Here is a 144,179-nt window from a genome sequence, read left to right on the forward strand (position 1 = left end):
CTCTGCCATGTATAAAGAGGCTTATTATTACACTAGAGGCCCGGCCTGCACCCTCTCACAATCTGAAACCACTGGCTCCTAACTGCTCACCTGCCTGCCTGCCTGATCACCCTAACCAGTCTGCCTGCCTGCCTGATCGTCCCTAACCACTCTGCCTGCCTGCCTGATCATTCCTAACCACTCTGCCTTGGCCCCCATTGCCGCAGCTTCGTCCAGAAGGTCATTCAGCTGTCCGGTCTAATTAGCATATTATGCTTTTATTATTATAGATTGAGTTTACCTGAATAATCCAGGATAATCTCTCAAAGTCAGCTGATTAGTAACCTTAATTTCCCTTTGCATATAACCTGACATATTCACTGGTTCCCGGGATTAGGACATGGGCATTTAAAAAATATGTTTTATTGATTTTTATTTTTTTAAAACATATTTTTATTGAGTTCAGAGAGGAAGGGAGAGGGAGATAGAGAAACATCAATGAAGAGAGAAAATCATTGACTGGCTGCCTCCTGCATGCTCCCTACTGGGGATCGAGCCCACAACCCGGGCATGTGCCCTCGACCATAATCAAACCTGGGACCCTTCAGTCCACAGGCCAACTGACCCAAATCACTAGGGCTGTTTTATTGATTTTAGAAAGAGAGGAAGGAAGAGGGAGAGACAGAGAGAGAAACATCCATGTGTGAGAGAAACGTCTATTGGCTGCCTTCTGCATGCCTCCTATTGGGGATCAAGCCCGCAAACTGGGCATGTGCCCTGACAGGGAATTGAACTGGTGACCTTTTGGTGCATGGGATGACACTCAACCTACTGAGCCACATTGGCCAGGGCAGGACATGGGCGTCTTTGAGGGGCCTTTATTCTGCCTACCATAACTCTTGATTTAATAAGAAAAGGATATTAATGGTTTTACCCTTTTTGTAACTGTTCCACCTCAAACCTCCCAATCCCAACTCTTCTCATCTACCTTTCGATATTGCCAAACTTTCTGTCATTTATATTTTTCCTCCCCACTGTCATTTATATATAAACATGGTTTACTTTATTGTACTATATAATTCTAGGTGGAGAATTATTTCCCTTCAAAATTTTGAAGGTATTGCTTCATTGCTTACTAACATCCAGTGTTGCAAATATGATGTCTGATGCCAGTCTGACTTTATTTTGGGGTGTAGGAGTCGGGGGGATACTGTTCCAAAGTATTCTATTCATAGGAGGTAGGGTAGGATGGTGGGTGGTGGTGAATTTACTGCTATTTTGGAATTTCTGTGTTATCAAACAGAAAGAGTTCATCTACCTGGCACTGGCAGAGCCAAACGCTAAACACTGAGAATTGCAGAGTAGAAAGACTGGCTATTTTATTATGAATGGTGCCACCCAGGAGAAGGGGAAGCTAATGATAAAATGCTGGGACTCTTTGATGGTTTACAGACAAGAGATTTTATAGAGCAAAATCAAGAGTCATCATGAGTAAGGGGTTTGGGGTTGTGGGTCTTGCTGATTGGTCAAGAGTGAGGTAAGGGCAGTACATCATAATTTTAGGTCCTGGGGTAGCTTCAGTGTCCCTCAGTCTGGTTTCATGGGGATGAGGCCAGGGGTCATTGCATTTTAGGGCTCAAGAGCTGAAACACAATGCAGGCCATGATGTGACCTTTCGCTTAATAGAAACACATACCTTGTGAACGTTAGTCAAGGCATGGCCATGTTTCTGGCTGCCTCAAGGGTTAATGACTAGTAAGGAAACAACCAAGGCTTATAGAGCATCCTGTGGAGAAACCAAATAGAGTGCTGGGGCTACATATTAAACCAAAATCATACATGAATCATATTTTTTAAAAATATATTTTTTTGTTGATTTCTGAGGAAGGGAAAAGGAGAGAGAGATAGAAACATCAATGATGAGAGAGAATCATTGATCAGCCGCCTCCTGCATGCCCCTTCAACTCCAGCATGTGCCCTGACCAGGAATCGAACTGTGACCTCCTGGTTCATAGGTGGACACTCAACCAATGAGCAACACCAGCTAGGCAAAGGTCACTGCTTTTTTTTTTTTTTTTTTTTTTTTAATATATTTTATTGATTTGTTACAGAGAGGAAGGAAGAGGGACAGAGAGCCAGAAACATCGATGGGAGAGAAACATCGATCAGCTGCCTCCTGCACACCTCCCACCGGGGATGTGCCCGCAACCAAGGTACATGCCCTTGACCGGAATCGAACCCGGGACCCTCCAGTCCACAGGCCGACGCTCTATCCACTGAGCCAAACCGGTTAGGGCAAGGTCACTGCTTTTAAATAAAGCAATGAAATAGGAGTGGTTTGTCTTGCTTTCAGCCTGTGGAATCAACATGGGAAAAAGCACATAAGAAAATATACAAAATTATTGATTAATTGAGGTCAAGTCAATAAATGCATACTTTTTTTTAAGTAGCTATTTCTAAACTTCTCATTTGGGTTTCAGTCATTAACTTTCTTCATTGGGTGTATTCTTCTTCCTTTTGCATTTAGGAGGGAAACAAAAATAAAATGGTCATTGAACGTTGTCTTAGTTCTCAGGGATTTAAAATTCTACAGTTGAGCTGCCTTCTGTTCCAGCCCTGCCCTCCCGGAGCTGCTGGAGGCTCGTGGGTCTCTGATGCGTCCCACCGCCAGGGCATGGGCGCCGGGGCCTGCTCTGGGTTTTCTTGGCTCTCGGATTTTCTGTGACCCTCCTCCTCCTATCAAAAATGGTCGGAAAGACAGAGAGAAAAAAATGGTCGGAAGAGTTATATTTCTGGCCCCATACCTCTTAACACTTTGGTGAGGTACAGTTGTTTCTACAACTTCCGTATCACTGGAAAAAAGAATCTTTTTTTGTGTAAGTAAAGACCAAGTGAAAGGAATCTGGGATAAAACTGCTCCGACATGTGAATATTTCAATAAAAGATCTATTTGCTCTGAGCCCATAGTACCAGGGGAACACAAAGATAAAATATCTAGACCACCATACAGACATGGTGATTCTGTGCATTTACCTGTAATGCCAACTTCACCAGAAAAGGAAACAAGACTGTTTGGTGCCAAGCAAATAAAACATGGGGGCTGACACCACTACCAGCCTGTGAGAGTGATTTCCCCCTGGAATGTCCACCACTTCCCATGGTCCCCAGCAGATGTCACACAGGAAAGAACGTTGGCTTCTTTGTCCCTGGACTGTCTGTGACTTGCAGCTGTGAGCCTGGCTACTTGCTTGTTGGAGAAAAGACCATTCGTTGTTTGTCTTCAGGAGACTGGAGTGCTGTCATTCCACAATGTGAAGAGGCGCAGAGTGAAGGTCCAGGGCCATTGCTCAATGGGAAGATAAAGGGGCTCCAAGTCATCCGGTTGGTGTAACTGTGACGCTTTCCTGTAATGAAGGGTATCGATTACGAGGCCGACCTTCTAGTCAGTGTGTAATTGCTGGACAGAGAGCTTTATGGACCAAGATGCCAGTATGTGAAAAAATCCTTTGTCCACCACCTCCTCCTATTCTCAATAGAAGACATACAGGCAACCTTTCAGTGAACGTTCTATATGGAAGCACAGTCACTTACACTTGTGACCCAGGCCCAGAGAAAGGAGTGGACTTCATCCTGATTGGAGAGAACACTATCCATTGTACCACTGATAGTCAGCAGACTGGGACCTGGCATGGCCCTGCCCCACACTGAGAACTTAATATTCCTGGAATTCACTGTCCACCTCCCCAGATCCTAAGAGACCAGATATTGTCTGGGCAGAAAGATCAATATTCATATAATCACACTGTGATATTTGATTGCTTGTTTGACTTCACCTTGAAAGAGAATAAGGTGTAGTGCCCAAAGCACATGGGAGCCATCTGCACCAGACTGTGAAAAAGAGTGCCAAGCCCCTCCTAAAATCCTCAATGGGAAAAGGAAGATAGACATGGGATACGCTTTGAGCCTGCAACATCCATAAAGTACAGCTGTGACCCTGGCTATGTGCTGGTTGGCGAAGAGTTCATACATTGTAGCTCTGACGGGGTGTGGACACCCACTGTTCCCAAATGCGAAGTGGCAGAGTGTGAGCCTCTAGGAAAGCATCGCTTTAAAAAACCCCAGGATCAATTGATTAGACCAGATGTTAACTCTTCTTGCGATGAAGGGTACTGGTTAGGTGAGAGTGTTTATCATCTGTGTCAAGGCACCATTCCTTGGTTTATGGAGATTCGTCTTTGTAAAGAAATCACTTTCCCACCGCCCCCTGTTATCCACAATGGGACACACACAGGGAGTTCCTCAGAAGACTTTCTGTATGGAACCACAGTCACTTATTCATGTAACCCTGAGCCAGAGAAAGGAGTAAAATTCAGCCTCATTGGGGAGAGCACCATCCGTTGTACAAGCAATGGTCAGGAGAGGGGCATCTGGAGTGGCCCTGCTCCTCTCTGTAAACTTTCCCTCCCTGCTGTTCAGTGCTCACTCGCCCACGCTGCAAATGGATACTGGATATCGGGCAAGGAAGCCCCATATTTCTACACAAACAGTGTGACATTCAAGTGTGATGATGGATTTACTTTGAAGGGCAGCTGTGAGATTCGTTGCAAAGCCAATAACACCTGGGATCCTGAAATACCCATTTATGAAAAAGAAGCACCGTGTCAGCCTGTGAGAGAAGATATTCAAGAGCTTCCAGTTGATTCGCATGTGGTTCTAGCTAATACATCCTGTCAAGATAGGTACCAGCTGATTGGGCATACTTACCGGAAGTGTGAAGATGCTGAGTATGGGGTTTGGTTCCAAAGAATTCCACTCTGTAAAGCTATTCACTGTCCACCTCCACCAGTGATTAACAACAGGAGGCACACAGGTGTGATGGCAGAACACTTTCCATATAGAATTGAAATCTCTTATGAATGTGACCAAGGATTCTCTCCTCTGGGAGAGAGAATCATACGATGCATAAGTGATTCTAAAGGGCATGGATCTTGGAGTAGACCTTCCCCACAGTGCTTAAAACCTCCTCCTATGGCCCATTGCCCTAACCCAGTGGTCGGCAAACTCATTAGTCAGCAGAGCCAAATATCAACAGTACAAATGTTGAAATTTCTTTTGAGAGCCAAATTTTTTAAACTTAAACTATATAGGTAGGTACATTGTTATTAACTAAATTAGGGTACTCCTTTAATTGTACTGTATGTGCGTGCCCACACGTGGTATTTTGTGGAAGAGCCACACTCAAGGGGCCAAAAGAGCCGCATGTGGCTCGCGAGCTGCGGTTTGCGGACCACTGCCCTAACCCAAAAGTCAAACATGGATACAAGCTTAATAAAACTCATTCGTTTTATCCCCACAATGACATTGTAATAGTTGCCTACAACCCTGGTTTCGTCATGAATGGCAGTGACTTGATTAGGTGCCATCCCGATAACAAATGGGTGCCAGGTATACCAACTTATATCAAAAAGGCCGTCGTAGGATGTCAACCTCCATTTAAGATCCCCAGTGGGAATCATACTGGTGGCAAGATAGCTCGATTTTCTCCTGAAATGTCAATCATGAGCAGCTGTGACGAAGGCTACCTGTGGGAGATGCACTCCTTATTTGCACACTTGAGGGCACCTGCAGCCAACCTGCCTCTTCCTGTAAAGAGGTCAATTGTAGCTCCCCAGAGTATATGAATGTAATCCAGAAGGGGCTGGAGTCTGGGAAAAAGTATCAGCATGGAGCGGTTGTTACTTTGGAGTGTGAAGACGGATATACCCTGGAAGGCAGTCGCCAGAGCCAGTGCCTGGAGGATCACGGATGGAACCCTCGCCTGGCTGTTTGCAAATCACAAAGCTCACTCACTCCTCTTGTTGGTGGTCTTTCTGCAGGTTGTCTATTTCTTCTCTTCTTGATTGCTGTCACCTTATACATGATATCAAAACACAGAGAATGCAATTATTATACAAATAAAAGCCCTACAGAAGGGGATCTTCATTTAGAAACACGAGAAGTATATTCTATTGAGCCATACAACCTAGCAAGCTAACCAGGAAATAAACGGTGTGCCTTCTTGCTTGGAATCCAGCTGAACATGGGTTGGAAAGAAACCATCTGAATATCAGCAAGCCTATTTGTATGGGGTCAACATCACTGAAATGATTTCATAAGCTGTAACGTCCTATTTGCAGTTATTCTCAAGCAGAACAAAGAAAGTTTGCTTGATGATGAAGGTGGGAGCCCAGTTTCACTGCCACATGCTCTTCAAGGGCTTTCTGAAGCCTTACCTGTGACGTGCCTGGAGCCAGGCTATGGCTGTAAGCAATTACATAGCTCTGATGAGTCACCTTTTTGAGGAAGACACTGAAATGAACTATTTTTATATGTAGACTCTTCCTTGTTTGTAATCAGCATACTTACAGTTACCATATTCTTTTGGTTATAGTGTGGTTTTAATTATTTAAGCAAAGTATGAAGCATTACCTGTGGTTATGAATGGCATAACTTTTTTGGGAAGTCCAATTTTACTTAATAGATTCCTTCTCAGATATGATTAAATATTTCACTTCTTTTTTCACTTGGCTTGAGTTTTTCTCACAATATATTGCCTTGGGTTATTGGTTTTTTGGCAAAGTTTATTGATGTATTTGTTGCCTTTCCTCAATCACTCAGTAATTCTAATTTGCACAATTTTTTAAAGTTATGTGAGTCAAGTTTTAATTGTAACGTTTTGGTGTACAATGTACACATTAGGTGTTTCATTGACAGTTTTGTCAGAAGCTCTAGTTGCTTATAAAATATCATTTAATAATATGTACATTACAAAAATAAAAATAATAAAATAAAATTCTACTGTTGAATCTAAAATGTTCTTTTGTAACCAAAATCCTTTATGAATAAATAAGCTGGATTGTCTTCCTATAAAACCTCAGGAAGCCCTTCTGCTTTTCAGTCCTTCAGAGAACAATGTAAACATCTTTCAAGTGAAACCCTCTGTGAAAGCTTCTTAGTGATTTTCATGAACCCCATGTGGTTTCACAGGCAGTTAACTGGCTGTGGTTCTTTTAAAACCAATCACCTTTACAGAGAGCGCAGTTCGAAGGATGCATCATATAAAATGAATTTAAAAGGAACCTACAGAAGAAGTTTCTTTGCATACACATTAAAAATATAAGACAACGCAAGGTGTTCTTATTTGAAGAAATGGGCTCACCTCTTGCTATTTCCCCTCAGGAAATTAATTACAATGGATTAACCATTTTTTTCTTCCTCAACCTCAAGCCTTTCTGAATATATTTACTTGAAATCAGGATATGAAATGTTTTTTGGATTGAATTTTAAAATCGAAGTCAGAATATTTTCCTTGGTATACAGAAGAACTGAAATGAGCTGTTTTCAAATAATAAAGTGAATAGTGACTGTAATGATTATTTGCCTGAGTTACCCAAATATTTATTTCTAAGAGAAGAAAATTGAGACTTTCTTTTTTTAAAAAAAAAATATATTTTATTGATTTTTTTACAGAGAGGAAGGGAGAGGGAGAGAGAGTTAGAAACATCGATGAGAGAGAAACATCGATCAGCTGCCTCCTGCACAACCCCCACTGGGGATGTGCCCGCAACCAAGGCACATGCCCTTGACCGGAATCGAACCCGGGACCTTTCAGTCCGCAGGCCTTTCAGTCCACAGGCCGACGCTCTATCCACTGAGCCAAACCAGCTAGGGCAGAAAATGGAGACTTTCAAAAATCTCCTCAGAGACTGTTGCAGCCCAGCCAGTGTGGCTCAGCAGTTGAGCTTTGACCCAGGAACCAAGCGGATGCTGGTTGATTCCCCATCAGGGTACATACCCAGGTTGCCAGATTGATCCCCAATAGGGGGCGTGCAGGAGGCAGCAGATTGATGATGTTCCTCTCTCATGGATGTTTCTCTTTCCTTTTCTCTCTCTCTAAAAATCGTTAACAGATTGTTTTAAAGTATTGTATATTTTAATTTAATTAGAGAGGCAAAACCTTTCTAAAACCTTTCCACTGAGTTTTCTTAACAGAAAGGTTAACTCAAAATCTGAGTGTACATAACACAACCAGGATAGGAGTGGAGGGGGAAAATATATATCAATATCAATTTTATATATTCTCATGGAGTATATATCCATTGCTAATAAGACTAGGCCCCTAATTTAAGAGGATTTAAAAAAATTAATTTGATCCTAAAGAGTTGACTGATGAAGAAAAACATGTTGAACAACCCTCTAGCCTCTTCATTAATTTGGAATTTGGGTCCCCTGGGGTGTTATAAAGGAGTATTTTCATTTACATTGTGGGGGCTAAAAAAAATATTAATACTTTTCTTCCTACCTTCTAAATTCTTCTAGGCTGGACTAATAACCAAATTAACAAAGACAGATTAACAGGAGAAAATAAAAGTTTAATACTGCCCATGTGGAATTCACATAAGCTTGATAATTCCATGAAAAATCCAAAGTCAGTGAGGTAACCTTGGGTACATAAGACATTTTTGAACAAAGGAGAAAGGCGGGGAGCAGGGTGTTAGATTTCAGAAGTGAGAATGGGTGATTGAGAGGTTGTTGAGGAAGAGTGGAACACACAAGGCAGGGAAATCCTGGCTAGACATCTCAGAAACAGTGGGACACAGGGAGTATGTAGCTAACAGGCACCTACCTACCGGCCTGAAGCCCTCTTATTTACCAGCCTTAACCACATTAGGCTAAGGCCCTGTCCTAAGATCTTCCTGAAGCAGTTTTCTGTCTGAATCTCTTGCAGAAAAGGGGGGAAGGTCACAGGTTCTTTCTGAGTCTTGTCTTGTTGCAGAAGACCAAAGAAAACCAAGCAACGCTTTAAAAGAAAAGGAGGGACACTTTTTATTTACGCCGGCGGACTCGGAATAGCTTTCCAAATCTGAGTGAAGAAACATGCAGGGGGCTTCTCTGTATATCTCCCTGTGGTCTTTGTCCCGAAAATACGGATTATGCTTCGGGTCCTTTTCACAGGCCTTGTAAGCAGGCCCCCAGGTGTTGTGGGTCTCCAGGCCATATCTGGTGGTTTGGCCTGGTGCCAGTGTTAATAACCCTCTCTCTGGGGCAGTTCACTGTTCACAGTTTTATGGCCTCTGTAACAGGCTCTGCAAGACCAGTATCTGGGAAGGAGGTAGTGACTTAATTATAGGCTATCAAGAATGTACACTGAACTTGCTGGCATGGATTCCAATTGCTAGCCCCCCAAATATCCAATTACATTGGAATTAGCCCTTTTTAGCCTTCTCAGTTTCTTAATAAACAGCTTAAAATCAATATCCCAAGAAGGCAGCTTCAGAGTGGCAAAACTTTGGCCCCTTCAGTATTATCTATACTTAAAACACTTGACAAGCAATAAGGTATTGTGAAATGGATTAAAGGGAGAGTCTTTAAAATACTGAGGCAAAACTCTTAAACCACCATATGAGTCCTGAAGAATCATTAGCCTTTTGTACTTTCAAAATTACTGGTGGTGCACTCTCCCTCCTGGGAGCATGCCCATCCTTTTCCCTTCCCCCTGTTCGTCCACCACAGGCGTGCATCTCCTAACCTTTAAGGGACCCCATGAGGCTTGCAACCAGGGAGCAATGGGCAATGGCAGCTCCTCCCGGGCTAACCCCCTGAGCCTGTCCCCAAGGCTCCCTTTTCTCTGACTTCTTAGTGAGTCAAAGTGGCCCAGCTGGGTTCATTTTCCCACCTAGTCCTTCTCCTGTTCCTCTATCCTAGGCCCTTCCTTGTTTCACTGTCCCCAGCTTTAATAAATATCCTGAGAGAGAGAGAGAGAGAGAGAGAGAGAGAGAGAGAGAGAGAGAGAGAGAAAGAAAGAAAGAAAGAAAGAAAGGTGATCATTACAAACAACAGATTTCTCCAGTTTCCTAAAAAAAATCTTCCCTAAAAATCTTAACCAGGTAACACAATATTAGGTTATTTGCAGCCATTACGTGAATTAGGAAAAATAAAAGTACACGAAAAAAAATTCCTCTCAATAGCTGAGAGGAATTAGTGGAGTTACATTCAATTTTCTTTCTGCCTTTGGGTAAAGAGATAAAAAGAAAACTATTTCAAGGAGTTATTCCTTCAGTCCAAAGCAAGAGAGAAGGAGGCGGTGCAGAAGAAGGCAGCCAGAGGGGATTCCGGAGAGAGAAATACCAACCTTTATCTCAGAAGCTTTAGAGAAAGAAAGGGAAAGGGAGATAGCTGAGTCAAAGTGTGACAGGATAGTAAGAAGCTAGAAAAATTCCTGGGCAAGTGGAATGGGGAAACAGACGAGAAAATTAAGGCCAAACAGTGTGGGCAGCTTACAGCCAGCTTGTGAATCACAAGACCTTATCTTCCCCAACCAAGGACACTTGGGAGAAAATGGTTTAAATCCTCCTCCCTAATCAGAAAATACCTGCTTAAATCACCCTGCCCGGGAGAGAGAGAACAAAGACCCAATTAATGCCATGTGTGCCAGCTAAATCCAAGGACAGATGAAGTTGGGGGACAAATAACAAAACCCCATTAAAACCAGACACACCTAAGGTAAAAGTAAACCAGACCAAAGAATAATCCAAACCTCCCCTACACACTCATTTTGATGCATCAGCATATTACAAATGCACCCGGAAAGCATGCCCATCCTTTGAATAGTCTATGAAACCCTCCCCTAAGATTTTCGCCTGCAGAAAAAAGGGATTAAAAAGTCCCCAGGACAAAGACTCAATGTGGGTTTGTTCTAGAGCACTCCCATGCGCCTTCCAGGGCATGAACTTTTATTTCTTTTTTTAAATGCATTTTTATTGATTTCAGAGAGAAAGGGAGAGGGAGGGAGAGAGAGAAAGAGAAACATTAATGATGAGAGAGAATCACTGTTCGGCTGTCTCCTGCACACCCCACACTGGGGATGGAGCCTGCAACCCAGGCATGTGCCCTGACGGGGAATCGAACCATGACCTCCTGGTTCACAGATCAAGGCTCAACTACTGAGCCACACAGGCTGAGCAAACTTTTTATTTCTAAGGGTCCCCACTGAGAAGGCTAAAAAGGGCTAATTCCAATGTAATCCTGATATTTGGGGGCCTAGCAATTGGAATCCATGCCACCAAGCTCAGTGTACATTCTTGATAGCCTATAATTAAGTCACTACCTCCTTCCCAGATACTGGTCTTGCAGAACCTGTTACAGAGGCCATAAAACTGTGAACAGTGCACTGCCCCAGAGGGAGGGTTATTAACACTGGTGTCAGGCCAAACCATCAATAAAATGGAAAATGGAATTGATAGATTCTCTGACAAGGTTGAGTACCAACACCTGGAGGCCTTCTTGCAAGGCCCTTGAAAAGGACAGGAAGCATAATCCATATTTTCAGGACAAAGACCACAGGGAGATATAAAGAGAAACCCCCTGCATGTTTCTTCACTCAGATTTGGAAAGTTATTCCCTGAGTCCGCCTGTGTATTAAACAGTGTCCCCCCTTTTCTTTAAAGCGTCGCTAGGTTTTTCTTTGGTCTTCTGCAACACCACAAGACCTGCAACCAGGGGAGCAGTGGGCAGCTGCCTGGGCTCACCCCCTGATCCAGTCTCCAAGTCCCTTTCTTTCTCTGACTTCCCAGTGAGCTAAAGCAGCCCCACCTCGGCTCACTCCTTTCCTATAAGATTTCTAGAGGGCCAAAGCAGAGCACAGCCTGGGCTCTCCCTGCTGTTTCTTCTACCCTAATTTCTTCATTTGTTTCACTGTCCCCTGCTATAATAAACATATTCTCAAACCCACCTGGACTCCTATTGTGAAATCTTCCCTACACAAAGTCAAAAACCCACACACTACAGGCCAGCCTGAGGCAGACCTTCTCCTGACAGGTCCCTGTCTGGCAACAAAAGAGAGGTCATCATTTGCTGTTTAAATTAATAGAAATTTGACCTGTTTTTGTAGCTTGAGAATGATTCAATAGAAAGTGAGGGGGAGCCAAGTTTGCCACCCCAAAGTATGCCTTTTTGGGATCTTGTTTTAAGCTTGTTATTTTTAAGAAACAAGAGACTCATGAAGAACCTTTTAGTTCCCCGATTACCTGTTTAAAGGAATTAAGATAGAAAGAACTGCTCCTTAGCACAAAATAAACTAAGTGTGGCAGATAGGGAGGAACCAGGCAAAGAAGTTGTTTTGTTAGACAGCCCTCTGAGTGGCCCAGCAAGAATTTGCCAAATGTTTGCTCCTTCTCATGTATCTGTGAATTGCCTACTTCCCCTTTGAAGTCCAAACCACTACCCCCCTTTCTTCGTAGCTCAAGATGGCATATAAGTCTTAACTGCCCTATTTGTCTTTGGGTCCCATATTCTTATGGAACCCCTGTCTGTACATAGTAAGTTCTGTAACCTGTCTCATGTCAATTTGATTATTAGACCAGCCAGAAGAACTAAGAGGGAAAAGAGGAAAAAATTTCCCCTCCCCTTTAAAATGATTGGGAGACAGAAAATCAAGGTGACAGGTCATGGAATTAGACATAGGATGAGGCACAATGGAAGGATTAGTGTTAAAAAGGAAGATGAATATTTTTTATCTTAACTTGGGCATTTCAAGGGAAGATAAGGGTTCAAAGCAGGCGCTCTGGAGTCTGGAAGCTGCTGATGTGCTCACCAAAACTAGGGAGTAAAGAGAGAAAGAGGGCCACAGAAAGCCAGACATCCAACAGAGAGTGGCAAGGGGGTGGCCAGGGTGGCAGTGGTGCAGCAGCAGCCTGGCGCGATCCAGCCATTTGCGAGACAAAGAGGGCTCTTGGGAAAATGGAATTGATCGATTCTCTGACAAGGTTGAGTACCTGAGAAAAAGAATTATGACAGGCAGATAGACAAATGGAGAAAAATCAAGATTGGGTACACAGCTAACCATGCAAATAGTTAATACATGTTAGGTGCTGTCCTAAGTGCTTTCATATGTATATAACTTATTAAACCTTCTCATTTTATAGAAGATGAGACTAAAATGCAGAGAGATGAAGTCACAGCCTCAAAATCACAGATTGCGTAAGTGGCAAAGCAAAGATCTGATCGAGGGTCTGGCTCAATCCCTACCCCTAACCACTAGAACAGGCGTCCTCAAACTACGACCCATGGGCCACATGCGGCCCGCCGAGGACATTTATCCGGCCCGCCGGGTGCCGCTGCCTGTCCTGCTTTAGCAGCCCACTCGTCCTGGGCCCGCAGTGCGCATAGGAATTTGTTCATAGTTTTTTTTTAAACTATAGTCCGGCCCTCCAACGGTCTGAGGGACAGTGAACTGGCCCCCTGTTTAAAAAGTTTGAGGACCCCTGCACTAGAATATACTGACTCTCCAGGAAAAGGGGATAGGACTGAAAAATAAGAAAGTGTTAAGAAAGAGATGATCTCATTATATAATAATTTTTATTAGCAATAATTACATAAATGTTGACTATTACCTTTATGAAAACTGTGATATACATTGGCAAGAGGGCAGATGGGAGAGCTCAGTGGTTAAGCTTCCAGCTTAACATAACACAACATAAAAGATGATACACAATAGGCCCTGGCTGGGTAGCTCAGTTGATTGGAGTGTTGTCCCAATATGCCAAGGTTGTGGGTTTGAGCCCTAGTCAGGGCACATACAAGAAGCAACCAGTCCTATATAATAAAAACGTAATATGCAAATGGACCAAACTGTGGAATGATCAGTCGGTGGGGGGTGGGACTGGTGGGGGGCGTGGCTGGCAGGGGGCGGGGCTGGAGAGCAGGCAACGCCAGGCAGAGGGAGGGGATGGTCATCATGGGGCAGCAGCGATCAGTGGTGGAGGGGTGATGGGGGGGCGATGGCAAGCAGCTGGTGCCATCCCCTGATCAACCCACCCAGTCCCCTCTGGCAGAGGGAGGCCAGGAGTGGGCCTAAGCCGTTGGTCGGACATCCCCTGAGGGCTCCTGGATTGCGAGAGGGTGAAGGCCAGGCTGAGGGACCCCCCACCCCCACCAAGTGCACAAATTTTCATGCACCGGGCCTCTAGTGAATGCATAAATAGGTGGAACAACAAATCAATGTTTCTCTCTTTCTCTCCCTTCCTCCCCCCCTCTCTCAAATCACTAAAAAAAAAAAAAAAAAAAAAAAAAAAGATAATACAGAATATAATCAACAGATCAGGAAATAATAATATTCAGTGAAAGAATATTATTTGAAAATGTGAAAGGGAAGCTGCAAAAATAATTGATAATGGTTGCTTTTGAGGAGGGGACTGTAAGGTAGGTTGTGCAGAAGGAAGATGCTATTTTTCATTTTGTATTTTAAAGGTTTTTGATATTTAAAAAACATTGTGTATATATTAATTTAATATAAATAAAGGAGAATTCAGTTACCAGCAGGAGTGGGGTGGGGGCACTATGGGGCTCTGATTATTTTTTGCTTGGGGCCCCAAATTTATAGCTATTTGTTTGTAAATGAATACTTTATTGTTAACTTGTAATTGAAATTAATTAAACTTCCACTACTAGATTGAGGTCTCTAGAGACTTTACAAGTGAATATTAGAGAAATTTCCTCCTCTATATTTAAAACCCAATAGAACACATCACTAGGCTTTTTTTTTTTTTAAGTTGAGGTTTTAGGGAGGAAGAAGAATTAATTTTATTTGTTTTTAAGCCAATCTTGAACTGGAAATTAAGTTTGTAATGAAGCCTAGCTCAGTGGTTGAGCATTGACCTATGAACCAGGAGTTTTCTAAATTCATTAAAGGTAAAAAAAAAAGTGGGTGTCTATGGTTATGCTTTTTTCTGTAATAACATATATATGCCACTGTTGTTTTTAGTTCGGGGTGTGGTGTTTTTAAAGTCAACATTGAACTCTCCTTCCTAAGAAGGGGAAAAAAAATCTTCAAATTCAGGAGGGAAAATACCAAATTATAAGATGGTTATTTATAATGTTATATATACATATATCATTATATTGTATAAAAAGAACTAATTCAGTTAATTTAAGAAAACTTTTGAGGGGAAACTATTTCACATGGACCGCCAAGAGCTACAGTCTTATTAAAACAGGTCTATTACTGCTTGTTCCTGAAACAGCCACTTCAAAAGAGATGGACTGCAAAACTACCTACCTGTTAGGAACACCATGTACAGCAAACAGCTTACTTAAGTCTGCAGAGTACTTAAGTTAAGGTGCCGCTGTTTTATGTCTGTTGACATTACCTCTATTCTTATTAACCTACCACAGATGCAAAGGATGCTACCAACAAGACCTTAAATAGTAACGGCACAGCCCCCAGAGCCAGGAAGGTGGCTGCACCTCCAGACAAGGCCACATTCCTCTGAGATCTTCCAGCAGGAAGAGGGGAAGCAACCTGCATAGATTATTTAACATCTTTTAAACTTGCTTATCAATAGCAGCCAGGCCTACTAATTTAGTCATGCTTAGGAAGACAAGGCATTGTACTGCTTTGTTTGTAGGGCTGAGTTTATCTAATCCTTGGAGGATGTCTTATCAGCTCCCTTTTGCAGATGATAAAACCGAGGCTCAGAGGTCACCCAGCCAGTTCTTGGTACAGTTGAAAATTGCAAGTACCTGGCTCTGAAAGCTCAGGCTTCCATTACTAGTTTTTTTGTACCTTGGGGCACAGTCTACAAATCCCCAGGTTATTTTATTAAGACTTGTGTTCTCGCCCTAACCGGTTAGGCTCAGTGGATAGAGTGTGGGCTTGCGGACTCAAGGGTCCCGGGTTCGATTCCGGTCAAGGGCATGTACCTTGGTTGGGGGCACATACCCAGTAGGGGGTGTGCAGGAGGCAGCTGATCGATGTTTCTCTCTCATCGATGTTTCTAACTCTCTATCCATCTCCCTCTCTGTAAAAAAAAATCAATAAAATATATTAAAAAAAAAAGACTTGTGTTCTCTTTCTCTGCAAGGCTGACATCGATATAGTCACGGAATTTTCCTATGTTGGCATCGATTTGGTCAAAAGAGCATGGGATTCAAGGGCAGGAGGCCTGAATCCTACCACCAGTTCTGTCTCCAGCTCTGTGTTCCCTGGGTTTTCCGATTTCGTGAACCCCAGTTTCTGTCAAAGGCTAAGAGGCCTCAGAGTCCCAGCCTGCTCAAACATATGTAGATTTCATATCTTCCCTTTCCCTGGAAGCTGCCTGGCTCTTCCCACAGGGTGGGAACTCTAGGTGAGTTAATGAGTTAGTGAGAGGTGGGGCCAAAGTGACAGTTGCAGCCAATAATGAAGTTCCCTGAAGTCCTGGTGAGAGGTTTGGCTTTTCATGAATCGTGGGCGGCCGCCATGCAGAATTGCCACACTGGCCTAATACTGTTTATACTGTTTACAATTTTTTAATTTTAAAAAATTACTAATTTTTTTAAATTTTTAAATTATTAGAAATTCTTTTTAGAGTCAACTCTCTTCATTTCTATGGCTGAGTAGGGCCCACTCCATTACTTCTCTTCCGCTAATTGCCTTTCCTCATAGTCTCCGCCTCCTAAACTGCCCAGCCAGTCACTTCCTTGCCAAAGACTCTGTCTGGAAGCCACTCAGGGTCAAGCCTTGGGCCATGTGCCAGATCACACAGGTGGGTTCTGATTCCAGTCCCAGTTTTGCTCCTTCCTTCAGCTTTGCCGTGAAGCTTTGAGCAAGTTATTTAACCTGTATGGACTTCACTTTCCTCTTTTCTAAAATGAGTAGGCACAGTAATGCTGATTTAAAAGTGTTAAGATAGGATAAGGGTCTGGCAGTTCCTAATGAATACTTGTTAAATGTTAAAATATATCACAGTATTTTGCAGAAGCAGCTGTAACAGGATGAGCTAGATGGGGACCCAACTTAGTAAGTTAACTGCAAAGGAGAAATCAACATGCAGTTAACCAAATAGTGTATCTAAGCAATGGCTAAGCCTCCCTTTGGGGAGACAGAGCAGAGCTTTGGATGTGAATTCCTTATCTCCTTTGCTTGCTGCAAGTAAATTAAACTACCTCGCCACAACCATGCCTAGTTCTTGAATGGAACACCCCAAGCAGTGAACTCAAGGGATTGGGTAACAAAAGGGCTTGGGGCAAAGTTCTTCCTAACAGAAATCCTTCTTTGCATAAGTGGCTGTGAGGAGAATATTTGGGTAGGGAGAAAAACTAGGGGCACCCCTCTCTGCTTTCTGAATGCAACAAGCAATTATTGGGGACCCCCTTTTTAGTAAGGTCAGATGAGAGAACGCAGGGATGCAAACTGAGTCCCTGGGCCGGGGATGCGCTCTCTGGCGGATAAGGGAGGAGTGATGTGATAATACCGAGTGATGTGAGCAAAGGGCTCTCGCTGGATCTCCCAAAGTGCCCTGGAAATCAGGGCAGAACAGCCTAGTGCCGGATCCGAGGAAGCTTGGGTAGAGACGGCTTTCCCAAAAGTTGGCAGATGAGGAAGGAAAAGGGATTTCAGGGACAGGGATCCGTGGATATCCCGGTAGACGCGAGACAGAGCGCAGACCAACACCCGGCGTCCCCACAGCGTCGATGGAGTTCAGGACACCCGGGAATCTCTGCACTAAAGGCTCCACGCTTTATTGGAGTCGGCAACCAGCATTTTCGCGGGAGCCAGGGAACCGAGGGGCGCACAGCCGGCCGGCCCCTCCGTTGGCGGACTTCGGAGCCTAATCCCACACCGGGAAGTGACAGCTGCGGCCAGCGGCCTGACGCCAGCGGAAGTGCTCGCCGAGACCGAGCCTGCTCCGCCGCCTGACGCCCGGGAAGGGGCGGGAGCGGGGCGGGGCTGGTAGAGGGCGGGGCTCGAGGGGGCGGGCGGGCGGGGCGGGGCCTGTGGCGGCCGGTGGGTTTTGGATAGGGTTGTTTTCACCCAGGCCCTAGTACCTGGCGCACAGCTAGGGGAAGACTACCTGTGGTGGAGGTTTGCGCTTGTGCGGACAGGGGCACTCGAGGCCGGCGGGAGCGAGGACTGTCGGAGGGGAGCTGGGAGCAAGCAAGGGCGCCCGTGGTCCTCGGCCGCCGCGATGTCAGCGCAGTGCTGTGCGGGCCAGGTGAGCTGGGCTGGGTGCCGCGCGGGGGTCGACGGATCGCGCGATGGGGCCGGGAGCTTGGGCACCGCGCGGGCTTCCCTGGGTGTGCACGCGAGCTCTGAGGTGGAAAATGGTGCGGATGCTGGGTCGCCCGGGGCAGATCCCCCGCCGCCTGGGTTACTGCCTCGGGCCTGAGCGTGGCGCTGGGCAGTCGGGGAAATCCAGTGTCGCGCGGGCGGGCGGGAAGGGACACGGGGAAGCCCGAGGTCTCCCCTACCGGCCTTAAGGACTTCGCTGGGGCGAGGTGGGCAGGACTTGGTGGAAGATCCCTATTGCTCCTGGCGTGTGTCATCTCCTCCCAGGACACAAATGAGTTCCGTAGCCCACCCAGGAAAAGACACATCTCCTTTCCCATGCTCTGAACAAAACTCGGGTCCTATGGCCCATGCAGGTTGCGTTTGGCATTTTGCAAGCATAGAGCATTGGCTCGGTACCTTCGGGAACGTCTCCAAGCCTGGTTTCCGAACTACAGTGCTCAGGTCTAGGCGCAGGGAAGGCGAAGCCCTGCCTCCTGCGTTTCCCGACCCAACCCTGGCGGGGCGCAACCGCGGCTGCCTGGGTAGAGCCAGAGCCTCTCCGTCCCGGGTTGAAACTGAACTTGCCCGAGCCTGTTTTGTAACTCTCATTTGTTAAACTCTTGGTGTCTTAAAACATATGCCCGTTTGGAATAGGCGTCTCCTACCGGTGAGTGGTGCATCACGGCAGAATAATAGGTTTAACCCTTTAATGTTAATTTCTAGCTCATTCCTGCAGTTAGAAAAAACGAAATAGGTAAAGCCCTGCCGGTGTCGATCTTCCTCCTCCCAGCCCATACTGATTATTAGCTTGGTGTGTTTCCACAAAAGAATCTTAACTCTGGGGGCATTCAGGGTCAGAGATGTTCTTGCTTCCTAATACATTCAGCTTTTTTTTTTTTTTTATATATATATTTTTTATTGATTTTTTACAGAGAGGAAGGAAGAGGGATAGAGAGTTAGAAACATCGATGAGAGAGAAACACCGATCAGCCGCCTCCTGCACACCTCCTACTGGGGATGTGCCTGCAACCAAGTTACATGCCCCTGACCGGAATCGAACCCGGGACCTTTCAGTCCGCAGGCCGATGCTCTATCCACTGAGCCAAACCGGTTTTGGCTAATACATTCAGCTTTTGACAACGGAGGCCAGCTCCTAAGTGATGGAGAGGTTAAATTGTTACAGGTTTCTGAAACCTTCTGATTGTACTATACTGGCAGATAATCTGCAGATAATCCAACCTCTTTGGAGTGGCCACTGGAGTTATGGCTTGGTTTTTGAGGTTTCATACTGTACTTGGCATGCATTCAAGCTGGCCTTCAGAGATGAGAAAATGTGAGGTGTAATGGCTTGCCCTGAGTTAGGCAAGGAGAGAGGATGCTTCTCACCTTTCTGGGGCTTCCCAGACCAACGTGGTTCTGAAAAAGCTATTTTCTGAATGTTCTGAATCTCAAGAAAGCTTTGCAAATCTTTGTTGTTTTGAGATACTTTCCAATTTGATGCAATACTTTTCATTAATAGTAATTACATTACAGATATTTTGGAGCATCTTCACCAGTTCTTTGAAAGCCCCGTGAGCCTTTCTGTCACTCCAAGTAGCTAAGTGAGAGCTCTGAAAATTACCACCGGTGCTCAAGTGGGTCCCGTAAAAGAATTATTGGTATATCTGATATTGTGGTAGAATTTAATGACTTCTTTCTAAAATCCCCCTGTCAGGACTTTGGAAAGAACCCAATCCTGGCCATTCATCACAGAATAGTTATCTTCTGCTTTCTTGGGACTGTTGAGACATCACTGTGGTTGGTCTCAAGGCTGAGGGGTGATGACACTATGACTTTATTCGTATGGAGTGACTGATAAGCTTGCATTTAAAAAACTCAGAGACCAGCAGAAACTTAGTTGTTTGTTTGAGCACCTATGAACTGTTTTTACTCACAGCACTTCTGACATCAATTGTATGGGGTTAGTTGGAGTGCCTTTCCCCCCTTTACACTAAAAGTTGGTGGTTTGATTCCCCATCAGGACACATACTTAGGCTGCGGGTTCCATTCTCACTCTGGGCCCATGTGGGAGGCAACTGATCAGTGTTTTTTCTCTTTCTCCCTCCCTCTCTAAAAATCAATAAAAATGATTGAATGAATGAATACCTACCTATCTACCTACCTACATACATACATAAATAAATAGGGTCCCCACTTACCCCAGGCAACCGATTACTCAACTTTCTGGACACCAACTGGATGTCCAACAATTCAGTTCAATTCTGACACTAACCATCTGGAGTTAGGAGTTAGTATTCCACAGGTTAAAGGCTTAGTTCCACAGGTCTGGACCCTTCCATACCCCACCCCATTTCAGCTACCATTCACAAGTCCTGGGCCTCCCCTATGGGGGATGAAGACCAGATATATATGTCTTTTTATATTACAAAACGGCAGCACCTGCTATGTGCCAGGAGCTGGAGATGTGGTAGTGAGGCAGATGAATATCTCTGCTCTCAGTGGTCTTCCCAGGTGGTGGGGAGTGCAGGTGTGGGAATGAGAGATTCGGTTTTTGGCCTGAGTAATTGGATAGATGATGGTGTCATTTATTGAGATGAATAGGAGGCTGATAGGCAAGAGGACATTTGGCAGGGAAAACCCACAGTGTTTTTTTTTTTGGCTCTGCTACATTTTTATTAATTTATTTGTTTGTTTTGATTTTTAGAGAGGAAGGGAAAGAGAGAGAGAAACATCAATCCGTTGCCTCCTAAACGCACCCTTATGGAATCGAACCTACCACCCTTCAGTGTATGGGATGATGCTCCAACCAACTGAGCCACACTGGCCAGGGCTTTGCTACATTTGAGATGCCCATTAAAAAAGCTAAATATCCCGCCAAAACCGGTTTGGCTCAGTGGATAGAGCGTCGGCCTGCGGACTGAAGGGTCCCAGGTTCGATTCCGGTCAAGGGCATGTACCTGGGTTGCGGGCACATCCCCAGTGGGAGGTGTGCAGGAGGCAGCTGATCGATGTTTCTCTCTCATCGATGTTTCTAACTCTCTATCCCTCTCCCTTCCTCTCTGTAAAAAATAAATAAAATATATTTAAAAAAAAAAAAAAAGCTAAATATCCCAAACAAAAAAAATTGAAAAAGTCACCAGTTAGATATTTAAGTTGTGAGAAATTTGAATTTGGCGATAGACATTTTGGGGACTTTGAAGACCATCAGGAACAATGTGTAACCCAGAAAAGAGCCTGGGCTTGGACTTAGGTCTGGGTTTGATTTGGGAAGTCTGGACAATGAGGGCTGGTGTGACTGCACTTGTTACTTATTCTCTTTTAACCTCAGTTTTCCTCAACTGTAGAATGGGTGTGATAATACTTGTTAGGCTCATGTGATAACAGTCTCTAGTACAAGGTTTGGCACAGCGTAAGAAACTCCCCAAATCTTAGTTTGTTAGTGGCCATTATTCACCTGTACCTGGATAGTCTTCAGGTCATCTTATTTTATTTAAAAACATTTTTATTGATTTCAGAGATGAAGGGAGAAAGAGGGAGATAGAAACATCAATGATGAGAGAGAATCATTGATCAGCTGCCTCCTGCATGCTTCACACTGGGGATCAAGCCCGCAACTGGGCATGTGCCCTGACAGGAATCAAACCATGACTTCCTGGTTCCTAAGTTGATGCTCAACCATGGAGCCATGCCAGCCTGGCTTTATTTATTTACTTATTTATTTTTTCATTGATTTTGCTATACACTTAGGTTTTGATTAGGCTTTTGGTTAATGGATGCTAATGGAAGCAGACATTAGAGGAGAGAGATCACTCAACACCTTCTGGGTACCCAGCACCCAGGTAGGCCTCAGGGAACTAGATGTTGAACCAAAGACCTTGCTTGCTCTCTTGGAACTTATGGGGTAATTGGGGGATGCAAGTGTCGGGGAAGCTAGCTACAGAAAATGACAGTCCATACTGTCAGAGGGGAAGTGAGAGGTGTAATTAAGAAATTCTAGATAAACCTTCCAAGGCAATTCAAGAATAAGGCTTGGCAGGCTTTACTCTAGGCAAGTGTAAACAGTAATGGTAATAAGAACAATAGTTTTAAGTCTGTTTCATGCCTGAAGTGTTTTGTCTGTTTTTTTTTTTCTTTCTTTTTCCCTTTCATTTTTTTTTTTTTTTACAAACCTTTGTGTCAAGGGCTGTCAATAGATCCCAGCGAGGGAGCTGCTCTGCTACCTACGAAACCCGACCCAGAAGCAGGTTGTCTACGAATAGTTTAGCACCAGGTTCCCCATGAACGTTAGCGCCAGGTTCCCCACAAACGTGCGTTGTGTGGAGGGCGTGGGGGCGGCCCCCTTTCCGGCCCCACCCCGTTTCCCAGGACGAAGGGCTCTCCGCACCGGACCCCGGTCCCGTTGCGCGGCAGGGCGCGCCATGCCGGGTGTGCTGTCTGTTTTTATATACATTGTGTCATTCATTCTTCACAACACACCTAAGGGGTGGGTAATGTTTTAATTGGCCTCCCTTTGCAGCAAGACAAAGACATGAACTTGACTGATTTTTGGTGGTGGAGCAAAGCCTTGAACACTGGTCCACCTGAGAGATGGAGCACTTGACTACTATCCTGATTTTTCTTACTACAGTATACATAAATGATAATGAGTATCACTTGCTCATTGTCACTAATAGTGGACCTACCTCAGTTTTACACAGTGATTAGGCTGTTTTGTTAGATATTGGTGGTTGCCAGTAGTTATGGATGGATAAAGTTTAGCTTCTTTCTCATGACCTGCTCCAAGTTCTAAAGAAAGCAGGTCTCAGACCACATTCTGCCACATATGCAGACGTAATTGGCAGGCAGCAGCCTGACGCGAGACCTCATGAAGTCCCAGCCCTTGGCCCTCCTTGGTACCCTGCACAAATTGCCTATTCACCTGAGGCAGATGGGACACGTTCTAGTAGGGAGAACTTGACTGAGACTGCCAATCAGCAGAACCACATGGATGGATCGAGTCTGTGGTGCCATTCTCAGGCTGAAGACTCAGTCTGCCCTCATAGCCAGTTCAGTAAGAATAGAAATGCCCAGGCTAAGGTATTTCCAGTTGGATCATATTATTTGATCACTGAGATTTCCCCCAATGAAAGCCCATTTCTAATCTATACTAATAAAAGGGTAATATGCTAATTAGGGTGGATGTCTTCCAGACGACCTTCTGGAGGTCCTTCTGACCTTCTGGAGGTCCTTCCGGACAAAGCCGCAGCAGCTGTGAAGGGCCCCGGATCAGGCAGGCAGTGGCAGCAGCAGCAGGGTAATGGGGGCGGCACCTTCCCCTGATCTGCCATGTCACCTCCCGCAGAGGGAGGCCAGACTGTGGCTTAGACAGGGCGAGGCAGAGGTGGTTAGGGGCGATCAGGCAGGCAGAGCAGTTAGGAGTGATCAGGCAGGCAGGCAGAGGGGTTAGAGGCGATCAGGCAGGCAAGCAGGCAAGCAGTTAGGAGCCAGCGGTCCCGGATTGTGAGAAGGATGTCCGACTGCCAGTTTAGGCCCGATCCCTGTGGGTTTGGGATTGGGTCTAAACTGGCAGTCGGACATCCCCTGAGGGATCGCAGATTGGAGAGGGTGCAGGCCTGGCTGAGGGATCGCCCTTCTCTCCTCCCCCACCCCCCCCCCGCCGCATGAATTTTGTGCACTGGGCCTCTAGTGTTATGTTAATTAACAAAGCCACAAATGCCACCTGGGACTACCCATTGTCCAAGATAAATAAAGCCAGACTTTAAGGATTGAAACAGATTTTATTCCGCAACCACTGACAGTAGGGGAAAAAGCCTTGCTCCATTTTGATTTCCATGGAGGTGACTGAGAGTTTTAAAGGGAGAATGAGGGAGTGCAGAGGACAAGCAAGTGGAGGCCCAAGTAGTAGTAGGGAAGTGTGAAGTTACAAAGGCTTGGTCAGTGTACACATGATTAGGCCAGCTGTGTCTGCTAGCAGGCTAGTTAGGGTTCTCTCCTTCCACAGAGACTGGGAGATTAATCCTACCCCCTTGATGATTACATTTCAAAGGCATGGCTTTTGGGTTCTTGAGAAAGACACTCCTGCACTGTAGGAAATACATTTCGTACATGTCAAAGGGACAGGGAGGGATTCACAGTTGTAAGCCCCTTTTAATAAATGTTTTAAGAAAGGGAGGCCTGTCTTACGTGTTGACTAGAACAAACACTAAATTTCTTTTGACAGCTCCGAGCTTTAAAGTTTGGTCAAGTCTCTTCATGCAGGGGTTTGGGCGGAGTTGCTATGTGCCAAGAGTTCTCCCAGATTCCCCTGGTTAACAGACCCTGGGGTCATTCAAGTTCGAGGTACCTGAAGCTCATGCAGGAGACGGCTTTGAGGGTGGCCTGCGTTACTGTTAAATGTTAGCTGGAATGGGTTTTCCTCATCAAGGCAACTGTCCACCTCTCGACTGTAGCTTAAAATAGACACACACACATGCCTATGCACATACACACACACAATCCATGGAGACTTCTTTAAAGATTAAAAATTACACACCACACAAGAGTAAGGCTTTCCCTGAAAAGTCTTTCCTTCTCTATAACAACCCAAATCTCTACTTCCCAGGCCAACCTCAAGAAGCATTTTTTAAAAAATATATATTTTATTGATTTTTTACAGAGAGGAAGGGAGAGGGATGGAGAGTTAGAAATATCGATGAGAGAGAAACATCGATCAGCTGCCTCCTGCACACTCCCTACTGGGTACGTGCCTGCAACCAAGGTACATGCCCTTGACCGGAATCGAACCCGGGATCCTTGAGTCCGCAGGCCGATGCTCTATCCACTGAGCCAAACCTGTTAGAAGCATTTGCTCAGCAAGGTCCTTCCTTTGTTTTGAAAGTTCTCTTGGAACTTGCACTTAGACCTGTGCACACTACCTCGTACTTGGTCCTCTGAAGCACTGGAGTTGTTTCATGCTTACTGCATGTATGTGTTTCTTCTCTCCTAGACAGAGTACATACTGTGGCCTCCTTGAAGCCCCTGTCCAGTGTTTTTGCTTACAAACGCTTTCCCCCTATAGCTCTTTGTTTATAGTGATCGGAAATATTAGGTCATCCGCATATTATGTGTTGCTTACACTCTTGGAAAGAATTCAGGGTGGACACAACAAAAAGTTCTCTCTTTCCATGACTGATGCTTTTTTGAACAATTTAGGGTATTTGTGAAGGACGTAGGGAAAAAAAAATCACATATCATCCAGAGAGAACCATGTTTTATATTTTATAATGCAATTATATTTAATATATATAATCTTACTTTGTACAATTGGGATTATGTTGTAGATGCTATATTCAATCCTGCTGTTTTTGCTGAATTTTTATGGGATGATCAAGGAAGTTTTTAACATGCACTAAGCCAATCCTTTACAACCATTAATGTTTTCTGGGCTTACAGTGAGATAGTCCCTCTACCTTCAAACATGACCAATTTCTCCAGAGGTGTTATATAAAGTTTAATGTGTGAAAGTCAGTTTGTAGGTTTATGTGTTAATAGGTTTGTGTGTTTCATTTCCCAAAAGGCTAAAAATAATGAAGAAAATACCTAATTATACCCTCCTCCTTTTTTTTTTCTTCTTTTTTTTATTTTTTTGTACCTCCTCCTTTTTTTTAAAAAAAATTAAGACTTTATTTTTATAGCAGTTCTAGGTTTACAGAAAAATTGAGCATAGAAGTAGAGTTCCCATATACCTCCTGTCCCTACCCCCTAGTACACAGTTTTCCTATTATCCTCCTGCTTTAGTGTGGTGCATTTGTTATAGCTGATAAAGCAATATTGATATATGCTTAACTAAAGCCCATAGTTTACATTAGGGTGACTCTTTATTTTTGTCAGTTACAGTTGACATTAAATATTATTTTACATTAGTTTCAGGTATACAGCATAGTGGTTACATACTTCCACCCCTTTTAAATGTCATCATCAACAATATATTTCAACTTTGATCTTTTTCTTTATAGTTACTTACACAGAAAGTATAAGTCTAGATAGTGTATGAGTCACTGTTTTCCTTTGGTATAAAGGTGCCCATCTTTGTTATATTTAGTTTGAGTCCTGCGCTTCCTACCAGTATTGGCACTTTTATTTTTCTATTCATTTTTATAAAACAGGCAAAATGCAGTAAAATGCACACATAGTTGCTCTCCCACGGTGGTGACTCGGCTGGTGTTGAACAGTTGCGCTGATGCAGAAAGAGTGGTTTGCAGAGGTCTTTGTGTAGTTAGCCAAGGTCAGGTTGTTGGAAGGATGAGTTGTCACTGACCTTGAACAGTAGATAAAGTGAAAGTTGCCCTGTTAGGTGGAGAGTTCTCAAGAGGTTGCTTTTTTTCAGATTTGTTTCCTTGGGCTGCTTTATAGTTTGACCTGGAGAGTCAACCAATGGCTTTGGGCTGCAGCAAGTCTGAGTGGGATGACTTTGCTGGGAGGGCTGAGGAGGCACAACCTGTAGGGAGTGGAAGGCAGCCACTGACTCATCTCTCCTCTTCTCTCACTGATGAGCTGAAAGGCAACACCCTCTGCCCTTGGCTTGGTGCTATCCATTTTCTGTGTAAATATCACCTGTAGATTTCCCACAGACAGTGAATATCTAGGCGTGAGTCAACTCTGAGCCATGGAAGCTTTTCAGTTTCCCGGGTGTTTTCATGTAAAGCTCATTTAGAAGCCTCAGATTGTGAAGAGCCCTCATGACGGCATTGTCTGCTTGTGTTTCAGAGTACCTGGCCAGTTTGTCAGTGGTGGTCAGGGTTGCCTCTGGCTCGAGACAGTACTCTGCATCCTTAGTTCCTGTCTTGTAGGATGAATTCAAACAAGAGACAACAAATAGCAGCAAAAGCAGGTGAGAATTTATTGCAGAAAAGGAATACACTTAGATATAGACTGAGTGAGTAACTCAGCTGGCTGAAACCAAACCAAGTGCCAGGCTGGGAATGTCCCTAAGTAAGCCTCCCCCTCCTTTATTTCACAAACAAACAAACAAACAAACAAACAAACAAACAAAACTTCAAGCTATAAGTCTCCTTCATCCAGGTGTTATGCCACTGGTTAGACTACATTCTGGAGGGGCTCAAATCTTCTCACATAGGGGTCTGTTGCCTTCATTGTCTCATTTTGGCTTGTCTCCACTCTCACTTATCCCCTCCAAACCCTAACTGCCTTACCCAGCTCATATCTTTGTAGCTGGTTACTCTAACAAAGTCGTCTATGATAATTTGGCATTAAAAAGGAAGCCATCACATAAGCAGAATTAGCCATTGGACTCAATTCTATTTTATCCTTTGACTAAGCTACTTTCAGTATTTTAATTTGTAATTATAAAGATCCTGAGTTCTCTTAGTGTCCTGAGCAGCATTGTTAGTAAATTTTCATTACATATTGCTGTTGTCAGTTCTAATTTAGGGTTGAGATTGGATGCTGAGGGCACTATCATCGTTACAAATCTAAACCACTGATTGTCCCTCACGATCAGGTTTTCCAGGTAGTCCAAAGTAAACCTTTGTGACCTGAGTTAAAATGTATTTTAAAGCATTCCTAATGACGATATCCTCTTATCTCCTAGCTTGCGTATAAATGATATTTTAAAATGTTTTAGGACATAATTTGAGAGTCAGTGTAATGTGTGTGTAGGAAATTCAAATACTGGATTAGTTTGATTACATAAAACATCTGTTTGAATTTTAAAGAAAACAGGATTTTACTTTTGGCTTTTCAAATGTAGTTTGCCTTGTGAGATTACAGTTGAGCTAATGTTTAAGGAAAGCAGCTGTTACAGAAAAACTTAGAGTTTTTATCACAGAATAAATTTTGAAACAATTTGTGGGTTTGAAGTAGGGTTTACACTAGATAGTAATTAGACAGCATTCCTTCCACCTTCTCACCCCCATGAAAACTGACTAGTCAAAACAAAAGGGGGAAAAACACACTCAGATCTGATTTGTGCAGCGATAACCAGGAGAGATGGAAAATCAGACTTCTGTTTACACGAGATCTTTATGGGATTTATTTTCTCTTTTTTGTTGTTATTGTTCTCATTGTATCTCAGTAATGTTACCAGGGCCGAGTCCCCTAATGTTCTGATCCTTAGTGTGTGTGATTCACCAAAATGGGGGAAGAATTCAGTCTTTTGTTCTTGACTCCATGCTCGTTGAACTCTGGTGGCGGTCGCAGAAACAATGGCAGTGTTTTGTAACCATAGTAATGAAAATAGCATTCTCTGAGAATATGAATTTTCTTTGGTTTGGTAGCATTATTCATAAGGATCCTAATACATTGTCAATTTATTTCTTTTGCTGTTTGGGAAAAAAAAAGACATGTAACAACCCCTAAAGCGACATGTCCATTAATGAATATTCATTGGGTGCCTAGCATAATAAAATCCAAAGGCAGCAGGAGGCCGACTTTTATGCTGCAGAGCAACTAATCAATTGATGCTGGATTTCCGTAGTATAAAATTTCTCCTGGGGCAGAACTTCTTGGCAGACCCTATTGAGGTTTGTGTACCTTAGCTTTGGACCTTTTATGCCTGGGAAAGGGAAGGAAGCAGTGTCCCTTGGAGGAGACATTCCCCTGGGAGTAAATGAGCCTGCGTGGGGGAGCGCGGGAAGTGCTGAGTGCCTGGGAATGGGCTCCAGGGGTTCCATGCAGCCCTTCAGTGCATAGTTGTGTCTGGGTGTATTCGGAACACCTTTCTCTGGAAGAAGGTCCTTAACCCATTCTCAGCTTCTCAAAGGCATTTTATGACTGCAGGAAAGACCCCAGAGGACACCAATGTAAAATAAAACAGAACAAAACAAAACAAACCCCAATGTAGAATGCAAAGGGAAAGACCATCAATGGGGACATATTCATTCATATAAAGGCAGACAGTCCCTGTTGGAAAGAAAGAAAAAGAAAATTGAGTGAGAGTACAGCCTGCCTGGAGAGAAAGAGCCTGGGGCGTGGGAGCTGGGGGAGAGCTCTTGGCTCTGTCAGGTGACACTGAGAGGTTAGCAAGAGGGAGACCCAGAATCCTGGGAGTGGGGGCAGTTTGGCAGCCTTGGTTTTCAGGGAGCAGAAGCTACAATGCTGTAGGTTGGCGGGGGTGGGGGGGGGGTGGGGGGTGGGGGGGGTGGGGTACTGGGGAGCTGAGGAACTGGGGCCAGGGAGGGTAGGTTATTATCTTTTAAGACGGTGGCAATACAGGGGGAGACCTTTAACTAGCATGTGGGGGTTCTGTGGGATGTGGTTTGGGGTTGATTTTAGGGAGGGATCTGAACAGGTTGTCAAAGTGGAGGAGGAGCAGGCTACAGGCTGAGCACATTTGGGACTGGCCTTGTTGGGATTTGGAGAAGAGGCTTGGACACTTCTGTCTCCGAATTGCAGGATGCTGGAGTTCATTTACTCCTAGCTGACCTGTACCTGCTAAATTTTAGTCTGGAGATAGCCTCTGTCCCCTGGATTTTTTTTCTTTTTCCTTCCTCCTTCAACCCCACCCTACCCCTCATTTTTCTGTTTAAGTTTGTTGAACCTAATCCCCTGGGATTTTATTCTTATCTGGAAAATTCTGGAGAAGCAAAACTAGTTCTGGAGAGATCCAGGTTTTGCTATTTGTATGGTGATTGTTGAGGCAGATTGTGGAATCAGAGAAACTTTTGGCAGAGACTTTCAAGGGCATCCCTTTTAACTCCTCATCTGAAGCTTAGATGTGTTTTATAATGCCCCTCCTATGTGTACATCTGGTGTGTTTGAACCACTCCCATGTTGGGGTGCTCACTGCTGTTCCCAGTCTTGTTTTCTGAGCCTTGGTTTCTTTGTTCATCAAAAGGGGAAATTTGCCCTAGCTGGTTTGGCTCAGTGGATAGAGGATTGGTCTGCGGACTGAAGGGTCCCAGGTTTGATTCCGGTCAAGGGCATGTGCCTCTGGGTTGTGGTCTTGATCCGCGCCCCCCCACCCCCCCAATTGTGGTCTCAATCCCCAGTGGGGGCGTGCAGGAGGCAGCCGGTCAATGATTATTTCTCATCATTGATGTTTCTATCTCTCACTCCCTCTCCCTTCCTCTCTGATATCAATAAAAAATATATATATATATATTTTTTTAAAAAGGGGGACATTTGTGTCTTGGGGTTGATTTTTAGGGAGGGATCTGAACAGGTTGTGGTTGTTGAAAGGGACAATCCAATATTAAGACCCCGTGTTATCTGTAAAGTGGGGTTAACTGAGGAAAAGCCGTAATAAAGAAGATAAATCATTTATTTGAGCAAAAAGAGTTGCAACCTGGGGAGCACAGATTCAGGTAGCAAGTTAAGTTGTGCTCTTAACAGAACAAAGAAAGACAAGGTTTATAAAGGCAAAAATAGCAAGTGCAATTCCTCCATGCAAATGAAGGATTGCTGGCTAGGTTAAAAAGGATGGGTTAGTTGTAATATGCAAATGAGAGGTGAAAACTACAAGGAGGGAAGGAAGTCGAGTCCCATGTATGTCCATGCAGCAGTTGTTCCAGGATGTTTATGTCTCCGCCTTGAGCTGAGTGTAGCAGCAGGTCAGCAACTTAATAGCAGCTCTGAGAACTGAGGCCCAGGATGTTCACAGGCCCCACTTTAATAGCTTCCCTGCTCTGTTTTAACTGACTCTCTTAGCAGTGTTTATTTCATTTTATTTTCTCCACTCAGTGTCATTGCAGGTATGTCAGGGTTCAAATGCAGGAAACTGAGGCCACTCTAGTTATTTTAAGAAGGGAATTTAATGTTGGGAATTAGCTGTTTAAGAAATAAAAGAACTAGAGGAGCAAGAATCAGGAGACTCCTGGGTTTAAGAATACACCACCATAGCAGTAATCCAGAAGTCTCGAAGTCAAAGCTGCTGAGGCCACCATGACTGCCTCTTGACACCCACACAGCTGGTGGCTTTACATCCACCTCCCTCCCCCAGTCTAGCCGTTGCAAATGCCTATCCTGTCCTTGCCTGGCAGCAGACACCAGGAGGGTGGCCCTAACAGCCACGAGTCTGGGAAATGTGGTCTCACGTCCAGATTCTTCAGTTTTGGAAGACTCATAGAAGGAGGTGGGAATGGAGCAGAGAGACAGTCATGAACCACAGACTATGAGGAACTAATATGATAAACTCTACCCTTGTGAGTACTGTACTTCCTGCCCATCATGGTTTGATTTAGAAGAAGTGTTGAGAGGGCTGACTCTCTAGGCAGGAAGATGGAAGTGTATATCTTATAAACCGGTTTTCCTCCCTCTAGTCCCTTTACTGCATGATCATTTTTCCACACCACCAAGCAGGTTGATCTTTCTGCAAAAGTATAGTTCAATCACGTCGTCCCCTGATTGATTTGACGATCCTGATGGGGGTTAATGTAATGGATTTTTATTTTATTTTATTTTATTTTATTTTATTTTATTTTATTTTATTTTTTGGTAATCCTCACCCAAGGATATGTTTTCCATAGATTTTTAGAGAGAGTGAAAGGGAGGGAGTTGAGGGAGGGGGAGAGAGAGAGAGAGAAACATCGATGTGAGAGAGACATCGATTGGTTGCCTTCCATACTTGTCCTGACCTAGGCCAGGGATTGAACCTGCAACCCAGGTACATGCCCTTGACCAGGAATTGAATCCTCGACCCTTTGGTGAGAGGGCTGACCTAACCACTGGATAGGGCATGGATTTTCTTTTCACTCTTCACCCAAGGATATGTTTTTATTGATTTTTAGAGGGAGAGAGAGAGAAGCATCAATCAGATGCTTCCCGTCCACACCCTGATATGTGCCCTGACCAAGAATGGAACCCGTGACCTTTTGGCACATGGGACGACACTCCAACCAACCGAGCCCACCAGCCAGGGCTGTAATGGATTTTCTAAATGCAAGTCCTTTATAGAAATCTGTTAGGGATTTGTATCAAGACAACTTATATTCTAAATAACAAAGTATGTAATACATGTCCCCTCAGTCATACCTGATACTAGTAATTTGTGTTCTTTTTTGTTATTGTTGCTGTTAATCCTCACCTGAGCATATTTTTCTATTGATTTTTATTATTTTTAAAATGTATTTTAATTGATTTTAGAGAGGAAGAGATAGGGAGAAAGAGATAGAAACATCAATGATGAGAGAGAATCATTGATCGGCTGCCTCCTGCACTCCCCATACTGGTGATCAAGCCGGCATCCTGGGCATGTGCCCTTGACCGGTCGAACCCGGAACCCTTCAGTCTGCAGGCCAACGTTCTATCCACTGAGCCAAACCGGTTAGGGCTCTATTGATTTTTAGAGAAAGTGGAAGAAAGGAAGAGAGATAAAGAGAGAGAGACATCGATGTGAAAGACACATTGATTGGTTGCCTCCTGCTGGCACCTGATTAGGGCCAGGGATCGGGCCTGCAACGGAGGGAGGTATGTGCCCTTGACCAGAATCAAACCTGGGACTCTTCAGTCCTCAGGCTGATGCTCTATCCACTGAGCCAAACCGGTAGGGTGTGTGTTTTTTCTTTTTTTAATTGACTCTAGCTAGGAGTTTATTAATTTTATTAATTTTGTGAAACAGTTTTTTAAATTGTCAGTTGTTTGTTTTCTACTCTTCATTTCCCTCTTTTTACTTAGAGTTTAATCAGTCCTTTTATTGAATATTTAGGGCAGAAGCTAAGACCATATTTTAAATCTTTCTTTTTCTCTAAAATAAGTAAAGCCATATTTTATATCCCACATAGTTTGATATGCTATATTTTATTGTTTAGTTCAAAATATTTTCTTTGACCTATGGGTTATTTAGAAGTGTATAGTTATGTTCTAAATATTTTTGAGGGTTTTCCAGGAGTATTTTTGCTGTTGAGTTCTAATTTACTTCTGTGATGATCAAGAACAAATTATGTATATGTTAACTCCTTTTAAGCCTGTTGTTTTATGGCCCAGAATATATTTCTTGGTGAATGTTCCATGTGCCTTGAAAAGAACATATATTCTACAATTATTGGGTATAATGTTGTTGGTTGCTGGTGTTTCTCAGATCTTCATTACTGTTTATTTTTTTGGGGGGGTGGGTTAATATCTAATTCTGTCAGTTACTGAGAGAAGGGTATTAAACTTCCCAAATATGATTGTTTTTGTCTTTTTCTCCCATTAGTTATGTTAATTTTTGTTTAATATATTTTGAAGCTGTATTAGGTGTACATACATTTAGGATTGTTCTGTCTTCTTTTTTTAAAAAATTTATTTTATTGATTTTTTTACAGAGAGGAAGGGAGAGGAATAGAGAGTTAGAAACATCGGTCAGCTGCCTCCTGCACACCCCCTATTGGGGATGTGCCTGCAACCAAGGTACATGCCCTTGACCGGAATCGAACCTGGGACCCTTCAGTCCACAGGCTGACGCTCTATCCACTGAGCCAAACTGGTTAGGGCTGTTCTGTCTTCTTAATGAATTGATTCTCTTCTAAAATGATCTTTTTGTCTCTGGTAATGCTTTTTGTCTTAAAGACTTTGTCTGATGGCCTTGCTACCTTTTTAATTTTCAACCCATCTGTGACTTACATTTAAAAGTGTCTGTTATAGTCCAGCCGGAGTGGCTCAGTTGGTTGATTATTGTTCTGTACACCGAAAGGTTGTTGGTTTGATTCCCTGTCTGGGCACATATCTAGGTTGTGGGTTCCATCCCGGGTCTGTCCACCAAAGGAGGGCAACTAACTGATCGATGTTCCTCTCTCTCTCTCTCTCTCATATAATATAGCGTAGAGAGAATATGTGTCCTAAAAATCTTACTGTGCAAAATCACACAATAAAAACCAGGCTTTGTGGGGAAAATGGGGTTGGGGCACAGCTTTCAAAAACTTTGTCAATAACATTAAAAAACCAAAGGAACCTAGTAAAAATGGTATTACAGTTTTACATGAAAAAGTTGGCACTTCACCTTGTAAAAGACCTGAAATTTGCTTGTAGAACTGGGTGTTGGAACTTGCAGCTTGTGAATTGAGAAGTCGTGGAAGGAGGGTTATCTGAAATGGGGTGGAAAGTTGTTACACCAGATGTGCTTCAGAGTGACTCATACAGAGCACACTGGTTGAACGGAGGTGTGTGCATTTCATATTCCTATGCAGCTCCTTTCAGCTGGGCGCAGTTTTCCGCCTTCAGTTGGTGCTTTTCACAAACAAATTTGCACATCCTGTTATGCTCGAATTGTCCCCTCACATGGTAGGGAGAGGAAAAAGTTTTCCTTGACCCTCCTAGGGCCTCTGGCTGGGTTTGAAAATTAAACTGACAAAGATCCACAGGAGAAAAGCATACACATTTATTTAATCTATACGTTTAATGTGACTTGGGCACCCTCATAAGGAAATGAAGATCCAAAAGAAATGGTGAAACCTACTTGCTTTTATATTAAACAAAGAAGCAGTTGGGGAAAAGAGACTCAACTATGTGGGGAGGTGGGAAAGGAAGATAAGAATTATTTTAACAAGGTCTGTTTGTATAGAATTCTCTCAGTCTCAACTTGTCCTTGATAATGTTTGTCTCTCTGGTACCAGGAGGGCTCATTTCATGTGGGAGTTGTATCTTCTTCTTTCAGGAAGAAAAAGGGAGTTCAGAGTGACCTTGCACCTGCTGTTTTTCAAATGCTTTTAAGTCAAAATAATCAGCATGTCACAGCAGTGTATTTTGGGGTGAGATGCCCTGAACTCCTTCAATGTTAATCCTGTTGGAACCAAGTTATGTTTTCAGAGCAAGCACTGCATAGCAGAAACAACTGTAGGATGAATAGCTCAGTGCCCTGGGTGTTGCAGACCGCCTTCAGGAAGGCTGACCAGTGCACTGTCCCCTTAGCTGTGAGGGAGGAGCTGCTCCCCATCTCCCTTGGAACCATCTCTGGAAGGATTTCTGCGTCTGCTACCCAATTGCTCTCAGATTTCTTGTATCATAATAAGCCAACAACTCCAGAGACAGGAACTTCCCATCTTCAAAAGCACCTCCCAGCTCTACTTCATTTTTGGGAGCTCTGGTATAATTCCTCTATTTTCAAGTCTCCTGAGGCTGAAATGATTTTTCTGCCCATGTGTTGGAGAGGTTGCCATCGTTCTGTATGGTAGTTAGAAGAGGCAGGCAGCCTCACAGGTGGCTGGAGGCTATGCTCCTGGGCCGTAGACGCCCATCGTTGGGTTGAGGCTGCTGGTCCTGGTTTGGGGATCTCTTGTGTCTACCCAAACCATAAACTGAAAATTGAGACGTGCTGACAGAGGGGAATGGTGCCTCTGGGTATGAGAAAGTTCAACTGGAAGCTCAAATCTTGGAACTTTCAGCACACTCAAATATGTAGTTTTTAAGGATAATGGTCAGGCTGTTTGAAATTAAACCATCTTGGGAAGTCTTTGGTGGGGAGTAAGCCAGAGAAAGTGTCCCTGCTGACTGTGAGGTTTCTGATGGGAGTGATACCTCATTCCTGGGGTGGGTTGCCATTCTCAGATGGCGTATGTGAGAATCTGGGAGGTCACTTGGTCTTTTGGAGCTGGGAGGATCCTCCAGGGAGCAGCATGTCCACCTTGTTCTTGAGGAGGAGACAGGCCCCCAGAGACAGGGCCTCTTCCAAGGCCATACAGCTCATCAGCACGTGGGGAGGGGGGGGCACCCTGCACCCCTGGCCTTTGCTGAGCCCCAGTGCCCAGGACACAGTTGACTCGGTAACTGTCAAGAGAGTGAATGGGTAGATATTGGGGCTTTTTCTGAAGACATCTGCTGTCTTTGCAGAGCAGTTCAACAAAAAGCTCATGGCTGCAGATTTTAAACCTCATCTTTTGGTTGAAATCTCATTGTGTGTTTTTTAACCTGTATTTTGCTGTAATAAAATAAATTTAAACCTTCTGTCTCTCCTCGTAAGCTCCCAAGCAATTGTTTAAAACATTTTTTCCAGAAAGTTCTGTTCTGCCTGTGGATCATACGATTTAACAGAAAGCAGTTTTAAAAGAATATGCTTTCTTACCAAGTGAAGTAGTTTGTGAAAGTTGCAGGTTGCTGAGTAAGAGGTATTAGGCCATTTAGAAAATCTGGTTAACCAATGAGCCGCTCTATGCAAATTGTTATGCCCAGCAGTGGCTTCTGGCTGCAAGCTTTGAAAAGCATGAAGCGCTAAATTATTTCCTTATGATGGGGGGAGAGGCTGGATGAGGGTTGTCATGGGATTGCGTTTTCTTGGAAGCAAGAGGTTCAGCAGAACCGAGTCTCCAACTTTTTCCTGCTGTGGTGTGGCAGGAAGAAAGCAGGGCTCAGCGTGCTGGAGAAGGCTGATGCCTTCATTCCATTTGCCCCCCATTATGGGGAGTCCGAGGGTATTCCCAGATTATTAAGGAGATGTCCCCTCCTCTCTTCCACTCAGCATTGCCCTTCCAGATATTTGTAAGACTTTGAGAGTAATAAAAATCAGGTACTGTAAACAAAGCCCAGGGCTTCTGAAAAAACAACAACAACAAAAAAAAACAAAAAAAAAACAACACAAAACTATCTACTAGTATTCTAGCCCCGCAGGTGTAGCTCAGTGGTTGAATGTCAACCTATGAACCAGGAGGTCATGTTTCCATTGCTGGTCACATTCCCCGGTTGCAGGATTGATTCACAGTGGGGCGAGAGGGGGTGCAGGAGGCAGCCTATCAATGATTCTCATCATTGATGTTTCTATTTATCTCTCTTCCTCTTTGAAATCAATAACAAAAAATATATTTTTAAAAAATATTCTGTAAGTTTGTTATTAGAAGAGATAAAAAGCTACAAATTTGTTCAGCTGTGGCATTTGGGAGGAATGTGTGGGGGCGTGTGGGGGGCGGGCAGTGCTGTTGGTGTTTGGATGGGGCAGTTTGTTCTCCATCAGGGAGGCCTGGGAGAGCTGATATTTAGCATGCATGATAACCTTCAGATATCAGAAGCACTCACCAGTCTCTGTGAAAACCCGGCCCCCACCTTCATGGCCAGCAATCTACAAGGCCCCAGGGGAATGGGATGGTGCTGCCCAGATAAGAACCACTGTGGACTTGATAATGTTTTCATACAGTTTAGCACTCCGGCCAAATGGTCTGAATCCTACTTCTAGTAGTACACAGCTAGAGAGATGAAAAACAACACAAATAAGCAAGGTAGATGACTCCACCACAGGGCCACCTTGACATACATACTTTCAAACGTAACATAAAGATGTAGGCTGTACTTTGGATGAAGTTTAACTGTTGCTCACAAGTACATTAATAGGTCGTGCTTAAGATAAGCTAAAGTTATATGTTTGGAAGGTTAGGAAAAAGCATGCTTTATAGTGAGATAATTTATTTAGTTCTGGTGTGCATTTTTAGGCTTTTAAAAAATTCATAGTGTTGATGTAAGAAATGTTCAAATCTGTAGATAATTATTATGAGAGTTTGTTTATTTAAAATTTTTATCCTCTCCAGATATGCTTTTATTGATTTTAGAGAGAGGAAGGGAGAGGGAGTGAGAGAAACATCGATGTGAGAGAGAAACATTAATTGGCTGCATCCGGTACACATCCCGACCAGGAATCAAGCTTGTGAGCCTTTGGTGTAGGGACAACTCTCCAACCAAGTGAGCCACACCAGCCAGGGAAATTATGAGAGGTTATTTGAGCCAAACTAATGACATATTCTGGGGACCAAGATCTCAAACGCTCAGAGAATAACAGTTTTGCAGCTTCTTTTATGCATTTGAGATTAAGGAGGGGACAAGGAAGGTTAGATAGAGGTGGGAGAAAGCAGGGTTGGCATTGGATTACAGGGTAGTTAACAAGATTATGTGCTCTCTTGAGGGTTAATACTATGTGGGTATTATTTTTGGTTTCTCAAAAGTGTGTTACAGATGCACAAGAACAATGGACAGGGCTAGCTTCAAATCTTTTACTAAAGAAGTTATAGGCTTGGGATGTGCCCAGTTAGGGATTCATGTTCAGATCACCATGTGAGGTTACTCTCCGTAGAATCCCTTTTTTTCATCCAAAGTAGCCCTGAGGCAGTATAGTTGAGTAAAGAGCTGATTTTGGTGATAGGCAGTCAGAGTAGTCTCTGCCCCTTACCAGTGGTGTGTGTGCCTTTGATCTGTCCTTTCTTTAGTTTTCTCATCTGTAAATCAGTGTAATTTCTAGTACCTTCATAGGATTTTGTATTTGGAACAGTAGCAGGCTTAGAATATGGGTTCATTAGCGTTAGCTGTTATGGGGAGGGCTGACACTTTTCCTTGGGATAGCAGTACCCAAATTGTAAGTTGTGAATAAGCTTCTTTTGAGGTTTTGTTACCAGATGGGGCTTGGCCAGGAGTGAGTCTGCCTTTGGCCATCCGGCCGGTAGTTGTGTGGGTTCTTGACTTTGTGCAGGAAAGAATTCATAACACGTGTCCAAGTGATTTTGAGAGAATGTTTATTAAAGCTGGGGACAGTGAAATGAAGGAAGGGCTTAAGGTAGAAGAAGCAGCAGGAGAGAGAGCCTAGGTGGGACTCCTTTGGCTTTTTAGAAATGATATAGGAAAGAAGTGGGCCATGCTGGGCTGCATGAACTTACTAAAAAGTCACGGTGACAGAAGTGAGAGCCAAGGCAGGGCTGTTGTTATATTAGCTCACTGGAAAGTCAGAGAAAAAGGGAGCCTTGGAGATAGGTACAGGCGCTGGTCAGAGCTGAACTTTTAAAATAATAATCTTGTGCCTGGCTGGTGTGGCTCAGTTTGTTGGAGCATCATCCCCATACACCAAAAGAGCTCTGGTTCAATTCTTGTCCCCGGTCAGCGTGCATGTGGGAGGCAACTGGTCGAAGTTTGTCTCTCACATTCATGTTTCTCTCTCTCCTTCTTTCCTCTCTCTCTCAAAAAAAAAAATCAATAAAAACATTTTAAAAATCCTATATAATAAAAGCCTAATATGCTAAGTGTCCGGTCATCCAGTCGTCCGTTCAACCAATCAAAGCGTAATATGCTAATGATATGCTAAGGCTGCTCAACCGCTCGCTATGACGCACACTGACCACCAGGGGGCAGGCAGTCAACCGGTCGACCAGTTCCTATGATGTGAACTGATCACCAGGGGGCAGACGTTCTGACCAGTAGGTTAGCTTGCTGCTGAGGTCCGGCTGATCGGGACTGAGTAAGACGGGCCGGACATGCCCTGGAGCCTCCTGTATCCCTCCCTGGCTGACCAGCCTCTCATGTCCCTTCCTGGCCTCAGTCGTGCACCGGTGAGGTCCCTAGGCCTGGCCTGCACCCTTTTGCAATCTGTGCAATCTGGGAGCGGGCCTAAGCCGTCAGTTGGATATCTCCCGAGGGCTCCTGGACTGTGAGAGGGCTAGCTTCAAACCTTTTACTAAAGAAGTTATAGGCTTGGGATGTGCCCAGTTAGGGCTTCATGATCAGATCACCTTGTGAGGTTACTCTCCGTAGAATCCCTTTTTTTCATCCAAAGTAACCCCCCCACCCCCCGCAGTGCATGATTTTCATGCACTGGGCCTGTAGTAAAGTAATAATTTTATAATGGTCAAGGTTTTTCTAATTGTGATGGGCGGAAGACACATAAGCCAAATAGATGAATTTGACTATGTAAAAATTAGAAACTTATTTATAGAAAAACTAGTGGCCCGGTGCATGAAATTTTTGCACATTAAAAGGGGATTAATTAGAGGAAATAATTTAATATTGCTATTTGCCCTTTCTCTATAATAGAAGTGTCAGAGATGAAAGAAAATTAGTAAAATGTATATGAAAACCTTCCTCCTGTCAGAGTCTGGAGCACACCACGGGACCCAGAGTCAAGTCCCCGCCCACCCACATGCGCCTCAAAGTCGTGTGAGACCCAGACCCGGTGGTCCCCCCCCCCCCCCCCCCGGCATTGGGATAGACCCAGACCTGGCTAGTCCCACCCTTGTCAAGCCCCACTGGGCAGGGAATGTAGCCTCAGGTCCCCTGGCCCGGCACCAGGATGGGGGGCGTGGCCTGAGGTCCCCAGCCCAGACCAGGGTGGTGGGGCGTGCTTGAGGTCCCCCATCAAGCCCCGCCAGGTGTGAGACATGGCCTGAGGTCCCCCGTCAAGCCCCACCAGGTGTGGGGGGGAGCGTAGCCTCAGGTCCCCCAGCCTGGCACCGGGAGGGGGGAACAGCCTCAGGTCCCCTATCAAGCCCCATCAGCAGGAGGGTGCAGCCTCAGGTCCCCCTGGGCGGGGGGGGGGGGGGGTGTCACAGCCTGAGTTCTCCCAACCCAGCACTGGGGGTGCACCTTGAGATCCCCTGTCAAGCCCGCCAGGCAGGGGGAAACAGCCTCAGGTCCCCCGGCCTGGTGCCGGGGTGGGGGACACGGCCTTAAGTTCCCTGTCAAGCTCCACCTGGTGGGGGGCATGGCCTGAGGTCCCATGGCCTGGAGCTGGGGCCAGGGGAGCAGCCTGAGGTCCCCTAGCCCAGCACCAGGACGGGAAGCGCACCTTGAGGTCCCCTGTCAAGCCCTGCCAGGTGTGGAAGGTGGCCTGAGGTCCCCTGCCGGGTGGGGGCGTGGGGGCTCAGCCTGAGATCCCATCAAGCCCTGCCTGCCTGAGGTCTCCTGTCAAGCCCCATGGGGGTGGGGGAGGGTGTAGCCTCAGGTCCCTGCTGATTGCTTGTTAAGGTTCCTTATGGGAACTTGGCCTCAGCTGTGGGTGCAGCCATCTTTGTGACAGATGATGGTTAATTAGCATATTCCCTCTTTATTAGATAGGATATAAACAAAGTCAAAACACAAATGATACACAGTGATTCATAGGACAAATCTGAAAAGTGTTCTTATAAATCAACAGAAAAGACACAGAAAAATGAACAGAGGTCAGGGATAGATAGTCTAGGGCAGTGGTCGGCAAACTCATTAGTTAACAGAGCGGCAAACCGCGGCTGGCGAGCTGCATGTGGCTCATGAGCCGCAGTTTGCCGACCACTGATCTAGGGGAAAATGCAAGTAGAAGATAAACATGTGAGAAGATGCTTTTTTAGTCTTATAAAAAAATACTATTCAAAATGAGATGCTTTTCATTAATCAGACTGACAAAATTTAAAAGTATGATACCCAGAGTTGACAAGTTGATAGAAAAATCTACCTTTGTGGATTCATGTTTTTCACCTTTGGAGGAATGTTTAACTTAGCGTAATATCTTTGAATCGTAATTAAATATGTCTGTGTTCTTGGATGTAGCAATTTTACTATTTTTTGTACTAGAAGTAAGTGCAGTACATTTAAAATACATATATATTTTTCTTGATTTCAGACAGGGAGAGGGAGAGAGAGATAGAAACATTAATAATGAGAGAGAATCATTGATCGGCTGCCTCCTGCATGCCCCCTACTGGGGATTGAGCCCGCAACCCAGGCATGTGCCCTGGACCAGAATCAAACCTGGGACCCTTCAGTCTGCAGGCCAACGCTCTATCCACTGAGCCAAACCAGCTAGGGCAAATGCATTACATTTTAATTGATCATTAATAGTGGAGACTACAATGAGTTACTAGCCTTCCATATAATGGAATACTAAGTTATCATGAAAAAGAATGAAGAAAATTTGTGTGTGCAGATTTGTGTGTGAGAGATTCCAATATATAGTATTTAGTAAGGATTAGAGAGCAGTATGAATATGATGAAGTTATGTATAGATTTGAAAAAGGAATAACCACATTTTTTATGTATGCTTGCATATGCCTACATATCTCAGAGTTTTTAAGATACTAGAAACTGTTAACAGTGGTAATGTAGTGGAGTAAGAACAGGAGGTAGGGGGTAAGAGATAATGTTGGGGCATTTGCTTTTCATTGAAACCTTGCTGTGCTGTTTGACTTTATCATGAACATGTGTTGGCTACTTCTTTTAAAATGTTGTTTTAGTAAGCTTTAAGTTTTAGCAAAACTATATATATGAAATATAACACATTAAATACTTGCATTTTCTGGCACTATTTTCATTTTGATATTACCCCCAACCCCTGAGGAGATGGTTGTGGTGGTGGTGGTGGTGGTGGTGGTGTGTGTGTGTGTGTTATATTTAGGAAGTGGGTTTAGAGATAACAGATTTAACCCATTTTTGCATTAAGATAGGAAACTGAGTTATCAGTTTGTTTGCGCAGTTGGTCTGGATATGTGGTATAATTTATTTTTATCTTTACCCACAATTTACATAGGTAAATGTAGATTTTTTTTCTGAACTCAAGTGTACTGAGGTGAACAGAACTAGAGAAAAGAGTATGCCACCCATGAAAGTGGGTGCCAAGATCTGTCTTTGTCAGAGGGCTCCAGCTGGCTGTGGATTATTGGGAGGCATTGAAGGGGCTGCTTTGGTACAAGACAAGGAAATTGTCAGAGAAATGGCAGCTCTAGTACTACGATTCAGCCATTTCAACATGCATTCTCTTAAAGAAAACCGAATGTTGAAAGATCCATGAAATGCTTTATGTAAACTTTACAAAGCATTTTATAGCTGACCAATAATTTAAGAGACACGTGAAACAATTTCAGCTCCTCAGTGCTGGGAATTTGCCCTTGGGGACACTTTATTCCTGTTTAAGTTAACAGGTGTTCAAAAGAGCCCTCATAGTTTTATTTTTATTCTTAACATGGAGTTGGAGAAATGCCCAAGCTTTTACTTCTCTGTTGAGGAGAAGTGTCCAAACTTTTAAAGTTATTATATGAAGTTTTATTTTTTGACTCTTGCTTATTTTGTCTGAATGGGACTATATTAGTTGTTTTTTAATTAAAGAAATTCTTTATAAAATTTATAAAATTAGTTTTATTGATATAGTTTACATACCATATAGCTCACGCATTTGAAGTATACAGTTCAATCAATGGTTTTTAGTATATTCACAGAGTTGTGCAGCTATCACTGTAATCTAATTTTTAGGGTATTTTTGTCACCTCCGTGGCCAGTGGCAGTTATTCCCATTTCTCTCCCAAACTTCCTCAGAACTTTGGCAGCTAACTACTAATCTTATGGACTGGCCTATTCTGGAAATTTCATAGAAATGGAGCCATATAGTCTGCAGTCTTTTATGATAGCTTCTTTCATGTTTTTTTTTTTTTATGTTTTCAAAGTTCACCCGTGGTGTAGCATGTGTCAGTACTTCATTCCTTTTTTATGAATATACTGTATTTTACTCATCCGTTTATCAGTTGATAGTTGTTTGGGTTGTTTCCACTTTTTGGCAGTTTTAAATAATGGCTGTTCTCAACATTTGCTGCAAGTATTCATGTGGACATGTTTTCATTTCTCTTGGGAGTGAAATTGCTGAATCAGATGGTAACTATATTTAACCTTGGAGTAACTGCCAAATAATTTTCCAAAGAAGCTGCTGTGGCCCCAGCCAGTTTGGTTCAGTGGATAGAGCGTTGGCCTGTGGACTGAAGGGTCCTGGGTTTGATTTTGGCCAAGGGCACATGCCCAAACTTGATTCCCAGTAGGGGGTGTGCAGAAGGCAGCTGATAGATGATTCTCATCATTGATGTTTCTATCTCTCTCTCCCTCTCTCCCTTCCTCTCTGAAATCAATTATATATATATATATATATATATATATATATATATATATATATATATGCTGCTGTGTCTTGCATTCCCACCAGCAGTGTATGAGGGTTCTAATTTCTCCACATCCTCCCCAACACTTACAATTGTCTGTCTTTTTCTTCTTCTTTTTTTAATTATAGCCATCCTATTGGGTGTGAAATGCTATCTCATTTTGGTTTGATTTGCATTTTCCTAATGAGTAACGTTAAACATCTTTCAGGTGCTTATGGTCCCTTCATATGTCTTTGGGAAAATGTCTATTCAGATCCTTTGTCCATTTCTAAATTATTGAATTTTAAGAAATCTTTATATATTCTAGATACCAGCTCCTTATAAGGTAGGTGCAAATATTTTATCTCATTCTGAGTTATCTTTTCACTTTCTTAATGGTATCATTTATGGCATAGAAGTTTTAAGTTTTGATGTACCTGTTTATTTTTGTTGTTGTTGTTGCTTGTGCTTTTGGCCTATTTTTTTTTCCCATTTACAGTTTACATTCAATATTACTTTCTGTTAGTTTCAGGTATAAATGTGCAGGCCCACACTCTAACAAACTGATGCTTAGCCTAGCCTAAGATCATGAAGATATAGCCCTGTGGTTTTCTCCTAAGAGTTTCATAGTTTTATTTTTTTTTATTTATTTTTTTTAAAAAATATATTTTATTGATCTTTCACAGAGAGGAAGGGAGAGGGACAGAGAGCCAGAAACGTCGATGAGAGAGAAACATCCATCAGCTGCCTCCTGCACACCTCCCAGTGGGGATGCGCCCGCAACCAAGGTACATGCCCCTGACCGGAATCGAACCCGGGACCCTTCAGTCCGCAAGCCGACGCTCTATCCACTGAGCCAAACCGGTCTCGGCCATAGTTTTAATTTATACATTTAGGTCTGACCCATTTTGAGTTAATTTTGTGTATGGTATAAGGAAGGGGTTCAATTCCATTCTTTTGCATTTGGATATCCCGTGCCGACACCCTATTTTGAAAATACTGCTTTTCTCCCTTGAATTATCTTGGCCCACTTGTCCAACATTAATTACTGTAAATGTTAGGCTTTATTGCTGGGCTCTCAATTGTATTAATTTTTTAAATTGACTATACATTGGATAATTATTCATCTGGGATTTAGACACACTGGGACTGTCCGTCATTGGGCTGGAGACTGCATTTTGGGAATTGGTCACTCTTAGTCATTCTTGGATGGTTGAGTCATGTCTGCGTGATCATGAGATTAAATATTTACAGAGATTTAATTGCAAGTTACACAGAGTGGTAGTAGATGTTGTCAGAGGCATGGGAGATGATTTTGTTTATACAAATCACAAAATATAAACACTGGCAGTAGAAACTGGAGCCATCACGTATCAGTTAAACTGCTCCTAAATAATGGGGTTGGCAGGACTATAAAGTACACTTCCTTGCTATGTGGAGCAGTAGCTGGTTCTTTATTTAATATTTTCATTTAGTAAGCAGTAACTTAATTGGAAATGAATTTTGATTCGGTTTTCCAAAATAAAGTGCTATTCCTCTCCCCCACCCCCACCACTCAAGTTTGGTGAGGCAGTTATGCTGATTTGAAATCACACCTGAATTTGGGTCTTGTCCTCACCCCTAAAAAGCTGTGACCTTGGGCAACTTAATTTCCTGGTGCCCAAGTTTCTCATTGCTACGGTGGGGAGAATAAGAGTAACTGCCTCACAGGGTGGCAGAACTTGCCCAATGGAATAGAGTCCATGACAGCACTTGGAAGTGATGCTACATAACTGGCAGCTATGGCCTTGTGGTTGTTATTTCTTTAGGTAGTTCTAAAACTTTCCTGCCCTCACATTCCCTTTGGAAAACACCAGGGAACAGAAATACAAAAGGGAAGAGCTTTTTGGTGCGATGTGAGGTTTGGCTGATGGACCTGCGAATGCTAACGTTTCAAGTTTCTAGAGCAGCTTGAGCTGCCCAGAGGAAGGGAGTCCTTGGGTTGCTTTTCCCCTGGGAAGTGCCTTGAGCAGTGGGAAGAGAAGTAGCCACCAGGGAAGTCTTCCCCAGCATCAGCTATGGGTTGAGTTTGAGGAAGTGAGATGATAGCTGCTTTTGAGTAACGAGGTGCAGGTACCAGCCCTCTGAGCTTCCTTTGGGGGCACTAAGAATAACATTGGTAACTGAGACCCCTGCTCTAAGTGCTTTGAATATATTTTTCATCCTAATGATCTATATCTTGTGATGTAGGAACTACTGGTGTCTCTATTTTACAGATGTGACTGAGGAGCAGAGTATAAGTAACCTTGAATTGAATGGAATAAGCATTTAATACTACAAGCTTTATTGTAGAATATCTATTACATGCCAGGCACTCTGCATAGCTGATCTCCTGAATCCTTACAGATGTTCATCATCATAACTTTGATATGGGGCAGGGGGGACAAGTCTGTTTTTGCATTGCTTCACTGGCCAAGAGATTTCTACCTCCATTGGGGAGCAAGTTTCTGTTATTTGCTTACCTTTATCCTTTCTTAGTGTTGACTTAAACTATGAGTGTTTAATGTAGGTGAGTTCAAATTCTTTTTTGTTTCCATTGGTCATTTTTCAGTTATTTGATAACTTCAAATTCGTTTGCAAAGCTATTTTGTTTTATGCATTCTCTGAAAAGAGATGATCCAAAGTTGTTAAATTAGCAAAAAAAAAATGTGTTTATATAGATAATAAAGTATTGAGGTGAGATTTTGAGGGAAAGGAAATTTTCTGGATTGATCAATAAATTTGCTTTAAGCCTAAGGATAATTTCTGTTTTCTGTCTTTTGCTTTGTATCTTGCTGTAATCATTAATTTTGAAGAGTTTTACGTGTCTGGAACGAGTTGGAGGTATTCTAATATTAACATTGGGAAAAATGTGAATTGTGGGACATTTTAGAAAGGGACAGATTTTATGCTTGCTACCAATGCCAAAGTAGCTGAAGCTTAAAATAATTGCTAAAAACTTTAAAAAAAATTCTCACCAGAGGTACGTGCCCTTGACCAAAAACAGAACCTGAGACCCTGCAGTCCGCAGGCCCACACTCTAACCACTGAGCAAAACCACCCAGGGCTGCTAGAAACTTTTAAACATCATCCCTTCCTGTAAAAAAACAATTTTATTGTGAGTGTATGTCAGCAACTCTTGATGAATGCTCCATTTTAGATCTGGCACCATAGAAGTTTGGGTGAGTTTTAGGACCTAGTGGACTGAGTTCACATCTCAGAACCTTAGGAAAGTTATCTCACTTCTCTCCAGCTCAGCTTTCTCAATTGTGGGGGAAAACAGCAGAATGACGTTCTTTTTTCTTTTTTTTTCCTTTCTTTCTGTCTTTCTCTACTTATTTTTTCTTTCAATCACTTTTTCAAAGTTACTATAGCTTATGAAATTTTTTCTGGATATAATAAAAGTAATACATTTTCATGCCAAAAAATTAATACTTTTTCGTTTGTGGGAAAAACGTCAAAAATACCAATGAAAAAATGGTAAATGAATATTTACCTCATGGGGTTGTGAGGAGGAAATGAGTCTATGCCTAGAATTTAGGACCCACCTAGTACCTAGAAAATATACAATATAATATTTTCTATTTTTCAAAAAAAATTACTACCATTGCCGGAACGTATAAGAAGAATGAAGAATGCCTTTCAGAATGCTGCTGGACTCGAAGGCCATGGCTGTATTCTCACATTGAGCCTTCGGAGTGGCTCTCGGTGAGGGCAGGTGAGGAAGATGCAGGTCCCCCTGGCTCTTCTGACTGCATTGGGTCTACCCTGCACATGCCTGCTTTGGGGTCTTTTGATTTTATGTTTCTCTATGAGGGCAGAAGGAGGAGGCTTCAAAACAGTGTATTCCAGGTCTCCTGGACATGTGGTAATGTAAAAACAGTGTTTGGAATCCTGATGAGCTTTGTAATCAGAAAATCAGGCTTCCCTGTCTGTAAAATAGGGGTTGTGATGCTTACATCAGAGGGCCCTTTTGAAGATTAATAAAACAATGTCTTGGAAGCACCTTAGGTAGTGCTTTGATACAGAGGAAGTATTTGAGAAATGGTAGGTTACTATTATTTATAATGACTATGGGTAGAAGGATCGTCCTGGCTGCCTAAGACACTCCCATCTTTAATTTTTTGGTGTTTCAATGGCAGCACAGCATATAATTTTCTCCCTTCTTAAATTGTGGGACTTGTTGCACAGTTTGACACTTTGAAGTAGGGCTGAGGCTCTGGGGCTTAGTTCTGTCTCTGGAGCTTTATTTGCTCTTCTTGGGTGTACATTTATACGCATGCGTGTACACGTGACACATATGTGTGTGCATATAACACTTGCACACAGTGTAACCTTGGGCAAAGCAGTATCGAGGTAGCAAAGCTGCTGTCTTGGTCTTTTCTAGTGTTAACAATCTCCACTCTCTCTTTGCACTCTTAAGGATTTGCTTTCATTACTCTTCCCCTTGCAAGGGCTATGTTAGAATGAACTAGAATGAGTTCCGAAAGTAAGGTAACTTATCCAGGTTTCACGTTCATCTCTGTAATGGCAGGAATAACGCTACTCTCCCTGCCCATCACGTACAGTGGTTATCAGGTTAGAACGACAGGAAGTTTGTGAAGGCATGATCAGAGTCTTACTCTGGTGGAAGCGTGAGAATGGAAGAGTGTAGTATCGTGAGAGAAGTGCAAGCCTCAGCAAAAGGCTCAGCTCATGTGTATGAAGTTAGGTTACAGGCCCCTGGAACATAGAACTTACACAATTTCCTAATCCCAGAAATGGGCATGCCTGCCATTATAATCTTTAAAACACAATCAAGAAGCAAATGCCTCCTCTTAGATGGTAGAAATGTTTTATTATTATTTTTTTTTAGGAATGTTTTTATATTTGTCTTTGGTTGGTGCCAGACATTTGGCTTCAATAAAAACAACAACAACAACAACAACAACAAAAAAAAAAAAACAAAGAAAAAAAGAAAACACCACTTCTTCCATGAGCATTTCTGGATGACCTCAGCTAGAAGTCACATCTCTCTCTTTGGGGCCGCATCATGCACCATTCATTTAGCTCTGTGCCTGTTGATCCCATGCCAGTTATTTCAATAAGAGTCCTATTTCTTCTGATAGACAACAAGCTCCTGAATTGGTTAACAGATATTTATGGAGCACCCGCTTTGTTGCAGGCACCAGGCTAGCATGGGGGACACAGCCTAGAACAAGATGGATAGTCTTTTCCTTGATGGAATATAGAGTCTAGTGCAGGGGACAGATTTTAAATAAATCATTCCCAAGATACCTAATTCCAATTGTGATGAATTTGGTAGAGCTAAGAAAGTTTATAACAGGAATTTAATCCAGACAGGAGGATTAAGCAGGTCGGGAGGCAGCGTAGGGAAGCTAGGACTGCCACGTAAGGTTGCACAGTTTGTGTACCGCACACGTCAGCTGAGAGGGCAGGCAGAGCTGAAATCCAGTTCCTGGTTGCTTATTCAAGCTGTGCCTTTTTCTTCTTTTATTTTAACACTTACCGGAGGATATGTTTTACTGATTTTAGAGAGAGGGGAAGGGGGGCGAGAAAGAGAGAGAAACATTGATGTATGAGGAAAACATTGATCGGTTGCCTCCTAGGATCGAACTGGCAACCTGAGCATGTGCCCTGACCGGGGATCGAACCACAACCTTTTGATGCATGAGGTAATGCTCCAACCAACTGAGCCATACCAGCCAGGGCTGTGTCTTTTCCAAATTCAGAAAGGCATTGTGTAGACTAGTAGGGGCAGTGTTTAGTTCCTGCCCTCCTTCCTCCAAAAAAAGCATTGCACTGATAAGTAAACATTATAAAAGTAGGGGAAAAATTGACTTAGGAGGTCTTTGTTATTTGATCAACTCTCTCATCTAGAATAGAGGTTGGTGATAATGACATAGGATTATGATGAACATTCAATTCTATAATATATATATATATAAAGAATCTAGTAAAGTATATGTTGCATATAATAGGTGCTCAATAAATTGTGTTTCTACAAACTTGTCAGTACTATTGTTTCTGCTGTCTATTTTACTCCATTTTCTCTACATTTCCCCCAATTTCCTCCTTGCCTTCTTTGGGAAGACTGGACATTGGCAAAATACCTTGCCATCAGGCCCTTTTTACTTTCTAGTTGGAGGTTGTATCATCAAAGGTTCAATCTTAGTGGGGTTTTTTTTGTTTGTTTGTTTTCTTGCTCTAGAATTTTAAGTAGCAACTTTATGTCAAGTTATTCTGCATGATTATGGATACCAGGAATTTAGTCTATAAAATTTAATTTGATTAGTACATTGATTTTCAAATTTGTTCTCTATGTAAAGAATGGTATTTCTTTTTTCTTAAATTAATTGTTTATTGATTTTTTTCAGAGAGAAAGGATAGGAAAGGGAGAGAGAGAAAGAAGCATTGTTGTGAGAGCGCAACATCGATTGGCTAACTCCAGCATGCTCCCCACTGGGGACTGAGCCCAAAACCAGGCATGTGCCCTGACCAGGAATGGAACTGGTGACCTCCCGCTGCCCAGGATGATGCTCAACCAACTATCATGAAAAAGTTAGTGATATGAACTAGATATGATTTTATAGATAATTTCAGTAGGCTCTGCAATATAAGGATGGTTTTTAGTTGTCTGGTATCTGGTCCTGGGATGGTTAGGGCAGAGAATTATTACCTCCTAGCATGGAAGAACCAGGCAGAAGAGGTGGTCCAGAATATGGGCCCTGGATTGGTTGGTCTGCACATGAAAGGTATACTCACAGGGAATAATTTGCTCTCTCTAGGAATTAGCTAGCCCTGGGAGGGGCAGTCCCTCCAGAGCATCAAGAAAGCAGAAAATAACTATTAGATTTTGATCCTGCAAATAGGAGAAATTTACTATGACTTAATATCAGTGGTGGACCCCTTGGTCCAGCATGTGGCAGAGGAGTGATAAAGTAGCAGGGTATAAGGACTCCTGGGTTGGAGCAGTTTTGGGTCTTGTTCCCAAGTGGGCCCAGTTTTGTTCTTACAAGTAAAATCTGTGTTCAGGGACTACCATACCACAAATTGTTTCCTTGTGGGCCCAAACTTGCTGGTGTTGATGAGAGGTAATGGCTAAAGATAGTGGATTAGGAAAGCTTTGCCCTGCCACTGAGAAATCACCTGAAAACAGTGGCCTGGCCATGGTTGCTTGGTGGGGTGATTCTTCTTACAGGACATTAGGATGTTCCCCAGAGGGGCTTACCCTGGAACAGTGGTCGGCAAACTGCAGCTCGCGAGCCACATGCGGCTCGTGAGCTGCGGTTTGCTGCTCTGTTGACTAATGAGTTTGCCGACCACTGACCTAGACTCTTATTTAAAATAATTACAGGCTGTTGTTGTTCCTTTGATTAAGCCCCGAGAGTGGGGTTGGGGGCATTTTCATTGAAGCCATCCTTGAAACTCAACTTATGGTATTTCTTTTGATATTCTTTGATTTTGCCAAGGTTGTCTTATTATCTAATGCATCCTAATAAAATGAATTTTATAAATAAAATAGCAAGTCATAACCCATGTGGAGGGTAGCAAATTAAATGAGCTTTTTACTTTTCTCTGGATCAGAAGATTTCTACTCTTTTTTCAACCATTAAAATTTTCTCTTAATTTAGAAAACTTGTTATGAAATTCATGCTAATGTTGAAAACTTGCAAAAACCAGGACATGATAAAGAAAAAGATCATATAACTTCACAACTCTGGTTGATATTTTGGTGTATTTATCTTGCCCCAAGGAAGTTTCTATTAGCATTTTTTAATATTAAATTATGTAAAGACATCTTTTTCATTGCGTCATTCCCTTTTCTTGTGTCATTGAAGTTGTGTTTGATCCCATGGGAAACTTGCTTTTATTTTTGTCATCACTGAGGAATCCTGAATATAAAGAGCTAGGGAAACTTGCTGTTAGGTGTGTGGGATGTCCTCTTTAAACACAGGACTGTTTAAAGGTGCATTCTGAATACATACCTGCACTTGCTGTTGGACTTGTTTCAGATACTGGATACTCAGAAGAGAAGGCCCTGCTGCTGCAGATGGAACACACTCACCATAGTCCCAGGTTTGAACCAGCCATAGATACTTGGGGAGCTTATAAAATGCAGATTCCAATTCTGAGTCAGTAGGGCTGGGCTGGGACCTGACAGGCCCCCAGTGGTGCCCCTGCCCCTGGCTCATGAACCACACTCGGAAAGGGACTTTAGAATTTGCCCAGTGCTCTCTGCTTTTGCTGCGAAGAGATTTCTGCTTATGTTTTGCTCTGGGCTGGTCTGTTTGGGGGCCTGGCTCCACTTCCTTTTCCTATCACCTCCTCTAGGCTAGGTTCACACCCACATTCCTGCCAAACCTGCTCTCCTCACTAAAGCAAGCTCTGGTCTCCCCAGGCTTCCTCCTACCGCCAACACCAAGTCAAAGTCCAGAAAGATTTTTTAGTTACTTCCTATTGTATTGCCTCCCCCTCCCCCCAGCTTCCTGTCTGGGAGGTCAGGCCCAGGGCTGTCTGATTTCTTTCTTCCCCTGAAGGGTCAAGGCTGCCTGCCAGCTCTGCCCAGGCCCCAACCTGCTTCCTGCCCCTGGGGGCTCTGGGGGAAAAAAGGGGAGCAAGACAGAGTCTTCAAAGGAACCCTCTGCTCAGTCCAACATCCACTCCCTGAAGCTGGACTGAGAAATGCTAGGTTTGATTGAACAAATAACTGTAATTAAGGCCCATTTCCTGAACTGCCTACCCCTTTGGCCTGCTTACCAATAGCAGCTCATTTAGTTTGTGTATCAGCCTGGCTTTGTGGTCCATTGTGTTTGCTTTTGATGTTGGGTGCTGGTCTTCACAGTCTAGGGCTGATAGAAGAGCACTATAGTTATAGTTTTAAAAAGCAAAGGGAATACCACTCCCAACCGGAGTGACTTATTTCCTTAAAAAGCATGCCTCAGGGGAAACCTCTCTTTAGACTCCCCTCTGCCCACCCATCTCGCTTGCATAGGCAATGCCCTGATGAATAAAAAAAAATGAAAGTTGGGGTGGAGGGTCCCCATGTAAGAATATTTTCATTTCTGTTGGTATGTTGATAGGAAAACAATATGTTTCTTGGGCTCCTTCATTTGGCCCTCGTTCCTTTTGTAAATGTAGTTTAAGAACATTAACAGGAAGTTTCTCAAGTTGGCGTGACTTGCAGGGGGGAGTGCATTGTGTGATAGTTGCCTGCCAGCTGGTGCCACAGAGGCAGCCCGTACCTGAATCAAAGCAGCCTCGCCAGTGCTGCCCTGGGTTTGTGCAGCCAGCTTTGTCATGAGGGCCTGGTCAGAACAGGATAGAGGGGGTGCTGGTAAACTCCACAGGGCCTCTGGCAGGGCTTCAGTTGAAAAGGGAATTGCCTGCGGATATTTGCTTGGGAAAGGCACAGACCTCTTCATTCCTTCCTCTTCAAGCAGAGATGGGAGGAGATAACTTTCGAGGATGAAAGGAGAGGAGGCTGGAAAGAAGGCTTCCTGCTGTTTTGGGGGCTGATGAATGGTGAAATTAACTGTGAGAACGTGTTTCCTCAGCTGTAGGAAAATAGTGCCGTTGTTACTTCAGCTCCAAGCAAGAGCTGTTAAGCCCGGCATTTCATGTGGCCACCAGGCTTTCATCTGGAAGGATGGAGTGTATTACAGGGAGGGCTGAGGGTGACCCTGTCGGAGTGTCTTCGTCAGTCCTGTGTTTCCCCAGGAGGAACAGGGGTCTAAGTGAATGTGGGCCTTTCCCTCCCTCTCCCCTTCCTTCCTGCTCCTGCCGTGCCATCCATGACATCCAGACCCGGCCCATTGCCTGCCATTTGTTTCCAATTTATCTATTCATTTATGTGAAAACAAGTTTGAAGCGCCATCTTTTATTGGGCATTTTTGTGCCTGAAAAAGAATAGGATTAGACCTGGCCAGTGTGGCTCTTGGTTGGCTGGTTCAATTCCCGGTTAGGGCACATACCCAGGTTGCAGGCTCCATTCCTGGTAGGGGCGTGCAGGAGGTAGCCCATCAGATTGATGTTTCTCTCTCTCTCTCTCTCTCTCTCTCTCTCTCTCTTCCTCTCCTTTCCTCTCTCTCTAAAAGTCAATTTAAAAATCTTAAAAAAAAAAAAAAAGAATAGGATGATGTGAAATCCTGACTGCTTCCTTGCATGGAACCACGGGAGCTAGACTGCCCTTCAAAGAGGTGTCTTGTCACCAGGCAGTGGGTCAGAAGAGTGGCACCTTTCTGTGCTGTGGGGAGGGAGACTGATCAGCAATTGACCTTGTATGTGGGTTGGGAGGAGGGGCTTTGTTGCTTTCTGCTTTTCACAAGGAGGGAGGTAGATACATCAGGAAGTGGGGCATTTACCACCCCTACGCTGTATGTTCCAGAGCATTCAGTTTTATGGTCACCCCAGGGTTGACTCATTGTGGCCAGCCTTTCATTTTAACTGTGTTGAGATGGAAACCTTTTAAAATGCAATAGGACACAGACATTCACTACCTTCTTACTGGGGTCAACAGAGCATTGTTTAACCTACTTAACATGACTTCATTTAGATGTTTGGATTGTCTGTTAGTTTATTGCACTATAGATAGCAGAAGCGTGAGAACCAAAGGCTCAGTTATTTATTAGCTCATCCTTCCTCCAGATTGCTGAGTTGTTTCAACTGGTGTGTATTTTGCTGGCCCACGGATGCTCATCCCTGGATTTGTTCTGGAGCCAAGTCACCTAACCATCCTGAGTCTCAGATTAGGTGCTGTGGCGGGTTTCCGTTTGGGTAGAATTTTGGGATGCTGAGTTTTATGATAGAAATTCACTAGGATATACGTTTTATGAGGACAGGGACTGTACTACTAGCTCCTAGAACAGTGCCTGGTCACTAGTAAACATTGGATAAATATTTGTTGTATATGGATTTGTGGAATCATAGTGCATCCATATGTTTTATGCATTGGAGTTGCACATAGAATTTGACTCCTTAGTGCACTGCTAAGCACTCGAAATTACTGGCCCAGCTGAGCTCTGGGATCCTCCCTGCTCAAACTGTCTGAGCCGGTGACATAGCTCACATCTGTTCTCTGAAGGGGTCCAGACCAGGCCCCCCAGATGTGCTGCTTTGGCATGTGGATTCTTTTGAGCTGAAGGCAATGGAGACCCTGTGGCCCCAATATAAACTTTTACCTCTCCTTTAAAGATTTAAATTGGGGGGCTTCCCCATAATGTCAGTTACCACCAGAAATAACTTTTTATGACCAAACTATGGGATAGGGCAGACTTCTCATTACTGAACATCTGCTCCTCTTATCATCCTGCAAATTATTACCTTCCTCCCCTCGGAAGCCCCAAGGCGCCTTACCTCATCCTCAGCTCAGAATGCCATGTTTACCTCATTTTAACTTTCTGTCTCTGAACCCCTCATGTATGTAGGTATGTAATAAAAGTTGGTTATTTTCTCTTGTTGATCTAATCTGTCTCATGTCAATGTAATTAGAACAACAGAAAGAGCCTAGGAGGGCAGAGGACAGTCTCTCCCTCCCCACATCCCAGTCCCAGAGCACGCTTGGATGTAGTTGGGGTTGGCTCTCTGGCCAGGCTGAGAAGCATTCTGAGGCTTGGCAGGTTTGGGCTGGCATAAAGCACCTCTCGGAAGGGGCTTGGCAGATTTCTCCATTACTACATGATCTCCATGACACAATCAGGGAAATTTGGGATTTTGTGTTTCGTTAACTGCTTGTTGTTAAGTTCTTATAAAGTTAAACAAGTACGATTCTTTCCCTCCTTATTTCAATGAGGAAATTTAAAACTAACTTTAAAAAATGATTTAAACCTAATAAGCACTTCTCTTCCCACATCCTAGACTTTTCTATTTTGCATTTCAAGGCATCGTTTTCTTACACCTTTTTTTTTTCTCCTCTAGAACTCGCTTTAACTCCTCTTTCTCAGCCCTGTTCTGCGGCAGGTATTTGTGGCTTTCGTGGGTGCAAATGAGTGTTCGGACTGCTTGTTCGCTCCTTGGAGGACATACAGATGGCTTTAGCTTTTGGGCATGTAGGAATGCTTCCAAACGCATGGAACTTTCCCCCAAGTGGATAGGATGCTCTCTTGGGTTCAGCTCTTAGGAATTTTGTTTCTAGAAGTGTTTTCCTTCAATAGATGCATTTTTGAGCAGAAAATGAAAAAAGCTTATAAATCGGGCATTAATGCTTGATCCCCTCCCCCATCTTCTTTCCATGTTGACTTGATGGACTGAAGAGAATGGGCATCTCTGGGAAAGAGGGAGAGGACTATGATGATGCAGATGATAACAACCAGCTTTTTTTTTGGCGGGGGGGGGGGGGGCGGATGGGGAGGAGGTGTACCCTTTGTTAGGCTCTATGCTGAGAACTTTGCCTGACTTGTCTCATTAAACCCTGAAGTAGGTATTTTTTTATTCCCATTTTGCAAATGAGGTAACTGAGACCTAGGGAATTGGTCCAAGGCTGCATCATCAGGTAGTGTTTGAGGTTGGGTGTGAACCTAGACAGCCTGACTCCATAGCTCTTGCTCTTAACCTCTAAATCAGTGGTTCTCAACAGATGGGGAGGACAATTGTCTGAGACATTTCTGTTGGTCACCATCTATGAGGCAGAGGAGGAGGGGATGGTGGTAGAGGCATTTTGTAGATAGAGACCAAGGATGCATGCACAGGATAGCCACAACAAAGAATTACAGGGCCCCCAATGTCATGGGGCTGAGATTGTCAACCTGCTCTAAGTGATCTCCCAGGAATGTTTGTTTTCTATTGAAAGTGGAGTTAGTTTACCTTTTAACCTTAAACCTGCTAAAATATATCACATGTGGAGGGTGGTGTGATGGAATGCTTCAAAGAATCAAATGCTGTCTGAGAACAGAGAACTTGGTCAACATTCCTTGGTGCTGAAAGAAACCCTAACCTCGTGAGAAAGGGATTCCGTACCAGGGGAACTGGTTTTGTCCCAGCCCCTGGTCAGACACCGTGTGTGCTCACAGCCTGTCTTTGCCCATTTCAGACTTGGACCCTCTGGGTACTAAGTGTCCTTTAAGGAAGGACACTGACCCTTGACTTTGCTTTTCATGGAAATGCTGTTGATTGTGGAAACTAACATGTTCTGGAATGTTGGAACCTGTGTGAGAAACACCTGTCAGAACCTCCTTTCTGACAAACCCCCAGAATCCTGCTGCCACAGTTTTGGGAATGACTGTGAAAACCTTGGAGTTTTAAGGGATTCTTTAAACTCAAAAGAGAAAAATGTAAGAAACCGAGCTAATTTCTGGGCTGGGCAAATATATAGCTTGCTCAACTCCTTGGACTTATAGGTAGCGGTTTAATTTTTCTCATTTGATGTTTATTTGTTTTAAATTCTACCAAGTAAATGTTTATTTATATAAATAAAACAAAAATATTACAGGAGTTAAAGAATTTTTATTTTTTTGTGTTAAAAAAACAAAAAATGTCCCATTTTTAAAGGTATAGTACAGTAAACATTTTCTAGTTTTTTAAAACTTTATTGGAGAGAGAGAGAGAAACATCGATTTGTTATTTCATTTATTTATACATTCATAGGTTGATTGTTGCTTGTGCCCTGACTGGGGATCAAATCCTCAAACTTGCCATATTGGGATAATGAATGCTCTAACCAATTGAGCTGCCAGCCCAGGACATAAATTTTCTAGTTTATGCCGTAGTTAGAATGATAGTTCACTGTGGCTGTTTTCTACCAATCACAACTGAAGTGGATTTCATTTCTCATTGGCTGATTGATTTAACAAGTATTGGAGTGCTTACCAAATAGGAGATAGAACAGGGATGTGGCTTTGTTTTGTTCCAAAATAAAAATTTTTAATGCTTTTCTAATGATAAGATATGTGCTTGTTCAGAAAATACAGAAAAGCATGTCACTTGTAATCCTACAACTCTGTTAACTACTGTTGACATCTTGGGATATCCTTCTAGATTGCTTTTTGTTGTTATTGCTGATCTATGTCATGTTATATTTTTACCCCAAATGCTATCGAACTCTATACTCCTGTGTTATTAACTATTTCCAGTTAATACAGTATGGATATCTTGGCAGTGAATTTTTCTGTACAATCTGTATCATTTCCATAGATGCCCTGTATTCAATAATATGTATGTACCACAATTTCAGTGATCATTACTCTTTCATTGAACATCCAGGTTTCTTTTCTCTCTTCTAAACAACATAGATGGTCGTTCTTATGTATACCTTTGTATTTTGTTTAGTGAGGGGGAGAAACAAGGTCTCTTATTGCTGCATTCCCAGGAATTAGCACTGCAAACAGTAGGTATGTAATATAATAATAGTTGAGTGAATGGATGATCTTGTTATTTTCATAGGATTAGGAATAGGGCTTTTAATGTGGGGTGGGAATTGATGGTGAGGTAGGGAGCTGGGTGATTGGGGTGGTTCGGCTGCTTGGGGCAGAGCTCTAATAAAGGTCACCTAGGTCCACTGAGACCAGAATTGCCTGGGAGAGAGGAAGGAGCCCAAAAAGGGAGATGCCTTCTCCAGATGTTTTGATTGCTTACCGTACACCCAAGGACAAAAGAGAAAAACTGCTTCCTCTTGTGCATCCTCCTCCTCACACAGCCAGTCTCCCCTCTGTAGGCAACCAGAGTTTCAGGTCGGTGCTCTGTCCTGTTCACCATCTTTATGCTACTTGCCAGCTTTCTTCTGACCTTAAGTTGCCCAACCTCTCTGAGCCTCTGTCTCAGCTCTGTAAAGTGGAGGTGATATAATGGCTAATAATAATATTTTGTGTGCCTTGCAGAGAGTGAGAGATTAATTACTAAGTGTCCATTGTTGTTAGCTAATACTGTGGGTTAAGTAAGCTTTAACAGGTGGCTTAATACTCCTTTGTAGGGAGAAATCCTCTGTAAGCTCATACAAACCAGCTCACTAACACAGTATACGATATGTGCTGAGTTTTAGGAAACAATCGTTTTGTGAATTAGGGACTACCTGCAACCCTGTGTGGTGCAGGGGGATAATCCTTTGTGGGGCAGAGGAATTGTGTGTTTTTGTTCTCCTGGCTTTCAAGTGTCATCAGTTCCTTGCATAACCACCAGTAAAGGGTAGCACCTGGCACCACGGAGGGGGGTGGGAACAAGAGTTGCTAATTTGCCACCACCCCCACCGCCTTTCTGTTGTGGTGGGAAAAAAGTCTGTATGTCAATGGGAAGCTGTTTCTGAGCTTGGAGTGAGGAGAATGATCTGTAAAATGTTGGTTGTGGAATCTAGAACTTAAAATGACTGTTACTATCCAAGTAGAATCAATTATTTATCACCTCTCTGTTGACCACACATGATTCATAGGTAATAACAAAGCCTCAGAGGAGAAAGAAGGAAAGTGGGATGTGACACTGTAGGAACAGTATTGTATGTTACTGAAAGTTATGGAAATCTAAATATCATTAAAGTATAGAGAATGTAACCAATCAGTGGGTCGTGTTGCCTGTCACTATTTGAGCCAGTTAAGCAGAGACACGGCTGAATCATATATGAGTGTTTATTCCAATACTGCTGGCAGTATGGGAGAGCAGCAGGTCATCCACAAAAATCTGCTCTGCACCCCACCATAAGCCCACTGCTTATATTGGGAAGGACAAATACTACATGGGGAAGTAGGCAAAGGGTATGCCAAATGGGCAGTTATCAGGTAAGCAGAGGGCTGGGGTCTTCAAAGGGCTGGCGATTCTGGTTTCTGCAGCAAAGTTGTTAATCTTTCCATGATAATAGGCAGCTCCAAATGGGGAGGATGGGCTGCATTTAGAACGTGCCTTCTCTAATCAGAACAAAACAATCACGGTTAACAGAGCATGATTATTATTTCTTATAATTCTAGCTGGTTCCCCAACATTCTGTTTTTGCCCCTATCAAGAGCACTGTTTAATGAAAAATTTTGAACCCAATTTTATGTCTTTAATAATGTTTTTCTTATATTTCCTTGATATTATAATCCCCCAGCATGCCCAGAAACACCTGGGTTCTGCTTCTAATAGCTTCAACAGCTTTTATTTTTGAGGCACTTCCTCACTGCTCCTCCCCCCCCCCCCCCCATTTATTAGGAACAGTACTATAATTAATGTAGTTTTAAAAAAATCTCTTCTGTCTTTCCTCGGTTCTGCTAGTGATCCTGTTTTTCCAAGTCAGGAAAAGGGACTGAATGAAGGGCGGTGCCAGATTTGAAGATTTCTTTCCTTTTGCAGTTTGGACTGAGTTTAGACGTCCAAAAGCCAGCTTGGCTCTCTACAACCCTCGAGGAATATGTCTTTTTGATGAATGGTTTCCACATTGCTGAGGAATTTACACATCCAAAAACGAAAGCATCAAAACTGAAAAATGTGACCCACTTTTGGGCTGGTTCTTGTGACAGAATGTCCTATGTACTTTGCTGCCTCCCTAAGTGGAGCCAAGGGAGCATGACTTAATGTGATGCCTGGGCCATCGTCATGAATGAGTTCTCTCACTGCTGTGTGAGCTGTACCTGACAGAACAGAGACCATGAAGCCATTAGAGTGATGCTCACAGTTCCTGTGAGGCGCTTGGAGAGCTTTTGACTGATCTGCTGTCCAGTTTTTCTCTTTTTTATTGATTTTCCTCTCTTCTTTCTTTCTCACTTTGGGGTTAACTCAGTGTGCTTGCCTCTTACAGTTTGTTTTTCAACATCTAAGCATTTATGGATGGTAGGGATGTCAGATCACCTCTTGCATGGATGCCACCATGTCTCTGGCAGATGGTACCTGCTGACCATTGCATTTTCCTTGCCTGAGCCATTCAGCCTTAGAACCCAGCACAGCATTCCAGGATGCCACTGCCACAATGAGTTGAATGTGAGATGAAACCTCTATTTTCCCACTATCTACTGTTTGTCATCTAGGCCAGTGGTCGGCAAACTCATTAGTCAACAGAGCCGCAGTTTGCCGACCACTGACCTAGGCTCCCTCAGTTCATAAGCGAGGAAAACTAAGACCCAGAGAGGGAATGGAGTTACCCAGAGCCACAGAGTTGGAATCCAGGTCCTCAGGTTCTCGGACCTTTGCCCTTCCCCCAGTTATTCCCTCCTGGTCCCTGTGGGTTTGATAACCTGGTGGCCAACCAAGCCTCTTGGCCCTGTGAGAATAAGACTGATGGAGAGAGGAGGACTCTTATGAATAAGATAACATGGTGTGTGTATGCTCACACTGATTATGACATCAGGCTTTCTTCCTGATTCTTTGCTCTTTCCTGTTGGTGTTGCCTGGGAGCACTAGGTCAGCGGTTGCCAACCGGTGGATCGCGGACCACTGGTGGTCCATGAGGTCCGAAAGGTTGGCGACCTTTGTCTAAGTAATAAACGAATTGTGTTTTCTAATTTGACAGTAGAAGAACCTGGAAGTTAACTACCAGCCCTACCTCATGTTTTTGTATCATTTCCTCACATTCCCCGGCTTAGTCCTTAGAAGAACTGTCTGTGTCCAAGGCCAGTGGGAGGACAGGGAGGGAGACTGATATTTATTTATTGTGGTGTGTGTGCGTGTGCGCGTGTGTGTGTGTGTGTGTGTGTGTGTGTGTGTGTGTGTGTGTTGTCAGGATCCTTAGACAGGAGAAGGAAAATAACACTTGGGGTGAGGCCCAGCTCCAGGGAGCAGCAAGCAGTGGCTCATCCTTTCATTTAGACTCTGCCCTGGCAAGGACAAAGTACTTAGAAAAAAAGCCTTGGCTACTCAAGCTGTTGCTATTTCAGATGAAGTTAGCTGGAGGGAGGTGTGAAGGACTCTTCGATATTTTTCTTTGCCACTATGGGGAGGGGAAGCTTCTTCAGAAAGAAAAATAAATCCCATGAGTCAATGCCACATTTGCAAATTCTTTTATATCATATCATCACATTTAGTCGCTTTACTTAGTCTTTTTTTTCTTTTGAAAATTATAGCAGTAATACATGCACATAGTAAACACACAAGCAGAGAGTAGAACAGTGAGAAGGAGATGTCTTCTTTTCCTCCCCACATGTATTGGTATATAAAATATCAGAGCATAATGACTGTTAGTTTGCTGGACTGCCATAACAAAGTATATAGGCTGAGTGGCTTAAACAACAGAAATTTAAACTCTCACAGTTCTGGAGGCTAAAAGTCTGAAATAAAGGAGTTGAAGACTTGGTCTCTTTTGAGATCTCTCTCCTTAGCTTGCAGATGGTCATCTTCTCCGTGTCCTCCCATGGTTTTTCTGTGTGTCTGTGTCCTAATCTTGTCTTACAGGGACACTGGTCATATCGGATTAGGGCCCACTCCAATGACCTTTTTTAACCTTAATTACGTTATTAAGGATCCTATATCCAAATAGTCTGAGATACTGGGGATTAGAACTTCAACATGTGAATTTGGGGAGTGTGTGGGTGGGGAAGATAACTCAGTTCAGCCCAGAACACTGACTTAACTCTTTTAACTACATTGTATTGTGTAGATAGCCTATAATTCATGTTTCTGGTTCCCTGTGTATCTGGAGAATAAGACTGTTTCCATGCTTGTAGTGAATAACCTCACACCTAAATCTCCGTGCCCCTGTGTAAGTATACATGCAGGGTGAGCTTGTAGAGAAATTGCAAGCTTTGGCCTCCAAAGAGATTGTCTTGTGTCCTTCCAGAATGCATAATAATTTCTTGTGGAACATGAGAGTGTGCAGTACGTACAAATTAAAGTCCTAATACTTTGTGATGTAATGCTGGTGTGAGAAATTCAGAGTGTGGCACAGGACTTGTGCACATGCCCTGTGGAATGGGATGGTCAGCCCTTTGAGGAATGTTGCCATTATGACTTTACTGTACACTTTTCATTCAGCATCCATGTATTGAGGCATTGATGGACACAGTTTTGCTCATTTCTCTGTTATTGTTATTTTTTAATTGATTTCAGAGAGGAAGGAAGAGGGAGAGAGAGATAGAAACATCCATGATGAGAGGGAATCATGAATCGGCTGCCTCCTGCACGTCCACACTGAGGCTCGAGCCCACAACCCGGGCATGTGCCCTGACCAGGAATTGAACAGTGATCTCCCGGTTCCTAGGTCCACGCTCAATCACTGAGCCACGCTAACTTGGCATGTTGTTGTTATTTTTTTTTTTTTAATTTTTTTTTAAATATATTTTTTATTGATTTTTTACAGAGAGGAAGGAAGAGGGATAGAGAGTTAGAAACATCGATGAGAGAGAAACATCGATCAGCTGCCTCTTGCACACCTCCCACTGGGGATGTGCCCGCAACCAAGGTACATGCCCTTGACCGGAATCGAACCTGGGACCTTTCAGTCCGCAGGCTGACGCTCTATCCACTGAGCCAAACCGGTTTTGGCTGTTGTTGTTATTTTTAAATAGACTTTAATTTTTAGAGCAGTTTTAGTTCACAGCAAAATTGAGGAAGGTACAGAGATTTCCCATATATCCCTGCCCCAAACGTGCACAGTCCTCATTACCCACACGCCTTGCCAGAGTGGTACATTTGTTACAATTGATGAACCTACTAGTATAGTGACATATTATTATCCAAAGTTCATAGGGTTCACTCTTGGTGTTCTACATTTATTTGTTTATTGTACCCTGACTTGTTCAGTGAAAAGTTTTGGCCCTCTGTTGCTAACAAGATACTGGCACTTCTCTTCAAGCTTGTGACAGCCCTGGAGGTTAGGCTGGCCAGGAATTGTTCCAGTTTTGAAAGTGAGGATTAGGAGAGTGACATAGTCAGAGTGAAAAAGCCGTAAGTGGCAGGGGCTGGATGTGAACCCCTTTTATTCTAAATTTTGCTTTTCCAGAAAGAAGTGGTAAATCAGCAGGGCTGTGAGATTTTTTTAGAGGATAATACAACATTTCTTTTATGGATGCTGGTTTGAGTTTCTACTTGTGTATATTAGTCTTTTTTTTAAGCTAAAGATAATGCACTTGTTCCCTTGGTTGTTGGCATAGTTTGCTTTGATAAATAACTACTAGAAAAAGGCTATTGGATTTTAAAATATACACGTGTGTATATATGTACTAGTATATCTATCTGTCAATCATACAATAGAATTATATAGAGAGTGAAGGTGAGTAAGGAAGTTGGAAAAGTCAGATCCATAGTATGCTGCCTGACTTTAGTAATAGAATAAGATTAAAACAGTATGGCTTTCTTTTCACATTTTCCATAATCGCATCTCTCTGTCACTGTTTATCTGTCTTTAAATGACCAGATAGGCTTACATTATGTAAGTGTCTGTTTCTCTTCTGTGGAGATACTAAGGTTAAATGTTGATTCTGCTGTGGCAAAGTTCTACCATGGAACAGGAGAGTGTTTAAAAATATATATTTTCCAAAATAGATCGCATTTGAATTTGACATACAGTAAGACAGGTTATCTAAGACCACAGAACTAAAGAGGTAACAACCAATGAAGGAGATAGTTGGGAAGGAATTGGGAAGGCAGAGGAGGAGGGAGGCAGGGCCCAGAGAGAAGACCGGAGGGAGTGAATTGTAAAGGAAGGTGATCTGTAAGAATACCACACAGGCAGTGGTGTTGGGGTCCTACTTGTGTGGCCTGTTAGCTCAGCCCAAGTAGAATAATCTTACAAAGCAGTGGCCTAACATTATGAAGCAAGAAGAGTCTTTTGAGGAAGATGGCTTGGGAAACTGAATGAAGGTGGAGAGAGTACATTAGCAAAAATTTAAAATAATGATATAGTGCAGAATGTCCAAGGGCTCAAACAATGGCGGTTTCATGAAGTAGATGAAATAACTTGGGAGATGACATTTCCAAGATCTGTCTTAACATTCTGTGATTACAGCCCGTCTCATACCTGTTTACCTGTGATCTCTTCTCATTGTAAGTGATGTTTATAGTGTGGCATTCTAATTGATGCTTGTTTTGCAGCCATGCAAGGTCTTGAACTTCCTTCCAAATCATTATCAAGAGACTGAATTGTTAGGTTGTAGGTTTTATATAGACTGTACTGTACTGTATATAGGTTTAGTTGTTATTTGCAGTTTATAATCATCTCTTTTGTAGAAATCCCTCCCTGACACCAGGTGTGTCTGATTAGGTCCAAGAGATCACAGCATAAGCATAAATATTGTTACCACTTTATAAATGATAAGTCTTAAAAGGGGTTAGTAACTTGCTCACGGTTCAGAATTAGTAGTGGGTGGCAGAACCTATCCCCAAACTCAGGCAGGGTGGCTCTGAGCTTGAGCTTTTAACACTACACTCTATTGCCCTATGCTTTTTTTTTTTTTTTTTTTTAATATACCTTTATTGATTTCAGAGAGGAAGAGAGAGATAGAAACATCAATGTTGAGAGGGAATCATTGATTGGCTACCTCCTGCACGCCCCCTACTGGGGATCGAGCCTGCAACCTGGACATGTGCCCTTGGTGGGAATCAAACCCTTCAGTCCGCAGGCTGATGCTCTATCCACTGAGCCAAACCAGCTAGGGCTATTGCCTTATGCTTTACTAAAGATCTAGTTTCCTTTTAGAGCAGTGGAAATACACTGTATGATATTATAAATGATGGATATGTATCATTTTACATCTGTCCAAACCCATTGACTGACTATACAGTGAACCCTAAGGTGAACCATGGTCTTTGGGTGATAGTGATGTATCAGTATAGGTTCATCTGTGTTAACAACAACAACAGCAAAGTACCATTCTTATAAGTAATATTAATAAACGGGGGAGGCTATGCATGTATGGGAGTAAGAGTCAATATGAGAAATCTGTACTGCCTTCTCAATTTTATTGTTAACCTTAAAGCTATTCTAAAAAATAGTCTTTGAAAAGAAAAAAAAAAAATTAGCATCAGACCCGAACCTGGAAACTTAATTCATATTTTGTTTAGTATCCCCAAATAATGTATGGTTGCCAATAAAGCCCAATCAGAGATTTAAAAAAAAAAAAAAAAAGCTGTTTTCCCCAAATAAAAGGTGTGTGTGCTATTAGTGGTACAGAGGAGGTCTCTGCTCCTCTGCACCCATGCCCCGCACATTAGCCTGAGAACTTACATTAGGGGCATGAAGCTGCGGTCAATACTGTGTGGGTAAGAGGCATCTATTCCCTGTGAGCTTCAAGTTGGACACTCCCATTATTCCCTGCAGAGGAGGAGGTGCGAGCATACATAGCCTTTACATCCCAGCATGTGCCTGGGTGCTCATACAATTCATTCTTTTGCTCATGGAATTTGACAAGTCCTTTTCTTGGGCCTGATTCCGTTTTTCATGTTCTCCTCACCTCACTTTGGCCTTTTTCTAGTTCTTGGCCTCTTTTGCTTTTAGCTGATCCCGGAAATCTTTATTTTGCTTAAGAGTAATGATTATAGCCCTAACCCAGTGGTCGGCAAACTGCGGCTCGCGAGCCATAGTTTACCGCTCAGTTGACTAATGCGTTTGCCGACCACTGCCCTAACCAGTTTGGCTCAGTAGCTAGATCATCAACCTGCAGACTGAAGGGTCCCAAGTTCGATTCTAGTCAAGGGCATGTACCTTGGTTGCAGGTACATACCCAGTAGGGAGTATGCAGGAGGCAGCTGATGGATGTTTCTCTCTCATCGATGTTTCTAACTCTCTATCCCTCTCCCTTCCTCTCTGTAAAAAATCAATAAAATATATTTTTAAAAAAAGAGTGATGATTATAGTGCTTCAGGTGAATTGTGCTTTTTCTGTTTAGTTATTGGGCATTTCCCAAGCCTTAATGCTTATCATTAAAGACAACCTTAGCCGAGACCGGTTTGGCTCAGTGGATAGAGCGTCGGCCTGCGGACTGAAGGGTCCCGGGTTCGATTCCGGTCAAGGGCATGTACCTTGGTTGCGGGCACATCCCCAGTGGGAGGAGTGCAGGAGGCAGCTGATCGATGTTTCTCTCTCATCGATGTTTCTAGCTCTCTATCCCTCTCCCTTCCTCTCTGTAAAATATCAATAAAATATATTTAAAAAAAAAAAAAAAAAAGGCAACCTTAGACCCATTCTGCGGAAAGCTTTGTTCACATACTAAACTGTCCCAGCATGCTCTAAGGGCAGGATGGCTCAGAAAAATGGTAGCTGAAAGGTTGACCCACAGAGGGCTGTGGTTAGCAGGTTTATGAAGCAGTGGCTTTAAGAGGATGTTCTGTGTTTCTTTTTCAGTTGGCCTGCTGCTGTGGGACTGCTGGCTGCTCTCTCTGCTGTGGCTGTTGCCCCAAGATCCGACAGTCCCGGAGTACCCGCTTCATGTATGCCCTCTACTTCATTCTCGTCTCTGTCCTCTGCTGCATCATGATGTCACAAACCGTGGCTAATGAGATGAAAGAGCACGTAAGTCTGTCCTGTTTCAACTCTTCTCAGTTCTGATGGTTGATGAGGGTGTGTGGGAAACATCCAATTTAGTGGATGGGCCCACCCACCTGGGCCCACCCACCCCAGTGTGGTTTTGGGTACACTCACTCTCTCCAAACCTTCAGGGAAGCCACTTTAATGCTTTCCTGATCTTTAGTAGCAGTGTGGATGCAGACTAATACTGTTCGTGGAGAGGATTGTGTGTTTTGTCTCAGCCTTGTTTATAGCGTTTCTGATTAGATGTACAGTTTTTTCTTGTTCTAAGGATGGCTGCCAGTATCTCAGGAAGTAGCTGTTATAAAACACTTAATTTGGCCTGTAGGGGAAGTATGATAAAGCCTGTGATCATTCCGCAGGTAATGAGGCAGCAATAGGGCGATTTTTACTTTTCTGGATATGTTACTTGTAGAGTGGGTGTCTCCAGACATTTCTTGGGCACTGATGCTGCTAGAGACACATATAGGACCTTTTTTCTGGAATTTCCCCATAGTAGGCTATTAATCAGCCAGATGATGGGGGCGGGGATGTGTTGTGGTTTTTGAGGGAGTCCAATAAATATCACAGTCTTGCCCAGCTGGTGTGGCTCAGTGGTTGAGCATCGACCTATGAACCAAGAGGTCACGGTTTGGATTCCTGGTCAGAGCACAAGCCTGGGTTGTGGGCTTGATCCTCAGTAGGGGACATGCAGGAGGCAGGCGATCAATGCGTCTCTCATCACTGATGTTTCTATCTCTCTCTCCCTCTCCTTTCCTCTCTGAAATCAATAAAAATATATTAAAAAACGCACACTACAACACCATCTTTCCCCTCCCAGGTTCTGAACAAATCGACAAAAAGACTATAGTGTCAGCAGGTACATGCCAAACATCACTTTTCTCCCTCATAGACCTGATGTGAGACAATGTGGCTTGTATCTGCAAGGAAGTGGGCATCCTACTACTGATCCCCAAAATGAGTCAGACTTACTCACTCGGGGGTCCACGGGGCCAGGGCAGGCTTTGTCTGCAGGGGCACCGTTTGCTGGGAAGAGGAACAGTTATGCTCCTTGGGGCAGCTCCCTGAGGGAAAGGGAGAGGAAAGGTGAGCTTTGCAAGGCCCCTTTGCCCTTACAGCTAAGTGCTCTGTGCTCTTGGAACGCCTCCCCTAATGGAGATGGCATCCCCAGGAGCACTCCGAGGAGGTGTTCCTTCTCCCCAACCTTATGCTGAAACTACAGACTATTTTAAATACACTCAAGGGTATCAAAACGGCCATTTTTTAAAAACTCACTTGATATATTCCTATCCATTCGTTAAAGTAGGCCCTTTGAAGCTTTCTGTTAGGTAATGCTTTTATAATTGTGGTTGTATGATCTGGAATATACCAGGACTACTATCCAAACTTGTGAGATTAAGATTCTCCTCTGCTTCACACAGTGGATCTCACTCTACTCAGTAAGGCACCACAATGGGCGCCATGGGGCATTCGAACTTGTGAGAAACGAAGCTGATAATTCAGAAGACAAGGCATAAAATCTTCTGAGGCATAAGACAAGGTGGAAGTGAATAAGTACCATATGAGAGTAGGCACGACGTGCTGTGGAAGTTTGGAGGCAGCGAGACCAAGAACTAAGGCTGCCTTATTAGTTTGCACCAGGTTTCACTCCATCTTGATGGTGTTTGTCTTGGGTTTTCTTCCTCTTACCATGGTTTAATTTTCTATGTTTGTGATAAGAAGTTTAAGAGGAGGAATACTGACAGGGTAGATTTTATTTTTATACTAATCGTAGCATATGTTTATTGACTTTAAAGAGAGAGAGAGGAGGGAGGGGAGAGAGAGAGAGAGATGTGAGAGAGAAACATTGATTGATTGCCTCCTGTATGTGCCCTGACTGAGAATCGAACCTGAAACCTTTTGGTGTATGGGACAATGCTCCAACCAACTGAGCCTCCTGGCCAGGGCTTACAGGGTAGATTTTAATTCTTATTCTGAAGGTCCACTTAACCTTCCACATACTACCTTTGTTTTTCAGGTAATTTAATGTTCTATTTAAATTCAACAAGGATTGGCTTGAGGACCCACTGAGGTACTTTGGTAGGAACTCTCAGTGTGAACCTGATGTCTGTGGTACGACCTCTGCTCTTTGCTCTTAAGAAGTTTTCAGCCCTGGCTGGTGTGGCTCAGTTGGTGAGCATCGTTCCATGCACTGAAAAGTCACCGGCTCAATTCCTGGTCAGGACACATGCCCAGGTGTGGGCTTGATCCCTGGTCGGTGTGCGTATACTAGTAGGAGGTAACCAATCGATGTTTCTCTCTCTCTCCCCCATCTTCCTCTCTCTCTAAAAGTCAATAAAAACATATTAAAAAAATAAAATAGTATTCAGTCTCTGTAGAATTAAACTTTGTATCCAAGAAACAAAACCTGAAACCATATAAAATATATACAAACCTATCAGAAATGTTACTGGAGGCAGTGATGATTTGGGAGCCACAAGTATTTATTTATTTATACATTTTTATTTATTTCAGAGAGGAAGGGAGAGGGAGAGAGAGATAGAAACATCAGTGATGAGAGAGAATCATCGATTGGCTGCCCCACACAGGGGATTGAGACCAAGCTTGGGCATGTGCCCTGTGCCTGGGAATTGAACCGTGACCTCCTCGTTCATAAGTGGATGCTCAACCACTGAGCCATGCCAGCTGGGCTACAGGTACATATTTTAGGATGTGATTTTTATAGTAATAATTTTAACATTTGAATTACCATCCATGTAACCTGCCCTGTGAAATAGTTCAGAAAAACTCTGGCCAGTATCTATGATTTCTGATTGTTTGTAGAACACTTAAGAAACAGAAGATATTGAGTCGTGTTGCTAGGGAAGGCTTCATGGAGAAAGTGACTTGTGTGATAATGAGTGTGTTAATTGCTAGTATTTATTGGGTGATACCAGGTGCCAGGTTTTATTCTGAACTTTTACCTGTATATCATCTCATTCATCACTGTTCTACTCACCAGATGAGGAAACTGAGACATTGAAACATTTAAGTACCTTACTCAAGGTCTCCAGCTCTGGTTGGTGGAGTTGGGATTTGAACCCAGGCAGAATGTGTTCTTAGTGACTAGACTGTACAGGTAGAGAGGAGAGAAAACAACAAGAACAGGCATGTGTAGAAGGACAAAGGGTAGACATGAGTAGGTAAAATGACCAAGTCTTGCAGGAATTTCAGTGCTCAGGTGTGTCATTTGACCATGGTCTGATGTTAAATGGGTAGCCATTGTAGGTTCATTATAGAGTAGGAGGCTGTCATCAGAGAAACAGACAGAGATACTTAGGACAGTGGACCCAGCAGTGGTGTGTGTGACTGTGTGTGACTGTGTGTGTGGTGTGATTTGGTGTCAGAGCAGAGGGAGGAAAGGAGGAGAGAGAGAAGGGGTTCTTATAAATGGGAGTTTCATAGAGGCTCTTATAAATGTTTCTTTGCCTGTCCCCTGAATGTACTTATTTAAAAATGGTTTGGCTAGGCTTCCTGCATAGGGAATGAAGTCCCTGTAGGCGAAACCAATCCTTTTCCATCTTTAGGGCCTCACAGGAGGGCTGGCCAGCTGATCACAAAGTCAGCTTGTTTCATGGCCTATAGAATAGAGTCTGACCTCATCCTCAGGCGGTGCTTGAGGGTGGGTGTTGAAAGATCCCCTTATGGGGAAGCACACTGGGCTTCTGCTGAAGTCCTCGCCCCCTCATTGTTGGCCTGTGGGAATGTTTGAGTTGTGATGGGAGGAGGAAAAAGCATGTATGCTTTTAACAGGCCGGAAGGGAGTGTGCAATTGCCTCCCACCCAGCATTCATGTGCCATGGACAGGTCTCTGTCCAAAGCCACATGGGCCTTTGTTATATGAGTTAAGAATATGAGGGCAGCAGCCTTTTCACTTATTTTCAGTTTTTGTCTTGGTTTCAGAATGTGCTCTGTTTAAGTTTGAGCAAGAGGGAGCTACAAGGAGCTGCTGGGCCAAACTTCGCCCTGCTTCTTCCCACTAGGGGCGCTCCTCTTTCCTGTGAGAGCTTTGGCTCAGAGACAGCGCTGCTGTTCTGGTTGAATAGGGTGTGATTTTGTCTCCTGGAGCATTTCCTCCATCTCCCCATTTGATTGCAAGTCATTCATGTTTGTTACCATGTCATTCAGGCAGTACAGTCTTGCAATATTTGATGCTAGGGATCAAAAATCCATTTTAGAACTTAGAATGCCAAAAAATAAAAATAAAAAATGAGTGAGGGATTTAGGCCTCCCGACTTACACCACTAAATCAAGATGTAACTTCTCCATTTGAGTTTGGGGCACCCTGGGAAGCTACACGGGCATTTTGGGAGGGAGGAGAAAGGACTCCTTGTTTTCTGTGGAAGAGGGGCCCCTAGAACCAAGGGAAGGACAGGTGACCCATGTGGCCCTCAGACCTTCTTCCCTGCGAGGTCAGTATGCCAGGCCCAGGTGGGAGGAGCCTTGCATGTTCCTAACCTGAAGCATCTTAGATCCATTTTCCTCATCCACGTTTCACTCGGTGCCCGGGCTGCTCTGATTCATTGAGATGGGTAATAGGTGGTGTCTGAGATGGCTCAATCTCCACGTTTTAATTTTTTCAGAACCAAAATACATCTTTTTTTTTATAATATATTTTATTGATTTTTTACAGAGAGGAAGGGAGAGGGATAGAGAGTTAGAAACATCGATCAGCTGCCTCCTGCACACCCCCTACTGGGGACGTGCCCGCAACCAAGGTACATGCCTTTGACCGGAATTGAACCTGGAACCTTTCTGTCCCCAGGCTGACGCTCTATCCTCTGAGCCAAACCGGTTTCCGCCAAAATACATCTTCCACAATGCGGAAGACTGTCCTCCCTCCCCCCTGTATTGTATGTCTATTTTAAATTTAAAATTTGAAGAATTATTCCTTGTAATGGGAAAAGAGGCCACTAAGATGTTTGTTTGTTTGCTTGTTTGCTTGTTTATTTATTTATTTTTAAAATGTATTTTTATTGATTTCAGAGAGGAAGGGAAAGGGAGCGAGAGATAGAAACATCAATGAGGAGAGAGAATCATTGATCAGCTGCCTCCTGCACACCCACTACTCGGGATCGAGCTGGCAATCCCGACATGTGTCCTGACCGGGAATCAAACCATGACCTCCTGGTTTATGGGTTAAGAGCAAAAGACAAAGAGAGAATATTAAAAGCAGCAAGAGAAAAACAGTTAGTTACCTACAAGGGAGCACCCATACAATTGCCAGCTGATTTATCAACAGAAACTATGCAGGCCAGATGGGAGTGGCAAGAAATATTCAAAGTGATGAAAAGCAGGAACCTACAACCAAGATTACTCTACCCAGCAAAGCTATCCTTCAGAATTGAAGGGCAGATAAAGAGCTTCACAGATAAGAAAAAGTTGAAGGAGTTCATCACCACCAAACCAGTATTATATGAAATGCTGAAAGGTATTCTTTTTTTTTTTTTTTTTTAAATATATTTTATTGATATTTTACAGAGAGGAAGGGAGAGGGATAGGGAGTTAGAAACATCGATGAGAGAGAAACATCGATCAGCTGCCTCCTGCACACCTCCTACTGGGGATGTGCCCACAACCAAGGTACATGCCCTTGACCGGAATCGAACCCGGGACCCTTCAGTCTGCAGGCCGACGCTCTATCCATTGAGCCAAACCGGTTTTGGCTGAAAGGTATTCTTAAAGAAGAGGAAGAAGAAAAAAGTAAAGATAAAAATTATGAACAACAAATACATATCTATCAACAAGTGAATCTAAAAATCAAGTGAATAAAAAATCTGATGAACAGAATAAACTGGTGAATATATTAGAATCAGGGGCATAGAAAGGGAGTGGACTGACAATTCTGGGGGGGGGGCGGGAAAGGGGTGTGGGGGGTGTGGGAAGAGACTGGACAAAAATCGTACACCTATGGATGAAGACAGTGGGGGGTGGGTAAGGGCAGAGGGTGAGGTGGGAACCGGGTGGAGGGGAGCTATGGGGGGGGGGAAAGAGGAACAATTGTAATAATCTGAACAATAAAGATTTATTTAAAAAAATACTCAGCCACTGAGCCACATCGACTTGGCTAAGATATTTATTTTTATAGCCATCTTTTTCTTGTTCTCTCAATGGTTTTAGAATGCATTATGCTTTCTTTCTAATCTTACGTGATCTCTTTAGGAAACATGTTTTACTTGACACATTATTTTCTGCTCTGCCTGGTCTGGGTCAGTTTTCCTTTGAGTGAGTGGCAATGTGGAAACTGCATTCCTGTGTTATTATTCTCTCTTTGGATGAAAACGCTTATTGGTTCTTTGCAGCCCAGGGTGATAATGTTGCAGGGTAGAGTGGGCTTCAAAGGAACATTGGATAAGACCTGACAGGATGCAGATAAGAGGGGGACTCAGGACTGAAGTTTCCTCTGAGTCTTCAAAGTAGCTCCTGAATTCCATTCTCTCCCTGGGCTTAATGAAAGTAAGCATGCCTGCCCTTTAGAGTCCCAGCCCCTAGCCCCACCCATTAGCCAGTGCCACACCTGCAATTTCAGTTAAACTTGGAACTCTCTTAGCCTAGGAGTTGTGAATTAGCCTATGGGCTTTTGTTTGGGCAATAAAAATAAATAAATAAATTGGGCTGCCTTTAGCAGGGCTAACCTGCTATATAGTTCACCAAAGGCCCCATTCCCAGATGCTTGCTTATAGCCTATCTCACATCTTCCCCCCAACTCCCCTTACTTGCCCCTAACCCTAGTCTCCCCCCCTCTCCACACCCTCACCTCCAGGCAATACCCCAAAGGCATTTGAATTTGCAACTCCTGAAATAACTTAAATGCTTTGAGTTCACAAGTTTTTGAAAGGCTATAAGTGTCAAAATAGACAGGGCTCTATCTCACCCATCCTGGTAGGCAGTAGTAGCTCAGTGTGCTCGAGTGGTGTGTGCCAATCTACATGCATAACCCCAGGCCGAGACCTCAGAAACCGTTCTCGGTTATAACTAGTCTACCCCTTTGCATGCTGGGATCTGGCATATTTATCCAAGTAACTGTTTAGAAATTGTCCTGATCACTGTGGTGTACTGGGCTCTATGGACCACTCAACGTCAGGACTAATGTAGGGTGGCGGTGGGACCTCAACTTGAATCTAAACAAGACCCCTCCTTCCCCAAGTTAAATCCATCACCTACCCCTCTCCCTGTTACTGGAAAAGGGACCTGGCCCTGAGGGGATCTGTTTAGGGCTGGCCAGTGGTGTGTGGGTTCTTGACTTCGTGTAGGAAAAATTTCACAACATGAGTACAGGTGAATATTAGAAGACATTTATTAAAGCTGAGGAGAGTGTAGCAAGGATAATCCAAGAGGGACTAGGTGGGGAAATGAGCCTAGGCTGGGCTGCTTTGGCTCACTAAGATGTCAGAGAAAAGGGGGTCTTGGGGATAAGTTTAGGGGGTTCATGGATTAGCACTCAACCATTGAGCCACCCCGGTTGGGCTGGGGCCTTAGTTTTGAGGCATTTTAAAGGCAGGTATTTAGGTGAGGTTTTAGGGAAGGATCTCTAATATATTTATCAGCTTTATACTGATGTGCCAAAATGAGATTTATTCCCTTAACTTCCTCTGTCTTTGGGTGTGGTTGACAAATGGCACTAATTGGATTTCCGCTATCTATCTCCCTGAGTAGGGTGATTTAAGCTACTGCTATTTACCCTCTGGTTGGAGAAGAGAAGGCCAAACTATTTACTCTTTTTTAAAAAATACATTTTTATTAATTTTTAGAGAGAGGGAGAGAAAGAGAAAGAGGAACATCAATATGAGAACAATCAGCTGCCTCCTAAATGCTCCCTACCGGGGATTGAACCTGAAACCCGGGCATGTGCCCTGACTGGGAATCAAACCTGCAAACTTTTGGTGCATGGGATGATGCCCAACCAGCTGAGCCACACCAGCCAGAGCCAAACTATTTACTCTTAAGTGTCCTTGGTGTAGGGAAGATAGGACTTACTAAATGGCTGCAAACTGCTGTTTAACCGTCTCAGTTTCCCTATTTCTCTTGTCCTGGCTTACTAGCCCATTTCACCCCCATTAAAATCTTAAGCACATATTCTAATCACAGTCTCTACATTCATCATGAAGTCCAACATTTCCCAGGGAAGTGGAAAAGGGGGTTGCTATTGAGGCTGCTAACTGGATTTAGGCCCTTTGAATAAAAGTAGATGGCTTAAAGGATTTTTCTCTATTTATTCAGAAAGTCCGCTCTGTGTTTTCATACCCTAGGGATGACATATAAACTTTCTTTTGGTCTGTATTTCTCAGTCATTGTCACTGCCACATGTTTCATTGTCTTCACCAGAAGGAGGAAGGGGGAGATGCAGTGATGGGAAACTAATGTATAATAGCAATAGTAATATCAGATTATGTGAAAGTAAATGAAAGTGAGTCAGGAGATTGATGGTAGATATTCTAGTCCCAAGGCCACACTCACATCTTGTTATTCATCACCCAGACTGAAGTGGTCATCTCCTCTGTGCCTGAGCCTTAAAAAGTCCCCCCACCCCTCTCATTCTCTTGCTTTCTTGGGGTAGCTCTTTAGTTTCTGGCTTTGGTTAGTCTATATATGTATATATCTGCATTAGAGTAAGTATTGTTTGTGGGAAAGCCCTCTCTGTGCTAGTCATGGAGGATTAAAAAAATATATAAAACAGAGTTACTAAGGATCTAGTTAAATAAAAAAAATAAAAAATGGACACAACTCACATTTATGCTAAGTGTCTGCCCTGTGAAAAGATAGCAAATATCATGCACTGTTAAGCAGATAAAACAATGATCTCCCTTAGAGTATAATTTGAATAGAGTGTTAGCTTATTAAAGTGGGAGAATCTAGTCATAATATGAACCAACCCCCTCATTTGACAGGCATGAAGAGTGGGCTTGTCTGAGGCTCTGACACGAGGTAGAGATGGCATTAGAACGCAGGACTGCTGCTTTTTCTGCCTGTATGACTAGGTTTGGTTGCTGTGCAGATGTTCATAGAAGTAACAGAAAAACTATCCTTCCGCCCGATTCCTAATCTTTCTTCTAGAGTTGGTGAGTTAAGTATTTCTTCTGGGAACAGTACCACCTGGCACCTTTGGCAGCTTTCTTAGCTTATCTTCCCCCCCCCCCCCCCACACCCCTCCCTCCCCCACCCCACCTCCTTCCTGTGGTGAAGGCCAAAAGCTGGGCTCAAGGGACGACTGACTCAGTCTGGTAGAAAATAGGGGCAACCACAAATCCGGAGTTTATTTATTTGGTGGCTTTACATGTAAAATAGAACCTGCCTTAAAGTTGTGTTTGATGTAATCACCTTTTTAAAGTAACCAAGCATCAGGAGTGAAAAATATTCCACTTTGATCCAGAACACCATGTAGTTTGTCCCAGCACAGAATGGTAGGTGTTTAGGCTGAAGCGGGAAAGTCGGGCTCTTGTTTTGGGTTTGGTGTTGACTGGTTGAGCATTCAGAGAACAGTGTACCTGAGACCTAGGACCAGGTGTTGCTATAGAACGTTGAACTCTAGAGCAGAATTCTCCATTTTTAGCTGGTGTTTTATGTTTTTATGTTAGAGCAAGCATCAAATTAGCAAACATGTATATATTGTTAACCCAGTTCTTTGATTCTGGAGCATTGTTTTAAAATTCAGTCAAGATAGAATGCCTTTCAAAAGTTCTCTTTCTGAACAGCATCTGAGTTCGTTGTTCTCCTTCCATGTGTCAAGTGTAACAGTGAGGTTAAAGGTGGGTTTGGGCCATCCGATTTCAAGGTCCCTGTAGAACACGGAGGGAAGGTTCTCATTGTGGCCTAATCAGAGTTTCCCTGTGGGAAGATTCCACCTCTTCAATCCTCCTGGGTTTCCAAACAATTCTATCTTTGGTTTAAATTCCATCTAGACATAATGCCTGTGGGAGAAAAGAGAGTTCCTGCAACACTCCCATCCTTGGCTTTTCTCATTGCAGGGGCTTCACCCTCCACACTAGTGAATTCTGGGTAATGATGGTGGGAAATAGTTTTGTGCTACAGGCAGGGATTTGAACTAATGGATATCCCACTGTGAGTTGGGTTTTTTTCATTTTCTTTTCTTTTCTTTTTTTTTGAGTTTGAACCAAAGACAAAGAGATTTGATCCTTGTCCAGCAATAATGAGCTTGCCAGGAGCCCGAAAACAAGAAACAATAGTTATTGTCCTTGGTCTGCAGGATCCATTACCCAAAGCATTTGGGGGTCTGGGGTGGGGGTGAGGCGCATCAGACATTAACAGGATCTCTGTTTCAGGATGTGTCTGGCTGTGGGAGGGGGAGAAAGATAAGATGTGAGAACTGAAGTTTTCCTAACCCTTTTTTTCTGTCATCATCAAAAGCATCTGTTAAGCAACTGTCCTCAGATGGGGCCTTGGAGTGCTCTGCAGATAAATAGGACAGACAAGTGTGTACAGTTAGAAATGAACAGTTTATCGTTACAGACATGGCCCAGAGGGAATGGACAAATGCCACAACACACAATGAACTAAGTGACAGCAGCCTCAGAAAGCTTGGGAGCAGGAAACACAAATATTGTGACTAGTTGAGTCTTGATACTTTACACAGAGTTTAAAAGTAGGTGATGGTTAGTTGGGTAAACTGTAATCCGAGTTCATGTTTTAAAAAAACTTTTAAATCATGTAACTCATCCCTCTTCCCGCCCTCCCTCCCTCCCTTCCTTCCTCCCTCCCTCCCTCCCTCTTTTCCTTCCTTCCTTCCTGGCAGATACCAAGCACCCTGTGAGGTGCAAGATGCTGGGATGAAAAACAATAACGAATTATAAAAATTACTCAGATTTGACTTCTAGTCAAACGTGTTAAATTAGCTCTGCTGTGAAGGGAAGCCGTGTTTGCCACCCCCAAGATATGGCTTTTGGGGTATTGATTTTAAGCTGGTTGAGTATTGGGAAACAAAAGACTCAGAAAATACCTTTCCCCCTTTGCTGCCTAGAAGGAGTTTAGATGGAGGATCTGTTCCAGGAGGGCCATTCACACAGAGATGTCACCAAACATTTGCTCACCACACATTTGCTTTTCCTTCGCCATGGACATGCCTTTCCTACCCAGCTGTCTTCTTAGCTTGGAAATGGCATATAAATCTCAGCTACCCAGCAGTACTTTGTTTTTTTTCTATTATTATTATTATTTATTTTATTTTATTTTTTTACCCAGCAGTACTTTGGGTCTCTATTCTTATGGCCCCCGAATATACATTCATATAATAGACTTCCTATACTTTCTCCTTTAATCTGCCTCTGTTGATTTGATTACTAGCCCAGCTAGAAGGACTTAAAAAATGAAAAGAAAAATGCCTTTTGCCCCCAGAGCTGGCTGTCATGATTTCTATTTAAAGACTAGAGGCCCGGTACACGGAATTCATGCACTGGAGAGGGGTGTCCCTCAGCCCAGCCTGCACCCTCTCCAATCTGGGACCCCTTGGGGGATGTCTTACTGCCGGTTTAGGCCCATAGGGATCGGGCCTAAACCAGCAGTCGGACATCCCTCTCACAATCCAGGACTGCTGGCTCCCAACCACTCACCTGCCTGCCTGCCTGATTGCCCCTAACTGCTTTTGCCTGCCAGTCTGATCACTCCCTAACCGCTCCCCTGCAGGCCTGGTCACCCCCAACTGCCCTCCCCTGCCGGCCTGGGTCCCCCCCAACTGCCCTCCCCTGCTGGCCTGGTCACCCCTAACTGCCTTCCCTGCTGGCCATCTTGTGGCGGCCATCTTGTGACCACATGGGAGCGCATCTTGTGCGAGGGCATGGTGGTCAATTTGCATATTACCTCTTTATTATATAGGATTAAGAAAGAATACAGCCATGTCCAGGAGCCTGGAGATCTTCCTGTAAAACAGGTTTCAGGCAATATATTGTGTGATATAAGGAAAGGATGTGGCCCTTTAAGCTCAAGATGGATTGATCTGTTTTTCTGCTCTGAAGGTAACAGAACTGACTTACAGTCCCAGGATGGGTTGCAGAACTCTGGTTTGTTTGGAAACAGGAAGACCTCTTGAGCCCAAACAGAATGACAAGGTGATGCCAGGGGAGAAATAAATTAGATGAGGAAAACCTTGGAACCCTATAACTGACCAATCAACACAGTCCACAACCTGAACCCCTTACTCATAACTTTTACCTGTAAAAGACCCCATTTGCAAATTATCGAGGAGCTTGGGTTTTTGAGCACCAGCTGCCCATTCTCCTTTCAACAGTACCTTTGAAATATATGCTCTCTTTCCTTTTACTGCAGCTTGGTGTCAGTTTATGTGGCTGTCTAGGCGCCGAGGGAATGGGTCGAGAACAGGGATGTGGGTCTGAGTAGCACATAGTCTTTGTTCTTAGGGAACAAGACCTCAGTTGAAAATGAGAACAGTGTGGTAAGTACAGGGTAGGGCAAAAGTAGGTTTACTGTTGTTTGGACAGAAAATAATACAGTAATTAATAATAATACAAGAATAAACTGTGTTTCATGTACTCAGAACTGTACTAGTAAAACTACTTTTGCCCCACCCTGTATATACAGAAAGAGTCCTCAAAGTTAGACTGGGTGTGTACACAGTTGTGTTTGAAAACTAAAAATATGAGAACTGCTTTGGAGACTATAGGAGACAGTGGTGTCAGCTCAACTATCACTCTGTTGACCGTTGGGTCATATTAGAACTCAAGAATGCTTACTCCCCTTCTTTGTCTGGAGTCTGGGGGCTGAGGTGAGGTGGGAGATTTTTAAAAGGGAATGGAGTGTGTTACACCTCTCTAAAGCAGAGCTGAGCTTAATCCCAAGGGGGTTGATTATTTTGGGGTGTGGTTTTTAAATTTCAGTGAGGCTGTTTCTACAGTCTTAAAATAAGTCTACAATTATCTCTTGACATGCCGGCTTTCATCAGTGTGGGTTTTATTTTTGGTTCCACAGGCTGTTTGCATAACAGATGTGAGGACCTTTTTCTGTTAGAGCTGTTGAGGGCTCTGACCCACAAAAAAAGCATTGGCACTTACAAGCATGTCTTCCCCCATTCCCTCCACACCCCTTCCAAAAAACTGTTTATACAGGCAGAGAAATTAAAAACTTAATTTGCTGCTTTCAAAATGACATGTGGAGCCCAGCCGGCATGGCTCAGTGGTTGAGTGTCTGTCAACCTATGAGCCAGGAGGTCATGGTTTGATTCCCTGGTCAGGGCACATGCCTGGGTTTTGGGCTTGATCCCCAGTATGGGGTATGCAACTGATCGATGATTCTCACTCATTATTGATGTTTCTCTCTCTCTCCTCCCTTCCTCTCTGAAATCAATAAAGATATATTTTTTAAAATGTGGGAGACAAATGGTTGGATTCTTAAACACAATTTCCAGTTGGGAACAGGACAGCATTGAGCCCTCTGGAGGAGTCTGAGGGGTGGAGAAGGCCGGGCTGGGTGTTGGGACTCTCAGAAGGCATCCAAATGAGCTGCTGTGCTCTCTGCTGGTCCTTTGGCTTTTGATCTGTAGAGTAAGTTATCACCAGTTGTCATTTGCCTTTGAGATGCTAATTTATACTTCAGCAGTTCTTCACAACTTCTCAGCTAGTCTTCCTGGTGGTCCAGGGGTGGGCAAACTTGTCCTGTGAAGAGCTAGCTACAAAACATTTTTGGCTTTGAGGGCCATGTGGTCTCTAGCAACTGCTTAACTCTGCCATTGTAGCGCATAAGCAGCCAAAACAATGTGCCAACAAATGAGCATGGCTGTGTTCCAATAAAACTTGATTTACATAAGCAGGAGCTGTCATTTGCTGAGTCCTGTGTTAGATCTTCAGTGGCTCTGTGCGTGTCATATGCAGTTGAATTTTCCTCTTCTCAACACAGGGGGAACTTCAATGGCCTAAGCTTTGTGCTGAGGATACCAGAATATTTGCTTAAATTGCAGATAACTGGGCTGCGTGAACCACATACTGGGTGGATTAGGCAAGAATAATGTAGCAATAAGTTTAGCATGATGTGTTTAACAGTATGTATGTCTTATTCTATGTGGCCTTTTGAGATCATTCTCAGGTATAGATAACTAGTATTCTACATATGTAGCCAAACCAAACCTTTTGGTGGTCAGGAAGAAGTAGGAATGGAGAAAATAAGTGTGGGTATTCTAGTTTCCTTGTTCCTGGGTACCCTCAATTCTAAGTCTAGTAAATGGTAAAATGGGAAAGATGCTGGGCCAGAAACTTAAATGCCTGACATGTTTTTGTCCTCAGTACCAGAATCATGAGGTTAAAGGTAATGGAGTCTAATCTTTTGGGGTATATTAGATTCTCATGCCCCACCTATGGTGAAAAATAATGAATAGAGAAAATTAACCATGAAAATGCTTGAAGTATCCATGAAGTAGAGCACACATGGTTTTGCGGTTATAGCATTTCACTAAAAGTTAGCTCCCTGTTAGCATGGACTTTCTTAACTTGTTTTATTCACTGCTTATATCTCCACAACCTAGAATAATACCTGTAATACAGCAGATGTGAATGATCAAACTCTTGCATATATATGTTCAAGTGTATTATGTAATGTATAGTACATAATAATTTCACTGGGTTTAAAACATTATTTACAGAAGACAGTCATGGCACATCGTTGAATTTGCACATACGACACCACTGGATGCCATGCTTAGACATTCATGAAAAGAGCTGATTTGGGGCTCACTGACTTTTGTTTAAGTGGTCCAAATACATAGAAAGCTTTGTCTGTTGAGACATTCAGTCCTCCTGTTATAGAAACCTCAGCATCTCTGTTTAAGTGGCATCCTTCAGCAGGCCTTGTTTCTTTCAGTGCAGCACAATGTCCTTCATTAAACCATAGGCTCTGTGGGTGGGGGTGGGAGTGGGGAATGACCATATTTTTTAGCTAAAACAAAGCCCACACCTCCATAGGCCACATCAAATCAGCAGACAGGATCTATCCATTCCATGGCCTCCAGTCCCCAGTGCTGTTGCCTCTTTGAACAGTTCATACGTTTTCATTGAAATTGACTCAGTTCTCCTTCAAGATCAGTAAGTGGTGTGGTTCTTCTTCGTGCATTCCACCTTTGATGTTACCTAATTCTCAGAACAGAGGCTGACATTAGCTGATCCCTGGTCCCCTTCTGTGGAAGAGCCCTTCTCATCACCATAATGAGTCCATCCGCGGTGAATTGTTTTGTTCAGAATGAAAGCTTGTTATTTCAAGTTTGATTAGAATTGTGTTCTGACTGTCTAATCATATTGTGGCTGTTTGATCCCCACCGTGGAGGGGCATGCTTCCACGATTGGGAGGAGCAACTGTGTGGGGGCATTACGTTCCTGATTTCAGTGTCAGGGTCAAATAAAACCAGCGTGAGGAATTTTTGTTATCCTATGGTTTTATTAATGACACAATGTAGACTTTTCTCTTAAAAATGTTTAGAAACCCACACAAAAGAGAAGCAAGGATGGGTTGTTACTGTTTTTTAAATAGTCTTCACGTCCCACAAAGGGCCTCAAAGATAATGTTATTGAGAAATGAGGGTTGGTTACCTAGAAGCTGTCTGCGGGAGGATGGAAGCTGATGATAGCATTCCCATTTCACAGCTTCTGCCCATTGGTGGGTAACAGACAGACCTCACTCTCATGGACCCACAGAGAAAAATGTATTGTCTTAGAAAGTTTGAGGACAAGTAGGATATCAGAAAGAGGGGAGGCAGACAGACTGGGAGAGGCTCTTGGTTCTGAAACTCAATTTAAAATAAGGAATATTAAACAGAACATGCAGATCTAGTTCTTCTAGTTTTTATGACATTACTCATGCTGAGCTGCCCAAAGCTTTCTTTGCATCTTAGTTTCATTCAGTGCCCTAGAAATTTGATATAATGGAATGTAAGAATCGTTGACTTTGTTAATATACCATATTCTCATCTCTCCCAAATGATACGTTGATATTATGGGAACATGATTGTCATCTTTCTCTTCTCCATTTCCATATTTATTTGCCTGAGATAAAAGTTGGTTATGGGGCCTAACTCTGATTTCTCCTATGTATACAAATTATGTGGATTTTCTCCTATCCCCACATTTTTATTGATTTCTGAGGGAAGGGAGAGGGAGAGATAGAAACATCAGTGATGAGAAAGAATCACTGATCGGCTGCCTCCTGCACGTTCTCCATTGGGGATGGAGCCCGAAACCTAAGCATGTGCCCTGACTCGAACTGTGACCTGGTTCATAGGTCGACACTCAACCACTGATCCACACCGGCCGGGCTGAATTTAATTCTTGTGTTGATGTTTTGAACATCTCTTTCATAATTTGGGTGGTGACTAGGTCTTCATAAGACAAGTATGTGAATACTGTATCTTTCAATATGAATCCTTTGGGAAAGTGAAGAGAGCATCTGTGAAGTTCTGAGATGCTCATTTCCCGCGATGTGAAAATCTGAATGCATCAACCAGTCAGTCAGTGGTTCATGTCAGGTGCCTGGCTCCCTTCTCCAAGTTCTTTTTACAAAAAAAGTAATACTTAAGAATTAAGAAGGTTTATTTAATGGGTTTTATGGATTAGGAACTATGGCAAGGACAAAGATGAACTGATTTAATTCTCAGGGCAACTTCATGAGGTGGGTGGCAATATTCTTTCTTTAAATTATTTTATTTTTCAATTATAGCTAGCATTCGATATTATTTTATACTAGAGGCCCGATGCACGAAATTTGTGCAAGGGGCTTGGCCCTCGCAGCCACGGCTTCGTCCGGAAGGACGTCTGGAAGGTCATCCGGTTGTCCAGTCTAATTAGTTTCAGATATACAGGGTGGCAGTAGTATTTCATAGTATGAGAAGGGACATTGAGGCTCAGGAAGGTGTGTAACTTGCCCAAGTTAGTGGTGGAGTTAGGGTTGGAAGTGAGCTGTTTATTCTTGCTGATAATTTGTGGCTTTCAGTTTGATTGCCTTTAGGGTTGGGAGGAAGCCACTGGCCCTCAGGTCTGTACAGAAACAACAGATGCAGTGTTCTTGGATGCCCAGAGGCATGTTTCAGAAGCAACACCCTTAGCAGGCCCGCCCAGCCCCTTCACCCCATGGTGTGGAATCTGTGTGTGATGTATGTTTTCTTCTTCCAAAACTGGGATGGAGTTTGGAACAGCAAATATTTAATCAGAGTAAATTCCCCTTGCTAAATCCTGCCAGCTTGTTCAACTCGAGGTTCTTTGCCTAAAAGTTCTCACTACTTACTGAAAGCTAAATGACTGAGTCACCCACAGAGCATAAAGCAGGCCTTAGTATTTGGAGCAAGGGGTTGTTTACCTACTTTTATTTTGGATGAAATATGCCATGCCACATACTCACCCTTTGATGAGCCTAAGGGCCTCTGGGAATCAACACGGGAGGGCATTTGTGGGGGATGATTGAATAGGAGCTCATGCCTCCTGGCATTAGCATGCTTCTTAAAATGGATTTTAGAAGAAGGAGAGAAGTTGGTTTGAGGCAGGAGGTGGATAAGAGCTAGAGGTGAAAGATGGGCTGGTGTAGATGAAAGTGTTGCAGGTGGTTGAGGTGTGTGTGAGAAATTAGCTTTGCTGAGAGAGTGGAAGAGAGAAGGGAGGGAACAAAAGATTTGAATGAATACTATACAGCAATAAATCCTGTACAAATAAAACAATTAGTCATTGTTTATCTGAAATTTAAATTTAACTAGACATTCTGGCAACCCTCCATGTGTGCTACTTTGTTTGATAGCCTGGTCAAAAATACAGTAGTGTCTTTTTATGCATTTACATCTTGCCCTGATATAAAAAAAAAAATGCTGACTACAAAACGTTTGACATTTCTTTATGAAATCTTTTCATGCATTTTTGCCTGAGGCAGTAGTTTTGAAAAATATGTTTTGTTTAGGAAAAAATGGGTTTGAGATTCAGGTATAGTCGTGGCTGCAGGCCTTTTCTGAGGTGAGAGAATCCATAGGCAGGAAGATGAACTCAAAAAGTTTAGTCTTCCTTTTGTTTGTGGAAATCTTAATAGCCTCAGTTATTAGTGTTTCTTTAAGATCTAAATTACCATGCTTCAATTTTATCTCCAGCTTGTGTCATTTTTTTTTCCTCTTTGTCATCTTTTGTCTTGTGAATTACAGCTATACTGTGTTTTCAACTTTTTTTTTTCTGTTCTGAAGAGTGTTCAGCTTTGATGTTGATAAATAAGTTCTTAAATCACTGACTAAATCCTCAATGTTCAATGTTCATAGAAATGTACTTCTTGTTCTCGTTATATAAGATTTCAGTTCTGATAATATGAATAGGTTTTACTTTGAAACCTTCTAATGGGGCTAGAATAAACCATTGCCAACATTCATCAGAAGATGAATATGCATAACTAGCTCCAGTGGATCAAGAAAAAACTTAACAGCCAATTCACAAAGAAAAATACAGATGGCCATGAATTTATGAAAAGAAGTGAACCTTACTAGTAATGAGGAAAATGGACATTGAGACCGGATAGTGTTTTTTACCTTTATTTTATTTTGTTTTTTAAAAATATATTTTTATTGATTTCAGAGAGCAAGGGAGAGGGAGAGAGATATAGAAACATCAATGATGAGAGAGAATCAGCCGCCCCCTGCATGCCACGCCCCCTACTGGGGACCGAGCCCGAAACCTGAGCATGTGCCCCTGACCAGAATCAAACCCGGGACCCTTCAGTCTGCAGGCTGATGCTCTATCCACTGAGCCAAACCAGCTAGGGCTGTTTTTTGCCTTTAAATCGGGTGTTCAGGTTGGGAACCTGAGCAGGCTCAGGTAGTTCTGGTGGGATATAAACTGGTGCAGCCTTTGAAAGTGTGATTTGACTTTATCTCTTCAAATTTTAAAATGTAGATACTACTTGACTCACTGATTCCATTTGTGGATCTGGAGTCTATTCTACATAAATAATGGCACATGTGCCATGAGTCATGCACAGCAGTGTTACTGAATCAGCGTTTGTAATAGGAAAACAAGAGCCCTCCCTAGCACGATCAGTGGACCTCCACAGCTTATTGTTAGTTAGGAAAAAAATGTTACAGAATAATATATATACTCTTTTACTTATTAATAAAGCTGTGTGTGCGTGAGAGAGAAAGAGAAAGAGAGAGAGAGAAATGTATATGTCGCTATACATGTATGTATGTGCTATGTATAAGTATGGGGTGTGTATACATACATATATACACACACATTTATGTATGTAAACTAATAAAAATATTCACCTAATTGTTAACTCTCCCGAGGAGAGGACATTTTGGGGTGGGAATGAAAGAAGTCTCTCACTTTTTATGCAATACATTTATGCATTTCAAGAAAAATATATCTATGTATTACAAGTGTAATTTTTAAAAATTCTGATGCTGGATTTCCACATTCATTTGGGGTAAGTACAGGCTGAGTGGTACATCATGAGCACTGGATATTTTAAAAAAGACTCAGAGGAAACTAAGAAAAAGCCTTCGGAAGAGGGCCTTCTTCCCAGTGTTTGTGCATTCCACATTGGACTTGGACGTGTAGCTGAAGGAGCACTTCACAACAGCCCCTTTACCCCGTTCTAACAGATGATGTTTTCTCTTTTTCCTCAGATTCCTTTTTACGAAGACATTTGTAAAGGCATTAAAGCTGGTGACACCTGTGAGAAGCTGGTGGGGTATTCTGCGGTGTATAGAGTCTGCTTTGGAATGGCCTGTTTCTTCTTCATCTTCTGCCTCCTGACCTTAAATATCAACAACAGCAAAAGCTGCAGAGCCTACATTCACAATGGGCAAGTCTCCAGAATTCGCTTCCCTGGTCTTCTATTCAGAACGTAATCTAGGACCACTTGTAATCATTGGGCCTCTGACTGCTCTCCCTCCTGCTTAAATTGCTGACCCTGCTTTTAGGGAAGGTGGGACCTAATACTTGTCACCGCACAGTGGCCGAAGAGCTAGAATCCTGTTTGTAACACTGGTACCATAATGAGAAAGGCAGTGGAGACAAGAGTTAATTTCTTACACCAAGACCTTTCCCCGGGTCACTTCCACGCCAGCAACAAAATGGTGCTTTGCACAATCAGAGGCCCCGCTGAGTCTGTCTAGTGTTGGGAAAAGGCAGTCTCCAGTCACTTAATTACTTCCCCTCGATTTGGAGAGAACAGTGCCAATGGCAGAACCATGGCTGGACATGCTTACCTTCTAGGAGGTCTTTTGTCCTTCATTGAATATCATTTAAATACATTTCCTCTTTTTTTTTTTTTTTTTTTCTTTCTAGCTTTTGGTTCTTCAAGCTCCTGCTTCTGGGGGCCATGTGCTCAGGCGCTTTCTTCATTCCAGACCAGGAGACCTTCCTGAATGGTATAAATGCGTTTCTGTTCATTTCGTTTTTACCCATTTTGTAAAATTGTCAAGAGCACAGTCCAGGGTGCCTTTGATATTTTGAATTACTGACTTTCTTGTGGCTTAAAAAAAAAAAAAATCCTGACCTGCCCACACTTCATCCGCTCTCCCTATTCCCCTCCGTTCCCCTCCTCCTTGTCCCTTCCCACTCCCTCCCTTCCTGGCAGGCTGTGGGAGGACCTTTAGTTACTCAGCAGGCTGAAGAATTAAAATGATGATTGTAAGGTTATTGGCATGAAGGGAAAATGAAGCACTTAAAATTTGTGAAAATCAGTTTAGTAAGTCAGCCTGACACTGCCAGCCATGCTTGACCTTGTTCTTTCTGAGGGTGGCTCGGAAAAGCCAGGGCTCCGAGCACAGGCTTCTTAGCGCTTTAAACCTGCTGCAGCTAAAATGGGATGAGAGAGGCATCCCCAGTCCATTTCTAAACTTACCTTACGTGAAGCTGCGTAACACTGGATTGTGTTCCTTATTGGTGGAACATACCAAAAGTAATTTAATACGAAGCCTTTCATCATAGCCCTTCTTCATATGAGTTAGGGAGGAAAAAGGTCTGAATTTCAGTGGTTCGAGCACTGTTCAATCCACATGAATTCACTTTCCTAATTAAGATGGTGAAAGTATTCACCTTGTGTCAGGCCATGAGGAACAGCTACAGACCCTCAAAGAGTCACGTATGAAGAAGGTCCAGCTTTTTCAAGATCACACTAATTTTATGTACTCCTTAAGGAAGTTTTGTCTTTACCTAAGATGCTTGTTAGCTGGTTTTCTCTTTCCTACAGATGTCCTTTTATGTGTTAGAGTAATATCTGTAGAACGGGAAGGGACCTAGCATCCTCTAGTCCAGCTCAGTCATTTGTATAGACAGGCTGTAACCCAGGGATGTGAGATGGCTCATCCATTGTTAGGGCTTCTTTGTGACAGAGCCTGAAGTAGAATCTGAGTCCTTGGTCCCTAAGTCTGAGTCTCATTTCCTTACTAGACCCTGGTGCCTCCCTATCCAATAAAATTAGAACCCTTGGTTTTTCTGGCAATGTGTGTTTTTACTTTTAAGTTGTGGGCCATGTTGACTTTATGAATTACTATGTCTGTTAGAATATCTGGCAGTTGTAGCATGGAGGTTAAGCTTGGATGTACCAGAGCCAGACTGTCTGTGTTCACATCCGTTGACACCCATTACTGGCTAAGGGACTTTGTCAACTTAGGTAGACTCAGTTTTTCTCATCTGTAAAGTGGCCGAATAATACTACGCTTGTGTGGGAATTAAATGTGTTGCAGGTACAGTGAGCATGTAGTAAAAATGGACTGTAGTCATTACCCTCTTTTGAGTGAACACTTGGAACAGTCGTGTCACCTCCTTTTGGGTGGCCTTCTTTTGCAGCCTGGCGCTATGTGGGAGCCATCGGAGCCTTCCTCTTTATAGGCATCCAGCTCATCCTGCTCGTGGAGTTTGCACATAAATGGAACAAGAACTGGTATGTGCCTTTATGGGAAGCTTCCAAGTAAACTCACTCACTGACTCAGACTCTGCCCACAGTACAGCGCTGACAAAGGCTCTCTCTGAGTTTACTGGCAGGGATCAGAGCCTGCCTACCACAGGGACAGTTTTTGCCGGCATTCTCCCTTCTCTCTTGCTCTTTGGATTTGTTCAATTACTTCTCCCCCATACGACTTGTCAATTCTTTCTGCCTTTCCTCCTCCTGCTTCATCTCTTTTCACCTTTTGGCTCTTTTTCCCTGCCCTCCCTCATTTGGGCTCTAAGTCAACCAACAGTGTGACTTGGCCACACTCAACCCCACTGGTGGCACCTTCTGGCCCCAGTTCTGTGGTTGTGTTGAAAACTTGGGCAGGCTTCATCTTGGGCTTCCAACCTTAGGAGAGAAAAAAAATAATACTTTGGAGCTAGAGGTTCCCTTTCTGCAAAGCTGTGATGGAATAGGTCTCTCCTTTAAAAAAGTGTGTGTTTGTTCACTACTGCGTAAGAGTAGAAGGACACCTTTGTTAGGAAGATGTGTTGTGCTACCTTAGAAAGCCATCCTGCATTTGAAAAACACAGGCTCTTTCTTTGTGCCTTGAAAGTGGAATTCATATTTCAGGATAAGTGGGAAATGCCAGGCTATTAATAACTGGTTTTGACTCTGGACAAAGCACTTAGACTCTGTCTTACTTTACTTACAAAATATGAATGATAATGACTGCCTTTTGTACCCAGTAAGGCTTTTGTTATTTTGTTGATTTTGTAGGCATCAGATTACTTTATACTTTTTTGGGGGGGTGGGTATTAGAAAGTTTTATATGAATGTGAATTTTATTTCGGACAAAACAAAATATACTGTCTAAATTCTCTCAAAATACTTTTCATTCTGAATATAGTTCTCAGGTTAGAAGTATTCATTGCCGTTTATTTTGCTATTTTTTAAAGATCAAATCATGAGATGCATGAGTGAAAAGATAGCATTAATCATTTAATTATTTTTAAGGCATGGCTACTTTTTAAAATTTTTATTTACTGATTTTAGAGACAGAAAAAAAAACATTAACTTGTTGTTCCACTTATTTATGCATTCATTGGTTGATTCTTTTCTTAAAAATATATTTTATTGATTTTTTACAGAGAGGAAGGGAAAGGGATAGAGAGTTAGACACATCAATGAGAGAGAAACATCTATCAGCTGCCTCCTGCATACCTCCTACTGGGGATGTGCCCACAACCAAGGTACATGCCCTTGACCGGAATCGAACCTGGGACCTTTCAGTCCGCAGGCCGACACTCTATCCACTGAACCAAACTGGTTAGGGCTCATTGGTTGATTCTTGTATGTTCCCTGACCGGGGATCAAACCCACAACCTTGGCATATCGGGATAACACTCTAACCAATTGAGCTGCCCGGCCAGGGCAATCATTTTATTATTTTGGAAATATTGGCGTATGTATCCAAATGCTTATGGCCAGTTTCTGAAATGTTGACAGTACATCGAATAGCCATACAAGTAGTAATACAGATATGTTTTGGTATTTTTCAAGTCTTAATCTCTAAGATAAGAAAGATTTCTAGTTCTGAGAAGTGCTCATATGTAAGTTTGTGCATGCTTTCCTGCTTTTTATAAAAAAATATTTTTCATTGATCTCAGAGAGGAAGGGAGAGAGAGATAGAAACATCAAAGATGAGACTCACTGATAGGCTGCCTCCTGCATGTCCCCCACTGGAGATCGAGCCTGCAACCCGGGCATGTGCCCTTGACTGGAATCGAACCCAGGACCCTTCAGTCCGCAGGCCGACGCTCTATCCACTGAGCCAAACCAGCTAGGGCATGCTGTCCTGCTTTTTGAGTCATCCCTGAAACCTAGTAGTTTATGTTTGAGGTATCTACTCCATCTTATTTTGAGGCAGCAAAGTTTTCCTAAAGATAAGTCAAATGGGTGACTATTGTTTTATTTGACCCTAATTTTCTCAACTGTGACAATAAATTGAAAATGCATTGTAATTGATTACACATCACTCTTTCTATGATAAGTCTTACTGTACTTTCACTCTGAATTTCTTATTAGAATGTGTCATTCAAAAGTTCTCCTAAAATTTCCCAAATATTCTTCAAATAAAGAACTTCCTGATAAAATATTAACATCTTTGATACTGAGTACCTGATTTGCCCACTAAATACCATGTTCTCTTGAGAATTCTTGTGCTTCTTCACTCTGATTTTAATGTTTTGATTGAGGCTGAAGCCATTTTCTGGGACTGGTTATTGATGCCAACTTTTAACAGGCTTTTTGGAAGAGCTTTGTTGCTTTAAAAACTTTCCAGAAACCACTCAATAAGAATGGCTTAAAAGCTTCGCAACAATGATGTTGCTATTGTCCCGGCTTTGAGGCCAATATCTCAACAAAACCCCTTTGTCAACATATTTATAGTTGGTTGGATGGTTTGCCTAAAATTAGGATTAAGCTAGGAAGCTCACTAATATTTTTATTTTTATGTAAATTGATTTGCATAAAAATAGAGTTTTTCTAGAGTTTTTGCTGTGTTTTTAAACAGTCTCTTGCTTACAAGGTTAGTCTAGAAAATAGACTACTCATATCACTCTTCATGGAACAATTAAAGTACTTTTCCCTTCTTTTCCTTTTTGTAAAGATGTTGAGAAGGAGAAGGCCACGCAGCGGTGGGAGAGAAAGGTTATGGCCTGGAAACCAGGAGGGTGCGGATTGTAAAGCCCCTCACTCCCTGGCTTGCTGTTTCACTGTAGGCAGGTCTCTTGGCCTCTATGACCTTAGTTTTCACACTTGTAAAATGATGTGTTTGGATTAGATGTTTAGTGTGTTTTTGTTCTTTTGTTAAAAGACAAACTGAGGCATATTAAAAACGTTTTAGGGTTTATTTGAGCAGAAAATTGATTTGAATTGGCTAACATCCAAGCTAGCAGATAAAAAGGAGCTCCAAGGAGCTGTACAGAATGAGACCATTATAAGCAGAAGGGAGCAGGAACAAGGAAGTTATAAAAGGGAAAGTGGCTGGTTACTGTAGGGCTTCTCTCCTTTGGGGGATGGCAGGGGTCTCTCAGGCAGATTCCCTAATAGTGGGAATCAGGTGCTTCCTGATTGGCTGGTTTAAGATCCTTATTTCTGGGAAAGCCAAACTGCCATTAGGCTGTCTTGGTTTGGTGTCTTAGCATAAAGCACTTCATTTGGGGCCTGTTGTCTTGTTTTTAATAATGCCTAGCTGAAATTTTGTGGATAGAAGGGTCAATTCTGTATCAAAACTGAAATAAAAAGTAGATGGTATATTCAGGTATTTCTAACGAAGACCCATTTTCTATCTTTTTAATTTTTGTTGTTTAGTTTACTGACCCAACCCTGACCCCAAGCCTGAGCCCAGTTAACTGTCCCACCTGGAACCTGCTTGCGGCTGTGACCATGCGCTCTGCTCTGCTGCCTGGTCCTGCTCTAATCTCAAGTGCTTCTCATTTAGCATTTATTCACAATGGACTATGGCTGTGGCAGCATCAACACTGTAAAGATAAGTCACTGCACTCATTAGAGGTGTCTGTGAAAACAAGATGTCATCAGGGGGACCAACTGAATCTGGAGCCACATCATGCTGCTAACATTGCTGCAGAGTTATTTTTAGCATCGACAGTCCTTACACCAAGTGCCTGCTATTTGCCAGCCCCTCCACAGTAGAACAGCAATGAACAGCAATGAGCGTTTATAAGCACTCCCTTTTCTTTGTTCTGAACAATTTCTCTAGCTTGTTAAACCACCACTAATGTCTCCCATCCCTTTATTAGTAGTTGTAAACTAGAAAGCACATGTACATGTCCTGCTCTGTGGATCTTACATTCCTCTAGGGGGCGGGGGGAGGAGAGATAATCAACTTGATTAATCAAGCAAATAAGTAATAGGTTCAATGGTGAAAAGTGCTCTGGAGAAAAAGAAAGCCGGTGTGGGAGCTGGGGAGAGCGGGGCAGGGGAAGGCTTCCTGATGAGGTGTGAGGGCGATGAGGGAAGTGGGGAGAGCCTGAGGCAGGGCTGCTGGGCCCTTGCTGTGCTTGTTTAAGGAGTGTCCACTGTGGCTGGACTCCAGTGGTGAGGGAAGGGTGTAAGAGATGAAGTCGCAGTTGGCACTAGGCCAGATCATGTAGGGCTTCTGGGGCCACTGTATGAAATGGAAGGGGACTGCCCCTGGCCGGGTGGCTCAGTTGGTTGTAGTGTTATCCTGTACACGGAAAGGTGGTGGGTTCCATCCCCAGTCAGGGAGTGTACAGGAGGCAACTGATTGATGTGTCTCTCTCACATCAGTGTTTCTCTCTAAAATCAATAAAAGCATATCCTCCAATGAGGATAAAAAACAAAATAGGAGGGCACTGGAGGGACATAATCTAATGTAATCTAAAGATTTGAGGGAGTTGGAGGTGCAAGTAAGGAGGCCAGTGGGAGATAATCCAGGTGAGAGCTGAGGTAGCTTGGAGCCAGCTGTTAGCAGCAGTCAGATTCTGACATTCTGAGGTTGAAACCAGTAGAATTTGCTGCTGCTGGTGGCATGGCGGTAGGGGAGTGAGAGCAGCAGGGAGAGAGATAGAGCCACTGCAGTTCTTTTCTTTAACGCCTCCCATCACCACCACCCCCCCCCCCCCCACACACACACGGGGTAGAATGGAATTGAAAATAAACAAATGGGACTACATCAATTTCTGAGGTTGGCAATATCAAATAAGAGCAGGTTTAGGTGGGGAGGTCTGAACATTGAGAAGTTACTCTGGACCTGTTAAGTTGGGCATGCTGATTAGACTTCCAAGCGAGGACGCAGAACAGTTGGATATTATGAGCCTGGAGTTGAGAGGAGAGGTTAGGGTTGAAGATTAAACTGGAAATATAAGCATAAATTAACTGTAAGGAAGTTCTTCATATATTAATAATATAATCCAAAAGGCTAGTGAAGAAATACTTGGGCCCCACCCACACACTGGTCAGCAGTGCTGACCTTTTTCTACATAATTCATTCTCTCCGTGTGTCATTCATTACTATTTGGCTCTTAGATTTTTTTCTTTTCCCCCCTTATTCTGGAGTCTCGTTTTTCTCTTCCTTTCCTTTGCGTGCCTTTTATGTTAGAATACTTTTGTGGTCATTGGAGTGCCTGGCTCCGTTTCTGGAATATAATGGTCATTGTCATTTTGGCCTTTCCCTCCCTATTTTCTTTGTCTCTGGCTGCGGTAAGTTTTTCGTCATTAAAATATTTTAGCTGGGTTGCTTGAACACTTTCCAGTTTTGCAAAACCAGTAAGCAAGTTGCTTTCTCTGAAGGTTTGTGAGAATGTGGTTACAAAGGGCAGTGTAATCAGAAGGCAGCTGACAGTACTCAAGCCATTCTTCTTGTTGCTCTGTCCTCTTCATTTAGCGTTTATAAGCACTCCCTTTTCTTTGTTCTGAACAATTTCCCTAGCTTGTTAAACCACCACTAATGTCTCCCATCCCTTTATTAATAGTTGTAAACTAGAAAGCATATTAATCACCTCCTTTAGATTCTTCACTGTACATCCCCTTAAAATGTTTACTCTCCCCCTGGCTGATTTTATTCTCCCCTTTTGTTTAGTGTCATATTTCCCCTTAATTGCACTTGGCATTGCTTTGGAGAAGCAGAACTATTACAGAGTCTGCCTTTCAGAGCGCGATAACAGAGCTGAGGTCTTTCTCTGAGAGAAGTTAATTCGCTTCTCTCCCTGAAGACTAGATGGGCTTCAGCAGGAGCTGCTGGCAGCGCTGGAGTGAGCTCCATGGCACCTCCAGACTCTGGGTTTATAGGGGCGACGGGAAGTGAGCTCCGGCAAAGAGCCACTTTGTAATAATACTGCCAAAACCTGTCCCAGGGTAATTCACGTTCAGAAAGCCTGTGGATAGTCATTATATAATGATGAATACATTTGAGTCAAAACCAGAATTCTTTCAGTATTTAGAACACATTCTAAGCTTGAACCATGAAGTTTTTGCGTATTTACCTGTACCTTCTTGCTTTGATGTGGCATAATCATTGGCAGAATGATAGGTCTCCTGGAGAACTCAGTTCTGATGGGCTGGGGCTGGACAGCATCAGTTAATGGTACTAGTAAATGTCCGGTCAGTAGTGGCCTTTACTGACTTGTCTTCTCTCCTGTCCTGCTCACCCACTTCCTGGACAAATAGGACTGCAGGCACAGCTCACAACAAGCTGTGGTACGCCTCTCTGGCCCTGGTGACCCTCATCATGTATTCCATCGCCGCTGGAGGCTTGATTTTGATGGCAGTGTTTTACACACAGAAAGATGGTTGCATGGAAAACAAAATTCTCCTGGGAGTAAACGGAGGCCTGTGTGTGCTGATTTCACTGGTCGCCATCTCACCCTGTGTCCAAAATCGTAAGCACAATTTTTTCCATTCTTCCTTATTTATAGTATAAGTATCTTTTAGCAAACCCAATAATAATAATAATAATTTGAAAAACATCATTCCTTAACTTACCGTGCATGGATCAGCAATAGGAAAGGTGGGACTCCAGTCTCCTCTTCATGCCCCACATTTGGGCTGAATGTGACCGTCAAGCATGGCTCATGTCAAGAAAGATCTAAACATAATGAATCCAGCACCAAAAAAATTAAGATACCTAGGAATAAACTTAACTAAGGAGGTAAAAGACCTATATGCGGAAAACTACAGGACACTGAAAAAAGAGATAGAGGAAGATGTAAACTGCTGGAAAAACATACCACGTTCATGGTTGGGAGAATCAACATCATTAAAATGTCCATACTACCCAAAGCAATCTATAGATTCAATGCACTCCCCATTGAAATACCAATGGCATATTTCACAGACCTAGAAAGAACTCTCCAAAAATTCATCTGGAATAAAAAAAGACCCCGAATAGCCACAGCAATCCTGAGAAAGAAGAATAAAGTAGGTGGGATCTCAATACCATATTTCAAGCTGTATTACAAAGCCACTGTTCTCAAAACTGCCTGGTACTGGCACAAGAACAGACATATAGATCAATGGAATAGAATAGAGAACCCAGAAATTGACCCAAATCACTATGCTCAATTAATATTTACAAAGGAGGCATGAACATACAATGGAGTCAAGACAGTCTCTTCAATAAATGGTGTTGGGAAAATTGGACAGATAACATGCAAAAAAATGAAACTAGACCACCAACTTACACCATACTCAAAAATAAACTCAAAATGGATCAAGGACTTAAACATACGACGAGAAACCATAAAAATACTAGAGGAATCCACAGGCAGAAAAATCTCTGACATATGCCGAAGCACTTTCTTCACCGATACCACTCCTAGGGCAATGGAAACTAAAGAGAAAATAAACAAATGGGACTACATCAAAATAAAAAGCTTTTGCACAACAAAGGAGACCATCAATAAAACAACAAGAAAGCCCACTGCATGGGAGAACATATTTGCCAATGTCATCACTGATAAGGGTTTAATCTCCAACATTTACAGGGAACTCATGCAGCTTAACAAGAAGAAGATAAACAACCCAATCAAAAAATGGGCAACAGATCTAAATAGACACTTTACGAAAGAAGACAGAAGGAAGGCCAAGAGACATAGGAAAACCTGCTCAAAGTCACTAATCATCAGAGAGATGCAAATCAAAACAACAATGCGATACCATCTCACACCTGTCAGAATGGCTATTATCAACAACTCAACAAATGACAAGTGCTGGCGAGGATGTGGAGAAAAAGGAACCCTCGTGCACTGCTGGTGGTAATGCAGACTGGTGCAGCCACTGTGGAGAACAGTATGGAGTTTTCTCAAAAAACTAAAAATGGAACTCCCATTTGACCCAGTCATCCCATTTCTAGGAATATATCCCAAGAAACTAGAAACACGAATCAGAAAGGATATATGCACCCCTATGTTCATAGCAGCACAATTCACCATAGCTAAGATTTGGAAACAGCCTAAGTGCCCATCAGCGGATGAGTGGATTAAAAAACTGTGGTACATCTACACAATGGAATACTACACTGCAGTAAAAAAGAAGGAATTCTTACCATTTGAAACAGCATGGATGGAACTGGAGAGCATTATGCTAAGTGAAATAAGCCAGTCAGAGAAAGATAACTATCACATGATCTCACTCATTTGTGGAATATAATGAACAACATAAACTGATGAACAAAAATAGATCCAGAGACAGAGAAACATCAATCAGAACTCAAACCTCAGGGAAGGTAGGGGAGGGTGGGGGTAAGGAGGAGAAGATCAACCAAAGGACTTATATGCATGCATGTAAGCCTAATCAATGGACACAGACAACAGGAGGGTGGGGGCATGAATGGGAGGTGGAGGATAATGGGGGAATAAGGACACATATGTAATACCTTAATCAATAAAGGAATTTTTTAAAAAATAAACATAATCCAATGAAATAGTAGAGAGATTTTACCATTATTAAATAATGTACCACAAGGAGCCTTTAAATGGAAATGCCCTTGTTGTATAATGAGCTCTTTACTATATTCTCTGTGTAAAACTTGAATGAGAAGCCTCTGGAAGGAGCTGTTTCTGGGCTCATCTTTCTCTCAAGGCCAGGCACCAGGGACTGTGTGGTTAGGAAGCAGGAAATCTGATCTCCGCTTAGCTAGCGGCTGGCCTCATGAGCTGTCTTCATCAGACTCAAGTCCTTTCTCAGCAGAGCCAACAGAAACCTGTGAGCCTGACCTTGCTCATGGTTGTTTCAAAGCAAAAAGGAAGAGACATGGAATTTGAAAGTACTTTAGAAAGTATAGGCATCAATTGTCTTTTGTAAATGACTTCTGGTATCTTTTTTTAAATAACATTTTTATTGATTTTTCAGAGAGGTAGGGAGAGGAAGAGAGAGATAGAAACATCAATGATGAGAGAGAACCCTTGATCGGCCACCTCCTGCACACCCCCCATCGGGGATCAAGCCCGCAACCCAGGCATGTGCTCTTGACCGGAATCAAACGCAGGACCATTCAGTCCACAGGCCGATGCTCTATCCACTGAGCCAAAGTTAGGGCAACTTCTGATATCTTAAGCCAGTGTGCTGTCTTTGGTTATAGATAGAATTGTCCTTGGTTTCAAGTTTCCTGTAGGTGTCTTACTCTACAGGTGATAAAAAAAATCACATGGCATTTAGGTTTCTAGATAGGAAAAGGAAAAAATGGCCAATAAATTTATAGCCCCTTGAAACCTTTCTAAAATGGTGAGTTAAAAGGAGCTGGTGTTGAATAATATAAAAGCTTTTCTGTACTAAAAATTTCAAGTCCAGAGATAAACCAAGATGGTGGCATAGGTAAACACCTGAAATTGCTGCCTCGCACAACCACTTTAAAACTACAACTAAAAGACAAAACGGACACATCATCCAGATCCACAGAAAGGCTGGCTGTGTGGAAATTCTACAACTAGAAGGAAAGAGAAAAGCACACTGAGACTCAGAGGAGGTGTGGAAGTAAAGTACAGAGGTACAGAGGCGAGCGTCGGAAAGGGCTGGCAACTGAGGACGTGGTTGTCTTTTGCAATCGAGAGGGAGACACAAGCTCCCGACTGCTCTGAACTCCAGTTCTGGGTGAGACTCTGGGGACCCAGACTCATACAGGGAGAAACTGGACTGTCTGGCTTCGGCGGAACTCTAAGAGGCTTTCTCTCAGAGGTGCTTGCAGCGATTACCACGGGACACTGAGACCTTGGGCCTCTTAGGGCAGGGCTGATGGTCAGCCATTGCTGTTTGCTCCGCCCTATTCATTCCCTGAGACCCCTCCCCACCCAAGCTGTGCGCAGAGGCTTTTGCATATGAATGACCTGACCCTTTGCAATCTAAAATTACCTAACAAACTGCAGCTGGGTCAGAGAGACCCAGAACATCCAATAAAAGGGCCAAGGCCCCACAGCAGCTTGCATTGCTTCACAGCTGGGCCTCATCTGGGCACCTCCAAACCCCAAACAAAGAAGAGGAACATGCAGATCTCTCTGTACCTCCTGCTGGGTGGCCTCAGGCAGAGGCTAAATTAGTACCTCTTTAGAAATCCAAGAGCCAGTGTACCCAGTGGTCAGAATGGGACCATCCAGATTACAACTCCTCAGATCCATAAGGGACACACTCAGGGGGCAGACTCAGTGAGCACCAAAGCCCCACTGAAGCAAGTCTTGCCCTATAAGGGTGTCTCCAGCACAGAAGTTCTCCCATCATAGACAAAACTGATCCTCACAGCCAATTGGGCTAGAAGTCAATTCCTCCCAGTGATACCAACAACAATCAAGGCTTAACTACAATAAGACTGTGCACACAGCCCACAAAGAAGTGCACCAAAAGTGTCCACCTCAGGTAACTGGGGAGGCTGAGCCACTGGGCCCTATAGGACACCTAGCACACAAAGCCACTTTATCAACACAGGGAAGCAGCCAAAATGCAGAGACAAAGACACAGGTCACAAATGACAGAAATGGAGGAAAGCAAACTACTGGATATAGAGTTCAAAATCACGGTTATAAGGTTTTTCAAGAATTTTCTAGAAACCACTGATAAATTTAGTGAGACCCTCGAGGATATGAAAAAGGACCAACTAGAAATTAAGCATACACTGACTGAAATAAAGAATAATATAGAGATCTAACAGCAGACTAGAGAATCGCAAGAATCAAGTCAAAGATTTGAAATACAAAGAAGCAAAAAACACTCAACCAGAAAAGCAAAAAGAATCCAAAAATATGAAGATAGTGTAAGGAGCCTCTGGGACAACTTCAAGGGTACCAACATTCGAATTATGGGGGTGCCAGAAGAAGAGAGAGAGCAAGAAACTGAAAACTTATTTGAAGAAATAATGACAGAAAACTTCCCCTACCTGGTGAAAGAAATAGACTTACAAGTCCAGGAAGCGCAGAGAACCCCAAACAAGAGGAATCCAAAGAGGACCACACCAAGACACATCATAATTAAAATGTCAAGGGCAAAAGACAAAGAGAGAATCTTGAAAGCAGCAAGAGAAAAACAGTTAGTTACCTACAAGGGAGTACCCAAAAGATTGTCAGCTGATTTCTCAACAGAAACTATGCAGGCCAGACGGGAGGGGCAAGAAATATACAAAGTGATGAATAGCAAGAACCTACAACCAAGATTATTCTCCCCAGCAAAGCTATCATTTAGAATTGAAGGTCAGATAAAGAGCTTCACAGACAAGAAAAAGCTAAAGGAATTCATCACCACCAAATCAGTATTATATGAAATGCTGAAGGGTATTCTCTAAGAAGAGGAAGAAGAAGAAAAAGGTAAAGATAAAAAATTATGAACAACAAAGTGACAACAAATACAAATCTATCAACAAGTGAACCTAAAAATCAAATGAATAAAAAACCTGATGAACAAAACCTGTGAATGTAATAGAATCACGGGCATGGAAAGGTAGCAGACTGACAATTCTCGGAGGGAAAAAGTTGTAGGGGGTGCGGGAAGAGATTGGACAAAGAGCTTACACCTATGGATGAGAACAGTGGGGGTGGGGGCTAAGGGCAGAGGGTGGGGTGGGAACAGGGTGGAGGGGAGCTATGGGGGGAAAAAAGAGGAACAACTGTAATAATCTGAACAATAAAGATTTACTTAAAAAATTTTTCAAGTCCATTTTTGAAATTGAGAGTATTATTCTTTCAAATCACTTTAATTGGTCAGTTAAGAATTTCCTAAAACTTTATTAGTATTCAGATTAAAATATCCTTTGGGTAAAATCCCACCTTTTGAAATAGTTATAATATTTTGAATATTTAGTTTAATGCCATTAATTGTAAAGGTAAATCTTATTCCTATGCCAAAAGAGCAGCATCATTAAAGGGTCTGTTTCTATACCTTTATTGGCCATTGTAATTTCATAAATATAATTCTGGAAACAAATTTAACCAGAGAGAAGAATGGGTAAAACTAAATGTTTTCATGCCAGCAAGTGGTTGAAAATTTCACCAAAAAAATATAAATCACTTTTACCACATCCTGGTTACTCTCAATGATATAAACACTAAGTTTAATTTAAATGCTGTAACATTAAAGCCCTCCTCCCAGTGAATGCTGAGCCCCATAACCTTACTCTTTAGCTTGACCAGCTCTGGTATGCCAAAGGTTTTTTTTCATCCATTGATGAATAAGAGCTTTTTTCCACTATCATGGGCCGTAATTGTTTGCTGTCCTTGTAGAATCAGGAGTCCATGGCCTATGAAATCTATCATTTACCTCTCTAAGCCATGTGAGTTCAGAAATAATGATGGTAAGTGTTCTTTTGAGATCTTGTGATATAAGAACTAATGTTGCCCTAGCTTGGTTGCTCAGTGGTTAGAGCATTAGCCTGCAGACTGAAGGGTCCCAGCCTCAATCCCTTGCTCCAGTCGGGGCACGTGTGGGAGGCAACCAATCAATGTGTCTCACTCACATCAATATTTCTCTCTCTGCATTTCTTCCCTCTCTTCCCCTCTCTAAAAATAAATAAATAAATAAATGGAAATAATATCCTTGGGTGAGGATTAACAATAACAAAATTAAAGAAAAAAAAAAAGGAACTTAATGTTATGAACCTCAGGGGTACCAGGCAGTATGTTTAAATACAGCTGTAGTTATAAAAATAAATAGAGAACTTGGCAGAGCTTGGCATCTCGAAAATAGCAGCTAGGCACAGTGTCTACCTCCCTCCCCCCAAAATCTTTTTAGTGTTACCTGATAAACACATTATGTACCTCTTCTTTCCTTTAAAGGCAGAGCCCAAGTTTGAGGAATCATTTTCATTTGGAGGGTGGAGAGACTCCTTTTTTTTTTTTTTTTTTTTAAAGCAGGTGCTCTATTATTGTTGAAATTTAAAACACTGTCTTAAAATCTGTCTCTTGTCATTTTCCAGGGCAGCCACACTCCGGGTTACTGCAGTCGGGTCTCATAAGCTGCTATGTCACGTATCTCACTTTCTCAGCTCTGTCCAGCAAACCTGAAGAAGTGGGTAAGTTGGCCTTGTTAGGGAGCATGTGTTTGTGGTACGAATATTTTCATTTGTGGAGGAAGCAATGTGTCTTTGTGAGCTATTGTTTAAATATGAGGGATGCAGTAAATCAAGCGGAGCCTGTGTTCCTTCAGGAGTGGTGTTGAAAGCCGAGTTGCAGATGCTGGGAGTTGAACCCGGGGTCTCATATATGCCAGGCACGAGCTCTTCCACTGAGCTACATCCCCTCGCTCGAAATAAATCAAAATAGAGAAATGATTAAGACTTTTTCAATAAACAAAGACCTTAAGGTGGGTTATGAAGATGAAAATTTCTTCTTTCTAGTCTTCCTGCTATGTAGGAGAGACATGTACAAAGGTGGACTGTTGAGTTTGCTTTTAGGCCTCATCTGCATTTCTCTGCTCTGTTTTCAAGGGATGTTTTTATTTTTCATTGTTTATTTTGTTGTTGTTGTTTTTCGTTGGGTATTAATTTACTTTTCTTCAGGTAGTCATTTCTCTGAAACAAATAGTGGAAAAAACATGCAAGTGGGAAGCAAGAAACAGGAAGAGTTTTGAGCCCAGCTGCACGTTTGCTGGTTGTGTGACCTTGAATTGCTCATCTTAAATAACACTTATTTATAGAGACAACAGAGCATGCACGAGCTTTAGAGTTGGACTGCCTGGTAGCCTGGTGCTGCTACTTAAGTAACTTGTACAAAGTTACTTACCTTTCTCCACCTAGACACCTTGCCTTTAAAATAAGAATTTTAATTTAACAAGACACTTAAATAAGATTACTATTTTATAAGGTGATTTTTAGGAATTTGGTTTTTCAAACATAGTAGGTACTATATAAGGATATGCTATTATCGTAGTTGAAATGATTATTTGAGAACTATAAAAGTATTATATTATACTAGAGGCCCGGTGCACAAAATTCATGCACTGGGGATGGGGGGGTGTCCCTCAGCCTGACCTGCGCCCTTTCGCAGTCTGGGAGCCCTCAGGGGATGTCCAACTGCTGCGGAGCTGCTCCTGCCTCCACTGCTGCGCTCGCCAGCTGTGAGCCTGGCTTCTGGCTGAGCAGCACTCCCCCTGCGGGAGAGCACTGACCACCAGGGGGCAGCTCCTGTTTTGAGCATCTGCCCCCTGGAGGTCAGTGCACATCATAGCAACTGGTTGTTCTGCCACTCAGTCGATTTGCATATTAGCCTTTTATTATATAGGATTATACTAGAGGCCCGGTGCACGAAATTTGTGCACTGAGGCGGGGAGGAGTTCCCTCAGCCCAGATTGCAAGAGGGTACAGGCCAGGCTGAGGGGACCCCACTGGTGCATGATCAGAGCCAGGGAGGGACGTGGGAAGTTGGCCAGCCAGAGAGGGACCACAGCAGGGCTCCAGGGTGTGTCCGGCCTGTCTCACTCAGTCCCAATTGGCTGTACCCCAGCAGCAAGCTAACCTACTGGTCAGAGCATCTGCCCCCTGGTAGTCAGTGCATGTCATAGCGAGCAGTTGAGTAGCCTTAGCATATCATTAGCATATTACACTTTGATTGGTTGAATGGCCAACCGGACGACTAGACACTTTTTTTTTTTTTTTATTAAGGTATTATATGTGTACATATCTTACCATTGCCCCCCCACCCCACTCCCATACATGCCTCGCCCCCCAATGTTTTGCATCTGTTGGTTACTCTTACATACATGCATATAAGTCCTTCAGTTGATCTCTTATTTCCCCCACCTCTCCCTAACCTTACTGCTGTAATTTGACAGTCTGTTTGATGCTTTACTGCCTCTGTATCTATCTTTTTGTTCATCAGTTTATAATGTTTTTCATTATCCCCAAATGAGTGAGATCATGTGGTATTTTTCTTTCATTGACTGGCCGGACGACTAGACACTTAGCATATTAGGCTTTTATTATATAGGATTGTATTATACTAGAGGCCTGGTGCATGAAAATTCATGCACTGGAGAGGGGAAGGTTCCTTAAGCCTGGCCTGCCCCCTCTCACAGTCCAGGAACCCTCAGGGGTGGGAGGCAACCCGGCAATCAGGGGAAGGCAATGCCCCATCACACCTCTGCTGCTGCTACTGCTGGCAGTGCAAGCCTCGGCCAGCCCTGGTTACCTGAGCCTCGGCCAGCCCTGGGCGGCTGGGCAGCCACCATCCGAGGCTCGCCTGCACCTTGGGCAAGCCCTGGGCAGCTAGGCGGCTGGGGGGCTGAGGGGACTGGGGGACTCCGGAGGCAGGCGCGTGGAGCGGCCAGGCCCACCTGGAGCCGGGCCCGGCCTTGATGGGTGCCTGCCGCCCCAGCGGGGCTGAGGGGGCTGGGTGCTACCATCTTGTGACTGTGGTCGCCGCCATCTTTGAGGGCGTGGCAGTCAATCAGCATATTCCCTCCTTATTGGCTGTGGGCGCTGCCATCTTTTGCGACAGCATGAGGGTCAATTAGCATATTCCCTCTTTATTAGTAGGATTGTATTGTATTGTATCATATCACATCATGGTTGGCGGTGGCCGGCCAGGTACTCCCTCCCTTCCCCCAGCCGCCTGCCGCTACCGCCACCGGGGCCTCTCCCCCTTCCCCCGCCCGGCCCCGCCCACTGGTTGAACTCTCGGAAGAACTCCCAGTCGAGGGGGCAATTTGCATACTATGCTTTTATTATATAGGATTATATTATAAAGCGTTATTGTATAAGCCCCTGAGCCTTGCCAGTGAAAAACAAAATTGAAGGTCTTTTTTAACATTTTATTTAGGAAACAGGCAAAGATAATTTGAAAGGTTTAGCATATGCACATACTATGTATGTGTCTTGTTTTTATAGCTATTTATAGTATGAAGTGAATTGTAGGCCTTATATAAAGTATAGTCTACCCTGGATATAATTTTTTTTTTAACGAAGTTCTATTTTGACTAAGTTTATTTAAACCTAGTCTCTTCAGGACTTTATACCTATATATTAATCTCTGGTTTTAACTTATTGGGGTTTTAGTTAACATAGTTTTCTTTTTAATGGCAGGTATCACTTAAAAACAAAAAAAAACCAACTTTTATTTTTAATTTCAGGTGGTACTACTTAAATAGCAAAGTTCATATTTGGTCAGTTTTTAAGAAAACATTTTTCATTGGCCTAAGAATAAAGATTCCTTTAACCACAGCATAGACAGTTATGTTTACTGTTTCAAGTGTGAGTACTAGTAATAATTTCATTCCAACTTCAAACACTTGGAATGTACATGTTTGTAAAATGGTTTCTGTCCCTTATTGAGACAGAGTTGGCAATCAGACCTAGATTGGGTGTTCAAAATTGAAGACTGTGTTAGACAAAAAATAAACTACCACTGATGGTAATACTACAGAAATCTTTGTTATATAGCCTCTCAAAATATTTTAAAACTCCAGACAACCTCAGTAGGTTCCCAGGTTACAGCCTGAAAGAGGTCACAGCCATCCTGTTACTGGCAATAAAATGACTTGTCAGCTGGGGGAGGTTGTGGGCAGATAGCTGTTATCTGATGCTAGGTTGGTAGTTGGGTGCCCTCATCACACCTCCAGAGAGAGTGATCAATTATTTGTACATTATCTCTGTTCAGCAGCTGCCAAGTAAACTGAAAAATGAATCTAAGTTGCCCTGGTGAGTGTTGCTCAGTGGTTAGAACGTCAGCCCAAGCACCAAAGGGTTGGGGGTTTGATTCCAGTCAAGGACACATACCTGGGTTGCAGGTTTGACCCCTGGCCCGTGCGGGAGACAACCAATCGATGTGTCTCTCTCACATTGATGTTCCTTTCTTTCTCTCTCTTACCCCCTTTCTCCATTCCACTCTCTCTGAAAATAAATGGAAAAAAAGATCTTTGAGTGAGGATTAACAGCAACAACAACAAGAGTCTAAGGGTACTTTGTAATATTTGAATAGTGCTGAAAAAGAGCAAGGCTCTTGCAAGGTCCTGACCTGAAGAACCCTTTAGCTTTGAGCTGGAATCGGGGGGTCCTGTTTGCAGGGTGTGAGGTGGGAGACGTGTGCTTTGAAATAGCCACAGTCTAGTCTGAGTTGAGTTGTACTATAGAGTAGAAGTTCCCAGTGATAGGCCTTTACTCTTTAAGCTACCTGAATTTTCCCCAAATGAGTGAGTCTGAGTTACAACAGGTTTTTCTGATTTAACTGTGGTTACTTTGTTTTTCCTTTGCAAGTTCTGGATGCACATGGGAAGAACATCACGATCTGTGTGCCTGGCTTTGGTCAGGACCTGTACAGAGACGAGAACTTGGTTACTGGACTGGGTACCACTCTCTTGTTTGCGTGCATCTTATATTCATGGTAAGTTTTAGGATTACCTGAGCTCATCTTCACAGACTTTTAATGTGCAGGAGAAGAATTTAAATAAGTTTTAGCAGCTGCGAGACAGCAAAACAAATACCTTCTGAGGAAGAAGGAGAATAGAAATAATAGGTGTTTGGACTTCATTTGTCTTATATTTATAGGGGATAAATAAAACAAGTATGTGATACATTGCAACCCTTTAAAAGACGATTGAATATTACTTGCTAAAGCATTATTGGACGGCAAGTGAACACAAAGTGAGGTATGCGCCAGGATGTTTGGGGAACTTTCTAATCCAAGGGAAATGCCATTTGTTCTTCTGTTGATGCAAAATACAAAGCACTAAGTACACGGTCATTTTGTGCCTTGTCTAGGAAAGACAGGAAGTACCCCCCTTTTCTTTTTATGCTAAAACCCACAATGCCATTAAGGAGTCCAGAGCTCTCCAAAAGTAGGTGTGATACATAAGCAGGCTGCATTTCACATGCTTATGGTGAGGTTTATTATACCTTTAAAATGTTTAAAAGATTGCTAGAGAGAGAAAAGTAAGGGATGCAAATGGTTCGTTTCTTATTCTGGATAGATATTTCACTGATAATTACGTTCCCCTTTGACAGTAACCTTTTCATGTTTAGGTTTTACTTCTGTGTTCTATTGTTTCAGTATATAAATATTTCAAGTTGTCCTGGGCACATTGTAATCTTCCTTAGGCTGAAATGAAATGATGCTGATGGTGATACCTTGTAGAAATAAAACATCTTTCTGGGCAAGTTGGCATTTTCTCTTATAGCTTCTAACACCCCCTAATGGTCGAAAGGGACCAAGTACTTGCTTGTGTTGCAGGTGGTTGTGACATTGATGCTCACTCTGTCTTTGACATGGTGACAGATTCTCCTCATTGCACCAGGAGGGACCATGGTGTTAGTACACACAGACCCAGGGAAAAGCCCCAAGACTGAAACTCAGCCTCTGTAAACAGAGGGCAGAGAAAGAGGCTAGCCACTCCAGTCTGGTAATTAACAGAATTTTTTGAGGAAAACGTACGTACGAGGCATGTCGTGGGTGGTTGCAGGACCAAAGAGATCCCCGTGCCTCTTGGCAGGTGCCAAAGAATTACATAGGGTGTAAAGGGGGATGGTGCTCCAACACTGCCAGGCACGGAAATGACTTTACGTGCTCGACCAGGTCAGGACAGCAACCTGTTCCAGGACCAGCACATAGCAGGAGCCAAGGGAGGCTGCTGAGTTACGAAGATGAACATTAATTATTATCAGACATTCTCTAAGGGGGGTTTGCAGAAAGCAACCTCTGTTCTGGCCCAGGTCTAGCTTGCGGAACAGACAGTGGCTGTCACGGAACAGCCTCTCCTGGTGACCGGTTTCTGGCCTTTTGTTTTTAATGATGCCATGATTGTTCACTGAGTACTACTGTATAAACAGAAATAGATAGGATTCGGGCCCAAGTCAATGAATGTTTTCAGAAAAAGCCATAAAGGCACCCAAGTTTTGAATCCTGATTCTCAGCTCTTCCTTTTTTTGAGCAAGCCTTTTCTTCCTGAGTCTGTTATTGTTGGGCTTCTGGGGAAAATGGCAGCAACATGGCTAATTTCATTGGTCTCTCAAATTTTTTTTCTGAATTGGCATATTAAAAATACTGGTAAGTCAAGCGAGGATAAAGTAGGTTACTAAACTATAAATATAGAGTATTCCATTTTAAAAATAAAATATAGTTGTGTTTATGTATACAGGAAAAAATCAGGAAGGAAAGGAACCAAATTTGTAATAGTGGTGACTTTTTTTTTTTTTTTAAGTAATCCTCATCCGAAGATATATATTTTTTCCCATTGCTTTTTCAGAGAGTGGAAGGTGCAGAGAGAGGGAGAGAGAGATGGCACTGGGGACAAACCTGCAACCCAGGTATGTGCCCTTGACTAGAATTGAACCCACAGCCCTTCCTTGTGCGGGCTGACGTTCTACCACTGAACCACACTGGCCAGGGCTGTGATTTATTTTTATTCTTGTTCTTACAGAAAAAAAAACAACAACTGTGAAAAACTTTGAAAGATTAAAATCATGTTTTTGTGGGTTGCTAGATACCTAAAAAAATGTTTGTCCCTTAGATAAGGCAGGGCTTGGATTTGCTTTAAACCTATCAATGGACAGATGGCAAAAATTCTACTTAGTGTGCTGATAGAATTGCCACAAATGGTGTCATTTTGCAGCATGGAATTTTTACCCTATCAGATTTTCACCGCCACCCTTGAATGAGTGATGCGAAATAAAACATCACTTCCTCCAGACCTCAGAGGCACCACAGTGGTGGTTGGTAGTCCCCAAAAGATAACAATGTTCAAAGCTGACAGCTGCTACTTAAAGTCTGTCTAAATGCCAGTAGCAAACGTTAATCGAATGCTAGTAATTAAACTGCAAAACCATAGTGCCGGATGGAAGAGGAGGTGGGAAACAGCAGCCACACACCCAGCGGAGAGCAGGGTACCAGGTGGCGCCCAGCGTGTGTGTGTAACCCACTGTGGGGAGCTCCACAGCGCGGGGTGGGCGTGTGGTGGTGGTGGTGGGGGGTGATGAATGTTTGCTCAGTATCCACTGCAGCTCCATGAGGTCAGGCCTAGTAAGTAGGGCGGTGAATAAAGGGAATTCCTGCCGGGGTGGGAGGCGGTCCATCAGGAGGTTTTCAAATCACGGCTTCTAGAGTTTATGTTTTCCTCCCAGACTCAGAGGAATGAAAGTTTGGAAGATTTACAAAAAGAGATTGGGTGGAAACTGTCATTTGAACATGATTGCAGGAATTTCTAGAATTCTTGATAGAATCTATAGGAAGCTGAAAGACTAGGTAGTGTGTCTGCACATTAATGGGAGACGAAATCCCCCTTTGACTTTCAATGGAAGTCCAGGATTGCTGGGGCTGACTTTTCCATAAGGTCATAGAAGGCTCCCTGTGCTATCTTCTTACCTATTTGTGTATAGGAGCCCCCCTACACACGCGCCGCCCCCCCCCCCCCCCCCACACACACACACACGCCACTTTAGGGGGCTCTCATGATGACCTCCATCCTCAGTTCCTGGTTCTCTGCTCCAAGTCCTGCTGCTGACACACTCACTGTGTGTATGTTTTGCTCTTTTGTGGTCTCAGCTTGGAAGAAGGGCTTGGCCCAAACTCACTCCCTGGCTCTCTGACTGAGGCCACTCTTTCTCTAGACCCCCTTCTGCTGCCTCCAGGCATCACTGTGATGAGGAAGTGTCACAGCTTGGACCCCATGCAGGAGCGCCCCAATGGCTCATTCTATAGGCTGGTCCCCCCACACCCTCTTCGGCCTGGCTCCTTGTGACAGGCCCTTGCTTCCCCCAACTATTTCTTAATTCCTTCCTTGGCCTCTGGATTTTGAGAGTATTCTCCTGTTGGTTTCAGGTTCAAGCTGTCAGACTGTATAGGATTCAGGAGTCAATCAAGTTCAATCCCCTCACTGTACCTAAAAGAAAATGGGTATGGAGCCTATTCCTATAGCTCTGCACCCCCAATTTCAGGACACCTCTCCTTGAATCTCTTTTGCTGGGCTATTTGGAGAGACAGGTCAAAATGTTTTCCCTTGTGTTGGCTTGGAGTAAGATCCATTCTTCACTCTGGTAGAAAGATAAGCTAGATGACTGACATAATTATATTATCAGGAGGCACTTGTGTTGTGAAACATTACCCAGCTACTTCAAATTCCTAGACAGCTTACACAAGAAAGAATTTTATTTTCTCTTAAGCATAACAAAAACTGAATATAAAATTATAAAAGCTAAGAAAGAATCTTTATTAAATTTCCAACTGGCTAGTTCAAAATGGGACATTCACAGCCATGTTGCATACAGTATGAACACAGGTACAAGGTTGGTAAGTTGGCATTAGAGAGATTGGCTTAAAAAGAGAAAAACTGGTAAATCAAGGAGGGCTATCTATTCTTGTGTGTTCTGGGCCTGATACTCTGCTATAAGAGAAAGGGAGGGTGTGTATCTTATTTTGGGAATCTTCCACTTTCCAGCCAGCCAGCTAGAAATTCTCATGTTCTGCACCGGGACCTGCTGAGGCCTGCCCCACGCTCCCCTAGGACTCTGGTCTCCTTTGGGAGCTGTGCGTCACCATTTCCACAGCAGCGGGAACGTAACGGAATTCACCACACAAAGGCTGGGAATGGCCATGGGACCTCTCAAAGGCCTGCCCTGCAAATTTGTGAGGGAATCAGAATCTGTGGTCTCCCATAGGGAAGTCTGCACATGGTTTTGGAGGTTTTCTGTAATCTGGGGGCATTTGGCCGATGCTAGAAGCACCTGTGTTTGAATCACTGTCACTGTGGGCAGGCAGTGGTTCCCGGGCAAAGGTACAGAGAGGCATCTTATCTTTTCGGTTGTCACGATGACTGTACGCCACGGCTGGCTTTTTGTGATGGGGACCAGGCACAGCGGCCATGTTGCTGTATAGTGGACATTCTCTGTATATGGGAAAGCATTGTCCCAACCAAATACTGTTAGTCTCCTGCGCCCCCCACAGGAAGGCCTGGTTAACACCACTCACATTTTAGGTCTAGAAGACGAGATTATGGATAATCTGGGAATTATTTTACAACAGTTTGTCTCGCGCTGACCAAACAGATGGGTCAATAACAGCCAGAATGCAGACAGTAAGAATTTTCTGTGTTTTTTAAGAGCTTGTAAAAGCAATATTTTCTTAATAATCCCAAGAAGAGTGTTTTGTGGGGAAAGGCCACGACTGAATAAAGACCTTATTTTACAGTAGCATCTACTTGTAGAAGTCACACATCACAATGAACTGAATATAGGTACTTCAAGAAGGATAAAAACTTCTCCTTTCAGTGCTGATGGTGGAAGTGAAGCCGCAAAAGTGCCAGAATCAAAGCTTTGTTTTTCTGAAACCATCTATTGCAAAGAATTTATAAAATGAATATATATTCTACTCTCCTTAAAGTATATCATCTTTTAGATGAAAATTCCAGATACTGACCTCTTCCTAAAATTGAAAGTTATATTTATCCCCATGGAAACTGTATACTATTTTAAATCAATTCATAGGCACAAGATATAGCACACTTAAATGCAGGAGCAAGGTGTATATTTCTTGGGTGCACAGCCAGTGGAATGTTTCTGTCATTCCTCTACCCAGGCTCAGAGTCAGGAAGTGGGAGTGGAGTGCGCCTCAGTTAGCATCCATCTGTTCAAAGCAGAAATGAAAGTGATGCTATTGGTCTTCAGTGGACCACAAAAGAAGCAATAGCTTGGATCCCAGAGGACCTCTTTATGACTAAAGCTTTTTATTGTTTACTAGAAGCCCAGTGCATGAATTTGTGCACATTGAAAGGAAATTAATTAGAAGAAATATTTTAGAGGAGGGACTGCAGGAGGTTGGCTCCAGGGCATGTCTGGCCCATCTCGCCCAGTCCCCATCGGGGCTGATCAGGGCCGGCTGGCTGGGGAGGGACCGCGGGAGGGCTCCAGGGTGTGCCCAGTTTCACCCAGTCCCAATCGGCCAGACCCCAGCAGCAAGCTAACCTACTGGTCAGAGCATCTGCCCCCTGGTGGTCAGTGCGCATTATAGCGACTGGTCAAGTGGTTGACCAAATGGTCGACCAATCGGTCAGACACTTAGCATATTAGGCTTTTATATATATAGATTTGCATCTCATTGACCTCTTCTCTCCTTGGGAAAGAGGATGAGAATGAGCAGAGAAGACAGTGTTTCCTCATGAGATTTATTTGGTTGAAAAGAATCTGCTAATTTCTGCCTCTCTACTAGGCAACACTCCCCAATCTGTCACCCTCCCACACACATACCACTCCACCTGCCTCCGGTTAACACTGAAGCTGCATTGAGGGCAGGGATTTCACTGAGTCCCCAGTGCTTAGAATAGGGCCTGACACATGGCAGGCCTTCAGTAAATATTTGCTAAGCAAATTTATACAGTTAGATGGAACCCTAAGTATAGTTTGCTTAAAATGTTCCCCCCTTTTTCACTAGGGAAAATAAATACTTTTTTCACTCCTGTAAGTCAAATTTTATAACATTTTACCTCTCAAGGTATGGGGAAAATGGCAAGAAGATTTTTTTTTTAAATCACACCCACAGCTAGTTAGTCTATATCGAATTTCTAAACAGAAAACCTTGTTCTGCCGTAGGCTGATTGCCACAGTAAGTAATTGTGACCTTCGTTTTTCATGCCCTGGATTTTTATTGCCATCTCTGGGTTCCTCCGTTGCTTTTGATCCCTTCTAAGTGAGAATGGTCAAAGGGAGGAGAATGATAAAAGTGAAATCAGAAAATTGTTTTGAAAATTAAGGGAAGAGAGGCAAAAACCAAGATAATGGGACCAAAAGACATCTTATTTCTTTACAAACTTCACTTTGCACAAAATGATCTAATGCAATTCACGTAAACAACATTGGCTATAGAATCGGTCAGCCAGTTTTGGAATACAGTGGATATTTAAACAGACTACGTTTATCGAAGCAGGGAGGACTGTGGGTGTAGTGAGTCTCTCATTGGACATTGGCCAGGCGGCCTGCCCTTCCTCTGATGGGACATAGCACGTCCAGGTGCTCTGCTGACCTTTCTGTTTGTTTCCTAGCTTGACCTCGACAACGAGATCGAGTTCTGATGCTCTGCAGGGGCGCTATGCAGCGCCCGAACTGGAAGTAAGTTCCTTTCCTTTTCCTGTCCTGCTTTTCTCAGAAGACCCACTTCCCAGGAAGGCTTTTCATGTTTATTTGTCTCTTTATTGATCTGCATTCCATGATCCCAAGAATACAATTTTTGTTCGTAAAGAAATATCCTATATACACTATGGGATTAAAATCCTTGATTTTCCTTCAACAAGATTGGCCTCTTGTGTGGCGTCCTGCTGCCCACCTCCCGCCAGAGACCTGGGGGGCTTTGTCAAGCTGTTCTTTGTTCTTCTGTCATAATGGAATGTGTGTGGTTTTCTACAATTTCTAGTCCATTCCTCTGTTTCATACCTGCCTGTGCCCTCCATACAAAGCACAACTGTGAGGCTATGTAATAGCTGTTCCAAAGGAGGAGAGAAGGATGGAGAAGGGGAGGAACCAGCATCTGATGTATGGCACAGGGCTGAGCATTGCCTGTACATTAGCTTATTTAAGGGGGTCAGTTCCATCAGGTGGGCATTTCACTGGGTAAAGAATTGTGAGCAATAGGTGTCCAAAGAATTATACTGGTCGGCTGATGCCAGTGGTCAGCAGAATGTATTTTATTACAATGGAACATCCAGGGTTTAAAAAGGCCTAACCACATGGAGGCAGCCAGGAAAAAACTCAGCCCTGACCCCAAGATGGAAAGAATGGAAAGTCCAGTGATAGCTAAGACTTGTGGCACTTGCTATGTATGTTCCAGGCCCTGTTCTAGGCGCTACATATGTCATTTCATTTTATCCTCATAAAAACCCAGTGAGGGTTTTCTCTCCATTTTGCAAAGTCATTTAAACTTTTGATTTGCCAGCATGTAACCATGAGCCTGTGTTCCTAATCACTGATACCCAAGAGCTCAGCTGCTGCTCCTGGCCTACCTGGGCCGGGAACCCTGCCTGGCATTCCGCCCTGGCTGCATCCTAATAGCTTTCCCTGGATTTAAGAGCCCTGGCTTATCTGATGGGCGCTTCCTTCTGCAGCTGTGTCTCTGGGGATGGTCTCTCCGGCACCTGACCTGGAGAGAGGGAACCATTGTGAAGGCTTGTCAGTCAGCCAGCATCATTCCCCAGCTCTTTCTGTCACTTAAAAAGGAGACTGAATAAGAGAATGAATGAGGAGACTGAATGAGAGAATGGTCTCTGGAAGGCAGGCGTTTGTTCTTACCACTGACTGGGTGACCACCTGCTGGGATGGTACCTTATGGTTTCAATATCCCTATTGTGCACAGAGTTAATGTGCAAAGAACAGCGAGTCTCTACGTACGATTTGAGAGAGGATGTTTTTCTTTTTCCAAGGAAAAAGTCCAGTGTTTCCTTCGGAAGTGGAGAGCATGCAGGGTGGGAGTGGGTTTGCTTTCCTTGCATCACGTTTCACAGGGTGCTCCTTTGAAAGAGGGTTAGTTTCTTGTGGTAACTTAAAGCTTCTGAAGAACTGAGATCCCAGCACACCATGTCTTGGGCCTCCTGAATGAATTAGTGAGTCTTGGACTGTGTCACTTGATGCAAGATTCTGTCAAGGCCAGTCCCTCTATTACAAGTTCCCTTGATGTAGGAGGGAAACAGGGACGTGGCCTTGAGGTGGATAAATGGGGTGAAGGCCTAGGCTCCCAAGTCCGTGTCCTTGGCTCTCTGTTCTTTGTAGTAAAAATATTATCAGCCAGAGTGTCCAGGACCCAGCGCTTCCCAGACCTCTTTGGTACTTGTGTTTCTTATTTGTTTATTAGCACACTTCTGAAATCATGTATTTATTTTTCATAACCTGATATTTTTAAAATTAAGTTTATTATGTTGAGTAAGTTAGAAACGTGGTACGAAATTTGAACGATACCAAAGGCTCTTCAAAGGGAAGTATCCCGCCCATCCCTGTCCCCGGCACCTCTGTGCCATTCGAGCAGCCTGATTTTTACAGGAGGTGCTTCCAGATCCCTTAGCATTGCCATCTCTGATTCTCTTGGCTCCACCACCTCCTAGATATCACATGCTTCTGGTTGCCTCTTGTGAGCCATGGGCCTTGGAGTTCCCATCCCGCACTCATGTCCCAGCTCCTATCGCTAAGCGAGTTGCCTGACCTCAGTTTCCTCAACTGTACGTGGGATAATAATCCCAGCCTCAGAGGTTGGAGAGGGTTTAATGAAGTAATGAGTAGAGCAAAGCACCAGGAGTGAGCTCCATGAGAGTGGGACCTTGTCTCGTTCACTTTATGTCTCAGGTTGAGTTTTTCAGAAGCAGCTGCCCAGGCAGTTTGATGAGCAGGGTATTTATTAGTGAAAGGAAAGTGAGAAAAGAAAGGGAAGAGGCAGAGGGGTCAGAGGTCGATGTTGAAGGGCACTGCAGGCCGGACAAATCTTTGCTGACCCCCAAAGCGTGCTCCAAGGAAGATGTGGCCCATCGGGCCTGTCCCCCAGGGCTCAGTGGTTGCTCCCTTTCACCCCTGCTGTGGGCATTCATTCCTGTGGTTTGTCCAGGAAGGGCTTGCCCTTGGGCAGGGTGACTCTGCTGCTGGGCAAAGCCTGGGAGCTGCAGTCTAGAGACTGTCGGCTCACAGCAGGCGCAGTAACTGAGAGTGCTGCTTTGAAGGCAGCTCCCCTCAGCCCATGTATTTCCCACCACCAGCACCCAGAGCATCGGGAAGAGCAGGTGCTTAATTAAAACCTCCCGGCCCTCACCGGTGTGGCTTAGTGGATAGAGCATCGGCCTGCGGACTGAAAGGTCCTAGGTTCGATTCCGGTCAAGGGCATGTACCTTGGTTGCAGGCACATCCCCAGCAGGAGGTGTGCAGGAAGCAGCTGATCGATGTTTCTCTCTCATCAATGTTTCTGACTCTGTCCCTCTCCCTTCCTCTCTGTGAAAAATCAATTAAAAAAATAAAACCTCCCGAAGGGGTGAAGTGTGCAGTTCCGGGCCTGGGATAGAATTCAGACGGGGACGGCTTGGCACGCAGTGGCCTTTAGTGCTTTACTGATGTGGGGAGCAGAGAGCACGTCACCTGACTATTGGTTTTGCTCTCTCAGGTAGCTCGGTGTTGCTTTTGCTTCGGTCCCTACGGAGAAGGTGAGTAGAGAACTTTCCCTCTATGCACCTGTGTGGCCCTGCAGACCTGTAGCTCTAGTGTGTAGGCATTTGGGATTCACGTACAAATAACTGAATGGTAAGGGGAGACTGTTTCACAAAGCCAGTTTATCGTGTGCATGCTTTTCACATTCTCCCCAAAGGGTTGTGAGGTTTTCTTGGTTTGTTTCGTTATTTTGGCAGGCAAGAAATCAGTCTAATATTTTGGCTCACATTTAAGTTATACAGGGAGATTTAGAGAAGCAGAAAGTACATTTTTTAAAGGAATGAAAATTTGGAAAATACCAAGAGTCCTGGCACCATGATTTGGACCATTTCTTTTCCTCAACTTAACTTTTCTTCTTGAATTGGAGGATCCCGGGGGCTTGAGAACTCCTGGTCTACTCTCTCTCACTTTCTTCTGAGCTTATAATAAGTTTTGTGTTTTTAATGGCTTTCCCCCTGCTCTATTAAGTAGGGCAGCTGAGTTGGTTAGTGCATGGTCCCTACTAGTATATGCCAAGGTTGTGGGTTCAATCCCTGGTCAGGGCACATACAAAAATCAACCAGTGAGTGCATAAATAAGTAGAACAATGAATTGATGTTTCTCTCTCTCTCTCTCTCTGTCTCCTCTCCTCTCTCTCTCTCTCTCTCTCTCTCTCTCTCTCTCTCTCTCTCTCTCTCGCAAATCAATAAAAATAAATAAACTTGACTTGATACCTCAATAAGATTTAAAATAAATAAGTAAAATGAGTGGGATGTTAGACACCTCATCCTGTTCAGGAAGGTTCTGGGGTAGGTGGGGGTTTGTGCTTTTGGCATAGATGAAAGTTGCCTTAAGGTACAAGTGGCTTTTGGTACCTTTCCTACAGAACAGCCCCTGGGTTGAAACAAGTGTGTCTTTGCTAAAGCGGTCAGTGTGCGAGTGTTCACTCATTGAGCTGGTGCTGGCTTTGTGGTTCACAGACACGGAAGATCCACAGAACATGAAAGAGGGGCCGGGCGTCATTTATGACGAGAAGAGAAGCACCGTCTACAGCTATTCCTATTTCCACGGAGTCTTCTTTTTGGCTTCCCTCTATGTGATGATGACCGTCACCAACTGGTTCAAGTGAGTGGCCCGCCTTGGTAGGGGTTTTAGAAGGGGCAGTCTTTATCAAAGCAAGGTGAGTCCTGTTCCTTAGGGTGCTGAGGCACAGAGCAGATCTCCAGAGTCAGCTAAGTAGTTTTCCAAGTCAAGCTGTGCTCACCTCTACAGAAACAGTTCAAGTTTAGTCTAGTGGCATACTTTTAACCCTGGGACTTGCCAAGGCTTACTGTGACTTAAAAAAGAAAAAAAAAAAGAAAAGGAAGGTTAACTGCATATGGGTAGTCTTGAAGAGCATAGTAATGGTAATGGAGGAAGCATTTGGAATTCTTAAGTAATCATCTGCTTTTTAAAAATTGTATTAAATTTATTGGGGTGACATTGGGTAATAAGATTATAGTTTTCAAGTGTACAGTTCCATAATACAGCACCTGTATACATTATCTGCATTGTGTACTCATCCCTTTTCTACTTTGTATTTTGTCCTTTTTTTCTTCACACTTTCATTACAAAAGTTGAAAACAGCTTTTAAAAAAACTAATATGGAAATATAAAAAGTAACAGTGACTCCCTCCCCCAACCACTGCTAACAATATGGCATATATTCGTTTTCTATGCATTTACAACTTTTTAAACATAAATATGATTACACATATTACCCCCACTTTGAGGTTTTTTCTTTTGTTTGTTTTTTATTAACTTGGCAGTATATGATACAGATTCTTTTTGCATTATTCTTTAATCCAAAGTTTATGTTGGATACGAATGTGATATAAATTAGGATATACATAGGCTAGACATTTAGGCTCATTGTGCTTTCTTTTTTATTCATTCATTCCACACACATTTGGGTGTCTCCTACGGGCCACACTATTCTAGGTGGCAGGGCTTACATTCTAATGGGGGAGACCGTGAACCTAACCAGATACAGTGTGTCAGATCGTGGTGAGTTTTGGGGTGAAAAAGGAAATGAGGAAGAGGAATGAGGAGTACCTTATGGGGTTTAGGGTGATGGCTTCAAACAGAGTGATAGGGGATTCTTCCCAAACATCTTCCTGAGGGAGAAGATAGGGAGGGAGCTTCTGATGCTTCCCCGTGATCCTTTGAAAATTCCTGAGAATTTCTGGCTTGGGAAACTGAAGAAAAAAATGGAGGGAGCTGTGATCAATTAGGCAGATAATAAGTGTTGAGGATGTGGGGAACTTGGAACCCTCCTACACTCCTGGGAGGATTGTAAAAACAGTTTGGCAGTTCCTCAAAATATTAAATATAAGAGTTACGACATGATCTGGCAATTCTACTCCCAAATATTCAAGTGAAGAAAAGGCACGTTTATGTCCACACAAAATCTTGTACACGGTGTGCACAGAGGCAGCATTGCTAATAACCAACAAGGGGAAACAACCTAAATGCCCATCAACTGATGATGGGTAAACAAAACGTGCTGTATGCAGACAATGGAGCACTACTCAGCAATAAAAAGGCGTAAAGTACCGATACATGCTACAGCAGGGAGAAGCCTTGAAAACATTGAGCTGAGGGGAAAAAGCCAGTCCTAAGAGGCCACATGATTCCATATGAAAATGAAAATGTCCTAAATAGGCTAATCCATAAAGACCAAAAGGAGATGAGTGAATGCTGGGGGCAGGAGGAAGGGAGGAAATGGGAGGGCAGCTAAAGGGTGCAGGTTTTCTTTTGGGGGCGATGAGAATGTTCTAAAGTTGACTATGCTGGTGGTCCCACGAGTCTGTGCACATGGAAGTCATTGAGTTGTATGCTTTAAGTGGGTGTGAATTACATAAGAATTCAGTTGTTGGAAAACCAGAAAGACTGGAGGGGGCAAAAGCAGGGAGACACTTGGTAGAAGAGAATTCTCCCACGGGTTCTCCTTCTACGCTGACCACGATGGCTCTCTCGTTCCCACAGCTATGAAAGTGCCTACATCGAGACCTTCTTCAGCGGGAGCTGGTCCATCTTCTGGGTCAAGATGGCCTCCTGCTGGGTGTGCGTGCTGCTGTACCTGTGGACGCTGGTGGCGCCCCTCTGCTGTCCTTCTCGGCAGTTCTATGTGTGAGGCCTGCCGCTGAAGGGACGTCCTTTGAGCAAGTGTCCCAGGGGTCTGAGCACTGACAGGCGCTTTTCGAAAAGCTGGCTTCCCCTGGCTTTCAGGGGGAAAATCACCCGATGAGCTTTTTAATTCTGAAATTCGAAAAGAAACAAGTTATCCCGAAAGAATTGAAAATTTCAACCAAGCTGGTCCTGAGTGATGCTATGTTTGTATGTGTCTAACCCCTAAAAACTGGGGTGGTAGTTAGGCTAGTAGTTTTCTTCTGCATGTTTTTACCAAAACAGTTTGGAGTATGACATCTCACGGGTAGAAAGTTACCTTGTGTGGCCTCTCATTCTTATCCTTGGAATAGAAAACATGCCAAAATCTTGAGCCTTCAGCCCCTGACAGAATGCAGACCCCTGAGCACACCTGGGCCTGCGGGACCCTGCACACAGCCCCCTGGTACTTATAGGGCACAAGAGGCAGCACCTGCTTTTAACTCCACGTGTGCTGCTTCCTCCGGGCCCCCAGACATTTCCCTGGAAGTTGTGATGCTGGGAATCACATCTGCCGTTGCCCTTCTGTCGCCCTTCCTCGAGGTCTCCTCATCCTTTCTGGGTTCAGTGTCTTTTACGTGACAAAGCACAGTTTGCTGTCACCACCTGTGTGACCTGCGTCCCCCCCCCCCCCCCCCCCGTATTATCACTACCTGAGTCACTGCAATAATTACGACTCTTATTTGTGGAGTTATTCACATGATGATAGAACAATATTCATGTTGTTTTCTTTGTCTGAACGATGGAGAGCTATGGTCTTACTTGTTCGTGCTGGTTAACAGTAATAATACTTCAGAGCCTTACCTGGAAGGTTGCTCCCTGGCTGAAGCCTGCTGCGCCCCTTTCAGTGTTAAGGTCAGCCCCCCAGTTTCTCTTCCACCTTGAGGCCTTTGAAATGGTAAAGGCAGAGGGCTTTTGATTTCTAGATGTGTAATGGGACCACACCGTTAATGTCCATCGTGGGGTTTTTGGAGTAGATTTGCTGAGGTGGGGATCACAGGCAGCGCCCCCGACAGGGCTGACCAGATAAGCCGGTTAAACAAGTTGTAGAAGTGACCAAATATACTTCGAAGGAAAGGTGGACAGATGGTGGGGCTTTTTAATGGAGCCATCACTAACATCCACAGAAATTTCTAAAAGACATACTTGTAAGCTAATACTCATGAGATATTGGACTTTGGGCAGCTGCCCAAGAAGATGTCCATTTTCAGTGCTGATGTTCTCAGTCAGGAAAAGAGTTTACTTGTTGGAAAGTCTGTTAGAGACCCCAGTGGAGACACCTTGGGGTGTCCTGTTCGTGTCATGCAGGAGGGAAAAACTCCTCAAACTCCCTGGCAGAGAAGGTCTGAGATGGAAAAGATGGTCCTGTGCCCTACTGTATGAGTTGGGTAGAATTGGGTCCCACATAAGCTGGGCTCCAGTGTGCCAAAAAGCTGGCTTTGGAAATTAGCCAAATCCTTCATTCCTACCTTTTTGCCCTCCTCCGAGGAAAACAAATACAATGAATTGATTCTTCTGGGAACTTGCCTTATTGACAATGTCTGAGATTCAGTTTTAAAAGGCACTTGTGTGTGAGAAAGAGCCTTTTGTTAGGCCAGGAGCTCTTTGTGCTCAGCAGTTGAAAGATGATCTGGAGTCACAAAATGAAGAGCTGCCACGGGCAGCCCTAGTACATCCCGTGGGAGTGGAGTGCTGGGCGTGGAGACAGGTTGAGGGAGTGGGGCTGTGTGTGTAGCAGCAGCTTCCTGGTTGCTGCAGTGGCCAGACCAAGGGCTCCGAGGGAGGGAGATTGGCTTTAGGAAAGACCACGAGAGGAGGCGGATCAAGAGCTAGGGTTGTATCAGTAACTAGTTTTGTTATGTTTTCTTCCTGCTAGTTGGGTCTGGTAGCCAGCTATGTGACTTTGGAACTGGTCCTTACAGCATGTCAAGGTCAAGCTGACAAAGTGGAGTATTCCTTGGCTGGCCTTTGTTGGCCCCCTCCCCCTGCAGAAAGATGCTCAGGGAAACACAAAAGAAAGCCCATTGCCAATGGCAGGGCCCTGGGCACTTCCTTCCTTAGCTTGCCCAGCCAACCTATGGTTTCCAGATGCTTAAAACTTGGTTTGTGGCCTGTAGTTCCTTTCTGAAATTTGTTCTGACACAAGAGGCACAATTACAGTCATCTGGTTTTTTATTCTCAACTGAAAATTTAAGCAAATGTATCTGAATGGTCAAGAGAGATGTGGATGTACTCTGAGGACTGTGAGCATATAAATTAAGTTGACTTTCATGATTACTAATTGTAATAAACAATACTCAGGTGATGAGTCAACACTCAAATATAGGTTTAAAGAAGCCTACGTTTTTGTGCTATCGTGATTTAAGAAACTGGAAAAATTGTGCCAATTGCTTTGAATTGCTATAATGACGGTGTTCACTTGATAAATTCTTTTTTAAATAATCGACTTTTGCTTCTTAACAACTTTTTGTACATAATTTAAAAAGTGCGTCCCTAGAAGCTGCTGGTCAGATTCCTTTAGTAATGAAAGCCCAACAAGTTTTTAACTCTTGTTTCCTCTGTGCTATTCATCCGATGTGGGAAAATTTCCCCCTTTCATTTCCATGAGTAAAATGACTGAGCCGGGGAAGGGGCTCTTTTGGGAGTGTTGCCATATACTAGACATGCCACCTGACTGGAGGCCAGAGACTTTTCTATCAAAGCTTTCAGACACCCTACGTTGTTCTTAATGGGTCTTGCTTTTGTTGGTTTTGGTTTTGGTCTCACAGTTTCTTGGGACATGGCTTGAAGGAATTGGTTGCCAGAGATATTTGGAGTTCCTTGGTAGTATAATGAACTGTGTTCCTGTGGGCTGTGGGAGAGTGAGGTTACTGGGGACTTGGGGTTCTGGTGCCCATCAGGAATGGCCAGGAGGGGAGCTCCCACACAAAATTGTTTAGTTCTAGTTCCTCAGAAGTTCCTTCTTTATGGGTGACCTCTATCTAGTGCTAATTCCATCCACCCGAATAGTCACCCTCTGCCTTTTGAATATGGCTTTTAAAAATTATGTGCTTGCCCTAGCTAGTTTGGCTCCGTGGATAGAACATTAGCTCACGGACTGAAGAGTCCTGGGTTTGATTCGGGTCAAGGGCACATACCTCGGTTGCAGGCTCACTACCTGGCCCTGGTCAGGGCATGTGTGAGAGGCAACCAATTGATGTATCTCTCACATCAATGTGTCTCTGCCTCTGTCTCTCCTCCTCCCCTCGACTCTCTCTAAAAATCAATGGAAAAATATCCTCAGTGAGGATTAACTAAAAAATTAAAATTATGTGCTTAATTTTGGCCAGAAGTTTACTGCCATTGGTGCTTCATATTGCCTATAAACGGGGAATTCAGAGCCTGCATTTAAGCTACCTGGGCCTTTTTCTCCCTTGACTGCCTTTCTAAATAGCATCTCAGTTTGCTGTGCATTCGTGTCCTGCCCCTTTTGGAAAGGAAAGAGGGTTTATCCTGTAACTAGGAAGGCGTGTCCTTGGGCTGAGACCCTGTAAGAGAACACTGGGCCTTCTTTCTTCAACCAGGGAAAGTACAGTAGTCACTGGGTTCCCTTTAATTTGCCAATAGCACTAACTCCCTATGGCTTTGTTTTTAAGGCCATCGTGTCTCCTGCCATCTTTAATACAGTTGTAAAGACTCAGACGTTTTATTTTTTACTTTTTAAAAATATATTTTTTATTGATTTCAGAGCGGAAGGGAGAGGGAGAGAGAGAGAAACATCAATGATGAGAATCATCTATTAGCTGCCTCCTGCATCTTCCCTACTGGGGATTGAGCCTGCAACCTGGGCATGTACCCTGACGAAACCATGACCTTCTGGTTCATAGGTCAGCGCTCAACCACTGAGCCACACCAGCAGGGCAAGACTCAGACATTTTAATACAGTGTTGCATTTCAGGCAGAGATGGGCTCTCTAATGTTAGATCTACCTAATTTGGTCAGAGAGCTATTTATTGACACAGATCTTCTGAACTAATGCTCGACATTCTCAAGATCTTTCTCTTTTTTCTTTTTTAGTAAATCATTTGCAGAGATGTTCATTTTACCAAAGAGGCATCTTTTGTTTTGTTTTGTTTTAAAGTAAAATTCTTTCAGCAAAATCTTAATTGGGGAAGGGTGGATTAAGAATGCATATGTCCAAATTCACTTCTATATGAGTTTAATGATATATATGTGAGTAAAATTATGGAAGAATTCTTGAAGGTAATCCTTTGGTGTGAAGGATCCTGGGAAATCCTCTCAGGTAAGGAAAGCTTGTAGCAGATGTGTAATATATGTCTTGAGAGCTATTTATAAGAAATTTAAGAGGATTGTTTTGTTTTCATTAATTAAAGATTTAAGGTTTTGTTTTGTTTTTTACTTTACAAAGAAAACTCGACAAAAATTTTATAGTCATAACTTTGTTAATTTTTTAAACTTTTCTGAAACAATTAGCTGTAGCCAAATTACGTGGTTATGTTTTACAGTATTAGAATTTTGAAAATGTAATATATGTGGCAAATATACTCTGAAATTTATAATGGTCTCAGATATGATTAGAGTTTTGGTAACTTTTAAATCTTTCCCCCCCTTTAGTCACAAAGACAACTATGGATTTATATTTGTTTTTTGAATGCTAATTTTTCTATGAAGCGTCTGAAGTTGACCAGTCTTTTCCTATATAGAAAACTCAAAACTTGTTAACTCTGTACTTTAATAAAATTTAAAACTGAAAACCATGTTGTTGTTTTTCTCCCTTCTGTTGGACACATTTATAATTAAAGTCTTGCAAGTTGTGTTTTCCAAGATGTTGCCTTCAAATGTTAATCAACTCTCTCTCTCTCTTTTTTTTTAGAGAGAGTGGAAGGGAGGAGGAGAGACAGAGAGAGAGAAACATCGATTGAGGGACACATCAATTGGTTGCCTCCCACATGGGCCCCAACCAGGGCCGGGGATCAAGCCTGACTGGAATCGAGCCCAGGATCCTTCAATCTGAGGGCAGGCTGACACTCTATCCACTGAGCCAAACTGGCTAGGGCAATCAACTCTCTCTTAAGCTTCTTAGAGTCTGTTATGTTTCTCGAGAACAAAAATAAAAACATGGAAACCCAAGCTTTTTAGCTTCTCTCTGGCTGAAAGCCCCATGGCCTGCTTTCTTCTTCATGTACTTATGCTAGTGACATACTGTCTTAAATATGAGAATTAGGGTAAGTTTTTAAAGAAGGTAATGTGTGCCTTCCAATGTGGTTCTTTTTTAATATTTGGGTATTCTGGGTCTTCTGCATTTCCCTTTAATGTTTGGAATTAGAGCCCAGCCGGTGTGGCTCAGTGGTTGAGCATTGCCCTGTGAGCCAAAAGGTCACGGTTTCATTCCCGGTTGGGGCATATACCCAGGTAGTAGGCTTGATCCCCAGTGTGGGGTGTGCAAGATGCAGCCGAGCAGTGGTTCCCTCTCATCATTGATGTTTCTATCTCTCTCTCCCTCTCCCTTCTCTGAAATCAATTATGTATACAAAAGTTTAGATTTAGCCCTAACCGGTTTGGCTCAGTGGATAGAGCGTCAGCCTGCAGACTGAAAGGTCCCAGGTTCGATTCCGGTCAAGGGCATGTACCTTGGTTGCAGGCACATCCCCAGTGGGAGGTGTGCAGGAGGCGGCTGATAGATGTTTCTCTCTCATAGATGTTTCTAACTCTCTTATCTCTCCCCCTTCCTCTCTGTAAAAAATCAATAAAATATATTTTTTAAAAAAGTTTAGATTTAACTTGTCCATTCCCTTGATTGGCATGGCATTGAGTCAGATCAGTTTGGGAAGAGTTGCCATCGTAGATAGTAATAGTAAGTCTTCTGATTTATGATGACAGCTTTCATGTATATAGATCTTTTAAATTTCCTTTAGTAGTATTGTATAACACTCCTGTTTTTATTAATCTTGATACTTCTAATCCTCATTTTTATGAGATTAGTTTCCTGAATTTTTTGTGTTTCACTAACAAAATTTACCATCTCAACTGTTGGAAGTGTGCAGTCAGTAGGGTTATGTACATCCACATTGTTGTGCAATGAACCTCCAGAACTGTTTCCATCTTTTGAAACAGACTCTATCCATGAAACAGCAATCCCACCTTTTCCTCTCCCACTAGCTCCTGGAAACTACCATCCTACTTTTGGTCTCGATGAATTTGTCACCTGCTCAGTTTTTTCCCTGTGTTTCTTCCCTGATAGATGCTGACACTGTTGGCTTTGGATGTTTCATCCATCCCAGATGTACTTTGGGATTCACCACTTTTTGTGGTGATGTTGTCCATGGGTTTTGGGTCGTGTTCTTACGTGGGGTTTCAGGAAGATCCATTCACTCTTGAGTTGAACTGCAATAAGGCTTTCACACACACCTTTTCTCAGATGCTGATTTTTAGAGTCATTGGTAACCTCCATGTTGCTGAATTCATTGTCCTCATCTTATTAGACCTATTGAACTTGACATGGTTAACTCAATTACAAACCTTATTCAGATTTAACTGATTTTTACATTCACTCATCCCCACATTTGAAAGTGATTATTGTAGTTATTCTGTTTCTGTTCACATTGCACTTAAAATCATGGGATTTTTTAGTTCTCAAGTCTCTGCTCCCACAAAACCACACCCCAGGAATCACCCCAGGAACATCGTCCATCCATGACTGGACCTGACTTAGCGCCTCCTTTTGGGTCATACTAACTTATTCCCTGTTGAAAGGCCTGATTTGCAGCTGACTAGTTTGCTCAGCCTGCTCCCCACTCAAAAATGGTTGGGAGCCCAGTGACTTCAGTTTAAACTATTATTTTAGTGCAAGCTGGTTGTGCTTCTGTTCAGTTCTCTTAAAAACATTGTGTTGTCTGTGAATCTTCACCACGTTAACTAAAAACCATCCCCACCAATCTTTTCCAGATACAGCACCCCTCCACTTTGGACTACAGGGTAGAGTGTGATATACCCATATTCTTGCACAAGCTCTTTGCTCTATTGTCTAGCTGAGAAGATTAGGAGGCACAGTTTTATGATTCTTAGAAACCTTTTTCCAGCCAGGAGTACATGAGAAGCATTTTCTGAGATCTTAACAAAGGGCCTTATCTGGACCTTGAGGTCATATTTATATATATAATTTTTTATTTAATCCAATATACCCAATTATTATTTTAACCTCTGAGGTCACATTTTACTTGAGCCATCTTAGAAATTATAAGTAGCTAATAAAAGTGTTGTTGAAAGATACTTCATTGAGTGTTTCAGATGTTAATTAAAATTAATTAAAAAAACTGCAGGGTGTCCCAAAATATATATACAGGCTTTAATAGCTGACAACTCAATTTTCATTCCTTTTCAGGTTTAACTGATTTGAAATAATGGGTGAAGCCAGACCAAGTTTTGAACAAAGAAAATTTGTCACTAGACTTTTTGACGGGGATATATAAAAGATGAAGTTTAAGGTACAAAAATAACAACAGTTGACAAACAAAATTATTCTTGATGTTTGTGATTCCATTGCTTGGCATTATCAGCAGTGCCTGGACCAGAACAGTCATCAGTTTGAAAACAGGCATTGACCAAAAAAATTATTCATTTCTGTAGATTCTTTTTAATTTTGAAACTGAACTGTACATTAATAAACACTGTCTTTATAATCATTCCAAATGTGTATACATTTTTTGGAGAATATATGTATATATAGTGTAATCCAAATCCTGTGTGTATGAAGTATTACAGAAAAAGTTGTTCAGATAGTTGTTATAATGGTAAAACTTTATTCAAGACTATTGCAATGGGGGTTTTGCTATAGGGCAGAGAGCTTAGGTTCAACTCTGAATTCAAGGACAAGTGGGGATTTATAGCCAGTGAGCAAAGGGAGGGGATACAAATTAAGGAGACATCAGGGTAAGGGGATTTCTTGCTAAAGGTAGGTCAAGGATTTTTACATCAAAGGTGGGGGATGAAGAACTTCATCAGATTTCAAGGGTGGGGGCACTCTTGCTAAGATTGGGCCATATAGGCATGGTAAGGACAGGATGGCCACGGATGGCCAAGGTCAAGGCCAAGTCAAGAAGAGGGCTCAGAGGATCCTGACTGAAGTTTGGTCAAGGAGAGGGTCTTGGTCAGAACATATACCTCACCCACTCAGAAAATGTGCCCAAGTGTTCACCTCCTGTTTTGTTTCCACAGCAGCACCCCCACCCTGCTGTTCCCCTCGTATTTTTGGAATTGTTCTCAAGGTTATAGCAGGCGCAGCTATGTTTTCATTGACCCAGGCATGGACTTTCCATCTAAGCTGGCCAATCAGCCTCTCTGGAATTTGGACTTGGAACTGACAGTGCAGCTTTAGGCTGACTGTTAACTTGAACCAAGGAGTCGGGAAACTTGAAAGATGTTGTTAGTGACTATTTTAGGCATTATGGCAAAACCACTTTGCAGGGAGACGGAGGATTAAGGCGGATGTGCAGAGCAACTGTGAAAGAGAGTGGGGATGGGGGACAGAGAGAAAGAAAGAATGGATTTCTTAAGGTGATCCAGTCCCCAGTTCTATGACATTTCGGAGGCCCAGCTTAACTAATGATGATAGCTAATGTTTATTGAGCACTTGATGTGTGTCTGGTATAATTATTACAGTGATCCTATAGACATTCTAGTTCTCATTTTACACATGAGGGGAAAAAGCAAACTTCTTAAAATCCTTAAGTGCAATTGTTACAGAGGCTGCCAAATCTCACCTCTCTCCCTACCCTCTTTCCCATCTCCTTCCTTTGCCATCCCCAACCTCCACCCACCCACCCCCACTCGGGGTCTTCTCTGTTAGGTCAATTTTCCATTTTTCTATGGAGAGCTTTCTCTTGGCTTCTCTGTTTAGATACTGATTATATCAGTAAGGAATTACAGTTGAGTAACAGACTGGACCTCAGTAACTTAAAAACCTTGGATTTGGGCCCTAGCCAGTTTGGCTCAGTGGATAGAGCATCAGCCTGTGAACTGAAAGGTCCCAGGTTCGATTCTGGTCAAGGGCACATGCCCGGGTTGTGGGCTCAATCCCCAGTGGGGGACTTGCAGGAGGCAGCCGATCCATAATTCTCTCATCATGGATGTTTCTCTCTCTCCCTCTTACCTCTAAAAATCAATAAAAATATATTTTAAAAACAAAACAAAACCAAAAACCTGGGATTTGGGTTCAAGGATGTCAGACCAAAGGTTACTGTGAATTACTGGCTTTTCTTATGTGGCCTCCAGGGGCTGCTTTGCAGACCCATCTTATTTACATTCCAGGCCAAAGACCAAGGAAGGGCTGAGGGCTCCCTGAGGAGAAGCACATTGAACATTTTAAGGCAGGAAATTTGAGGGTCTGGAATATCTTAGTATTGCCAGAAAATAAGAATACTTTCAAAGACCCTTTTGTAACAAGCTAAGTTATATCTAGTAATTGTTACAGTATTTTGTGTGTGTTTTTCTGCCTTTTAAGGTGAGTGAAGAGACTTATGAATAGGACATAATAATAAAAATTCAGAAGATAAAGTTAATTAAATTTGAAATCATTGTTTAAATGTGCAAGTTATAATTTATTAAATTTATAAGGTTAGCCAAAACCGGTTTGGCTCGGTGGATAGAGCGTCGGCCTGTGGACTGAAGGGTCCCGGGTTCGATTCCGGTCAAGGGCATGTACATTGGTTGCGGGTACATCCCCAGTGGGAGGTGTGCAGGAGGCAGCTGATCGATGTTTCTCTCTCATCGATGTTTCTAGCTCTCTATCCCTCTTCCTTCCTCTCTGTAAAAAATCAATAAAATATATTTAAAAAATAAAAATTTATAAGGTTAAACTTTAGATTTAGTGTGTTTTAATTGTTTAGGAAGATTTTGTTTATAGCAATATTAATTCTTTGTTGGGTGTTTGAAGGACTTGAGAAAATTAAATGTATTAAAATTAGATTACGCTTTAAAATTTCCAAAATTTAATTTTTAAAATTTGATAAACATTTGGATAGACTTTATCAAATTTATAAATAGGCATTAATAAAAATAAAATACTAACAGAAAATTCATTCAATTTGTAAATAACAAGTTTAAAGGCTTAGAAACTAAGTTTTAAAATATATAATTTAAATATATGAACATAAGTTGAAACTCAATAACAAGTTTAAAGGCTTAGAAACTAAGTTTTAAAATATATAATTTAAATATATAAACATAAGTTGAAACTCAACTTATTTATATCAGTGCATAAAAGCTCTCTTTAGACATAAGGAAAAATCAGGAAACCCTTGGGTGTATCAGTCAGTGTAGGCTAAGTTACTGTATAGTTCTATGTTAACCAGCAACTCCAACAGCCTCAGTGGTAGACAGTGACAAATAGTTCTTACTCATGTCACAGGTCTACTGTAGTCTAGTTCTTACTCATGTCACAGGTCTACTGTAGTCTAGTTCTTATTCATGTCACAGATCTATTGTCTGTTTGCAGGTCTGCTCAGAGTTCTCTTCATTCTGGGAGCCAGGCTGATGCTGATAAAGTGTTGCAAAATAGCCCATTTTGGCAGAAGGATTATTTTGAACTGAAGGCAATTGAGAAGAAGCAGATATAAGAAAAGTCTGTGCCTTCCCCCTATTTGCCTAAAAGCAGAGTATATATTTACAAAGGTGTTCTTCCTCCTCTCTTTACAGAAAGGACAAAAATTAATCCCCAGAAGCAACTTTAAACCCTTATCAATGGAAAAGGCACTACCTTAAATCTGCATAACAAACCTTATTCTTGTTTACCACACTTTCCCTGGTTACTTCTCCATAATTGGCCTCCCCACAAGTTTGGCAGAAGATATTTAAGCCTGAGTCCTGAACCACTCCTAAGAGTTATTCTTTTTCCCTGGTTATCTCCCATGTGTACATGAGGTACATGTTAATAAACTTTTATTTGTTTTCTTTTTGCTATTATGCCTTTTATTACAGGGGTCTTGGCTAAGAGCTCAGAAAGGTAGAGAAAACTTATTTCTTCTCCCCTACAACATATCAATACATTTTTTTGTTCTATTTTTCTCTTCTTAATATCTTTTGTGTGTAAGTCCCAGCTTAGAAGGATGAAGGAAAATTATTTTTCTCTCCTACACTCATCATGGAAGAGAGGAAGAGAACATGGTAGAAACACATGGTGTCTCCTAGAACTTCTGCTTAAAGGTGGCATACTTCACTTCTATTATCACTGCATTGATCAAAGCAAGTCTCATGAACAATCTTTTTTTAAACTTATTCATTGATGTGAGAGAGAGAGAAAGAGAAACATCAATTTGTTATACTAAAGAGAGCTTTTATGCACTGATATAAATAAGTTGAGTTTCAACTTATGTTTATATATTTAAATTATATATTTTAAAACTTAGTTACAAATTGAATGAATTTTCTGTTAGTATTGTGTAACAAATGTATGTGTTCATTGGTTGCTTATATGTGTCCTGACTGGAGATCAAACCTGCAACCTTAGTGTATCGGGACTGTACTCTAACCAACTGAGTTACCCTGCCACGGCCTCATGGACAATCTTGAGGCCACCTGGGTGGAGATACATAACCCTCCCACAAGGAGTTTGCCATAATCACATGCCCAAGGCTGAGGCAATGAGGCAGGGACATATTACCTGCCCTCAGGCAGGGCAGCAATTATTTTGAACAATAATACACTTGAAAATTTTAAAAATTCTTGCAGTTTACTTTTTTCCCTGTAATATATGTTGTTGCAGAAGACCAAAGAAATACCAAGCACGCTTCCTAGAGAAAGGGAGGGACCCCGTTTATTAACACTAGTGGACTCTGGGAATAATTTCCAAATCAGAGTGAAGAAACACGCAGAGGGCTTCACTTTTTATAACCTGGGGTCTTTGTCTAGCAGATATGGTTCTGCCCCCTTTCGTGGGCTTACAGGAAGGTCCCCAGGTGTTGGGGGTCCCCAGGCCATATCCGATGATCTGTCCTGGGGCCAGCGATAATGACCCTTCCCCCCCCCCACCCGCCCCAGGGCAGTGCATTGTTCAGTTTTTATGGCCCTGACATGCTTTGCAAGACCAGTTTCCTCCTCCATGTTGTCAATGTGCCCTAATGTATAGAAGTGATTATTTTATTCTTTGGAAATGTCTATAATGAATATATATTTCTTTTGTAGCTAGATTAAAATTTATAGCCCTAACTGGTTTGGCTCAGTGGATAGAGCGTCGGCCTGTGGACTCAAGGGTCCCAGGTTCGATTCGGGTCCCAGGTTCGATTGCGGGCAAATACCAGGTGGGGAGTGTGCAGGAGGCAGCTGATCGATGTTTCTCTCTTATTGATGTTTCTAACTCTCTATCCCTCTCCCTTCCTCTCTGTAAAAAATCAATAAAATATATTTTTAAAAAAGTATAAATTTCATTTGGACAAAATAGGCAATGTATAACTAATTTGTGGTTTTTAATATAGGAAGGGTGAAATGTATAAAACTGTTTTAGAAAGATAGAACGCACAACATTGAAGGAAAATAATATACATTGGAGAGCTTGTATTTTTTTAAAAAACTTTTTTTTTTTAATTGATTTCAGAGAGGAAGGAAGAGGGAGAGAGAGACAGAAACATCAATGATGAGAGAGAATCATTGATGGCTGCCTCCTGCACATACCCCACACTGGGGATCGAGCCAGCAACCAGGCATGTGCCCTTGACCGGAGTAGAACCTGGGACCCTTCAGTCCTCAGGCCAACGCTCCATCCACCGAGCCAAACCGGCTAGGGCTGGAGAACTTGTATCTTACATATATCTCTATTCAACCTGTCTGCTTTAAAAAAGTGTGGCTATGAACTGGAATGTGTTTGGTAATTAAATAAATAAATAATCAGTAAATGATGAATGTTGGTTAGTTGTTGTGGGGAGCATAGTCCCACAAATAGCTTAGAGACAAGCCTATATTACCAGATGCATTCTTTCGTGGTTATCTGGCTGATGTCATGCAATCTGACTTTCGCCAGTAGGGAAGATTGTATTTCTCCTTGGCAGGAAACTTCATATTTAGTACATCTTGGATCTCATTGCATATTGTCACAGCAAAACCTCAGTGCTTAATTGACTCTTCATTTGCTTCTGGCTTTATAGTCAGCACTGATCTTACTGATCTTGTTATGCCCAGATTTCGTGATTCCCAAAGACCACGAGGGAGCCGAGTCCGATGCAAAAGCAAAGAGCCTTTTAATCGAGCTAGCTCGAGCTCAGTCCCACACACACACACACATCGGCGCAGCGGCGAGGTGGAGAGAGAGAGAGCGTCAGCCCCCAAACGCGCTGATTTATAGGGGGCCTGGGAGAGGTAGGAGGGGTGAGGTAGTGTGGTCTCTGCTGATTGGTCGGGATCAGGTTGCACATGGGGCAGGGTGCGGCTTACCTTCCCCTTGCATTTCTATTGGCTAATCCAAAAGTGTGGGTTGGGCTCTTGAAGAGGTTCTAGGGCAGGAACCTGACTCCACGAGGTGGAGGACATAGAACAAAAGGAACATGGAGTCTCCCCGCCCTTTCAATCTTACTAGCTTTTTATAATCCAAATTGGATCTCTACCTAGTTGTTTTTTTCTGTCCCAATTCTACTTGGTGGTCGAGATTAACTCATTTTTAGTTCTCCCCCAACCCCACCCTCTTGGTTTTTCAGTGTATTCAACTGACTTTTCATAATAATGACCCGAAAGCATTCTTTTCTTCCTCTGAAAAATAGGTATGGTGGAAGGAAATGAAGACTCTCTAAACAAGAGCAATAAAGGCTACCTGAGCCTCTGTGTGGCAGGGGAGTCAGCCACCTTCACTTGCACTTGGCAGACCCAGAGGCAGACGGGCGTGGGAAAGCTTCACAGTAGGAAAAAAGGCAGACTTCCTTAGGCTCTGATTGGCTGCTGGTGGCACAGGGAAGCTATAGGCGGCTAACTAGCAGTGGGGCACCCCATGTTATTGATCAGAAGGCACTTCTAACTGTCTCCAGTCAGTCCTAAGTTGGAAGTAGGGACAAAAATTAGGGAAGCTGTGAGTTATAATCAAGTTCTGGCCATTTTGGGTTGATTGCTACGAAGGTTATTATTTGGCTTTCTGGACTAGGTACTCCAGGTTGTGGATCAGAGTTCTGTTTTTATGTATAAGCAGGCCACTGTCCATTTGTATGTTCCATAGTTCATAATGATACCTGAATCTACCTCCTTTACTGGGAGCTTTTAAAAACTTAAGTTTGCCTAGTTAAGGAAGGGGAATCAGTTGGCCCTATGCAATTATCAGTAACTTTTCCTTTCTCTTGTTTGTGTCAGACATCATCGTCACCTTCATCGTTTCTAATATGTCGAGCACCTAATATGTGCCAGGTACCAGGCCAGCCGATGTTACAAATGAGGAAATGGAGGCTCAGAGGTGATTTCCCATCTGTGGTGGTTCAGCCAGTTAAGTGACACAATGAGAACCGGGACTAAGGCAGGATAAGAGGAAGTTAGGGGAAAATCCTGACAAGTGGGAGCTGACACCCTCTTACCAGAGCCTCCACTGCTGGGCATGGTCAAGGGAAACAACTAGTGGCAGGAAATCCCTCCCACCCAGAAGGTGGAGTCAGAATTTGTCACCACTAAGCTTGGAGACACCCCCCAAACACATAAAACCCCAAGAACTAACTGGCCACGTGCACAACTCCCTCTCCAGTTGGCCCGTGTCCCCTCTGCTGCATACTTTTTGCTTCTTTCACAGTGGCCCCTGTGCCTGGCCTCTTTCTTTTTCTCGACTCGAATAAAACTTGCTCTATTCTCTCTGTTTCATCCTTGAAATCTTTCCTGGGCAAGTCAAGGGCCTGACTTAGGACTGACTGAGGTTGCCCAACAAGGGAAAGGTCCCGAACTGTGCAGGGGCAGGGCCAGCTCCCAGCTCCAAAGTGGTCTGTCAACAAGGTCTGTCTACCGTGAGTCTCAGCCTTAGCAATTCCCTAGGTCACTTGCCCTTTTAGTTAGTGTTCACGCTCAAGCTTAGTCATTGTGGTTAAGGGCTCCGCCATTTCAGGTGGCCAGAGCCAGAGTGTGTGTGGGGGGGCGGTGAGTAACAGTCTCCATGAACCTGAGTCTTCTGGTACAGTTTAGCGGTTTTCAATCAGTGTGCCACAAGAATTTTTAAAACATGCAATACCTGACTTTAGTCAGAGGCACTGGCCTCTTTTACCTTAAACTGAGAAATTAAAAAATGACAACAGCCAACACGACAATAGCTGTTTGATGAGAATGAATCAAATTATACCTTTGTTTGTTCGTTTTTTTTAAAAAATAAATCTTTATTGTTCAGATTATTACAATTGTTCCTCTTTTTTCCCCCCATAGCTCCCCTCCACCCGGTTCCCACCTCACTCTCTGCCCTTACCCCGCCGCCACTGTCCTCATCCATAGGTGTATGATTTTTGTCCAGTCTCTTCCCGCACCCCCCACACCCCTTTCCCCCCCGAGAATTGTCAGTCCACTCCCTTTCTATGCCCCTGATTCTATTATATTCACCAGTTTATTCTGTTCATCAGATTTTTTATTCACTTGATTTTTAGATTCACTTGTTGATAGGTATATATTTGTTGTTCATAATTTTTATCTTTACCCATTTCTTCTTCTTCTTAAAGGATACCTTTCAGCATTTCATATAATACTGGTTTGGTGGTGATGAACTCCTTTAGCTTTTTCTTATCTGTGAAGCTCTTTATCTGACCTTCAATTCTAAATGATAGCTTTGCTGGGTAGAGTAATCTTGGTTGTAGGTTCTTGTTATTCATCACTTTGAATATTTCTTGCCACTCCCGTCTGGCCTGCATAGTTTCTGTTGAGAAATCAGCTGACAATCGTATGGGTGCTCCCTTGTAGGTAATTAACTTTTTTTCTCTTGCTGCTTTTAATATTCTCTCTTTGTCTTTTGCTCTGGGCATTTTAATTATGATGTGTCTTGGTGTGGTCCTCTTTGGATTCCTTTTGTTTGGGGTTCTGTGTGCTTCCTGGACTTGTAAGTCTATTTCTTTCACCAGGTGGGGGAAGTTTTCGGTCATTATTTCTTCAAATAGGTTTTCAGTATCTGCTCTCTCTCTTCTTCTGGCACCCCCATAATTCAGATGTTGGTACGCTTGAAGTTGTCCCAGAGGTTCCTTACACTATCTTCGTATTTTTGGATTCTTTTTTCTTTTTGTTTTTCTAGTTGGGTGTTTTTTACTTCTTTGTATTTCAAATCTTTGACTTGATTCTTGCGATCCTCTAGTCTGTTGTTGAATCGCTGTATATTATTTTTTATTTCAGTCAGTGTATGCTTAATTTCTAGTTGGTCCTTTTTCTTTTTTTTTTTTTTTCATAGAAACATAGGTTTATTTCAATAGAGACATGCAGAATACAAAGGGCTGAAATAAATGAGTAACAGTTAACATAAAATATTAGAACATTTTAATAAAAATTAATATTTTTTTTGAACATTAACTTGTAGAGAGCGCCTGGGAAGGCACATGGGCATTTCTTTAAATTGTCAGCTGAACCCAAGGCAACAGACAAAGCCATGCCCTGGGAACACACTTTGCCAAAAAGGCAAGAGTGTTATCAGCTTGACCTTCATTTCAGCCCAGGTGTCGGGAGTGTGTTAGTTGGTCCTTTTTCATATCCTCGAGGGTCTCGCTAAATTTATCAGCCTTTTCTAGAAAATTCTCAAATTTTACCTTTGTGTGTGTGTGTGTGTCAGATTTTGGTGTGCCACAAAACGTTAGTAATTAGTTTATGTGAGCCAGGAGAAGAAAGGTTGAAAATCTCTGCTGTAGTGGATGGCATTCCCCACCAGGCCAGCAGAGGCCTGGCTCTGCGATGTTGGTGAAGGAGTGAGTGAATAGCTGGAGGAGTGTGTGACATCCTCTTGGAGATAAGCCACCAGTTCCCGAGTTCTGTTGCTGAGCTTCTGCCCACAGTGGTGGAGAGAGCAGGTGAGGACGCCCTTGCCCTCCCTGCCTCACCTCCGGGGCACGGAGATACAACATGGAAGTCCCAGAGACAGAAATGGGGAGAATGGACTGGAGTTTCCTGCGGCGTTTGTAGTGTTCTGGGCTGACTGGGCCTGTTCACCCTCTGCTCGGTTAGAGGATGCTCATTTCTATCCCTTTCCCAGAAACTACCGGTGTTATGGATGGAAGGCCCAGGTAAAAAAATACCCTCAGCACAAGAGGGAATGGAAAATCTCTGACTCTGACAGGAGAGCCTGGTTTAAAGTTTATAACGGTGATTGAATTTAACTTGCTTTTTTCCAAGGAGGAGAGAGACAAGCCAGAGTGGGCGAGGGGCCAAGGCGAGGGGCCTGGTTTTGCGTCTCTGCTGTAAAGAGGAGCCTTTCTGCTCCGCCCCTGGGCCCCATCCTTCCCGGCATGGGTTTCCCAGGTGAGGCCAGATTGTGGATTTCTTTCACGTGTGTGTGGAATTGACAGCTTCTAACCTCCCAATGTTGAATTCCTGTTGTGACCAATTCATTAAGCACCCTATTATTTTTAATCTTTAAAGAATTAAAGATTATTTTTTTAAAAAGAATGTTCCCCATTTGTCAGCAGGGACAGGAATCCCCTGAAGGTTTGCTAGAGCCTAAGAAGACTTCTAGATGGCCTGACCTCTGCTGACATTTTTTTGTAATGCTCTTACCAAACCTTCAGAGATTCAACTGGAATTGAAATTATATCAAATTTCAGCACACTGATACCTTAAAAGAAGTGTAAAATAGCAGAAGTGTATAGTATTTTATGCACTAAACAGTAAACTTAGGAAATTTTCATTAATTCAACAAATTGTTGTGGAACACCTACTGTTTGTCAAATTCTAAGAATATAAAAAGGAACAAGTCCTGCCCTCAACTTGTTCAAAGCCTATTTGGGAAAACGATTATGCAGCTGTTGAAAATCCTGCTTTCAAAGAATTTGGGGAGCCCAGTGTGGAACTGTCTACCAATTACACTTCAGCACGTAAAAGATCAGAAGAACATTCTTCCAAATGTTAAAACAGAATATTTCTGAATTGTAGAATTGCAAGGTCATTTCCTTCTTTATAGTTTTCAACATTTCCTGAATTTTCTCAAGTGAGTTGCACGATTTTGATAATTAGGAGGGGGAAAAAGGTGCCATTAAGAAGTGATTGCACTTGATTAGCTACAGCCCTGTTCTCTGTTGTCTGCTGATCCTCTGCCTTTGGCAAGAGATGAATTTCATGAGCCTGGAAGCCCTGCCAGGAAAAGTGCAATTAAGCAGCATGAATCCGCCCTGGGGCCTGGCCAGCCGGGGCTGGAGGGAGGGAAGGTGCACAGAAGCCCATCTGGAGAGGGGCTGCGTGGTTTCTCAGGGACACACTAAAACTGAGCTGTGCACTCCGATGGATTCCCAGAGCCCTAACCAAAGGTTAATTGCTGGTGCTGGGCTGAAAGCCTGCCAAACGCTGCCTTGACTCTGGGGCAGTGTGCCCACTGTGAAGCGTGAGGAAACGTGGCTGGCCAGACAGAGCTCAGGAGATCTGCACCCCCCTCTGAGTCGCCAGGGAGAGCATCGCACTTCCCTCCAAACAACCATCAGGCTGCTTGCTTGGGAGTCCAGGTTTCCGCCAGAATGCATTTGAGATCTAGTACCTCCTGCTGTGTGTCTAGCGCTTTTCCACTCTGACCAGTAACATTTACATCACCATGGGGAAAAGCAGAAGCTCAGGACCTGGGCCCAGATGGGCTGAGTCAGAATCTGCAGGTTAACAAATCCCCAAGTGACTCAAGAGCTCACTGAGTGTGCATAGCACTGCTAACTCACCTGTCAGGTGGATGAACCTGCAGGGAGCCTCGTGGGCAGCTCACCTTCAATCAGGTGGACTAGAAGCTTCTGAGACCAGGCCAGGGCAGTTGGAGAAAGCCCGGATTAGTGTCTTGCTATGCCCTTTAGGGCAAAGTAGGCCCAACAATAGCCTATTCCAGGGCAAGCTTCTCTTGGAATGTGGGGGCTTAGTGGGTAATCTCTCCCTGTCTCTCACAGGGTCCCTGGAGCTCGGTAGGAAGCAGAAGATATTATTTTCATTTTCCAGATGGTTTTGTGGGGGTTGGGAGGAGGGAGCTGGGATGTCGCCAGCCTAATGAGAAAGCTCAGAGCCTTCTTTGTCTAATGGTGCCAGCTGGCTCTCAGGCAGATCTGCAGGCTGCGTCCAGGCACACCATCATTCCAGCCCTCCAGCTGGGCGGCTGGGTTTTCTCCGAGCCGATGCCCTGCACTGGGGCGGCTCACAGGTATAGAGGCACCAAGCCATTTTCTGAGGGGCAGTGATAGTTTCAAATATATTTTATATAAACTGGCTGAAGTGTTGTAGCCTTTGTAAAATATTTACATTACAAATGAATGTTTAAAACACATACACTGTGAATGTAAATTTAACGTTGTATTAGTTTGCTAAGGCTGCCATAACAAAGTACCACAGACGTGGTAGGCAGTGGAGGGAAAGAGGCCACATAGAGAGGTGATCTCTGAATTCGGCTGTGAAGAGTGAACAGAAAAGACAAGTAGGGTGCAGGCCTCAAAGCTGCCCACAGCCCCTGTCTCTGCCATGTGAAGGTAAAGCCTGCGTGGGAGGTGCCTGCTCTAGCTTAGTCACCAAGGATGGAACCTGTGATGGATTACGCACCAAGGGCATTGTGAAGACTAGGCCAGGCCTGAAGAGTGGCAGGAAAACAACGAAATGTGAATTCAAGTATCTCCCCACTTTGGCCCCCATCGCCCTCTGAAAGCGGCCCTTTGCCTCAGGTGAGGAATGTGACAGAGAGGAGGAGACCTGGCCTCAGACTCTAAAAGCCTAGTATCAACGCCCCCTGCCCCCCAAGGGCAGGACTCTGGATCTAGCCAAAGTATTTGGGTTATGGGGGGTTCGATGAGAGGGTGATTTCCTCTGGACACAACAAAAAAGGATTCCTATGGGGTGGGGGAAGGGAGGAGGAAGGAAAAGCCAAGACAGTATAGGAATGGTGGTTCCTATGGTGTGAGGGGAATACACTCTGCTCTGAGCTTGGAAGGAGCCCGGGAGACCCCAGAGAGAATGGCTTGTGCGGTGTGTTCAGGCAGAAGTGACACCTTGCCTCGAGAGGTTCTCCTCCTAGTGTGGTTCAGAGCTGAGCAAGTTCCTTCCTGAGACAGCCACAGTAATGGCAGCCAAGCTTCAGCCTTAAGGGGCCATGACCTTGAAGGGTATTGATGTCTCACTGGGTATGGGGGGCAGGGTCTGTGTGGTAGGCTGAATTTCAGAATCCCTTCCCTCCCCTGCGCCATTCTCCCGTCCTCTGGTTCAACGAAACACCATTTAGTACGGCTGGGCAGGGATTTCACAGGTAGAATTAAGATCACTAATCAGCTGACCTAAAATAGGGACATCAGCCTGAATACCCAGGTGGGCCCAATGGAGCAGCAGAAGGGGGAGGCAGAGTCTCGCAGCAGAAGCCAGAGGTCTTCCAAGTGTGAGAAGGCTTTGCTGCCCCGTAGCTGGAGCTGAGAGCCCCTTGTGCGTGCAGGGCCCAGAGAGAGACCTCTAGGAGCAAAGGGTGACCTTGGTGGACAGCCAGCAAGGGGACGGGGACCTCAGTCCCTCAGCTATGGAGAACTGAATTGGACCAGAAGCCTGAATGATCTTGGAAGACCACAGAAGTCCTGCTGGGCCGACACCTGGTTTTAGCCCTGTGAGACCCATATTAGACTTCTGACCTACAGAAACCGTGAGCTAGCATCTTTGTGTTGTTTTAAGCTGCTAAGTTTGTGGTAATTTGTTACCTTAACAACAGAAAATTTTGGGATGGTGCACCTGAGGTTGTGCAGGGCACAAAGTAAGTGACAATAGGTGACCCTATAGACACAAGGGAAACCAGAGACACTGAAGACCCCACCCCTCAAAGTTCAGACAGTTCGGCGGGGAATGGGCAAATTCCAAACTGAGGCCACGTTTCTGCCAAATCAGTGGCATGGGGATAAAAAAAAGTAAAATTCGGTGATAGGAAAAGTTTGTCTTCTGAGCACCTGAATTTGTGGCCTGAAATTGGGACCCACTTCAGGAACTTTTACAGAGATCTCACATTCAGTGGAGTTAGAATGAAGGTTTCCTAAATGCTGAGAACTTCTCTTTCCACATCAGTATTTTAAAGGAAAGGAGTAGGGGAGAGAGACAGAAAAGACAGCGCTTTGAGAAAGCCTCATCTGACCCACACCTGTGCCTGAGAACCTCCCAGCAGCTCAGGTGCTCTCTGTGTAACTGCTCTCCTGCTGGGGAAGCACGGGGGTGGGGGTTTGGGTGGCTTGTCTGTTGTATAGGGGCTCTCAAAACTTCCCAGCTCCTGCTTTGCCTGGCTTCCCAGCTGAGAAAGAGCAGGGGGTCCTCTCCCACAGCCTGAGCACACCTGGGGGCAGCCCCTGAGTGAGGTGTGAGGAGAGGGAGGGGCAGGATTGGTGGTTGCCAGAGGGGAGTGGGGGGATGAAATCGGTGAAGGGGGTTCAAAAGGCACAAACTTCTAGTTATAAAATAAGTGGGTCATGGGCTATAATGTACAGCACGGTGACTGTAGTTAACAAGATTGTATTGCTTGTTTGAAAGTTGCTAGGCCAGTAAATCTTAAAGAGTTCTCTCCATAAAAACGCTTGTAACCGCATGTAGTGACGGAGGGTACTAGACTTATTGTGGTGATCATTTCACAATATATACAAATATTGAATCATGTTTCTCACCTGAAATAATATATGCATATATGCCAATGTAAAAATAATAGTGACGGGGAGTGCTGACAGCCTGCCTGTGGGTGAGCGGGTGCCAGGGACTCTGAGCTACGTGCCCTGGCACGGCTCTGCTGAGGCTCCCACAGCCATTGACCCACCTTAGGTCCTCTTAGGGCCCAGTCTGCGGGGCACCTGGGTCTCTGGGAGCCCTCGGAAACTCCTGGGGGAGGGAGGCATGTAAAGTCCTGTGCTGTCCGTATGGGTCAGGAGGCAAGCTCCGTGGTCAGATGAACTCTGCGCAAATCCTGGCTTTCCTCCTTATTCGTTGGGTAAAATTGCTTCTCAACCTCCCTGGGCGGTAGTTTCCTCTTTGTAAAATGGGGATAGTAAGAGTATTTTCTTTTTTGCTTGGTTGTAAGGCTTTAAGGAGATAACCCATGTGAAGGGCATGCACAAGAACCCTTCCCCAGGGGAGATTTACGTTTGATAAGATCCTAAGATCCTAGTTGAGGTGTTCTATCAATAGAGAGAAGAATGTCTGTTTACTAGGCATCAACATGTGTTCCTGTTTGGTGATATTTGTAGTTCTGGGCTGTCCATCATCTAACCCTCACTTCCTAAAGGCACCTATCACTTTGCCCCCACTCCTGGGTGTGGCCTGTTGGAGGCAGTGTCCTCACCCTATAGAGCCCAAAGGGGCCAAATCCTCCCCTCCCTATCCTACTGGGGGCGGGCAGTTAGACTCTGTCCTGAACATTGTCTCTGATCTCCCTTTCTGGACTTCTATCAGGTAGATATTGATATTCTAGTTGGTCTTTTTTTTTTTTTTTTTTTTTTTGTCTCCCATTTTCTATCTACAGGTTGTCCCCAAAAATGTATACACACTTTAATAGCTGATAGCTCAATTGTGAAAATGAAATGTGTTTTAATAAACACCGCCTTTGTAATTATTAAAAGTGTGTGTATACATTTTTGGGGGGCACCCACCCTATATTTATTTTGTTTCCTTTACTGGGTCAGGTCCTCTATCTTCCAGAGTTCCTGGTGAATTTATTATTTTAGCTATCATAATCCTAACTCCCAAGACCTTTTTTTCAGTTTTCTAATGATTCCTTTCCCTCCCTAAATATAGCATTCTGTTCTTGTTTCTGGATGCATATTGTCTTAGTCTGTCCGGACTGCTAAAACCAAGTGCCATAGACTGGGTGGCTCATAAACAACAGAAATGTATTGCTCACAGTTCTGGAGGCTGGGAAGTCCAAGGTCAAGGCGCCAGCATAGTCGCCTTCCGGTGAGGACCCTCCTCCTGGTTCATAGCGGGTCCTTTCTCTCTGCGTCCATCCGCACTCGGTGAAAGAGACAAGGGCTTTCTCTGCCCCCCCCCCGCCCCTTTTTTTACAAGGCACAAATCCTGTTGATGGTGGCTCCACTCTCATGACCTAAGTACTTCCCAGAGGCCTCACCTTCTAAGACCATCTCACCTTTGGGGGTTAGAATTTCAACATATGATTTTTAGGGGGAAGGCACACGTATTCCTATCTTCTTATATTTCATGGGGAATATTACTTATAGGGTTGTTTTTTATTTCTTTTAAGTGTTCCTCTAATCCCTTAATGGACTCTCCCCTCTGAAGTGCTTTTATTCTGCTTGTTTGGTCAGTCACCTTTTAAAATGAAGCCCTAAAAAGCAAATTGAAGCTCCCTGGATATTCCTACCTTACTGCCCCTTAATTTACAGCAGTCATGAGGTTGCTTTCTCTGTTCCCCTGTTTTTGCTGACTATTATCATAACACTTTCCATTGTTTGATATGTACCATTATGTTACTGACTATATTAACTTGTATTTCCCAATTGGTTTGAGAAGTTTTTGTTTTTATTTTGAGAGTATGTTTATTAGAGCTGGGACAGCGAAACAGGAAGGGCTTAGGACAGAAGAAGCAACAGGAGAGCCTGGTGGGGCTGCTTTGGCGTCTAGATGGGTTACAGGAAAGCAATGAACCACGGTGGGGCTATTGGCTCACCAGAAAGGGGCCTTGGAGACAGGTTCAGGGGCTTTGCTGCCTGCTGTTGCCCTGATTGCAAGTCCCATGGTGGCCCCAGGTTTCTGTGTTTTTTAAAGAACGTGCCCTAGAGAAGGGCACAGGCACACTCCAAGGAGGGCACGCCTAGCTTCCCAATTGTTTAGCTGGGCATTCAGTTTTTTTCTTTTTTTCTCTTAAGAGGTACGTTTGCTATACTGTCTTTCCACATATGGCTTTCATTTCCACCTACCCACTGACTTGGAATCTGGGAATGGAATTATCAGGTCAAGAGCTTGTGGGTACTTTCATCACTCTTCCCTGTGTGCTGCCAAGTTTCTTCTAAAGGTAGTGAGTGCAGGTCCAGTGTCAGCAGAGCAAATGAGCACAACCCTTCGAGCACGTGATTTTTGAGTCTTTATGGCTGCGAGCTTCAAAAGTACAAAATAGCACTCGTTGTTTTAATCTCCTTCTTGTTTAAATTCCTTTTTCTTGGGTTACTGGTGAGGTTGAACACTCTTGCGTGTAGAACTGTAAAAATGTAGCCTGGGGAAACATGAGGACGTGGAAAGGGACTTCCAAACAGACTCCAAAGCAGCATGCCCTGTGGTGGTGTGTTGGCGGTGGTTCTCATGCTGTGTGCCAGGGGCTGGAGTCGTTGACTCCCTGAAATTATATGCAGAAATTTGGGGCCATATGCACATTGGTAAGGGGAGGGTCCTTGGCTTTCCTCACAATCTCACAAGACTCTGGATCTAAACAGGCTAAATCAGCCGTGGGCAAACTATGGCCCGCCGGCCAGATCCGGCCCATTCGGCTGTTCTATCCGGCCCGCGGAGCCGAAAGAGCGGAGGGTTCTCTTGCTCTCCCCTCCGCTCCTTTACTTTGAATTTATATTAGTTCACACAAACACTTCATCCATGCTTTTGTTCCGGCCCTCCGGTCCAGTTTAAGAACCCATTGTGGCCCTCGAGTCAAAAAGTTTGCCCACCCCTGGGCTAAGTCATGTGGTGGGAGATTTCTGCCCTGAATAAGAAAAGGGCAACACAGGAAGGTCTGGAGGGAGACCTCCTTTGTTTGAAATCTCATTCTGCCACTTGTCAGCTCTGTGATCTTGGGCAATCTGTGAACCTCTCTGCGCTGAGGATGATAACAGTGGCAGCTAGTTCATAGGGCTGGTGTGGGGATTCAATGAGTTCATACAGGTGAAGCTCTTTTAATAGTGCCCAGCACATAGTAAATGCTTAATTAATGTCTGTTATTAAAAACTATTGATAATTAGAACCTTCCAATGATAGGGTAGGCTACTT

At 43.3% G+C, this 144,179-nt stretch overlaps 2 protein-coding genes across 2 annotated transcripts; both read left to right on the forward strand.

Annotated features, from left to right (window-relative positions):
• Positions 1 to 1,466: 1,466 nt before the first annotated feature.
• Positions 1,467 to 6,013, forward strand: LOC308252757 (complement receptor type 2-like; the record flags this gene model as incomplete). The annotated part of the gene is given in 9 exon segments (XM_080677470.1): positions 1,467 to 1,516; positions 2,861 to 3,003; positions 3,006 to 3,359; positions 3,362 to 3,684; positions 3,688 to 3,815; positions 3,817 to 3,908; positions 3,911 to 5,028; positions 5,283 to 5,559; positions 5,562 to 6,013. Coding segments are annotated over 9 exon segments (2,937 nt in total).
• An 11,749-nt stretch (positions 6,014 to 17,762) lies between these two features.
• Positions 17,763 to 119,249, forward strand: SERINC5 (serine incorporator 5). The gene is made up of 12 exons (XM_080680193.1): positions 17,763 to 17,990; positions 66,749 to 66,916; positions 86,565 to 86,743; positions 87,229 to 87,311; positions 88,735 to 88,828; positions 95,030 to 95,241; positions 101,751 to 101,846; positions 106,023 to 106,149; positions 112,790 to 112,856; positions 115,876 to 115,915; positions 116,879 to 117,023; positions 118,926 to 119,249. The coding sequence occupies exons 1-12, from the start codon at positions 17,964 to 17,966 to the stop codon at positions 119,071 to 119,073; spliced, it is 1,386 nt and encodes a 461-aa protein (XP_080536319.1). The 5' UTR covers positions 17,763 to 17,963; the 3' UTR covers positions 119,074 to 119,249.
• Positions 119,250 to 144,179: the final 24,930 nt, after the last annotated feature.

Source organism: Plecotus auritus, assembly GCF_963455305.1.
Source record: "Plecotus auritus genome assembly, chromosome: 7".
NCBI classification, from domain to species: Eukaryota; Metazoa; Chordata; class Mammalia; order Chiroptera; family Vespertilionidae; genus Plecotus; species Plecotus auritus.

Coding starts and splice junctions, on each gene's coding strand:
- SERINC5 (XM_080680193.1), top strand. CDS start 17,964: ATGTCAGCGCAGTGCTGTGCGGGCCAG. Junction 95,242..101,750: donor CTCACCCTGTGTCCAAAATC/GTAAGCACAATT, acceptor GTCATTTTCCAG/GGCAGCCACACTCCGGGTTA. Junction 106,150..112,789: donor GCGTGCATCTTATATTCATG/GTAAGTTTTAGG, acceptor TTTGTTTCCTAG/CTTGACCTCGACAACGAGAT.